Source organism: Lytechinus variegatus, chromosome 10 (assembly GCF_018143015.1).
Source record: "Lytechinus variegatus isolate NC3 chromosome 10, Lvar_3.0, whole genome shotgun sequence".
NCBI lineage: Eukaryota > Metazoa > Echinodermata > Echinoidea > Temnopleuroida > Toxopneustidae > Lytechinus > Lytechinus variegatus.
In genome coordinates this window covers 14240945-14385123 of record NC_054749.1, presented here as the reverse complement: position 1 = coordinate 14385123, position 144179 = coordinate 14240945, and the positions used below count along the sequence as shown (strand labels likewise).

The 144179-nt window shown below is 37.3% G+C and overlaps 4 protein-coding genes across 5 annotated transcripts in view; 2 read left to right on the top strand and 2 right to left on the bottom strand.

Annotated features, from left to right (window-relative positions):
* LOC121422992 (charged multivesicular body protein 6-like) overlaps nucleotides 1–5490 on the bottom strand; it is an 8851-nt gene extending 3361 nt beyond the window's left edge. The window contains exons 1-4 of the mRNA XM_041618259.1: nucleotides 5404–5490; nucleotides 3720–3820; nucleotides 2920–3029; nucleotides 338–512 (exon numbers count right to left, since the gene is read on the bottom strand). Of these exons, the coding sequence (XP_041474193.1) occupies nucleotides 338–512; nucleotides 2920–3029; nucleotides 3720–3782 (348 nt within the window). The 5' untranslated portion in view covers nucleotides 3783–3820; nucleotides 5404–5490. The remainder of the gene's footprint in view (nucleotides 1–337; nucleotides 513–2919; nucleotides 3030–3719; nucleotides 3821–5403) is intronic.
* Nucleotides 5491–10277: 4787 nt separating this feature from the next.
* LOC121422646 (cleavage and polyadenylation specificity factor subunit 4-like) lies at nucleotides 10278–29551 on the top strand. Its single transcript, XM_041617805.1, has 7 exons — nucleotides 10278–10505; nucleotides 19897–20100; nucleotides 20840–20935; nucleotides 24006–24099; nucleotides 24527–24716; nucleotides 27188–27334; nucleotides 28593–29551. Exons 1-7 carry the CDS (start codon nucleotides 10403–10405, stop codon nucleotides 28704–28706), a joined length of 948 nt encoding a protein of 315 aa, XP_041473739.1. The 5' UTR covers nucleotides 10278–10402; the 3' UTR covers nucleotides 28707–29551.
* Nucleotides 29552–34363: 4812 nt separating this feature from the next.
* LOC121422822 (protoheme IX farnesyltransferase, mitochondrial-like) lies at nucleotides 34364–48585 on the top strand. 2 transcript variants are annotated; one of them, XM_041618032.1, is made up of 7 exons: nucleotides 34364–34474; nucleotides 38814–38930; nucleotides 42042–42426; nucleotides 42863–42987; nucleotides 43804–43874; nucleotides 44174–44406; nucleotides 45330–48585. In XM_041618032.1, the coding sequence occupies exons 1-7, from the start codon at nucleotides 34385–34387 to the stop codon at nucleotides 45752–45754; spliced, it is 1446 nt and encodes a 481-aa protein (XP_041473966.1). In that variant the 5' UTR covers nucleotides 34364–34384; the 3' UTR covers nucleotides 45755–48585. The 2 variants fall into 2 exon arrangements, with proteins under 2 accessions (XP_041473966.1, XP_041473967.1); XM_041618033.1 differs by lacking the exon at nucleotides 34364–34474 and adding an exon at nucleotides 35667–35765.
* Nucleotides 48586–52465: 3880 nt separating this feature from the next.
* LOC121422823 (dynein beta chain, ciliary) lies at nucleotides 52466–112904 on the bottom strand. The gene is made up of 66 exons (XM_041618034.1): nucleotides 112178–112904; nucleotides 111430–111623; nucleotides 110833–111022; nucleotides 110318–110417; nucleotides 109550–109761; nucleotides 108925–109158; nucleotides 107695–107862; nucleotides 107083–107199; nucleotides 106262–106527; nucleotides 104966–104980; nucleotides 101761–101829; nucleotides 100066–100192; nucleotides 99213–99713; nucleotides 98701–98886; nucleotides 97911–98057; nucleotides 97064–97318; nucleotides 96390–96559; nucleotides 95768–95990; nucleotides 95209–95325; nucleotides 94399–94485; nucleotides 93695–94096; nucleotides 93053–93298; nucleotides 92426–92650; nucleotides 91794–91885; nucleotides 91071–91197; nucleotides 90320–90472; nucleotides 89720–89953; nucleotides 88740–89032; nucleotides 87276–87432; nucleotides 86518–86780; nucleotides 85770–85908; nucleotides 84995–85360; nucleotides 84508–84640; nucleotides 83494–83621; nucleotides 82667–82815; nucleotides 81599–81732; nucleotides 80609–80757; nucleotides 79854–80027; nucleotides 77669–77873; nucleotides 76727–76827; nucleotides 76032–76199; nucleotides 75552–75791; nucleotides 74811–74972; nucleotides 74141–74334; nucleotides 73837–73999; nucleotides 73209–73475; nucleotides 72531–72692; nucleotides 71455–71688; nucleotides 68782–69042; nucleotides 68289–68432; nucleotides 66548–66829; nucleotides 65681–65876; nucleotides 64809–64921; nucleotides 63931–64289; nucleotides 63159–63363; nucleotides 62456–62761; nucleotides 61802–61972; nucleotides 61402–61524; nucleotides 60464–60657; nucleotides 59827–60103; nucleotides 58600–58738; nucleotides 57193–57473; nucleotides 56617–56736; nucleotides 56000–56242; nucleotides 55461–55643; nucleotides 52466–53455 (listed from the first exon to the last, which is right to left on the bottom strand). Exons 1-66 carry the CDS (start codon nucleotides 112523–112525, stop codon nucleotides 52838–52840), a joined length of 13401 nt encoding a protein of 4466 aa, XP_041473968.1. The 5' UTR covers nucleotides 112526–112904; the 3' UTR covers nucleotides 52466–52837.
* Between the last annotated feature and the right edge of the window lie 31275 nt (nucleotides 112905–144179).

The following is a 144179-nucleotide window of genomic DNA, read 5'->3' as shown; positions in this document are numbered from 1 at the left end:
CCTTTTGTATTGTGCATCAATGTCCTATTATAATTGGGTATAAGACCAGGGTCATGGAACACAAAGGTTAGCAATTAATTGTAAGCTTGATTTTTACAATTGATTGTACATTGTAGGCAATGGAATCAATCGTAGAAAAATGTTCTATGATCATTGCTAAGCTTTGTGTTACGAACCCCAAGTGCAGTGTAGACCAAACAGCAATTAAACCAAATTTAAAGTACTGTAGACCAAATGGGTTTAGCCCATGTGGCATGTGGTATTGGGCTATCCAAGAAGGAGACCAACTGCTTGTGTCAAAGTGAAGACATCCCCCCCATAGAAACACTGATTTTACCTGGTGCATTTTCTTCAGGCAATCGTTCCCAACTTTGAGTCCATCAATGACCTGATGCTCGATTTGAGCAAATTCTATCTCCGACGTCATCTTCTCTAGATTGTCTAACTGATTGTCAGTCTTGGTGAGAAGTGATTCCTGGTAGCGTTTCTTCTTCAGCAGTAATTTGGCTTTCCTGTATAAAATGTCAGACAATAAAGAAATCTGAATTTGCCAAAATTCCCTAAAATTCTTATTGCTCATATCTTTATTTCAAGTCCTATTTCAAATGATAACATTATGTATGTCATTACACTATGTCAGAAATTAATGAAAATGATTGTTGGATTAATATCTATGTTTTTAAAGACTTATTACAGTTTCTTTTACACTAAATCAGACGCTCTTTATGAGGAGTGTGTAAATGTGCCATTTAGTACACCTTGACATACCGGTAATCAATTTAAAAAAAATATTGCCAACTTAAAAATATTTTTCCATTGGGTCCTATAAAAATAACACAATACATCCAATAACATAATTTTCAACATATCTTGTTAACAATATTCATCACAATATTTGAAAGAAAGGACATCAGAAGTTAACATGCCATAAACATAATGCTTTAGTTGGAAATCGTTAATAATAAACCATAAAAATTTCTATTTGTGTTTCGTCAGGAGGATTCAACATCAATATCTTGTTGTGAGCTGTGTGGACACTTACACAAGCAAATGACTAATGAAACAGAAGAAATTTATTGTTTATAAATCAATACAAGATTATATGTATCATAATAACTGTAGGGGAAGGCGGGGTAAGTTGTGACAGTTTTTGCTTTTTGCATGTTAGAAATGATATGATTAATAATCTTGTTGAAATATGTACCTTGCCTTGAAATTTAATTCTTCTGAAATATTTTCCACCTATATATAACTTTCTATCCTCACACTGAAAGTCATCGTGACCTTTGAAAAAAACGATGTCAAATGGCTCAACTTGCCCCATATATGGGGTATGTTTGAGCCACCTTCTGGGGTAAGTTGAGCCACAAAAACTATGTACAAATTGTATGGGGGGAGAACCAGCATGTCAATTTTTTGTTTAAAGACATTTCATTTGCTAATTCTCTATAAATACTAACATCCTGTAAAAGGAAAAGAGCAGTCATGTAAATTTGCTCCTTTCAGCCTGCATTTCAATCGATTTTTATGGTTTGTTTGTTTTTTTAAGATACATTACCATAGGAATTACCATGGCTCAACTTGCCCCATGCTGTTTGGCTCAACTTACCCCAGTCCAACTTAGTGCGATAATTTTGTATCCTTACATTTATTATGCATCCATCATATAAAAGACTATGACAAGAATGAAGATCCATGCCTGGACTAATAATGTTGTTATCATGTCTTTATTATATTTAAAGACGTGTGTGTTTATAAAGCACTTATCTATTTCACACTCTTTTTTACTTTTTTGGCTGAAATTCATATTTTTCCCTCTAAAAAAATACTTTTTGTTTCAAAGTTGAAAACAATGTGGTGGGGTTAGGGGTTATGCTATGGGTCATCAATACATGACACCACCACAATGTCTGACTCATTCATTATTGGCCTGGGGCTGGTGGCTCAACTTGCCCCTATGCTCAACTTACCCCGCCTTCCCCTATACTTTCAAGGGGTTTTGACTCCTGCTACCCATATGATGCTTACCAGATCATTACTAAAATGTATCTGACTTAGACTAAGCAAGAACAAGAGGTAGATCCGTGCACTCATAATTGATAAGATATTAGCTGACATCTTAGTGCAACAGTATCCATACATTGGGAGATTTCAAGTACGGTGTTCGGTGTTGGTGTTGAGAGCGTGAAAAGGCTGCTGAACTGAGCCCAAACACCGAGCTGAGTTCAGAGGAGCGATACCGATCGCATTATTGATATCCTATGACGTCACACCTCTGCGATGCGCTGCTGATCATCTCAACTTTACGCGAGAAATTCTCGACAACGACAGTGAAATTGGGAAGAAATTGCAGTAAAATCTTATCATACAGAATGCACAGGTTAAAATCACTGCAATAATCAGAAAGCATAAATAATATTTTTCATTAAAATGTGTAAAACTCTAATGATTTGCACTCATCTTAACTGTAATAGATAACTTTACGCGGGTGTTTCATCGTGTTCGCCTCCTGTTCGTGTACTACAGTTCAGCAACACCGACACCGAACATGAAATCACGATTTTCCCAATCCCTGAGGGTTGGTGTTGGTGAATAGGGAAATTGCATGTAGATCGTCAACACTAGCTGTAATGCTCGGTTCAGCAGACGACGTTCAACACCAGAGCTCAACACAAACTACCGGAAATACGTCATATTTTCTGAGGTCATCCCAACACCAGCGTGATTTCAAGTACGGTGTTTAGCTGGTGATGTTGTTGTCCCAACACCAACACCATATTTCAACACTGTACTTGAAATCACCCAGTGGGCTTTCATGCACATGACAAAGACCAAAGACCCCTGAATCGGACTCATTGCTGTTGGTCCTCTAGTTAACAGGTGTAAAATCCAAACATTCAAAAAATAATGGAAACTTACTCCTTCTTTCCCTCTTTGAGAAGCTTCTTAGCTAATTCTCTTTCTTTGGCTAACGAGGCCTCAATTTTCCTCTGGTACATTTTCAATTTGTCACGCTGCTGCTTCAATTGCTGTTGAATAAGGCAAGATCAAAACATCCATCCTTAATACGATGTACATGGCCACAAAATGCACGTTATCATAATCAAAATCAGAATAATAATCACTATCACTGACACTGTCATCATCACTATCATTTATAATTATCATCATCATTATCTTAACATGTATAATGGTCTGAAAAAGTGAGAAAAAATATGAATAAATTCACTGTGGTGAACTTTGCATCTTAGAATCATGCATACATTGGTGATTGGATGTGACAAAACAGGTAGTTAAATTTTGTGGATATTTTTCAAATCAAAATGGTAGTGAATTGATACTATCAAAAATTTATAAAAGATACAATGGATTAGAAAAATATAGACCTGTGCACTTGTATGTAATGACGCTAAATACTGAATAGCGCATATTCTAATTAAATTGACAGAGACTTACAAATATTTCAGTGGATTATGATGAATACATTTCAAATGATAACTACATGTATTTTTCTAATCACTTGATTGAAAATTAGATCATTCCCTGATTATGAAAACGAGAGAGAAAGAAAAACAGAGACAAAACACACGTACAGAGTAGCAGAAAGAAAGAGAGCAAAAGATGTGGAGAAACAGGAAAGACAAAAAAAAAGGAAAAGAAAAACAAGGGAGACAAGAACTGAGAAATCTCCTGAATGTGTGTGCGTTCTTCATACTCACAAGTACAGCCTTATCCTGTTCAGTAACTCGTGACTTTTTGTGTCCTCCAAATAAGTTTCCCATTTTGTACGAAAAATACTGCAGCTCATCAGGAGAAACAACTATTTAAAAAGAATTAATATCAATAATACATTGAGAGCTAGGTGAACGGATTTTTCAATTTTTCATGAACCACCGGCCGCCTGAACCAGTATCTGCACTCCCCCATTCAGTTATATTGGGAGGAGTGACCTGCAGGTCATAGCAATTCAGTTCGCTTTTGGCCTCCTGGCAGTCCTGGGCACACATGATGCCAAACAAATAATAATGAACAGTTTTTCAGAGATTTTCAGTTTTTCACCATGCCCATGGGTGTCGGTGCAATGGATCATCTTTTGTGTGTGTGTGTGTGGGGGGGGGCACACAATTATAACAATATTTCTCCCCCCATGAACAAAGGATAAACCTCTGCACTGTCGGGCAACAACAGAGATGCCAAGTACAATGTGTATGGGGATAGGCTGTGATAGTTGCGTGAGATAGAGATTTGAGGCGATGAACAAGAGTCCAAAATGCTTGAGTCTCACACATAATGCATGAGACTTGGTAGCTCTGTAACAATGTTTTCAAAATCAAAGAGTACGTAGGCCCGAAGGGATTTAGTTAATCAAATTTCCTTTAAACAGAAAGTAGCTATTCATATAAACAGATATTGTTTATCACAAGGAGCTGGACATATAGGAACAGAAGATCCTACGTTGAGAACTGAACCTTTTGTATGTAACGGTACCTTAACTTCCTCATGTATGGCAAGTTCCCCAAGTCTGCGCACACGCGCAGAGATGCCAAGTTCAAAGACCAGCTATGCGTGAAGTTTTCTGTGAATCTGAGTGAGATCACATTGTGTACAATGTATATGGGGATAGGCTGTGATAGTTGCGTGAGACAGAGATTTGAAGGGATGAACAAGAGTCCAAAATGCTTGAGTCTCACGCATAATGCCTGAGACTTGGTAGCTCTGCACGCGTATCTGCGCAATTCTGGTAAAAGATACACAATGAACACAAACTTTTGCACATGCAATAAACAGACAGATATTCATTAAAAAATCTGACCCAAAATGGTGGAATAATGAATTTTTGTCATTTCATGTGACAGCATCAAAATTCAGCCTTTCTCATCAAAATACCCTAATCGTGTGCAAAGATAATGAGTGTGCACACATGGGGTACCCGTACCGGTAACCATTTCTTTTTTCAATCTGATTGATTCTGAAAATGACTGCCTGAGCGCGCGAGCACGAGCTCAGCTCAGCAAGGTTTTTTCCCCAAGAAAACCCTATATTTCTTTCAAATTTTCATGGGATATTTGGTACACTTAATCCTAATCATATAAGGCCAATTGCCGGAACATTATTAACTGAAATATTTTGTGAAATAAAAATAGAAATCATGTTAAATCTTAACTCAAATCGTTAGGTGCGCAGACTAATCTAGTTAAACATGTTAAAACATATACACCAAATACACCTAACACGAAAATGAGTTGGTGGGACAGCGTAAAGAGAAGAAATGTTACTGAATACTGCGTTATATCTGCAGCTTACAGTCGTCCTTTTGACTTCAAGTAATGAAATTTTCTCAGACATCGTCACAGGAACATATTTTGAATATAAACTACACTTAACAGATCATTGAATTCTTACCCAGTAAGTTTTATTTGCGAGTAGAACCACACCCCTTTTAAATTTCTTCAGCTCGATCGGGTTTGCACTCGCAGTTTTCCCGAAAATGATATTGCGTAATAATCTAAAAATAACTCCGAAGTGATTGAATTGAAGAAAGGGATCATTGGCGGCGGAAGCCAAAAACATTAGGGGGTCCACCTTCAATTCTGGGATGGACACACAGGTAAGAAAAAATTACAAGCAAAAAAAAATTAGGGCGGGGGCCCACCTGAATTTAGGAGAGGGCGCAGGAAACAAAATTAACAAGAAAGAAGAGGTTATCAACAAAAAATTTACTCTTTTACAGATGAGTACCGGTTCAGTAAGTTTTCGCCTTTTTCGTGAATTATGGATTAATACTTGTAGAATAACCCCCTTCACCATAGGCGGCGGAAGCGGGGGGGAGGGGGGGGGGGCGTGTACCCCCTAAATTTGAGGAGGGGGGACGGTCCCCCCCCCCCTAAAGTTGTTGTTGATGACCTTTTTTTTTTTTTGCTTGTCAATTTATTTTCCTACGTTCCACCGTAAAATTCTTGGTTGAGAACCTTTTTTTTTTTGCTTGTCAAAAAATTGTTGGTTGTCCCCTCCTAAAATTTTGGGCTTCGCCGCCAATGCCCTTCACCCTTTACTATACCACCTCCGAGCTCCCATTACTGCTTTGAATCAGTACCGTGAATGGTGCTGATTAATTCATACTATCGGGCCCCGGCCTCCAACTTAGGGAGGCCGGGGGACAGGACCCCCCCCCCCCGGCATCCGCCGCCCATGAAAGGGATGCAATTAAGAAAGAAGCAAAAGAGTGGAAACGGAGTGAATGGGGGTTAAGGGGAATTTCACCCTGAAAAAAAGGTTTGATAGCAGAAGAAAAAAAATATTATAGGCCTAAAAAGTATTGGTGAAGGTTTGAGAAAAACCGATCAAATATCAAAGAAGAAAACAATGATATATAAGCCTAAAAAGAATTGGTGAAGGTTTGAGAAAAACCCATCAAACTTCAAAGATTGAAAAAGTTATTAGAATTATGTATTTTTTTTATTTCTGAGAAATTGTAAAATTGTCATATACGAGCAGCTGCCAAAATGCATGAATGACAATTTTTAAATAGTTCATGATGACTTGTTTTCACTAGCGAGTTTGAAATGACTTGTCTGTTGATTTTTGTACTGAAGATGAAAAAAAAATCATCCATTTTCAATTATGATATTTGAGAAAATTACATTTCTTGGTTATTGTTAAATTTTATGACATGGGAAGCTGCTCGCCGTCACAAAAAAATTAATTCTGATGACTTTTCAAAATCTTTGATGGATTATCCTCAACCTTCCCAAATTTTAAATTGTTTTTAACTGCTATTTGAACCTCCCCTTTAAACAGGGGAAAGAGCTCGTTTGGGATTCTCCTGTTTTTGTCCCAAATGAATTGAGGATTAATAGATGCATGCATGGATGCAGGGAACCTCATACTCGTATCCCGCACGGCAGCCGAGAATTCACGTTTGATGGGAAGGACTAAAAGGAATAATTCTAAAAAGAAAATGAAGACCGCGCAGGATCGGCATTCCCTCCACCATGGAAAAAAAAACAGAAAGGGGGGGGGGTGGTAAATTAAAAATACTTTTTTCCGCTCGCGCTTCAAGTTTGCGCTCGCATCAATAATTGTTTAGTGATATAGATCTTGTTCACGATTATATAAATTGATTAAAATTTTCCATTCTTTATGTAGAAATGTCAATTTTTTAGTTCGCGCTAAGCGCTCGCATTATTTGGTTGTTGAAATATGTTTCGTCTTCATGGCTAAGTGACAGTCCTTCACAGGTACCTTTTCGATTAGTTCAAAACGCATATGAAAATGTTCTGCTTGCGCTTTGCGCTCGCATTATTAATGTAAGAAAGCTCCTCAATTAGCCTACTCATCCTTTTCATGATTTACAAAACATGAATAGAGTGCCTTGTTCCAAGGGCCGCGGAACGGGGAGGGGGGCTTCAGCCCCCCCCCCCCCATTTTTTTTTCCAAAACTGTGTACAAAAACGCAAAAATGACCATACGATTGTGATTTTTAACATGGTCAGCCCCCCACTTTTGGCTCGATCAGCACCTCCACTTTGAAAACCGTTCCGCGGCCCTAGCTGTGTTCAGTAGGTCTAAATCTCCCTAAATCTCGAATTTCTGCTCGCGATTTGTACTCGCATTAATTGTTTAGTTAAATACATTCTGTTTAAGTTACAAAAAGTGCTTAGAATTTCCATTCTTCGGGTATAGAAATGTCAAAAAATTTCAGCTCGCGCTTCGCACTCGCATTATTTGAAATTTTCTAAATATGTAACGTTTTCATGACTAACTGCATGCAATCTTTAGCAGCTACCTTTCCCATCAGTTCATTTCTGCTCGCGATTCGAGTATAATATTTAGCTGCATATACACATCTTTTTAAGGGTAACAAACATTGCCCATGCAGAATGTTCAAATTTTAGGAAAAATAAATATGATTTCCAAAAAAAAATAGCTTGCGTTTCGCGCTCGCATTATACAAATAAGTATTATGATATTATATATTTATGTTGACTAATGAGAATAAAGCTAAAAATTGATTGTAGGACTACCCCTTCAAAGAAACCAAAAATCATCTTCGAGCGGCCGAATTAACGAAGGCTGGAACCGCCCCAGCAGGGGACGTGTCCCCCAACCCAAAATAGTAGGGGGGACACAATATCAAATGTCCCCCCTAATATTTTTGGTCTTTTATGATGGAGAAAAATATATCACTTCACAATCGAAATAATACATGTATTTTGGACTAAATGACCTTCCATTTTGGGTGAAAACCTTTTTTTTGCTTGTCAAATTTTCCTGGCCCTGGTCCCCCTAACTTTGGGGACAGATTTCCGCATTCCGCCCATGTACAACAGACACGTAAATACTGTCGCATATTTGCACCGGGATTTCTTAATGTGTAAGGAGTCGATCCGGGGCAGAACCTGATAAAAGCGGTATAAGAGAGCAAAAAGTAGAATGGAAGCAGAAGTATAAGGGTACCTATATCGAAGAGTCGCGCTTGTATGCATGCATTCTAAGTCCCCATCTAATCAAAATCGCAGAGGTAATATATATACATACGAATTCAATTTCAATGCAGTTGATTTTTGTATTTCATTTTCAACAGAACAAAGTAATGTGCTGGTCGAAATAATTACAAACAGGCAAAATAAATTGAGGCATGTACAATATATGATATTTATCTATAAAGTGAAACAAAACAGAGTAAAGCAAAAATTCTGAGAAAATGGAGGGATCCACTAAAAAGCAGTGCTTGTATTGTGTGAAACCCTCTAAATATTTATTTTAGAATTGCCTCCGAAGACGGGCACGGAGGTGACAAAACAGAGAACAGCAGAACAAATAAACAAATAACAAGAAACAAGAAAAAAATAGAAACACACACAAGGAATATGAAAATAAAAGGAAAAAGAGATAAAGGTAAGAGGAGAGGTGACATGGCAGAGCCTGGTCGAAATTGCAGAGGTATATACTAGGTAAAAATGGCTAAGGTAATGGTAATTATGGTAGAGGAAAAATATGGCAAAGGTAAAACGGGAGAGGTAGTATGATGGCTGAGGTAACTGTGCCTGGCAGAGGACATAAAATGGCAGACGGAGGTAAAAATGGCTGAGGTGATATGGCCGAGGTAAAAATGACAGACGTATGATATAGCAGAGGTGAAAATGACAGAGGTAAAAATGGCAGAGATGAAATTAAGGAATGAGAGAGAGGTTCGTAATAATGACAGAGGCAAATAGGTAGACATATAAAAAAATGGTAGACATGGAGGCACTAAGGTGCATTGAAATCACTGGCCCAGATAATTGACTTTCTGTATTCAAGCAGCCTTAACTTTCGTCGTTTAAATGTGTAGGCCCTATATTATATTGCAAGCACTGATCTCTCCACTTACAGTGGAGAGATCAACTGATCTCTCCACTTATAGTGGAGAGATCAGTGATTGCAAATGGCGTTTGTAGTTCAGTACCAGTTTTCATTGATACTGTTGGGAGTTCTGTTGGGGATACTGCCCGGGGGGGGGGGGGGCACTTCCATTCACGAGTGGATACCATGCGCGACCATGGGGTCTCGAAAAGCACCCTAAACACGTAATTCCATATTCTGAAAACTGCACCCCTTAACAAGTATTGGCGTGTGAAACCCTACCATTGACAAGTAATGGAAAAAAAACGATACTCTTCAGTGGCAAATATGAAATGAACCCCTGAACAAGTACAGAAAATGTTTTATTGTTTCGAGTCGTTCGGTCGTCGGCTTTACCTTATTTGGTTCAGTACGATCCCACCTTCTACACCACGCGCAAAACGGACTCTAAACACGAAGTGTTGGGGCAAAAAGGACATCCTTTATAAAACATTTTAATTTTGTTTTATCATCCCCGCAAATTCGACCCTAAACACGTAATTTTCCTAGCGAAATAGCTACCCTTTTTTCATTATTTTTGCGTTTTTTGACACCCTTATCACGTTACGTACGTAACGTGCCCTATTGTGAAAAGGACATATTCCTTTTTACGTGTTTTTTTTTGGTCGCGCATGGTATCCACTCGTCAATGTATGTCCGGGCCCTATGTAGGTAAGTGGCCCCCCCTTATCATTAAGTATTATCATAATTGGATTTGGCATAAAAAATATAAGGAACCAACATAAGTCTTTTTTTTCCTCTGTGGTCTGATTTCCCCCAGATTTTTCTTCCTTTTGGGGGGGGGGGTGGGATGGGGGATCGGGCGTTGTACCGACGATGTCGACTAGATAGACTCGATCGACGGTATATGCATTGGATCGATCAATCGGGCGACTCGGACATGAGACGACTTTGTTTTGTGTTCGATAACGTTGCCGGTAGTCAATGAAATTTGGACTGATTTTCCCTTAATATTAGCTCGGATTTGGACAAGAAGTTGTTTATTTTATCTACAATCATGCAGACTATTGTAGCTAACGTCGAAAATGTAAACTTTGAGGTGGAGGTGCAGATTAACATGCAGCTAGGGACGTTACCGCTTCCCTTTTCAGGCATGGATAGTAAGTTGGAACGATTTTTTGTTGTCGGTCCCATTCATGTATAACGATGTAATGTACCGTATGATTGTGGTCCCCAACTTCACAAGTCTGTCTGCGCACCTAACAATCTGAGTTACGATTTAACATGAATTTCTTTTTTTTCCACAAAATCTTTCAGTTAATAATGTTCCTTATATTATTGTGGGCTAGTGTACCAAATATCTCTCATAAAAACTTGAAAGAAATATAGGATATTCCTGGAAAAAACCTCGGGCAGTGAACATGGTGAATGAAGAAAAATGGTTGGTAAATTCTAAATCAATGGTATCGTCCCATGCAGGGCTCTCGCAAAGTAAGGAATTACGCGTGGCGCATTTTTCAGAATTGATAATATTTTCCAACACCCAAATTTAGCGTCGGGCCGCGCCGTTGCGCGCGCGTGCGCATTACGCGCGCAAAAGATACATGCGCGCGCATGCGCGCTGCTTAAACGGGCGATCGGGAACATTTTAAAATTGATTTGAGCCGCTATAAAAAATACATGTACTTTATATACCCTCCGATATGAACTCCCGTTCTCCAAAAAGAACGGAGGAAAGGAAAATAAAACAGAATACAAATAAGAAGTCCTAAATATCTCAGATTACTAAACGGACATCCAGGAACATTTTAAAATTGTTCTGAGGTGCTAACAAGTAAAAATATATTTTATATACCTTCCGTTATGAACTCTCGTCCTCCAAAAGGAACGGCGGAAAGGAAAATAAAACAGAATAAGAATAAGAAGTCCTAAATATCTCATATTACTAAATGGACATCCAGGAACGTTTTAAAATTGTTCTGAGGTGCTAACAAGTAAAAATATATTTTATATACCTTCCGTTATGAACTCCCGTCCTCCAAAAGAAACGGCGGAAAGGAAAATAAAACAGAATAGAAATAAGAAGTCTTAAATATCTCAGATTACTTAACGGATAATCAGGAACGTTTTAAAATTGATTTGAGGTGCTAACAAGTAAAAATATATTTTATATACCTTTCGTTATGAACTCCCGTCCTCAAAAAGGAACGGCGGTAAGGAAAGTAAAACAGAATAGAAATAAGATTCCTAAATATCTCAGATTATTAAACTGACAATCATGAACGTTTTAAAATTGATATGAGATGCTAACAACTAAAGTAAAAATATCTTTCGTTATGAAATCCCGTTCCCCAAAAAGAAATATAAATGACATAATATTATTTAGACGATGGTAGATAGGAAAATGAAACAGAATAGAAATCTTAAACATCTCAGATTACTAAACGGACAACGAGGAACGTTTTAAAATTGTTTTGAGGTGCTAACAAGTAAAAATATATTTTATATACCTTCCGTTATGAACTCCCGTCCTCCAAAAGAAACGGCGGAAAGGAAAATAAAACAGAATAGAAATAGAAGTCCTAAATATCTCAGGTTACTTAACGGATAATCAGGAACGTTTTAAAATTGATTTGATGTGCTAACAAGTAAAAATATATTTTATATACCTTTCGTTATGAAATGCCGTTCTCCAAAAATAAATATAAATGACATAATATTATTTAGACAATGGTGGAAAGGAAAATTTAACAGAACAGAAGTCGTAAATATCTCAGATTACTAAACGGACAACCAGGAACGTTTTAAATTGTTCTTAGGTGCTCACAAGTAAAAGTATATTTTATATACCTTCCGTTATGAACTCCCGTCCTCCAAAAGGAACGGCGGAAAGGAAAATTAAACAGAACAGAAGTTGTAAATATCTCAGATTACTAAGCGGACAACCAGGAACGTTTTAAATTGTTCTTAGGTGCTAACAAGTAAAAGTATATTTTATATACCTTCCGTTATGAACTCCCGTCCTCCAAAAGGAACGACGGAAAGGAAAATAAAACAGAAGTCCTAAATATCTCAGATTACTAAACGGACAATCAGGAACGTTTTAAAATTGATTTGAGGTGCGATACCTTTCATTATGAAATCCCGTTCTCTAAAAGGAACGGCGGAATGGAAAATAAAACAATAGAAATAAGAAGTCCTAAATATCTCAGATTACTAAATGGACAATCAGGAACGTTTTAAAATTGATTTGAGGTGCTACCAAAATATATTTTATATACCTTTCGTTATGAAATCCCGTTCTCTAAAAGGAACGGCGGAATGGAAAATAAAACAATAGAAATAAGAAGTCCTAAATATCTCAGACTACTAGTACTAAACGGACAATCAGGAACGTTTTAAAATTGATTTGAGATGCTAACAAGTAAAAATATATTTTATATACCTTTCGTTATGAATCACGTTCTCCAAAAAGAAATATAAATGGCATAATATTATTTAGACAAGGTGGAAAGGGAAATAAAACAGAATAGAAGTCGTAAATATCTCAGATGTACGGACAATCAGGAACATTTTGAAAAATGTTTTGAGACCTGTGCTAACAAGTAAAAATATATTTTATATACATTTCGTTATGAAATCCCGTTCTCGAACATAAGTCACAAAAATCTCAGAATAACGATCGATTTAGAATGTTTTAGAATTGTTTTCGTGTATTAATGGCTTAGAATTAGTTTTATATACATTTTGTTATGATCTCCCTTTCTTCTCTGGTTTGGCTCTCGTACAAATGATTAGCCTCAGTGTTTTGACTATAGGTCAGATAAGGACAGCTTGTCCCCCAGGATTTTCGTAGGTTACATTTTATTTACAGTCGATCAAGTTATCTAAACAAGTGGATCCCCAGGCTCGATGTGGCGAGTAAGTTACGAGGGTCGTAAAACTTTTTTAAATTCTTCTGACCATTGAGTGACACCACATGTTTGCGCTGTAATTTGTGTGTGGATTGTGTGAGCAGTTGGTCAACTTGATCTGCTGTATTGGTCGATGATAACACGCCCCCCCCCCTGGAAAAAAATATTTTGTACCAATTTCCAACTCCATATGTCCCTCCTTTCGGCATCAGTTCATCTGACTTTCCTTGAATCAGAGCACAATATAGCCATTCTCCATGCTGGTCTGAGTGGTCTCTCCTCCATTCCATCTTTTCTTCCATGCTTATTCCTCTACTATTTTTCTTTATTTCTGTTCTAACAAGTTGAACTTCTTTTATTAAGAGTTTGGAACAGGATACCATATGTAATTAGATTGAATAAATCAAATTGAATAATATATTTAGCATGACATATTTTGCCACTTTTGATCTTATTTCTTTAAATCTGTTTTCAATTCACCCCCCCCCCCGAGTTGTTTATCTCTTCCATATTGAGAAAATTACGTTCCATCTTTCATCATTCTTTTGGACAAGTATGATAATAAAGAAGAAGTTTGTTTGCTAGTCTTAAATTGGAGGCTTGCCTTATTGGCAAGAAATCAATGATAGCACGATATGATTAATAAAAGTACCAGTCGTGGTTCAAATTCAATTATGGACAATTTCCAGTTATATTTAATGCAAACGTTTTTAGTTTCATCCAACTATTCCTTATTTTGAATACATGTATAGTTTACTGAAGAATATGCATTTTGGTAGTTTGACATTTTAGAACCGACTGAAAACGTAGACTAGCCCCTTTCACGAACCCTCCTCCCATCCCTTTTGTTTACGGAAAAGTACAAATTGCGCAATCTTGATCGAGAACCACATGGTCATCAGAAATCTGATACTTGTGTTGTCTGGGGTTTTCATTCTAGATGGGAGGTGTGGGGGGGGGGGAGTGGAAAATACCGTCAGATCAAATACGCAAAGGCGAGACAAAGCTTATTTGACTTTGAAGGAATATTGCTTAGATATCGAGGTTTCTTGAGCATTCATGATGATGTATTTTGGGATTTATTCAATGTTGGCCCGTTTTAGCACAACTGTGAGACATGAAATATAATGGTAAGAACATGGAAAATATTGGCATTCATGATCTATTATGATTGCCTAACTTTGGTAAAAACTATTTCAACTTATTTCAAACATTGCAATTTCTGTCAAACACATATAAAAAAAATTGTATAACTTTTATCTTTGCTTGAAAAAAAATTACAATTATCCAACACTCGAAACTTTGCACCCTAATAATTGTAAACAAAGGCATATCTTTCAGTTTCAAGATTGATTTGACAATTCGTGCAGGTAAAAAAAAAAATACCAAAACCTCACCTCAACCCAAGATCCAAATATTACACATTCATAAATCAGTTCAAATAACATTCAACCATCGAATACCATTTACCACTAACACTAAAAATTGCAACTTCGACTTTCTTTGTATTACACTTTAGAAAAAAAATAGGAACTTTTTTTAAATGACCCGTGTACTACCTTGTAAACGCCAACTGCGTGTATGAATTCAGTTGGCGTTTTCTATTTTGTGAGTGTTCATTACATATGATATTTCATTACCGTCACTGGATACCATCAAAGAAAGAGAAATTATAGATTAGTGACATAACAATATTTCAATCAATTTAAGTCATTAAAAAAAATAAAAATGAAAATAAAATATCAGGTCTATCATAACAGACAGGCGCGGATCCAGGGGTGGGGTGTGTGCATACATGTACCCAAAATAAGTTTGGAATTGATGACTTTTTTTATTTGCTTGTCATTTTTCAGGGGGGGGGGGGCAAAATTCCTCTATGAATGATGGCATTTTTTATTATTTTTATAGTGGAGAGAGGTCGTCTAATTTAGGAGACACAATCACCCCCTCAAAATTTTGGAACCGCGCCAATCTATTGGCCCATATGATTAAGAAAAAACACAAACATCCTGTAATTGTGAAACTTGACAACGATGAAAAAGGTAGGTCGGAAAATAAGGGTAAACAAAATCATACATATAACATTTGATGGAGTTAATTCTTTATCAAGTCACTCAAAACAATCATCAAAAATTAATTTTGAAATACTCGATCATGCACAGACTTCGAGGATACTGAATTCATAGCAATACATTCTTTCTCAGTCACTGATTGTGTGTGTACATTGTACCTCTGTTAGAAAATGTGTAGCTCTCTGGCTATACCAGCTCGTCATGCAGGCAAATAACGTAAACATGCTCACTAAAACCGCCATGCCTACACTGTCAGGGCGGTGTGCTCAGTCAGTCAGTGCTGTGGTGAGCGGGGTGCAGCGCGCTAGCGCTGGCATCCCGGGTTTGGGATGCATGGTATACCGGTAGCGGTCAGCCAGGCGCTTGCTTCGAGCATGGAGGTAGAAAATGCTTCGAGCAATTCAGGCGTGGCGCTCGCAGAATTTGGCGTGGCGCTATTTTTTTAGGCGTGGCGCTTCATCGATGGAATGATTTACGCGTGGCGCTAAATCTCCAAAATTGAATTACGCGTGGCGCAAGCGCCACGCGTACTCAATGGCAGCGAGGGCCTTGGTCCCATGCCTGCGCACCCATTCACTTTGCACACGATTCAGGAATTTTGATGAGAAGGCTGCATTTTGTGACCGTCACATGGAATGCCCAAAATTCATTATTTCTCCAGCTTTTTGTCTTTTTTGAGTCAGATTTTTTAATGAATATCTGTCAATATTATGAACTTATTGCATGTGTAAAGTTTGTGCTCGTTGTGTTTTTCTTTTACTAGAATTGCGCAGAAATGCATGTGCGCAGACAAGGGGGACCGCGCAGACAAGGGGGACCGCGCAGACTTGGAGGGAACTTGCCATACTATGTCTTGTGGGATTTTTTTTTCTCTAGATTAGTCTACGAGCACAGTAGATCAATACGAGCTACAATGACAAAGCGTTGATTCTTTATTATATGAAGGACTTTATGATAATTTTGGTATTTGAAGCAGTCTTCTCACCAATGCCAAATCAAGTTCTCAATAACATAACTTTTATAAGGCCTTTAGGGTTGAAAATCTTAAGAAGTTCAAAAAAAAAAGACAAGTCAATTAATGAAATAGACAATACTAATATGGCAAGCCAAAGTCAGGCTAGGGTCACTCATACGCAGGGTACTACATAACTTTTTAAAGCACTTGCCCTGTCGGGCAAGTAAATTTTTAATAATTTGCCCGAAAAAATCCTTGAAAAAAAGTTTTACCTCTTCGAAAGAAAATATTGCGGTTTTATAAACCATTTACCCTTTTTTCTCTCTTTTGACATGAACTGATGTACCTTGTTCTTGCATTTCTTTATCCAAAGTGATTTTATCTTGTCAGCCATGACCAAATTTAGGATTGAAATATCATATCGACCCTAATTTTGGCCATTCTACTGTCAGAATTTTTGCTCGCCCAATTCGAGCAAGTAGTTTTGGTCTTTACTTCAAAACACTTGACCGACGCTAACTTTTACTTGCCCCGGGCAATCGGGTAAGTACTTATTTAGCACCATGCTTACACGTATTGTGAGGTTAGTATGCTATACCAACCTCAAACTATGAACGTGTTTACACAGTGTGCAGTGCCAGTGGATTTTTTAGTTGTCAGTTAACATCACTTCATAGATTAAAGGAAACCAAAACCCAAGACGAGAAGCAATCTTATTGGAAAGAGTAAAATGAGAGGAACAATTGAAAAAAAAATTCATCAAAATCTGCTATGAAATAAGCAAGTTATGGGAGTTTGAAAACTCTTGTTGTACTGTCTATGGGGATCCTCAAATTGGCAAATGTGCTTCAAAATGGCTGATTTTGTGGACAACTCTCCATTTGTTTTGTACTCAAATTTTTATATTTTCCTCATTATCTTTAAACTTGCATCTTGCCTCCTTCTCAGCACAACATATGTCATGGGGACATATAATTCACACCACATATGTCAAGGTCAGGAGGAGATAATGTGAAATATGAAAAATAATGGGGAAAATCTATAAATTTGTGTACAAAACAAGTGGAGAGTTGTCCACAAAATCAGCCATTTTGAAGCACGTTTGCCAATTTGAGGATCCCATAGAAAGTACAAGACTTTTTAAACGTCCATAACTTGCTTATTTCATAACCGATTTTGATGAAACTTTTTTAAATTGTTCCTCTCATTTTACTCTTTCCAATAAGATTGCTTCTCTTCTTGGGTTTTGGTTTCCTTTAATGAGAATAATGTTTGCCGAAACTCATTCTGCTACTCACCAGGGCTTTCTGGTGACGGGTGTTCCATTTTCAAGTTTTATGTTATTTTTTATATTAAAAGCACATAAAAAAAAGCAAAATTGCTTACCTTGGCCTGGAAAGTGGCTTCGCATGTCTCTTCCAGGGAAATAAAAGGAAGGTCTTTGGTGGTGCCAATACAATTCACAACCTTAATTCAGCTTGATGGTATTTTATAACTAGATTCTAAATTCATAAAATATAGATCTAGACACCAATAAATTCAATAACTTAAAAAACGTATGTTTTGATTATTTTTGCCGATGATACTTTTTGGAAAACATTCAAAGCGATGACAAATTAAACAAAAAAGTAGAAAATTCTACGTGCCTTGAACAAAGCCAGCAGTGCTACCTTTTGTTTGTCAACAAACATTCCACCAAAGTCTTTACAATAAAAAGATTGGACACTTTGCCGACTTCGCATAATTCTTTGCATTGATTTACGTGTAAAATAGTTATTGTACCTTGTCTTTCCATTGTAGTGTCTTTGATCTCCTAATTTGATCTCTTAATTTGTCATAAAAAACACAAAATAATCTTCGAGTCCTAAAACATAATAAAATTACTTAAAAGTTACAGAAATTCCCTATAACTTCTGAAAAAGTAGCAAAAATAATTGTGTTCATGTGCCAAAAAATATACAGAAGAAATGGTTCCTCACTGTAGTGGCAAAAATAGGCTTTATACTGCCCTTGGACTGTGTTTAGGAGCCGTGTAAACATGTCTCATTGATAGACCATCAACTCGGCTGCCAGAAAATGTGAAGATACCGCTAAATGGAACTAAATGAACCACTAAAAATATGCAAGAACACTTGGGGCCAACTCACCCAGTGACTATTTGTGCATACCCAACAACACAATCTAGCGCCCAGGCAGAGCCAGAGCCCGACCTGTTATTTTCAATTGTGTGCATTGATGGACCAAGTTTCATTGCATGCATTGTTTTGTCTTCTCATTTTTGCCCATGTTCCATAAAATTTGATTAACATGTTAACCGATCTTCCTCATTCAACTTGCAAGTTGAATGAGGAAGATCGGTTAAGGACACTCATTCTATGAACAAGGTTATGATATAACCTTGTTCTCTGTTACTCCTCCCTGTGTGGTTAAATAAGGCTGGCAATGTTTGGCTTATTTTCTCTTTTTTTTGGACAAATGCTTGAAGTTTTGACCCTGTCAGGTTCCATTACAGCTATTCATCATAGAACTTGTCTCTTAAGTGAAAATAGAGATTGAAAAACTACAATTGTCTTGCCATATTATTTTTCACCAGTAGAGGGCGTACACAATAATATGCCCAAAATTCAAGTTTTCGAGCACTCTGGTGAATACAAAAATTACTCCCAAGTTACTATATAAAAAATAAATTGCAACTGTATGGAAACTAGTATTTTTGGCCACAAAAATGATATTTTAATGATTTTTAAAGTGTGTGCTGTGTACAGCATTGGCATGCCATAGTCCTACCTGTAGATTCCCCACAGGCAGAAAAGAAATGAACCCTTGAGGCAGCTGCCCTACAGTGTCTTGACTCAATTCTCAAGCCAGCGCTCAAGTATTATTCCCCTTTCTGTTATTTTTTACTGTACTTTTTTTTTCTGTTCTGTCAGGTTCTGATTATTTGTATTTTTTCTCTGTTACCACTCTTTTGACTTGCTACTTCAGGTATAACTCAGTGTCTTTGTGAGTGTCAGCAAACATGCTGAAGAAGTGCGGAAAATAATAACTAGGCCTAGTCAAGTTATACTAGTGATTCAAAGGCACTCAAAAGTTTGCACTGACATCAATTTTTTAATTCTCTATCATCCTGAAAAATGGACCCAACTGTTTGGGATTAATTTTTTTTTCAATGAAAAGTGAGTTGTATAGACATAGTGATTTTGTTTAGAGTTCAGTGATACAGACATGGTGTGGATTGAGACATCTTGTCTGTACATATATCCAAATTCAACTCACTGTAAAATTGTCTGCCCTTGTTTAAATAGAGTGAGATTGATCCCTTGCCATAGAAGAAAAAGATGATTTTTTAATATAAATTGTATCAATATGCATTATGATTTAGTTTCTGAGTTAGATTTAAGAAAAAATACAATGTGATTTTTAATAAAAGTTTCCTTATCTTCTGAATCACCCAGAATCAAGCAACAAATTCCAGATGAGGCGGGATATGTTTTGAATTTGACAATGCTAACTTTCAATTCGGTTCTCAAATTCAGTAAGGGCACTTGTTGCCAAGATGGTAAATTCAAGTTAACATTTGAATTTCATTGACATTGTTTTTTGATAACAGAGTCCAATTCTGCAGTATGCCAGTTTTACAAGAACCACTCCTGTGTCAAAGCTGCTCTGTGTCCCTTCAGACATGTCAAGGGGGACAAGGCCGTCGTGTGCAAACATTGGCTGAGAGGCTTATGCAAGAAAGGCGACGAGTGTGAATTCCTCCATCAGTTTGACATGACAAAAATGCCTGAATGCTTTTTCTTTGCCAAATTTGGTAAGTTGGATCTTTATATATTGTTTTATTGTCTAACTTAATGAAAACTCATTTGTTTACATCCAAACATACAATTACAACACATAAGGAATTATACATAATCAAGGAGAGACAAATACAAAATATTGGCGTCCACATAATACATTCATTCTTATACATAAGTCGATTAAAAGGGTTTAATGAGATCATTGTTAAAATAAGAACAACAAGTAGGCATATTCAGTGTAATTATCATTATCATTTTAGAACTGTTAAATGAGTAAAAGTATCTGGTTATTTCATTTCATTTATTCATTTATCTGCCTTTCAATCCATAGTGAATTGTCCCATTTTTATATTAAGGAACCCCCCGCCCAAAAAAAAATTAAATTAGATGCGCCAAAGAAGTGATTAAGAAAAATCATACCATTTATTTGTACTTGCTAAAATTTATTTTGCACAATAAGATAAAGTCATATACAGCTACAGTAAAAATATGTAAACGAAGAAATTGACATCTCCATGAACCGAACGTTTGCTTATCGCTGAAAACTTTTGTGATTGGATTACCCAATACAAAGTGAAAAAAAACAACATAAAAATACTTAATATTCCAGAAAACAATAACTTTTCTCTAGATACTTGTATTTTCTGTTGCTCATATTGATCAATGAAAGACAACAAGAAGTTAAATGTCGAAGAAGTCATGGAGTAAAGAAGTAACCAAAGAGCTTTTATTCTTTTTTTAATTCATATCCAGGTATGTGCAGCAACAAAGATTGTCCTTTCCTTCACATTGATCCTGAGGCAAAAAGAAAGGATTGTCCGTGGTATGACAGGGGCTTCTGTAAACATGGTAAGTTTAAAACACAGAAGGGATTGTCTTGGTAGGACAGGGGCTTCTGTAAACATGGTAAGTTAAAAACACAGAAGGGATTGTCTTGGTAGGACAGGGGCTTCTCTAAACATGGTAAGTTAAAAACACAGAAGGGATTGTCTTGGTAGGACAGGGGCTTCTGTAAACATGGTAAGTTAAAAACACAGAAGGGATTGTCTTGGTAGGACAGGGGCTTCTGTAAACATGGTAAGTTAAAAACACAGAAGGGATTGTCTTGGTAGGACAGGGGCTTCTCTAAACATGGTAAGTTAAAAACACAGAAGGGATTGTCTTGGTAGGACAGGGGCTTCTGTAAACATGGTAAGTTAAAAACACAGAAGGGATTGTCTTGGTAGGACAGGGGCTTCTGTAAACATGGTAAGTCAAAAACACAGAAGGGATTGTCTTGGTAGGACAGGGGCTTCTGTGAACATGGTAAGTTAAAAACACTGAAGGGATTGTCTTGGTAGGACAGGGGCTTCTCTAAACATGGTAAGTTAAAAACACAGAAGGGATTGTCTTGGTAGGACAGGGGCTTCTCTAAACATGGTAAGTTAGAAACACAGAAGGGATTGTTTTGGTAGGACAGGGGCTTCTGTAAACATGGTAAGTTAAAACACAGAAGGGATTGTCTTGGTAGGACAGGGGCTTCTGTAAACATGGTAAGTTAAAAACACAGAAGGGATTGTCTTGGTAGGACAGGGGCTTCTGTAAACATGGTAAGTTAAAAACACAGAAGGGATTGTCTTGGTAGGACAGGGGCTTCTGTAAACATGGTAAGTTAAAAACACAGAAGGGATTGTCTTGGTATGACAGGGGCTTCTGTAAACATGGTAAGTTAAAAACACAGAAGGGATTGTCTTGGTAGGACAGGGCTTCTCTAAACATGGTAAGTTAAAAACACAGAAGGGATTGTCTTGGTAGGACAGGGGCTTCTGTAAACATGGTAAGTTAAAAACACAGAAGGGATTGTCTTGGTAGGACAGGGGCTTCTGTAAACATGGTAAGTTAAAAACACAGAAGGGATTGTCTTGGTGGGACAGGGGCTTCTGTAAACATGGTAAGTTAAAAACACAGAAGGGATTGTCTTGGTAGGACAGGGGCTTCTGTAAACATGGTAAGTTAAAAACACAGAAGGGATTGTCTTGGTATGACAGGGGCTTCTGTAAACATGGTAAGTTAAAAACACAGAAGGGATTGTCTTGGTAGGACAGGGGCTTCTGTAAACATGGTAAGTTAAAAACACAGAAGGGATTGTCTTGGTAGGACAGGGCTTCTGTAAACATGGTAAGTTAAAAACACAGAAGGGATTGTCTTGGTATGACAGGGGCTTCTGTAAACATGGTAAGTTAAAAACACAGAAGGGATTGTCTTGGTAGGACAGGGCTTCTCTAAACATGGTAAGTTAAATACACAGAAGGGATTGTCTTGGTAGGACAGGGGCTTCTGTAAACATGGTAAGTTAAAAACACAGAAGGGATTGTCTTGGTAGGACAGGGGCTTCTGTAAACATGGTAAGTTAAAAACACAGAAGGGATTGTCTTGGTAGGACAGGGGCTTCTCTAAACATGGTAAGTTAAAAACATAGAAAGGATTGTCCGTGGTATGACAGGGGCTTCTGTAAACATGGTAAGTTGTAAAAAACAGAAGGGATTGTCTTGGTAGGACAGGGGCTTCTCTAAACATGGTAAGTTAAAAACACAGAAGGGATTGTCTTGGTAGGACAGGGGCTTCTGTAAACATGGTAAGTTAAAACACAGAAGGGATTGTCTTGGTAGGACAGAGGCTTCTGTAAACATGGTAAGTTAAAAACACAGAAGGGATTGTCTTGGTAGGACAGGGGCTTCTCTAAACATGGTAAGTTAAAAACACAGAAGGGATTGTCTTGGTAGGACAGGGGCTTCTCTAAACATGGTAAGTTAAAAACACAGAAGGGATTGTCTTGGTAGGACAGGGGCTTCTCTAAACATGGTAAGTTAGAAACACAGAAGGGATTGTCTTGGTAGGACAGGGGCTTCTGTAAACATGGTAAGTTAAAAACACAGAAGGGATTGTCTTGGTAGGACAGGGGCTTCTCTAAACATGGTAAGTTAAAAACACAGAAGGGATTGTCTTGGTAGGACAGGGGCTTCTGTAAACATGGTAAGTTAAAAACACAGAAGGGATTGTCTTGGTAGGACAGAGGCTTCTGTAAACATGGTAAGTTAAAAACACAGAAGGGATTGTCTTGGTAGGACAGGGGCTTCTCTAAACATGTTAAGTTAAAAACACAGAAGGGATTGTCTTGGTAGGACAGGGGCTTCTGTAAACATGGTAAGTTAAAAACACAGAAGGGATTGTCTTGGTAGGACAAGGGCTTCTGTAAACATGGTAAGTTAAAAACACAGAAGGGATTGTCTTGGTAGGACAGGGGCTTCTCTAAACATGTGAAGAATACTATTCTCAATGCAAGAGCATTGATCCAGCAGTCTGTATTCTCTTCTCCCGCATGCCCATGATCCAATTCTCAGATTGTGTCACGCAGTGGCAGATCCAGGGGGGGCGCACAGCCGGCCTTAGCCCACCCCCCCCCCCCTTGAGAGCCATAATCAAAATTTGTAATATAAATATACCTTTTTTATGCAAGTGTGCTCCCCCCTTTGAAAGTGAGACCTTTTTTGGGGGCTTGTCAATTTTTTTTGTGGACTATCATTGCTGCACCCACTTGGTCTAGATCTACTTGCAATTTTACATTATGACCATTTTGTCCAATAGGCACTTGGCCTACTACTCACTTGGGGTTTTTTGACAAAGTGTGACTAAGTTTCACATTGTGGCACATTTGGGTATTTTCAAAACAAACATCCCTCCTTGGATTTTCTTGGGTCAATGTGATTTTATCCACAAATCAAGTACTTCCTATACGGTTTAATTATGTGTACCATGTTTAGCATGCTGCTAGTGATTTTTCTCTGACTAATTTGTTGTGAGGATTTCAGTAGCTTATAGCAGTCAGTGAAAATCAGTGATTACATGTTCCGTGCTTCCTTTGCCTTTACCGATTCTCCAGGTCCACTTTGCAAGAGTCGTCACGTGAGGAGGGTATACTGTCCAAACTACCTTCTTGGTTTCTGTCCAGATGGCCCAAACTGCAAATATGTACAGTGAGTATTAAAGAAATCTCCTTGTAAGAGTTTAAGTCCTAACTCCTAACTATTTTCCCCACCAGAGTCCCCTGGGTTTTCTATAATGACATTATTACTAGTACCTGGTACTAGTAGTGTTTGTTGTTGTTGTTATTGTTCCAAACTGAGTCCTGATGGCATTGCTCCGATTGGACCCGGTGTCCCTAAGAAAAATGAATATAAAGTTTAAACTTTTTTTAAGAACTAACTTTATTGATAAATTTTTCACATCATATTACAGATTACTGGTTATGAAATGAAACTGTGGGAATGCGATTAGCATGCAGGATTTTTCAGTGTCTTTTGCTTGAAATTTGAATTCATATGAGCCAACCTACGATCCTAAACCACTGTGACCAAGCCCCATATTTGATCAGTTCCTTTGTTTTACTCCCTTCTCGTGTAGCCCAACCTTTGACCTCCCGACCTCTGCTGAAATGAAAGATCTACACACGGGTGGCCGGAAGATTTGGACATGCCACAGCTGTGGTGAACCGGGTCATAAAGCTATCAACTGTCCTAAGAAGAACCCAGTTCAACCCTATAATACTGCCGCTCCGCCGATGTCTTTCAGTCAGAAACAGGCTGCAGAAAAGGTTAGTGAGATCAGGGCCCCGTCTTACAAAGAGTTACGATTGATCCAATCAATCTCAACTCAATGGAAATCCATCAATATAATATTTTTGTATACAGGAAATTTGTAAAATGTCATTTGTTTACAAAGGAGAACACACCAAATTGTCAAGAAATCAATGAATTTATGGATATTTATATCTAGAATTTTTTTTCTTAACAAACATGCATTTTATATGTTGTTTTTGCTGGCTTTCCATAGTTGCGATTGATCAGATCAATCGCAACTCTTTGTAAGATGGGCCCCAGATTTTTAAACTCTTAATTACTGTACATTGTGTATGCCATAAATTTGAAGTAGAGATATTTTTGTGGTTCTTAACTGTTTTGAACGTGTGTCAGGTGTAAATTTTGGGATTTTTTTTCTAGTTTCCATTTGAGTAAATCTCCATGTATCAAAGCATAATTTTTTTTCGCAAAGTTTTATTTGCAAAGATAAAACCACTGCATAAACATTACATACTCTGGGCTAAAGACCCAAGATTTCAGTGATAACTGAATTTTCAGGAAGAAGACAGAATTTAAGAGAAATATACCTATCTGCAGTATTTATGTTGTATTCACCAAGCCTCCTGCAGAGTGTTTGTGTCATAGAAACTTGGATTTTTCTCAGATTTTACGATTTATTTATCACCAAAGAACATAGAATGTGATGTTGAGAAAACTGTATAACTCAGAATTTTCATTTTTTGAAAGTGGAAAATTTTGGACTTTACTCAAGCCCTTGTTCAAACTAACCATAGGCAAAAATAAGCTTAGTTCAATTTATTGAAGACTGTACATCTCATTTGCATTCTATTTTTTTTGGTGAAGGTTTGACTTTCAATCAATGGCTAACAAAATGGGGGGGGGGGGGGGCACCATGCTTCACCCCCCCCCCCAGCTCTTGGCTGCTGATTGCATGATGTTGACAAAAATCAGTGCACATTGTTACCCATACCATATTTTACAAATCTGTAAGCTCAAATTCTGTGAAGGATTTCACAATTATTTAATTATGCTAAGTTATGCATACAATTGAAAGGTTTACTCTAACTTAAGTTATTAGAAGGCCTTAGTTTGTTATGTACAGACTCTCTGTAAGATTCTGATCAAATGTTCTAATTTGAAAAAAAAAAAAATTATATATTTCTTGATTTATTTATTACTCTTTTGACAGGAATCATGAGCAATTATTTGGATCATAATCACACTAAACTAATTGTAATCATTTAAAGGACAAGTCCACCCTACACAAAAGTTAATTTTAAAGAAAGGAGAAAAATCCAACAAGCAAAACACTGAAAATTTCATCGAAATCTGATGTAAAATAAGAAAGTTATGACATTTTCAAGTTTCGCTTAATTCACAAACACAGTTATATACACATCCTGGACGGTATGCAAATTGTCAAACTGATGACGTCACCCACTCACTATTCCTTTTCTATTTTATTATAAGAAATATGAAAATTTTAATTTTCTCCCCATTTTTATGTGAAACTAAATTTTATTACTCCATGAACATGTGGAATTGCCATTATTTTAAGAGTTTATTGTTAAATCAAGTTGGTCCTTATTGTCAAATCTGTAAAAATTGAAATATTGTATAATTCAAACAATAAAAAAAAAAATAAATAGTGAGTGAAGGACATCATCAACTCTCTCATTTGCATATCACTGTGTTGTGCGGTTTAACTGTTTTGTGAAAAATAAGCGAAACTTAAAAATGTCTTAACTTTCTTATTTTACATCCGATTTGGATGAAATTTGCAGCGTTCGGTTTGTTTTATTTTTCTCTATTGATTCAAATCAACAATTTTCTGGGGTGGATTTGGCCTTTAAAGTAGAAATAAACATGCATGGATAATCAATTTATTGAATTTGTACAAATTCACATTTTTATGATTAATCTGCATTATAGACATATTGGCCTGAATTCACAATGGTGGTTTTGTAAACCATCGGTTGAACCCATGGTTTATGGAGATTTCCTGTATAAATTATGCTGAATTTACCACTTATACTGAAAAGTGTCCAATACTGATGGGCGCCTTTGGTCATAGTGCTCCAAATTGACACCGGTTGCCATGGTTAAGTACATGTACACTGTTTTATTCATGAGTCCATTGTTTAAAGAGTCCACTGTTTAAAGAGTGGACTCATTAATTCAAAACAGTGGGCTCATGAATGAAATAGCGTACTTAACCATGACAACAGGTGTCATTTTGGCGCACTGACAAAGGCGTGCATCAGTATAGGACTTTGTTCAGTATACATGGTAAATTAAGCATAATTTGTACAGAAAAAAAAAGCATGGGTTCAACAGGTGATTGTTAAAACCACCTTTGTGAATTCTGGCCATTATGCTTGACATCTAGGGTCATTTTAGGATTAATAATGACATCCTCTTCCTCACATACATGTATGTTTATTTTTTTTGTCGCTGTTTTCAGCAAGGACAGGGGCTTCGTGTTCTATCCAACTCAGAGGTCAACTCTCAATCTACTCTACAAAACAACAAAGAGACAAATCAAACATTCCAGCCAAGGCATGGATTTCAGAGAGGTCAAAGGTCATATGATCACATCACATGTTATAAGGTAAGAATTACAACATTTCAATTCCTTGAAGCTTAATATTAGCATCATATATAGAGGCCAAGTTCACCTGAACAGCAAGTTGGTCTAAAAAAAAGTGAAAAAAGTATAATACTGAAAGTTTCATCAAAATTAGATATGGAAATACATGTAGAAAGTTAAATGATATTTCAAATTTTGAGTAGTCTCATATGCACAAACATGTGGTGTACAAATAAGGAAGCTAATGACATTAAAATGCAACGTCTATGTACATTTTATTATTGAAATACCAAGTTATTTCAATTTTTTCTTTTTTATGAAAATTCAATTTTGTCTTATTTCAGAGATTAGCATCCATCCAAATGTATGTTTTGCTTCTCCAACTAAAATTAAGTTCACAAGGTTTGGTTTCATGATGTTAAACCATAGACCTATGAAGAGAAGGACATTCATCGCTATAGATAATGAATTCACTAACAGGTGACTGTAATTGTCATCTGAATAACATTCTCTCCATACTAGTCTTCTTTGGTCCTATGATCGTCACCATGAGAAAGGAGTGAAGCAGTTCGTGATTGGACATTTATATTTTACAGATTATATGCGCCGTTGATAACAAATCAATATAATAATGGAAAATCATTGTGCAGTTTTTGTTATACCTTTGGTAATCTTAATTCCATATGTTTCATTAGGGGGAATTTCTGCATATTTTAATACAGAGGCAATATTGTGATTGATTGTTTACCATTTAAATTTCAATTTTCCCAAGTTTCTCCATAATATTCCAGATTTGCATGGCATATAACACGTATAGATCGTGTATCTCTCAATGTTATTGAGGTCCTTATGTGTGAGCAGTAGTTAGTGGAACGAATAATATCATATTTTATATCATAAAAATTGTCTGCTTCTCAAGTTTGCTGCTCCATATGAAGCATGTTGACCGGAAGGCACATGCTGAAACAGGGTATCAGCCAACAACAAAAATCAAGACCGGGAAACTGTTCCGTCTTTGAGTGATCAGATACCCTTGGTAGTCATGGTAATTGCTATTACAACACCTGTTTGTTCTCATTAAGATGCGCATAACCAGCTGACGGTGACTATCATTGGATCAAAGAAATGCTTACGTTAATCGTCCATCTTTTCATAGGTCCATGGTTAAACATATTCAGATTACCATTATCAATGGAATTTTTGAATAAAAAATCATTCTACTTTTGGCATACTAGCAAGTAGATAACTGTTGTTTGTTTGTTTATATTCATCTTAACAGTGTGGAGAGAAGGGTCATTTTGCCAACCACTGCCCGAAAGGTCATTTAGCATTCCTGAGTAATTCATTACAAGGTCCGCAGAGCACACAACAGGAAGAGCAGCAACCTCAGTGATGACCTTTTGACCTTTCCACCAATTCAACCATGTCTGATTCCTGCTACTAATTCCTTTCACATCTCCCAATCCATTCCAGGCTCCATGCCCCGTTTTTCAAAGAGTTACGATTGATCCAATCAATAGCAACTCTATGGAAATCCATTAGTGTCATAATTTTTTCTACAGGAAATTTGCAAAATGTCCTCTGTAAACTAAGGAGAACACACCATACTGTCAAAAAATCATTGAATTTATGGATATACATTCATATCTAGAATTTTTGTTGAACAACATTCATTTTATATGTTGACTTTGCTGGCTTTCCATAGTTGCGATTGATCGGATCAATCACAACTCTTTGTAAGACGGGCCCCAGATTGAAATGCACTGGTGCTTAAACGTTAATTTGAATCCACTGATTTGTTTTGCAAAATGCAAAGTGCATGGTCTATTCGCTTGGAGGAACGTTAGATGAATAATTTAGATTTATTTTATTTGAATTTAATTGTGTAGAATGATTCTAAATTTCAAAGATTATACATGTACATGCAAACTGGGGGTAAAAAGATCTGTGATATAAATCTTCCTCATATTATATGGTAATATTTAATTATTTGGGGCTGTAATATTAAATATATTTTGTACATGATTAAAATGATGATTGTAGTATGAAGTGCCAAAATTTTCCTGATATTTGATTTCATTTCAATTGTTTCAAACAATGTAATATGTGAGAAGAAATAGTATGAATTGTAATACTGCACTTCATCTTTAACTGATTATCTTAATTTGTGATTGGGCTAACCATGCATGACAAGTTGCTAAAAGGTACAGAAATACTTGCATATACAGTGTAATTTGGTTAGAGGAAATTTGTCGATGAAATCGACTGATTTTAGCTCCATGAAACATCCCCTCTTCTGAATTGCCGTAATAATTGCTTATTGTCATGGTTCAGATGGTAATCAGACCCCCTGAACTTGCAGAAATATCTATTCCTCTCATCCCATTCTGGGGAAGTTGCAACAAAATACTAGCAATCAATCTGCAATAATGACTAATTTGCGTTGCAATTTTGAAATTAATCGATCAATTTTAACTGGAAGCAAATTAATCAGTTTATAATCCTTGTTTTGCTAGAAGCAGATCATCAATCAATTAGAATTTTGAAATTAATTTGTGAGAAATATGATTCATCTGGCACCCAAAATACTATTCTGTTTAAGTTTTATACTGATAATTGCGTTCAAACCACTTATCGCTATTACTCTTTCACAAATCTCTAAGCGCAAGTCCAAGCACAATTCTCAAAGTATTTACAGTGATGCAGCATAATTACCATGGCTTTTAATTGTAGAACAGCTGTTATTTCCTGGAGATTTATTTTGAAAGTTGAAATACTGTGTTTTTGTTACGGAATAGTTTAAAAAAATACTAGAAGCAGTATTTGTGTACCTTGAAATGTCAGATTAGTACATTTATAGGGTCTCAGTTGCCTTCATCTGCATAAACTATGAATATGCTGTTTCTTACAAAGGCACAAAAGAGCATTCATTCACTCGTAGTTAGGTTGTACTTAATTTTTCCATTGTTTGGAAATGTTGTTCGTAATATATGAAAATCAAATGTGACTTCTCTGTTTACATTGTGCTTGTACAGACATTGCCTAGAAAATATTTTGAACAAAAATGTATTTGAGATGTTGACAATTGATTGCTGGCTTTCCAAAAGTTGAGGTTGATTGGATCAATCGCAACTCTTTGTAAGACAGGGCCCTGGAGACTAGCCAATTATGCTATGGTGTGACACATGTTTTCTGTAGACACAACCAACTGGGCCCCGTTGCAGAAAGAGTCGCGTTTAAACGTAAACCAAAAAATCAATCGCAAGTCCCAAATGCGCGCTGTTGATTGGTTGAAAATCAAGTTGCGCATGATTTTTAGAGTTGCGATTGATTGCAACTCTTTCTGCAACGGGCCCCTGGGGCCCGTTGCAGAAAGGTATACATTCTCTCATGGGTTAAGACAGTCATTTGCTTCATTCGAATAACAACTATGATTCAAGGCAAGGACACTTATTCAAATGCAATGTCATTATGCTTCATTCCCATAATACTTTATGCTTATATTCAGGGAGTTCCTATTATTCTTAGCACTTCGTGTTGTTTAAAATAAAAAATTTGATTACATTTCGTTGTTGTTCGCAATATGATTTGGCATTCTTTGACTCGCAATATTATAAGATTACTCAATAGATTTGGTTCACTGTGTTTTATAGTGATGTAGTGAGTCAAAGCAAGTCAAAGCATATTTCAGGTTTCTCTGTTACCATAAATATGTTTTTTGGTTTCAATATCTGCACCTTTAAATTCAGATATTCTTTGAGACCAAAGGCTTAAAATCCCCAGTCAATGTGAGTTGTTGATACTACATTTGACACTCCACTGAGGAAAATAATCAAATATGCACCACATTGTAATTACTGCTTTCTTTATTAAAGCATTCTGCTCTTTCTACTGACATCTTTTTAGCCGATGAGGGAAAATTAACAAATGCCATTGTAATAACCATTAAACCAGAACAGACTGTTTCTTAAATGTTTTAGAGTTTCCTCATCAATTCACCCACTGTTATTTTATACATGAAATTAGGAGCTCAAGGGCTCCCTGTTGTAAGCATTAGAAGCATTGATGAATTGTGTTCGGTTCCCATCTTGTCTATTAAATATTTTAACTTGTAAAATGTGTTCTGTTTGGAATGTCACTGCCTCAGTGGCTCACAAGGGGGCTTTTTTTTCAATAGTTTGAAATGTAGTATGTTGCTCTTAGTTTGCACTAGCTATTGTGTTTGTGCCATTTCTACATTGAAATTTTTTTTTCATTTACATCTAACCTAAAACATGAATGGATAAACCAGTTCAGGAAAATTATATGGAGTATGGATTTATTCCAAATTAATTTTGGCATTCCACTTAAGTGAATTTCTAAATAATTTAGTGATGAATCTAAAAGATTCTAAATATATGTTAGAATAAGTCAGCTTAAATCACAGCAAAAAATATCTATATTGATAAAAATAGCCTATTTACATTTAATGTGTGTTTTGTTTAATGTAATACATGGAAATTGAACAGTAAGCATTGAATGTATGGGATATTGATATGAAGGAATCTAGCAGGAAAAGGATAATTATGTATTTATATTGTAGATAAAACTAAATAAAAACTTTTTATAAAATATTTAATTTGTTCCTTGTTCTTATTTTTTTCTCAATTATACTGGATATAAGCATAAATGATAAAGTGATGAAGGTGTTAGAACTGTTTTGGACTTTCAAAGTTGTTAATGTCATTTGCAGATGTAATACTCTTAATTTTTTTGTACTAAAGTTATATTTTGAATGGTAGGAAATGTAACATTACACATTAAATTATTTGAAAAATATCAAAATATTAGGTGGCATTAAAGCTTGTTTATCATTGCTTGTCAATAATAATGATAATTATAGTAATAATATGCAACATTTATATAATGCTTAATACAATGTTTCTAAGCACTGTATGATATCATCCCAGCTTTAGCATGGCTACCCTGATATGGTGCTTAAGTATTCCAAGGAATTCCTTCCTACTGTGTACCCATTTACTACACCCGGGTAGAGAGTGTCAAATGTAGATAAACATTGATGTCACGAGTATTACAAATAAAAAGCAGTTTGTGAAAGGAGGTAAAAAAGGTACAAGGACTTGGGAATGATTCTATAATGATTAAGTCTGAATATCTATCGCAATTAAATTCCCTTCTGTGTGTGGTATATGGTTACACTTCCTAATTCCGAAGTTTCTTTATTCCGAAGGTTCGTAATTCCGAAACACGTAAATTGCTTATACCTCGATGTTCGTTAATCCGAAAACGTTAAAGGGTTTGTTAATCCAAACATTTGTGGCCTTATTTCGAAGGTTTGATAATCCGAAAACGAAATAAGGTTCAATGTTCCGGAGGTTCGTTAATCCGAAAACGAAATAAGGTTTGTTAATCATTTCGTTTTCGGACTAACAAACCTTCGGAATTATGAACCTCATTTCGTTTTCGGATTAACGAACCTTTGGAATTACAAACCTCACTTCGTTTTTGGACTAACGAACCTTCTGAATTACGAACCTTCGGAAATACGAACCTTTGAAATAACAAATATCCGAACCTGCAGAATTATGAAGCTTCGGAATTACGAATGTATGCGTATATTATACTAATTTAATATGATATGGACTCTTTGTGAAATGCCCAGCACCATTTTTTCTTTCTTTCATTTTTGTCTGTTCTTTTGTTGTATTCATGGATATTGATGAATTTGTGCATGTCAAAATAAATGCATAATTAAATGAGAATAAAAATAAAATTGTTCTTATATGTGATTTGATATTTGTATATACTGATAATTGATTTACATGTATGAATAGGTAACATATACCCAGAAACGTCACTAATAGGCAGGCTGGGCAATTCCATAAAATGATCAACCTTTTTGTTTGTCCAACCCCCATTTTTCTCAAGTCTAACTTCATTGCATAAACTGACCAAGTCATGGTCCTTTAAGAACATAACAGACTGTCCAAAGAACCAGAAATCAGATACTGAAAATTTCATGAAGTTCAAACACATACGGGGTCAGACGTACATATTTTATGGAATTGTCCGCCTATCAAAATCTTTTAGGACAGGAATTGATGTTCATTTTAATTGGCTAAGGCCTGGTGCTATTATTGAACCAATAAAAGCTATTCTATTTATTTAGGGGGCTGCTTATCTAACACATCTCATAATGTACACAATTAATATTATAGAAATGATTGTAGAATGAAAATTGTTGTACTTTTGTGGCCGATTTTTAAGACAATTTGTTGCTCCAAAGAAGTAGATTTTGAGAATAATAAGGACGATTTGGCTGTCATAGCAGTCTCAGTAGAAGAAGAAAACTTGCAGGGAAAAGGAAATCCATTCAAGAAGACTTAACAAGACTTAAAAAAATCTCCTGTTGTCCCCCTTCATTATCTTGTACAATCTCTCCATAAAAATCACCCCTTTCAGTGGGAGCAGTCTTGACTTAGATACTGAATTGATATCCTAAATTGAAAAAAAAAAATCTTTTCATATCTGCTGAGAGAAGAGAGTCGAATGAGATCAAGGGAGGGGGGGGGGCCGAAATAGGATGAGAGAGGGAGATGGGAGCCGGGGAGGGGGGGGGGAGTGAGAGAGATATACGCCCCAAAAGGATTAGATTCTTAGAATAATAAGGGCGATTTTGACTGTCGTCTCATAAGGGCAAAATCGCCTTTTGCGCCCCCCCCCCTTCATTGTACTTCTCTCCATAAAAATCATCCCTTTCAGTGGAAGCGGTCTTGACTGAGATACTGAATTGATATCCTTACTTAATAAAAAAAATCATTTATATCTGCTGAGAGAAGAGAGTTGAAGTAGATTGAGGGAGATGGGGCGGGGCTGGGGGGGGGGGGATATTTGAGGTTCCATATGCCAGGGGATCAACTAATTACAGAATATGAGAGAGGAAAAAAGGAATTGCAAATGATTCCCTCTACGGACAGAAATATCATGGCCTGAGAACAAAAATAATAAGTCAAAAGAAATTAAGGAGCCACAGATAGGCATATAGGAATTAAGAGGGAAGAATTAGGAAATATGATGGAGAACAGACGATCAGAGATTGGGAGCAATGGACTAAGATTTTTTTTCTTTCATGGAGTCAAGCCCACAGTCCTAGGGGAAAGGGTAAGGTGATCGAGCTTGAGAAAGAAATAAAAAATAAACAAGTACACAAAAAATGGAAAAGGATAACCACTTTTGGGTTAGTTTTCCCCAACTCCCCCCCCCCCGATCACTCCTTTTTAAAAACTAGTTGTCTTGTACTGTCCTGTCTCTTGTTTTGTCTTGTCTTTTACGTCTTGTCATCCCCTCTCTCTGTTTTTTCCTGTCTTGCGCAACATATCCTTTACAAGGAAGACCTCTTTGTGTGAAAAGCTTTGCATTTGTTCAGTTTTTATGTTTCCGTCAATATGATTTCTTTTTCTCTTTTTCTTTCCTGTAATACATGCATGTACGCATATAGTAAGTCGACTATAATTTCTTCTTTTCCAAGGGGGATCCACAATTTTACAAGCTTTGCTTTTTAGTGGATCCCCCTCATTTCCATATCCATTTATGCTCTATATTATACTGTGTTTTTTTTTACGAAGTAAGAATGCCCTTCTGTAAAATTGTATTTGATTTATATTGTTTTATATTACTTTGTATTATGTTTTGAATGGAAATGAAATAAAAGAATTGAATTGAAATTGAAATTGAAATATGCGCATGCATGCTAGATTGGCCATTTTCCTTCTTTTAAGCGATCATGCAACTAATGCCTTTTGAACAAGGCTGTATATATAGAAAATTTGTCCAGGGGTGGCCAGGGGGGGGGGGAGGATGCATGAATTCCTTTTAAAGAGACTCGAAAGCGAGCAAGCAAAGCGACGGAAGAAGACCGACCTTTGTTAATCAGGGAATTGGCCCGCATTTGCATTTTTACAAGTGAAATTGAAGGATTTTGTGCACATGCATTTTGGGTGAATTGTGTGAACATTGAGTAAAAAATGTAGCTTTTCGATCAACATTTCGGGGGGATTTCCTTCATGAAACCCCCGCGGTGAAACCCCCAACACTAGGCCGGCGGCCCGGCCCCCCAAATAAAAACTATATGTACTGTGTCTGCAGGGGGAAGGGGCGTTTCACCATAATTTTTCATCTAATAATTGGTCAGATCTGATAACTCTTCCTGATTTTGATCGGCTCTGAACTAGATAATTGTTAAATAAACTTTTACCTCAGAATATTTCCCTCTCCGATCCTGAGTAAAAAAGTTAGGCCTGCAGCGAGCTCGCGAGCTAGCTACGTGAACTACGTGAAGCTTTCACGCCCTCTACGATGACTACATTGAACTTTGATTTATGCAAGAGATCGAAATTGCAGATTTTCTCACTTGGAAGTGTGTTCTTTTAATTGGATACAGTCTTATGTATACGTACGTTAAAATGTTGAATCCATATTAAAGAGTCTTTTTTATATACTGTGTTTGATTGTTGATGTGATTTGAACGATCGTTGGAGGAGTGTGGGTCAAAAATGCTTGCAAATTGGACGAAGTTCCCGATCGCGGCACAGGTGCATTGCTAGTGGTAAGCTAGCGAGGCCCCGTCCCGGAGCTTCGGCGCCGGTGCTGCTCGAGCGTCCGCTAATGTCGTTGAAGCATGCCATGACTAAAAAAAAGTTAAAATTATATTGATAAATCCGCTGTTTCGGAGAAGTTTTTGGCGCTAGTGCATTTTTACACCGGGTGCCTAAAATAAATTCCAGTTTAATGATCGGAAATGAAGTTTTAAATTCAAAGCACTCCTCAAAAACCTGTTTCCGTCTCAATCTCATACTCCGAGCCTTTCGTCAGTTTTACTTTTAGTTTTAATCCACAAAATCAGGAGTTTTACTGTAGAAATTGTACCCGAAGCTTGCTGTTCGCTTCTGCACAACTTTGAAAGGTAAATTCCAGCAGTCGACTGAAATAAGCGACTACCACTCTTCTTGTGCATGCGTATGCTGAAGCTTTTGTAGAAGATTGGTGGCCTGTTAGAATTGCCATGCATTTTATGTTTGTCGTCAAAACTTTATCATTCATACTTTGTCCGATCGCACCAAAGATCGAGCTATTTTTGTCTATTATTCACAAGATATGTATAATATCTTGTCGTGTGATCTGAATATAGTATGAATGATAAAGATTTGCCGACTAAAATGCATGGCAATTTGCCTGATAGAATTGCCACGCATTTTATGTTTGTCGTCAAAACTTTATCATTCATACTTTGTCCGATCGCACCAAAGATCGAGCTATTTTTGTCTATTATTCACAAGATATGTATAATATCTTGTCGTGTGATCTGAATATAGTATGAATGATAAAGATTTGCCGACTAAAATGCATGGCAATTTGAACAGGCCACCAAAAGCTTCAGCAAAAAACAACATAGGAATATGATTTCATATCGCAATTTTGTTCATGTACACTTGCTAAGAACACCACAAAGAGTTTCCATAACAAAAATTAGAACATTTTGAGCCTTATTTATGGAGTTAGAGGAAAAAGTATGATTTCGCTTACTTAAGCATAATAACCTAATAGCAATTTGCATGAAATAAATGAATGTACAATTTTGTAGATTATTATCCCAGACTACCTGCGTGCCAATTCTCAGCACGGTCGATGGCCGAGATCTCAAGGGGGGACCTGGAAGGCCCCCCCCCCCGGCCATATGAACTCCCAAAATACCCTGGCCCAGATAGGGTTAAAAAATGATTTGCAGATGACAACATATAAGTTTAAAATGAAACAATATTAAAGACATGAATCACGCAGAGTCAATCCAAATGATGTTTGGTCAACTAGCATTTGCAGTCCAGGTTCGCACACACTACAGCCTGCAGTCCCGGGCTGTACACTCACTTTCCCGAAATGACGGGCGTGCTTGCCGGCAAACAATTGCTGTACCAGGGGAGAGAACTGTGACTTGCCTGAGGATCCAAAATTAGCTTAGCTCCAAATTTATATACGTAATTTTCTCTGGATGGTCATTTGAATTGGTATTCAATGCTGATAAAATGATTGTGATGATTATGATGTTCAAGAATTAATCCTGATATGACTGATAATCCATTTTTTTTATTTTAGACACAAGAGAATGTGATCATGAATTTAAATCCCAAAATTGGGCACAACCGAGCTTCACATTGATGGAAAAAAAATTCAAACATAATTTTCTTTGTTTTGTCATGAAAAATGTTATTACATGGTGATATTACGATCTTGAAAAGAGTTTCTGCATGTTGACAATGTTCTAGAATCAATCCTGACGTGATAAGTTTTTTAAGGCAATTGCACTTTGACTTACCTCGATCGTGATGTGATGTCCGTCATTGAAACAAAATACAAATGTTTCACATCAAGCTCTAAATTCATATTAATGACTACCATATGCAAATTATTGTTAAATAATTCTGTGGTCATGATATTAATATTGTTCATGAAACAATGTTTATGTTAACTTTGATCACGTCAGTTTTCTGGTTTGATTAAAGCACAGTTCTGCACATGCGCGATCGATGGCATTCATGAATTTATTGTGCATAAATCATCTTAGCACGAGCAGACGAGTAAGACTCAAACTCTGATCAAAATAAACTTCAAATTAATGGTGAATAGGCATCATAATTACAAAACTGGTTTCATTTTGGGGGCAATAGAAATCAATTAAGTAGTGGTCAAGTTTAATAGACATTACTGTTTATTTTGACAATTTTCTGTTACAATCTGTACCAAACGAAACAGCTGGCTGACATATTTGATTTTTTTTTATTCGACTAAGGCTTAGTTACAGTTAACGTTAGACTCTAACGTTAAGTTAGTCTAGATATCTAGATCTACTCCTAAATTTTGCTTATTATGATGGGGAAAAAGGAAGAAATAATAAAGATCAATTTATATTAAGTAATGAAATACAAATCAGCTTAGGCCTACCACCTTTCTGAAAAATATGCTGGAAGTGGAAAGAATTTTGATGACGAAAGATTGGAATCGGCCAGATTCTTGACATCGATCGCCATGAGATACAGCTAGCTGAGCGTGTTGACGCACCAGTGGATTGGCTGGCACGTTCGTATGCTCAGCTAGCTGGGCGGACGGCGGTCAAAGAAGAACCCGGCTGATACTGGGGAACTTGAGATGTCTCATAATGGAGGTCTTGCGAGTGGGCCTGGGCGGCTTCTGAACTGAAATTTTGTCATACGGAGTATCTAGAGAACTGAAAATAAGGTCTGAAAAGGGGGTCGCCAATGCGGTACGTCCCCGTACCATCAATAAATGTGAGTGCCCCTCCCCCCTCCATCCCCTTCTATTCTATTTGTAGCCTTTTCATTTTGTTGGAAATTATGCAATTGATACTATGAACTTTTCCGGTGCTAACAGAAGTGCATAAACTCAAATGACCCTAAATTTCATTCATCATGATCTTCCTTTTTTATAGGTTATGGCTGTCCGGCAGCTGAACACGAAGCTGTCTTGCGCCCTAAGGACTCATATGTACAGTGTGAAACAAGTCCACAAAACTGGTCTGTCCCTTGTATCTTCATGTCTATTGCAGGTAGAGTAAATCATTTTGACTTTCAGGATTGATATATTCGTCGGGAAACTGGGCCCCGTCTTACAAAGAATTATGATTGATCAGATCAATTGTAACTCTAAAGAAATCCATCAGTGTCATATTTTTTTCTACGAAAAACTGGCACCATATCCTCTGTAAGCAATAAGAAGCACAGTGAATTTTCAAGAAAACAATGAATGCATGAATATACGTCATAGCAAGAAAATATTTTGAACAAACATGCATAGTAGATGTTGACATTGCTGGTTATGATTGATCGAATCAATCATAACACTTGGACATACACGTAAGGGTAATCAAGTATCACTGAACATCCTGTGCGAGTTTCAGGTCACATGACCAAGATCAAAGGTCATTGAAGGTCAATGAACTTTGGCCAAGTTGGGGGTATTTGTTGAATTACCATCATAACTTTGAAAGTTTATGGATCTGATTAATGAAATTTGAGAAAATCAAGTATCTCTGAACATACTGTGCGAGTTTCATGTCACATGGCCAAGGTCAAAGGTCATTTATGGTCAAAGAATATCAAAGAATGTATGGTCAAAGAGTTATCAAGTATCACTGAACATCCTGTGCAAGCTTTAGGTCACGTGACCAGAGTTAGAGGTCAATGAACTTTGGTCATTTTGGAGGTAATTAGATTGCTGCCATAACTTTCAAAGTTTATAGATATAATATGAAATGTGGATATAGGGGTAAACAAGTATTTATTGTCAATGAACGTATTGTACTATATGAATGGTGTTTTTTGTGGATATTTATGTTAAAGTAGTTTTCAAAGTCAGCTCTGCTGCTATATTGGGGGTATATATATCTGGCATTGTACGACACCTAGATAGATCCTTGTCATTTGATTGGTTGATCATTCAGCCCACATGACAATGACATCATCCGTGCAATTTTGGATCCATAAGAGGGAAAAATATGTAAAATACACCTGTGTTTGCATGTCAATCAGTTCATGAAGTATTCTGTCCATTGCTCTTTCAGACATTCATTATTTGTATAATGGAAAAAGTGCGTTTCAAAATTTCTGTATCGATTTATTTTTGTAACAATATGCCATGAAATGGGCACCTATTTGTCACTTCTGTTTGCTTGGAAATGTGACCACCAGTAGTGACAAATAGGTGACAAATTTCATACCCCCCAAAATTAGCAGAACATGATTTAGAGTCGAAAACGCAGCCCCACTAGCATTATCAATTTATGCTGGCGAAAAACGGCCAGCATAAATAGATAATAACAAGACCAGGATACAGTGAAAAGGTTAGAGGTTAGGCATGTTGTATAGTCTTGTGTTGTACATGGCTGTATGATGATGTCATGATGTTGGTTACATGTGTCACTGTATCCTGGCCTTGTGCGCTTGGCTGCCTCCAATCAAGGCCTAGGTGAATCTCCCTTATAAACCTGTCCAGAGTATATGTTTTTTTTTAGGGTTTGTAAAAGTTGAGCACGTCTTGTGAGGCTTGCCATCAGGCCATGAATATTGATGCTTATTTGAATGAGATATGACCCTTGCCCTGTCAGGCCCTATTCTCCAGTCTTACATGCATATTCATTCTTGACAGTCAGAATGCTTTTATTATATCCTATCCATTAATCACATGTGAATGGGATACCCTGCTACTAGGTTCACTAGAAAGAAGCATTCACAAACTGAAAACTCCTCACTAAGGAATTCTTTTCATGACAACCTGTTATATACATTACAATGGGTGATATTTACACATTGTTTGGACTTTCAGTGGTTATGGAAAGAAAGTGAAGCAGTCCGTTTCACTTTCAAAACAACCAATTGTTGAATGATAGTAACTTTGAACTTGGACTTGATTAATCAATGCCAAAATATTGTGATATCAACATGAAAAAAACTTCTACCAAAGTGACCATTCATTGGTTTTTTTTTCTCAATTAAAAATTTCTATTGATTATCCTAGGTATCAAGCACACTCTCAGTAATGAATGAGTTTATTTTTCTTTTAAAATGGCTCTTTGGGCATTTTTCCCTACAAATAACGTGTCACTCTATTTTGTGATTCAGCTCTTGAGAAGCGGTTAGAAAACATTCAAATATGGTCAGGCATCTGATTAGAATATTCCAATAAAATATTAATGAAATGAAATGGTCAATGAACTTTGGCCATTGTGGAGGTAATTATTAGATTGCTGTCATAACTTTCAGAGATTATAGATATGTACAGTATAATATGAAATGTGGATATAGAGGTTAGTACCAGGTAATCAAGTATCACTGACAAGTCTTAGGTGGCATGATCAAGGTCAACTGTCATTTATTGTCATTGAATGTAGTATTGTGTTTTTGTGAATAATTGTTAGAGTAATTTTCAAAGTCAGCACTGCTGCTATATTGAATCGTATGATGCAGGTGAGACTGCCAGAGGCGCTCCACTTGTTTAAGTTGTTTGGTTGATAAATTAACATGTCACATTTTAAATTTCGGAAACAAAGATCTTCTCTGATTTCTTTACCCTTCTTTTGTTCAAAGTTTTGACATTTCCCTTGATTAAAGAGGCTGTCATTTGGGCACCATTACACAAAAGCAATCGATCTCTGAATGGCATGGGCCAATCAAAGTCATTGTTATATTTATATATGCGTCTTTTGTTTCAAACACTGCCTGGGAACCAATTCAAACATTTCTTTCATTTTTACAATCCATTGAATACCTTTATGTTATGTGGCCTTGCACCTATATTTATATATGCGTCTTTTGTTTCAAACACTGCCTGGGAACCAATTCAAACATTTCTTTCATTTTTACAATCCATTGAATACCTTTATGTTATGTGGCCTTGCACCTATATTTATATATGCGTCTTTTGTTTCAAACACTGCCTGGGAACCAATTCAAACATTTCTTTCATTTTTACAATCCATTGAATACCTTTATGTTATGTGGCCTTGCACCAAGAAAATAACATTCATGTGCAGTATTCTGTTGGTTTGATAATTAATCCCCTCTATGACTACCAATTACTTTGTCTCGAGAATGCTCTTTTGCATCTAATTTTCCATTTCATAATATTGTTCTCCCAAACATCTCAACATGGCATCTCGTAGTGTCCGGCCCTACACAAGTCGTCATCTACAACAAGGAGCCATTATCAGAAACAGCAGCTCCAGCATGAGACCACTGCAACGGCAACAACAAAGGCGATATCAACAGCAAAGGCAGCATCCACCGCAACGAAATTACACATTGATGACACTGAATCATCTCCAGAAGACTTTCACAAGCCTCAGTCTGGACTCAATGAGAGAGTAGAGAGAGCTATACAGAGCACGGTGGACCAGGTTTCACCGTGCCCTATTGAACCTAAAGATGGGAATAAAATTGAGGTGACGGAGGTAGGGGCGGAAGAGGATGTGAGGTGGAGAGAGCAGACTGTCAAACTCTCAGAGCTACCTTCAATTTATATGCAACTATCCAAGAGCAGATTGACTGGTAAGTATCTTGTGAATGTTCCACAGGGTGTGGTGAATGTGCATGTGCTGTGTGCAGGCAAGCCAATGTGTGAATACTATATCTGTGTTTCTGAATAGTAATATTTCTGTAAGTGTATTTAATTCTAATATTGTTGACAATACAAATTTTTTTAAAGCCCATGGTAGCAAAAGTTCATTGATCTAAAACTGTTCAGTTTGTTCTCAAATTATCTGCCTTGAATTACATGTGTAAAACCATCTAATATTTCATAGTTTTCTGTTCTATTTCCATTGATCACTGTGCAAGTTTGATTCGTCTTTATAGACTAGTTAGGAAATATTGATGTCTAATCCTTTGATGTTACGAGGCATAGAGATCTTCGTTTATTGCCAAGTTTTAATTGAAATTTCATTGAACTCTCATTCTTATATTTTCTAATGTTTTTATGAATCAGGTCTTGTAGTAATATCTGCCTTAGCTGGCTATGGCATGGCCCCTGGTGTGTTTGATGCTACAACGTGTGCTTTAATGGGACTGGGGACATTTCTAACCTCCTGCTCTGCAAATACTATTAACCAGGTAAATCAGATTTCTCCTTTCTCCCATATTTTCTTTTTTTTGTCTACATTTATTTGCCAACTCTTAACTCTATCTGTCCCACTAATATATCTTTAGAATGAATACATGACAGTGAATGCAATGTCAATAATGATTACACATAGATTGGATTAGAACCCCTGGACTAATTCATGCAAGTTTTCATTCTCTGACAGTTGCCATAGTAACCTTCAGAGGCCAGTACTTCTCAACCAATCAGCAATCTCAAATTCAGCCGGCACTGACAGATGACACCCCCATCCTCCTTTGTCTTGCAGAGAGTTGCAATAGATTCAGTCAATTCATTCAATCACAATTTTAGTTGGATTTGAATCTCTCGCATTGGGATACTGTGGATAAGTCTGTGGAATTTCAGTTTTGACTACACATGATTATTTATGTCACAAACTACAGTATCTAGTGCGTGTTTCATCATCATTTTTGTCCGACAAGTTGTCAGATCTGACAACTTTCCTTGATTCTGATTGACTGAGAGGCTCTGTTACTATTGTAACTGTCTGATAAAACAGGACTTGTCAAATAATTTGTTAGACGGGGCCCCGTCTAACAAAGAGTTATGATTGATTCGATCAATCATAACCAGCAATGTCATAATCATTTTCATGAAACGCTCCCCAGAAAGACACGACTCTACTTGAACATGGGTCTGTCAAGTAGATTTGTAGATATTCATGTAACTTGATTAGATGTCACTTCCATTTTATAATATGATGATAAAAAACTTTGTTTACGAGAGAAAATTATTTTTTCTTTTGATTTTGATCGTCTTATTGTCAGTTCTGCGAAGTGCCATATGATTCCCAGATGGCGAGGACAAGGAATCGGGTGCTAGTTAGAGGACTGATTAGGTAGGTTAGCTACAAATTTTGTCTTTGGTATATGGTTAGATGAAGCTAAATTGAGAAATGATTTCAATGTAATGATATGATTGTGATGATGATGGTAATGATGATGGTGATGATAATGATGATTGTGATCATGATGATGTTTGTGATAAAAATCATCCTGGGCGCTCTATGTCCTACATTGTAGCTAAAGCACCAATGAATCATTCTCTTTGTTTAACTATGCAAATAATTTTGTAAAATAGCTTTCTTTCATTGGCGAGACCAGTGTCAATTTGATCTTGTTTCCTATTTTCTTACAGCCCCCTCCATGCTGTCACCTTTGCCTCTGTCGTGGGTATCTCCGGTGTGGCTCTTCTGGCTACTGCAGTGAACCCACTAGCAGCGGCTATCGCAGGGTCAACCTGGGCGCTCTATGTCCTGGCCTACACACCGATGAAGCGTTACAGTATAGTCAATACATGGGTTGGTGCTGTGGTCGGGGCCCTTCCTCCAGCCATTGGTTGGGCTGCTTCATGTGGTACACTGGGACCTGGTAAGTCTTTCTCCATGTCATTAATAAATTTAGCATAATAATAATATAGGTATATTTACCCTGGGAAGCCACTTCAGTTCTGAAAACTGTTCTCCCAGCCGGCCCTGCTATTATTATTACCCCGGCTTTAGCTGGGCTGCCTAGGCATTCAAAGCATTCAAGGAATTTTTCCTACCAGGTACACATTCACCTCACCTGGGTTGAGTGCAGCACAGTATGGATAAATTTCTTGCTGAAGGAAATTACACCATGGCTGGGATTCGAAACCACAACCTTCTGTCTCAAAGTCAGAATGCTAATCCATTCGGCCACAATGCTCCACATAATTGCTTTACAAATAAATAATTGATAATAGAATGATTTAACTTGGGTCTCCACTTCAACTCTAAATAATCTGCTCTACCAGCAGGTTTTGCATTATATGATATGTTATCCATTCTAAATGTTGAGCACCTGGCTAGAAGGTAAATGGTCTGATTTAAAATTTCTTGGGAATGATTTGGCTAGGGATCGCAGTTGCGACCTCATCTGCTCATGAGGGGTGGTCAGCATTTCAGGTTCACTGATGAAATTTTAGGCTTCAATCTTTGCAATTGAAATCACATTCCTAATCCTATCTTTGACAAAATTTTTGTAGGCATCTGAGGGCACAGAGCAAACTTGTAGTAATCGTTTCATGCCCTCCTAAATTTTTTTTTATAAATAAATCTATTTTGGGAGTTACAATTAAGCTATGAACTTAGAATTGATCAGGTTTGATAGTCTGAGTGAAAACCATTCATCTCAGGATAGCAAGTATTTTATCTTTTCTGGAAAAACAAATTCATTTGCCAAAATGGTTTATACAATGTTACTTAAAACCCAAATTTTAGGTTAAAAGGTATGGAAGTATTTTTCATTTTCTGATACAAATTTCCTTCCAGGTGCTCTGCTCATGGCTGGCTATCTCTACAGCTGGCAGTTTCCTCACTTCAATGCTCTCAGCTGGAACCTCCGCAGCGACTACTCCCGAGGTGGCTACCGCATGATGGCAACCACTGATCCTGGCCTGTGCCGGAGGGTAGCCCTGAGGCACTGCTTCGGTTTGATAGGGCTCTGCACCCTGGCACCCGTCTTTGACCTCACCACCTGGACCTTCGCCTTGGACTCCTTACCCCTGAACCTCTGGCTGACCTACCTGGGGTACAAGTTCTATAGGGATGCTGACAGCAAGTCGGCAAGACAGCTCTTTAAGTTTACGCTACTGCATTTGCCGCTCTTGATGCTCCTGCTGCTGATCAGCAAGAAGGAACTCCATGATTGGGACAAGAATCCTGCCCTTCCCGAAGGCTTGCATCAAGTGACGTGATGATGGTTGCTTGCTCTGCTATCCTAGCGGCTCAGCAGGGCTAGTGAATTGATGATGCCATTGATTGCATGATCTTCATCAAAACGTTTATATGGTGTGCCTTAAGCGGACGAATCATGTACCATGGATCTTGAGGTCCTGTTCCAACAAATTCCATCCATGAATGTTCAGCATTTTTTTTTGTTTGAGAGTGGGAAGTGCACACTGCAGGATGAAATCTCGGAGTACAGTTTTTCATCTTCTGACGTACTTTGAAGACCAGTTCATGAAAGTTGTCGGCAACGACAAGTTGTCATTGTCCAACAGTGAGGTAAAAGTTCCTCTCCGCCAGTCACAATCAAAGGAAAGTTATCAAAGTTACTTGTCAGATGTCATATGTTTAGAAAATGTCTCCCTGCTGTTAACTCAGGTGCACGCTGAGATATGAACTATTGATTATGAACCTGTTCAGCACATATTGCAATGTTGGATTTTATGCTGCATAGAGCACATTAAGATTTTTTTTTGTTTCAACAAACTTCTCCTAGCCATATCTGTCCCCAGAGCTCTAGATCAGCCAAGTATGTCAATCTGAACCTGTTAATATTTGTCTGAAAGCTACGAATAAATATAGATCACCCTATTGTCCCATTCTTGTTAAACAATCCAAGTTCTTTTGTGTTCACTCGGACTTGGTGAGTCCGGCTGCAACAAATTTATGTGTGCATAAGTATCTTATTATTCTTCCTAATTTTCTTCATTATACCTTTGAATAGGCTCACTTTGTCTAAATACTCCTTATTTATATGCTGTATATTCCTTTTTATTGTTTATTTACAATAATTCACGGCAGAAGATTTATTGATTTTAATTAGTGAAAGGCAGAAACAAATTCATAAGTAGAAACCTTGATGCTTTGTGTTACTTGGCTCCACCTAACCAATGTTTGATTGCTACCTCATGGTTTTAAAGGGAATCCTTAATGCCTTATTACCTGATGTTTTCTAGCAAATATATTCATCATGCAGAGTGTACCCCAATTTTCAGTAATAGTGTACATGTATGTTTATTCATGGGTTCCCTTTTTACTGGAAATCTCTGCATATGTGGGCATATTTCGAACAAATCACTAAATATCATGTCAGGGGTTCAAGACTCCCTGTATTAAAAATCAAAGTATATCTCCCTGGTGCCATACCACATTTAGTGTTTCTGGTACTCTGATTTTCAGACTAGCCATAAACAAAATTTTGATTTTTTTTGCAGTGGAAATCTCTCTAACTCTGGCTACTTGAATTAATTGAAACATCACAGAAACTTTCAATAAAACATTTGCAAATATTCCCATTTTTCAAACTCTTTTGATCCTGTAATACACACATGCCTTATACAGCAGTGTTACGTACTGGTTCTCCAAATTGATCCTCTTTTGTCAAGCAAAATATCTCTTTTCAATCAAGATGTAGTCAGAAGATAAAATTATATTTTGTGTGCAATAAAGAAATAGGGAATTAGTTTTCATTTGATTTTAAAGTGTAAGATATGAAAAGAATTTGGATATTTTTATGATTTTCTGCTGTGTGTGTTCTCTATGTTTTACTTGCTGTATTTGATTTTTATTTTGAAACAAGAACTTAAAGGGAAATACAGTAACATGCTGAAATTATGATCAAAACCGGATAACAAACTTTTGGAATTTTAAAGATTTTCATTGTTCCGCTGAAACAATTCTAGGCATGACTTTATGAATATTCATGAGGTGGGCTGATGATGTTATTTCCCCATAATGGAGAGCCCACTGAATGAATATTCAATGACTTTGTTATCCGATTTTGATCAAATTTTGAGCCCGGACCATCCCATCCCACTGAAAATACATTCTTTTTCTGATTCATATACATTGTAACCTAAAGTTATGTATTTATTCTTAAATCAAATAACAGTCCTGTCTGGTCTTTATATGGTCAATCAGTTTGAACATGAATTATGGGGTCAAAGTATGTACCATCTTACATAGAAAATACGATGTGAGGTAAACTAGTGATATGGCTGAGATTAAATTTGTGGAGGTTTGCAGTATTGAAGATGTAGGATGTTGTTCATTTTCAAGAGAAATAGAAAGGGACTATTCGCCAGTAATCATCTTGGCGAGCTTAAATTCATTAAACCCACATTACCAACTGATGAAGAGATTAAATCAATAGACTATTACTGGTAAATATACAGTTTCATTGAAATATTTATTTCATTCACAGTTCAACAAACGAGTGAAGTTTGTATTATAAATAGATTGAATAAGATAAATTTCAAATGTAAGGCAGTAGGAGAAAGACATATTGTTTAGTGTTAGAAGTGTGATGAGAACTCTGGAGAGAATGGAAGAAGCAGGAGGGGTAAAATGCCATGACATCGAAAATAGAGGATTCAAAATAATAATAGCTATTGCTAAAGTCACAGGTCTCTAAATCACAAGTGGGAAAAAACAAGTTGATTCTTTATATCAGAAGACAGATGTACGGTAATTCATGTTTGAACACGTGTAGTGCAACATTGTCTCTGGCTCTCGCAAAGTAAAACCACAGCAGCAGTAATCCATATATGCTGTTATTTAGGACATAATTCCAGATAAATATGCCATATTTGGCAAGCTGTCATCTTGGTATATGGAGATAAGGTGTAAGATAGCTGACAAAAGTGCTAACGTTACAGCTTCCGTTTTTATAATAAACCAATAGTCATACTTCTGCATCTGAATGAAAGGAACTTTTTTCCCCTACTCACAAGTTTTTTCAAAAGACCCAACTGCATTTACAAACATAAATAAAAATATACAGTATGAACACAGGTTTTAAGGTCAAAAGAACTGATGTCAAACATGCACTCTATTTTTTTTTTTTTAAAGACAGCAATCCAAATTCATATGTATATATATAATATATTTTAGATAAAATTTATATACTATTTTTGGTTGTTGAATATTATAGAAAATGTGATATCTGAATACCGGGTATTTTATAGAGTCCTTATAATTTTTAACTGCATTATAGGATACATTCAGGAATAGAAACACTTATGACCACATCAAATTTAATTTCTTTTTCTGAATCTAGGTGGCATTAAAATCTCTGATATCAACAGTGCATAGATATACGTATACAAGGCACAACAATTAGAACAATATTCAAGGTGTTTTTTTTTTTAATTTCCATTCAAATCCTAGGAGTGACATTTGAATGGCAACTTCGATGGAATGATAGATATAATAAAATGGCAATGTTTGAAATGTGTGTGCATGTACATAAATTTTGGACGGATATGTGATACAATACGTCGCACGCACCACGAACCGTCTTCTCTGCGCACTTTAAAGAAAAGTTTTTTTTAAACCAGCAATAAGTGCACATACAAGGAGAGCAAATCATTTACCAGTGTCTTCGTTAAAAGTTCAGGTCAGGTTCCAAAGTTTCATCCCGTATCTTTACATTTTCTTGAAGTTAATTACGCCACAGTGGGCAACGTAACAGAGGACGGTTCATGGATTAGATACAGTGCGCTTAACTTTCGCATCGAAGTGCGCAGAGAGGAAGGTTCGTGGTGCGTGCGACGAATACATTTATATGACTGCATGTCAAGTCACGTTGAATTTAAAGTTACTTTGCAATCATCAAAATAACCACCTCAGTATCAAGATTTTGCAAAATATATACATATATCAAGGCTCCACATTAACTTTTTTTGGTGGTGGCCCGTTCGGGCCACCAAAACCTTCAAATAATTTTTTTTGGTGGCCCACTAATAAGGTTTGGTGGCCCGAAAAATATAAAGAAAAACATTAATTAAAAATGAATGAAACAAACTGAAATATTCTGCAATCACAACTAACACTATTCTTTGTACATCTTGTATGTAAATTGTGCTTGCTGTTATTTTACTTTGCTTATTTTGTGGTAATATATAAATTGTTCTATCATTGTAAATATGAAATGATTGAAAGAGAATAAAAGAATTGTATTGTTCCCAGGTTGTGTAGATTTTTAATCTCCATATAGACACATACTCATAATGGTAAACCGTAAAGTAAATAAATAGTGCAAACTCAGATAGATTTACAAAACAATGATTTTTCCTTTCTTCCTTTTTGATTGTAAAACCTAGATTATGCAGGCCCCAAATCTAGTTTATTTTCTCTTTTCCAGCATATTATAGCAGGAGAAAATCACATGCTGCAGAATTAGAACAATGTGTAAAAGGAGGAAATAAACAAAAATAATTTTGAGAATAGTATATTGAAAAAAGAAAACAAAAATTGTAACAATGAATATGTTAAGTGAAATAAAACAAGAAAAGTGAAGAAAGAAAAAACGAAGAACAGGTCATAAAAAAATTTGAGAAAAAACAAAAGAAAATTTAAGAGAAATAAATAAAACAAAATTGTCAAAAAATGGGGAAAATTATTATTATTCAGTAGAAACATGTTCTTTAATCAGGCATTTTCAATGGGAAGGGGTATAAATGGTTTAATCACTGAAACAAGTGGAATGCCTCTGGCCGTCTCACCTGCATCACGCGGTTCAATATAGCAGCAGTGCTGACTTTGAATACTACTCTAACTCGCACAAGATGTTCAGTGATACATGGTTACTCTTATGTCCACTTTTTATGAACTAGACCAATAAACTTACAGAGATATGATGGTTATTCAACAAAAAACCCCAACATGGCCAAAGTTCATTGACCTTACATGACCTTTGACCTAGATCATGTGACCTGAAACTCGCACAGGATGTTCAGTGATACTTGATTACTCTTATGTACAAGTTTCATGAATCAGATCCATAAACTTTCAAAGTTTTGATGGTAATTCAACTGATACACCCACTTCGGCCAAAGTTCATTGACCTTTGACCTTGGTCATGTGACCTGAAACGCGCACAGGATGTTCAGTGATATTTGATTACTCATATGTCCAAGTTTAATGAACTAGACTAATAAACTTTCAAAGTTATGATGGTAATTCAACAGATACCCCCGATTTGGCCAAAGTTCATTGACCCTAAATGACCTTTGACCTTAATCATGAGACCTGAAACTTGCACAAAATATTCAGTGATGCTTGATTACTATTATGTCCAAGTTTCATGAATCAGATCCATAAACTTTCAAAGTTATGATGGGAATTCAACAGATATCCCCAATTCGGCCAAAGTTCATTGACCCTAAATGACCTTTGACCTTGGTCATGTGATGTGAAACTCATGCAGGATGTTCAGTGATACTTGATTAACCTTATGTCCAAGTTTCATGAACTAGGTCCATATATTTTCTAAGTTATGATGACATTTCAAAAACTTAACCTCAGGTTAAGATTTCAATGTTGATTCCTCCAACATGGTCTAAGTTCATTGACCCTAAATGACCTTTGACCTTGGTCATGTGACATGAAACTTTAATAGGATGTTCAGTAATACTTGATTAACCTTATGGCCAAGTTTCATGAACTAGGTCCATATACTTTCTAAGTTATGATGTCATTTCAAAAACTTAACCTCAGGTTAAGATTTGATGTTGACGCCGCCGCCGCCGTCGCCGCCGCCGCCGCCGCCGTCGGAAAAGCGGCGCCTATAGTCTCACTCTGCTTCGCAGGTGAGACAAAAAATGAAAGAAAAAATAAAATGGCAAAAGTTTAATCTGGAAAAAACAGTGAGAAAATTCCTTCCCTATATTTGACAAAATGATGGAAAAAATTCACATGTCATATCAATGAAATGCCTTCCCAAAGTATTTACTTCCTTAAGAGTGGTTTAAGAAGTCATTTGTAAACAAGAAAGAAAGAGCGGCCTATTCATTTTTGGCTCGAAGAGACACAGCTTCGAAATAAACCAAATATCAACATACATACAAATGCACATATGGGACTGTGATGTACTCACCTATGTGTTTTATGTGTATTAATGCATTTGGAAATCGGTCTTTTTGAGTCAAAAGAGAGGTCATAATTCCTCCTTTTAATGCTTGCAATTAATCAGGTTTCAGTAATATGGACTGTAGAAGGGCATTTCATTGGTGTAAAATGTGACTTTGACATAGATTTTCAAAGTTCTGGGGAAGATTTCTTAGCAGTAACATTTCGTATCGCAGCTCCCTGAGTCTGAATAGTCTGCTCGCGTACTAGCTAGCTAGCTGCAGTGGTTTCATGCATGCAAAGCTCAGCCAGACAGCCGGCGCGGCCGGCTGAATAATAGTTACTGTATGCTAGCGGTAGGCCTACATACTGTCATGACTATGCAATCTTTGTGTGTGTGTATTTGTGTGTAGATTAACAAAAAAGACGCATGACGAATTGGCTTGCAATTTTAACTGTAGAAGGTTGATAAATGCATGCAAAATCGGGAGAAAAATTGCGCTACTTTGAAAATTATTGGTTGCCCGATTCGGGCCACCAAAACTTAACATTTTTTCAATAATGGTTGCCCGAGATGAATTTTTGGTGGCCCTGGGCCACCGGGCCACCGCTAATGTCGAGCCTTGCATATATCATACATTCAGTAGAACGCTTATCTATTTTTCAACAAATCTCCCAACTACTGCAACTGCTTCAAATGAATATGTTTAAGTACAGAAATTCCACATGAAATTCACTTAATTTGTCTTTTTTTGAATTTCTATGTATTTGTGATCAATACATTATTGACATCATGGACAGAGCTTACAGGAAAGTTTTTCATTCTAAAGTCCTGAAAAATGCAATTACAAGGAGAGCATCATTTCATGGAATGTTTTATCAGTTTCTGACTAATTTGCTCTCTGCCAATCAGATGCATGGATTTGCAGTAGCTTAGAACATCCATCAGCGAAAATCACTGACAAAGCTATTCATGAAGTGATCCCGAGGTCTCTCTTTCATTTCATTTTGTTATAAAATGATCTGGAAATATCAAGAATTGCAAAGGGAACAATAAGGTTATGACTGGGCACAACCCGTGCACTAGGATTGCATACCAGAAGGCATATACTGTATAATGGTATATGCATACTGCACATGGGTTTATGCTTGTGATTTAGATGCAGTATATCTCTACCTAATAGGATTGTGGCTTCAGTCCTTTAGACCTGGAGAAGCAAGGCCACACCAGCCAAGGTCCACTTGGCAGCCTTCTCCTTAGACTTGAGGTTGAAGGTCCAGACAAAGGTTGGGCCACGTTGCTTGGTCTTGTAGACGGGACACTCATAGATGTTCCTGGTGTCCTGCTTGTCCACAGGGATGGCCTTGATGAAGATGACGGGCATGTTGGGCGCCAGCTCCTTCAGCCTGGCATCGGCGATCATGTTGGTCTGCGTGTCCCAGCGGGCTCCTTCCATGAAGAGGCCGTGCACGTAGGAACCTTCCCTCGGGGCACTGCTGAAGTCCTCCTTGTTCTTCTTGGTGACGTCACACTGCAGGCACATCTTGTCCAAAGGCCACTCGTTCTTCCTGGCCATGGACTGCATGATAGCCGTCAGGAAACTCTGAGGGTTGAAGAAGCCGCCGAGCCAGACCACGTTGGGGAGGGCGAAGTCCGCGGTCCATTGCTCCAACTCCTTGATACGCTGCAAGAGATCGGCATACCAGGCTGTCAGACCAAAGAGACTTGGGTAGGCTCTCTTGACCCAGGTTGCTGGGATCTGGTCCAGGAAGAGGGCATTGCTCAGGTCCTCCATGTCTGGTGTGATGGTCAGCTCACCCTGGAGGTTTCAAAGACAAAAAAGTATATACATTAAAGTTATATCAATGTTAAGTTAAATAACAAAGAATTTGTTAGCCGAATTAATTTTGATGAACTATGAAAAAATTGACAGCAAGTTTTGAGGACCACACTGCATGATTCTGAACAAAGGAAAGATCACCAAACCACACATACTGAACAAATGAAATGCCTCTGGCAGTCTCGCCTTCATTATGCAATTCAAAACAGCAGTGTCAACATTATGACATGAATTTTCTCTACCCTACATAGCTATGTATAAAGTTAATGATCAAAGTTTTAGGATGATTGGCCTTTAATTTTTATTTCGTGCTTTTGATTTGCCGATATGATTAATTGAAAACTTCTAGTTTTGGTAGATGTCCCATGAGCGAATATCAACATTCCATTTCACTAATATTTTGTTGGATAATTTTGTGGTTTTAATCAGATGCCCGACAATATTTAAATGTTTTCTAACCACTTCCCAAGAGCTGAATCACAAAATCACTACATTAATAAGATCAAAGAGCCATTTTAAAAGGAAAATAAACTAATTCATTACTGAGAGAGGGTGTTGTTCATACCTAATCAATTGAAATTTTCATTGAAGAAAAAACAATGATTCAATGATTTTGGTAGAAGTTTTTTCATGTTGATATTATTTTGGCATTGATTAATTAAAACAATTGGTTGTATTGAAATTGACTGCTTCACTTTCTGTCCAAACAATGTCACCCATTGTTATGTGTCGACATGAAAAGAATTCCTTAGTGGGGAATTTTCAGTTTGTGAATGCTTCTTTCTAGTGAACCTAGTAACGGGGTATCCCATTCACCTGTGATCAATGGATAGGATATAATAAAAACTTTCTTACTGTCAAGAATGATTATGCATGTGGAGAATAGGGCCTGACAGGGCAAGGGTCATATCTCATTCAAATAAGCATCAATATTCATGGCCTGATGGCAAGCCTCACAAGACGTGCTCAACTTTTACCAACCATGAAAAAAACACATATACTCTGGACAGGTTTATAAGGTAGATTCACCTAGGCCTTGGTTGGAGGCAGCCGAGCGCACAAGGCCAGGATACAGTGACACATGTAACCAACATCATGACATCATCATACAGCCATGTACAACACAAGACTATACAACATGCCTAACCTCTAACCTTTTCACTGTATCCTGGTCTTGTTATTATCTATTTATGCTGGCTGTTTTTCGCCAGCATAAATTGGTAATGCTAGTGGGGCTGCGTTTTCGACTCTAAATCATGTTCTGCTAATATTTTGGGGTATGAAATTGGCACCTATTTTTCACTTCTTTTTGCTTGGAAATGGGCAAACAGAAGTGACAAATTGGTGCCAATTTTCATTTCATGGCATGGTGGTATATTGTTAAAAAAATAAATTGGGATATGCACTGCACAAATTTGAAACACATTTTTGTCCATTATATACAAATGAATGTCTGTCCTACATTTTTTCCATTATACAATGTCTGTCCTGGGTAGTTGGTCGACAACACTACACCAAACACCATGCATTAATCAATGTGTTCTCTTTCACACAGTTGCACTTGCAGTTCTATAAATTATGTGCACTGCTTACATGTTTCCCCAAAGGAGAAAAATATATCAGGGGCCCTTGGCAGGAAGTGTTGAATTGCAATCAAACCAGGCAAAAAGTTTTTTTCTTTTTAAAAATTTCTGAGAGCTACTTTTCACAATTTACTCCGGAAATCTGCAACATTGGATATGCTATAGCATTGCTGTGAATGGGGATTTCCAAGGGCTCTTTTTTCATAATCCAAGGCTCTTTTGATCATTTCAGGGGCAAAATCACCCTGAGCCCTCGTGTTATTTGTTCCCCTTGATCAAATGCAACTCCAAAAATCAGACGCAACTTGGTTTTAAACCAATGAAACGAGTGTATCAGGGGCTTGCACTCGATAATTCCAGTTTCTGCAAAGGGCCCCTGGACAGTTGACTGGTATGCCTACCTTGAGACCGAGATCCAATTCCTTGAGGGAACGTCTGATCTCTGAAGTCAGCATGTTCATGCGTTCACATTCCTGGAAGGCCACCACAACGTACGGTGTCCTGTCCTCGACCTTGCCCATGATCTCCATCATGTTGAACTCCTCGGGAAGCTTCTCTACGATCTCATCCAACAGGGACTTGATCTATAAAAGAAAGGATATGAAATACTGAATATTGCAGTCTTGTATGGAGCAGAAAACTATGTAATATCACACAATTAAAGCAAGTGGGAGCCAGCATGAGTTTAACCTGGGGTGGTAATAAGAATAAGGTACTACACAAACTATTAGTATTATTATATCATCATCTTTAATCATCTTCACCACCATCATTATCATCATCATCATCATCATCACCACCACCACCATTACTATTATCATGAGGCAAGAGAGGAATACAGATTCTCATTACGCATATCATAAACATCTTCCCCCCCTCCCCACCCCATCAACCCCTCTTCAAAGTTTCAAGGCCAAAACACCAAGGTATATATACTGACCTTCTCCTCCCTACTGGATCCTCCGCCGCCTCCGCCACCGGCATCCCTAGGCTGGAGCTCCAGGACGATCTTGAAGAGATTGTCTGATTCCGTCGTAAGGAAGCCAATCTCGGCATTGGGATGCAGTCCATAGAGGTACGGGCTCTCCGGTGGTAGGATCTCGTCAATGTACTGATGGTAGCCCTTGTAATCCGAGTTGGGCGGTACAGGGAACCCTGGTGCTAGGTACAGTTCACCGTCAAGCTGGTCAAGGTAAGAGAAGGGACATGAGTGAATTATGTTTGAGAAATTCACTTAATTTTGCGCAAGTCAAATCTTTATGGACCAAAGAAATCTATTCGACTTACAATGTCCAGAGAAAATTGACAGGAGAAGTATATAACACAGATTTTGAATATTCTTGTCTAAAAAAATTGCAGATTAAGGAGAATATTTGACTTGGGAAGTTCAACTTATCCACGTTTATCAGTAGATTTTGGTGAAGATTCCCACTAGACATGTAGGTTATTCTACGTGTTTTAATCAGGCAAAATTTGTCTTTAGAAAAGTAAATAACATAGACATTGCATATTTTGGTCACTAAGAATGCTTTCGCTTTCTCTTGTCATTCTACTTACCATTTCTGGTGCCATGTACTCTTCAAGATAGGTCCTACACAGTCTCCTATCCCAATCGTCAGTGATGTGACCACCGTACATGATCTCTCCAAACAGGTAACGTAGATCTTGCCACGGTACCTGTACAGGTAGAGAAAAGAAGTGTATCGTTTGATCAAACGTTCAGTACAAAATGGTACTAGGAGAATAATCTTGAGGGCTTAGACAAAGGAGAAGATTCACAATAACCAATAGTCGTCACATGCACTAATGAAAAAACTTACTGCAGATTATATACCTTTGCAGGTAAAGGTAGCACAAAATCAAGCTAGATGAGCCCATGGGTCTTACATGAAGTAACAAATAAATCTAAAACAAAATTGATTAAAACCAGATGAACTTCTCATCAACGTGATCTTCCTGAAATATAAATGAAACGCCACACAGAAGAAATTAAACTGAAAACTAAATAGCAAAACAAAAAACTATTTGATTTTTATCTGTTTTCTTTTTAGATTGTGACTTGGTGTTTTCTTGTTAGGGGGAGTTTGATGAAGGCGCAATACCCCCAGGAAAATAACCCTATAAATACTGTACCTTTGAATTGGCTTCCAAATAGTTGTAGAGCACGTTGACAGAGATGGTGAGATCTCCGGTGTTGAAGGGGTAGCTCCTGTTCCAACCCTGGGGTCCAAACTTCTGCCTCTCGCACACCACGGCGTGGAAGTAGCAGAGGGCAAAGAGGATGACCTTGAACTCCGCCTCGCGGGCGCACATCTCCAGCGTGTCCTGGTTGAAGTTGTAGAGCGCCTTGTGCAGGTTGGCAAACATACCGGTAGGAGGCTCGTTGGTGATCTTGATGGATGATTCCAGGATACCTGATGGAATTCAAACAATGATACAAAAAATAACGGATGGATTTATAACCACTTTGTCCAAAGGATAAAAAGTGCTTTTTATAGCGGCATAAAAGTAGAGGTTTATAGTTATACAAGTGTGTTTCTAGATGCTTTTTGAAAAAATCAAGAGAGGGGATGTTTTGGCGAGTTGGAGTGATGATTGGCAGAATTGTTTGGAAGAATTCAACAGGAGCTGCCCTGGGGGTGTTTCATCAACAATGTCCACTGAAAGCTTTATTATTGATGATTGATGATGTGCTTCAATTCTTACTTACGCACAAGTGTCAATGCATAAATGACATTTTACATGCTATTTCATGGACAACTACCCAGTATAATTTGACACAGATTTTGATGTTAATGAAAAACAACCTATGCAACGAATCTGGAGATGCCTTGGCACCTGACTAGACACTTCAAATTCCAGGGTTCGATCCCATCACCTATGCCCTTGAGCAAGGCATTTAGTATCCAGTGTAATTTTACACTACATTAATAGTAATTAATTAAAAATGATTGGAAATACTTTCGGCATTATTTTTATCAAATGAATGCATGTTTCAAATTACAAGAACAAATTGTGAAGGTGAACTCTGCTACCCTTTTTCATATATAGAAAAACAACAGTTCTAGTAATAAGCCAGTTCAGTTAGCTCATGATCAACTTTTCTCAAATGACCTTTATGACTTTTCATTAGGATAAGCACTATCAATTTCAAATGTAGATGTTGCGTAAGCTTTATCGGTAGAGTATTCACATTCTAAGAACAAAAGGCGTTGTATAGACCAGGTGACTAGAATAGTACATCAGGGATAGAGTTTGGAAATCTGTTTTATTGTCTGTCTTTGGCACATTTGACTATTGTTTAGGCTACCGTTAAATACCAGTGATTATGAAGGCTCTATTTATTACTCTTCAGTTTGGATGTGATAAAATGAATATTTTGAAAGGAATACATGAGTAATCATCAAATCACAAAAGCCTATGTCAGTGAATTTGAAAGCCACCTTCATGGTTTATCTCAAATGACCCTTTTCTGCTCATGCGTAGTTTACAACCGTGAACAGGCTTGTGATTATGATCTTATACAGAAATAACCAATACCTTGAGGGATAATGTGAGACTCGGGTGAGCCCGCTGGTTCAGCACTCATGTATACACGGTAGCTCTCGTGACTGCCAATGCTATACTGCTCCAACTTCTTCTCCAATGTACTCAGCCACTTGGCTACCAAGTGAATGTTCTATAAAACAGAGAGTAAAAGAAGGATGATGGTTACTATAAGCGGAAAGTCCCAGTGGTGGGAGATTAATCTGCAATGTTCAATTCAATGGAGCAGCAGTAATGAATTTGTGACAACAAAATATAACACAGTTCATTCTTCTCTCTTTTATTCAATCTATCGAATATAAAATGTTATAATCAAAGGCCACTAAGGGCCGTGGAATTCGTGACCTGTAATTCATGCCAGATGATTGGTAAACGCGATCATCCATGTTTCTGAATTTTAAGAAATAGGTCCTTATGCTTCCAAAATAATGACAAAGTAGTACAAGCAATGTTTTTTTTGGGGGGGGGGGGGAGAGGGGAGGGGAGATGGAACAAACAAAAAATTAGAGATGGCCCTAGGAAGAAATGATAGCTAAATGCATAGATGGCGAAATTCCTGCAACTAGTTTTATGGTCCTATCTGACAAAAAGAGTTGCAATTGATCTGATCTGACCAATTGCAATTAAAGGAAATCCATCCAAGTCATAGTTTTTCATCCAGGATATTTGCACGATGTCCCACAGGAAACAAAGAGGCGCGCAGTCAATTGTCAAAGATAATGATGCATGCATGACTAACTATAAATCAGATTCAGAAAACACTTTGAACAGGCATATCGTCTCTGGGCTGTTAAACCTTGTACCTCAAGAAGGAAACATTTTGATGACAGCTCAGAGTAAGCTTGATTTTAGAGTGATTAAAAAGGGTAGCAGCCTACTTTTGCTTATAAAAAAAATTCTTGACAAGGTACCAGGAGAATGTTTTCACACAATTCTACAATTTTTTCTAAAATACAGCTTTTTCTAAGCTGCTTTCAAAATTTTTAAGTTTTGAGTTACAAAGTTTTAACAATTTGCCACGATATACATTTCAGATGTTGGGATCGCTGGCTTTCCTTAATAGTGATTGATCGCAACTCTTTACACAGCAGGATCCAGGCACCCGTCTTACTAAGAATTGCGATTGATCCGATCAATCCCAACTATGGAAAGCCAACAATGTCAACATCTAAAATGCGTGTTTGTTAAAAATATTTACAGGGTCCAGATGCAAACACTCACCTGTAGGATAACCCAATGGCCTTCCTTGGCAGCAAGGTCCATGGACTGCTCGGCAACGATCTCCTGGCCTTGACCCAGAGACACGTTGTGGAAGTTGTTGTTGTCAAACGTGAAGCCAAGCTTCTTGCCTAGGGCTTCCACGTCCTTCAGAGGATCTACCCCGGGAGACAGGATGAAGAATACGGGCGTGGCTGGGTCGCTCTCCTCGTAGGACTTGGCAAACTCTACCTGCCTTCCCTCTACGTACTTGGAACCGAGCTTCTCCTCAATGAAGTTCCTGAAGGAACGTGAGAAGAGACATAAAATACATCAGCTGATACTGTAGATTCTCATATACAGTTTTGATTATTTTAACACCAAACTTTTCATTATACGGTGAAAAAGTGCTTCAGTAAAAATTAGTGGAAGGCAATTAAGATGTTTTTGACTTTGTATGGATAAAAAAACAATAATCCATTTATCACTTAATGTCATCTATTTTCAAACTATAAGTCTTCCCTAATAGGTCTTGATACCTCTGTTTGGTTAACATTATTATAGGTACCAAAAAAAAAATCCCTTTAATTCGGAACCCACTAAATTCATCATTATGAATTCGAAAAAAGGTATGTAGACAAAAGAGCAGAGCCTTACATACCTGACAGCATAACTCATACGATCGGCTCTCAAGGCACGCATCATGCAAAGCTTCTGCAGGGCGGACTTGTTCTTCCACTCCTGAGGGAACTTCTCCTTCTCTGGACACTCGCTCTCCACAAACTTCTTCCATCGTTTGGCTGACCCCTCGATGTCTCGGTCCAAGTTGCGGAAATCTTCCATTGCAGAAAGGGACTATTTGAGGAACACAAAGAAACAATCAATCGATATCTAATTATCCCAATAATAAAGATGCTAGGATAGCACTCTTTGAGGTGGTTACCAATGAAGCAATAGAAGAACTTGTTAAAGATTAGTTTTGAGGAATTAATTCAACTGGTTTAAAGTAACTTTGTTTGCACCCACTTGGTCAACAAGTATCTGGTCTAATTACCACTTGGTCTATTAATAAAAAAATCATTTTGTACTTTGTCATATGAAAAGTTGGTTCATAGGCAGTTCATCTAAGGATAGAGACTAAGTGGTGTTTGACCAAGGGGATATTAGAAGACACAGGCATGGCCTAACTGGGAATCAGACAAAATATTTAGTAGGCTGAATGGCAATTAGACCATATAGAAACTGGTTGTACGAAAACTAGGATTGAACCACATGGGATGAGACCAAATGCAGAGCTGCCAATTTCAATATTCCTCTTGCGGGGAGAATTTACAGAAAAAGAAAGGGAGATCTTTCTCAATCAGACACAATCCAATTGAAGAAATCAATGTACGATTCGAGATGTTGAAACTCTGTAGTTCTTCACTGAAAAATCATTCAATTTCCAGGGAGTCTCCCTGACAATCAGGGAGACTGGGCAGCCCTGCAAATGGAGAGCACACAAAGCGGATGGTGCAGGCCTAGTGGCAATTTACCACTGAAATGAGCACCAGACAACAAAGAAAACATATATCAAAATAAAATGAAGGGGATACCTACCTTGATAGCTCCCCAGGCCGAGTTAGTCAGGAAGTCCACAGGGCTGGTCAGACCGACTTGGATTGGGAAACGAAGCAGGAAGTCCAATTCATTCTGGGCAATCTCCTTCTTCATCAATAGAACCTGCAATTTAAATTGATATAATATTAATGAATTTATCTTTAAAAAATGTTAAAAACAAAACTTACACAACATATTACTAGATTAAGCATACATTTTTCATTCATATTTTTCACGATTATTATAAACAGAAACCATTTATCACAAATTCACCTGATTGCAACTATGGGTTGTAAAGACCAGCTTTTTAGAATTGCTTTGCATTGACCACAAGACATAATCACTAATGAAAATCAAGCAAACAATCATTTGATAAGTTTGGTGTGACCCATGTACTGACCTGGAATGCAACCTGGGTTGTAAAGATAAGTTTGTCAGCCTCAAAGAGACCACGAGTGGTATAGATAAAGACAGAGTATGTGATGCAGTCGATGAGATTGACCACACGCTCCTTGACATCTTCACACGGCTCGGCTCTGGCAATGGATAGGGAGAACACGGTGTTGAAGGCCTGGAAAGAAAGAAAATAAAAGAGAAAACATCTTAATTTTAAAATAGCATTACCATTTATTACTTTGCACATAGATAACCATCAGACGAGATATTCGTTCATGTCTGAAGTTTCAAACACATTCAAAATGAGATATATGAAACAACTCAAGTGATATAAGGAATACATCACAAATGACATGAGGGTACCCCAAATGGTAAGGGTTAAGGTTTCCTACATTGTTAATTTCTCTACAGTGATAATGGAAAAAATTTTCATACATAACTTTTAGCAATGAAAAATCTTATACACTCCAAAAGCTAGCTACTGAGAATGACACCCAAAATCCCAGTTGAAGAGAGAGTTGCTTTTAAACACAACTCAAAAAATCAAGTGCAGCTTGTAAATATACCTGTATGATTGGCTCAACTTCAAGTTGTGTTTGATTTTTTGTGATTCGTTTCTGCAACAAGCATAAGATCGATGCAGAGAAATGTGACTCACCTTGAGTGAGAACTGGTAAATAGGATTGATCTTATTGAGATCATTCAGGATGAAGTAGAGGAGCGAAGCCCTGGCGGCGGCGGGACGATACAGCTCGCGAGCCTCGTTGATCTTGACCTCGGTGACCTTTGCCTCTTCCACCTTGACCGAGATCTCAGCGGCAGTTCTCTTGGTGGTCTCCAAGTTCTCCACCAGGGCGGTGTCACCCAGGAAGTTGCCCTCGGCGGATGACAGACGGGAAAGGAGGTTGTCTTCAAGCTCCTTCAGGATGATCTTGAAGTCATTCTGTTGCTTGGTCAGGTCAGACTGCACACAAAAGAGACAACAGGAATATAATCATGTTATCAAAAATAGTAATGGCAATAATAAAATAGTTTTCTATATATCATATATCTAGTGTAATCCGAAAGCGTTAATAAAATGCCAAATCTGGCGATTTCACAAAAAATAAAAGTTAAGTATAAAGTGTTATCATATTGACAAAAATGAAATATAATAAAATTATTTGATCAACAAGAGCGGGAAATACAAAATGGTACAAAGATATGTATTTTTTTTTTACAATCACAGACAAAAGCTTTCATGAAATACTCCCCAGGGAGTGTGTTTCATGACACACTCCCCAGGGAGTGTTTCATGAAACAAATAGCCACTGATTTTCCCAACTAATCTCATCTCAGCCAATCAGAAGCTGGATTCTTACCTTTAGTTTCTCAAGATCGGGTCTCTCCTGGGCCACCACATTGGCCAGGAGCTGATCCTCTAGACCATCCCTGGTCACAGTGAAGTTGATGAGGGTCGTCTGGGCCTGCATCTCTGGCTTGTAGTGAGGGTTGGCCAGCTTGGTCTGGAGGATCAGCCGGAATTCAGGGTTGTACTCCACTTCTTTGTCACCGATCTTGATATACCTGAAGCGGGAGAAAGGTCAAAGGTCAAGAAACTGTAAAATGATACTTTGCTCATTAAAATGAACATAGTATATTTGAAAGCCTGTATTCTGAACTTGGATTTGATTTAAACTCTGGTCTAAAAATGTGGCTTAACTAAGGAAAGACGATCGTGGCACAAATCTCAAACATCAGCTTATTGCACGCTCAAGCCATTCACAACTGTCTGAGAATACTCACTAAAATGGCTTTCTTTTACAGTCAAAGCATAAGAAATGAGCACAATAAACACATAATGTAACAAATTGGGCATTTTCGGCTTCTCATAATTTTAGCTGAGAGCTAAACCATGGTCAGTGACTAATCCCAATCAGCGGAAATAATTTCAGTAGCGCATAACAATAGCTATTGAAAATCACTGGTGACACTCTCCCCTGATCTGTTCTGAGTACAAGCTGAAAATTAATGGTAAATTTGCTGTAAATAACTCACATAAGGATGTAGACTGCAGTCTGAACACACCAAAAATTTGGCAAGACTATTCAATCTTGAAGGAGGCAGAAATAAGCAGAAGCAGCCGTTACTCACCTTCCTTTCTTGATGGTGTTCCTACCCAACACAGGATCGAGCACAGGATCGATGGACTCCTCCATGTTCTCAATCAACACGGTATCACCTGACGAGATGGCGTTCTCGATGGTGTCCAGGTACCCACGCTGTCCGATACGGATCACGCGGAGGTCGTCACCGTACTTCTGCTTGATCCACTTGATGCCCTGCAGCTGTGGGTCGATCATGAGGGGCCAGCGCTGGCAGTTGGACAGGATGGTGGCATTCTCTGTTGACATTCGGTCACTGGGTAAACCTTCGTTGTTCCAGACAGCGATATCCGCATCGTCTGTCAGCATGCTGAGAACATCCAGTCCTTCCGTGATTGGGATAGGGTCCTAGAATAGGGAAGCAAAGCAGAAAATTGTGGACTTTCCTGGACTAATTTTTTTTGTTTTTTTTGTCCTTATGAAAGGTTATAATATTCTCAAATTATAATAGCTTGAGCAGTGCACAAAGTGATATATGGAGAAACAAGTGGAATGCCTCTGGTGGTCTCACCTGCATCACGCGATTCAACATAGCAGCAGTGCTGATTTTGAAAACTACTATAACTTGCACAAGATGTTCAGTGATACTTGGTTACTCTTATTTAAACGTTTTATGAACTAGACCAATACACTTACAGAGGTATGATGGTAATTCAACAAATACCCCCAACGTGGCCAAAGTTCATTGACCTTACAAGACCTTTGAACTTGATCATGTGACCTGAAACTAGCACAGGATGTTCAGTGATACTTGATTACTCTTATGTCCAAGTTTCACGATTATTATGTTGTTGCCACCCTTTTTTTCAAGTACACCCTGAATAATTTCGCTAAAGGGGAATGGTACGAAGGTGCACGAGAACCTACCTTCTGTGATTTGAGGAAAGGAAGCCACATTCGCTCTTGGAGATCAACACGATAGGTCTTGGTAAAACAACCAATGTACGATACAAAGGCAGTGATCAGAAGTACGTCACCAGCTGGAAGAAAACAAAACAAAAACTATCATTGTCAAAGTGATAAGAGAAAAACAAATGATCATCTTGTAAGTGACAAGAACATGATCATTGTATAAGTTATAAGAAAACAACAAAATGACAATTGAATAAAAGAATAAGAAACAATAAAATAATTGTGTGTGATTAGAATTTTTCTAACATAAATATGGGCCAATATAAATGCTGTGGATCATCATCATCATCATTAAAAAAACAAAATGATCATTGTATATTAAAGTGATAAGAAAACAACAAAATAATCATTTTATAGGTGATAAGAAAAAAAAACAATTGTATTTGTGGCAAGAATACAACAACATGATTAGTGTAGAAGTGATAATCAAGGACTTGAATGCTATAAGCCTATGGCAACTGACCAATCAAGTTTCCTTATTTCAGAAGCTTCTAAACTGTTACTAATGTCATATATATGAAGATATCTCATTGCTCCCCAGGGAGTAGAGAAATTGTACTGGCTGGATCAGTTGACCCTTGGTGGTGTTCCATAAAGCAGTTTGTAAATTTATGCATGACTTTATGCACGACTGGAACATGTTCTTAGGTTCTCAGGTAAAGATATATCCTTCAGCACAAGAAAGGGTCACCAGTCGTGCTTAAAGTCATGCGTAAACTACAAAAGGTTTATGGGGGCAAAAGCTAAAAAAAACGCTTAGGTGTTCTTACAAGGTATCAAACATCATATGAAAAATGGGATATTATCATTTATTTTCAGATGCTTACGCAGAGTCTTCTCCTGAATCTTGAAGTTGGCCACGGCCTCGCCCCATCTGACGTTCTCAGAGGCCAGACCTCCCACCAGTCTGTTGGCCAAGGTGATGGTGCGGGAGGTGGCTTCGGCCTCCTGCTGACATTTCAGCTTGTCAGAAGTAGCCTTCTCAAACTGTGCAGTCAGCTCGGCAAGATTGGCATCCAGTTCCTATCAAGCAAAAAGTAAAAGAAATAAAAAAGATGGTAAACTCGTGCATTACCAGGGGCCACTTGCGATCAAGCGCAAGTCCAAAAATCAAACACAACTTGACTATCAACCAATGATATGTGCGTATTGGGAATTTGCATTTGATTTTTTTTGCTGTATTGTTCTTTCGACAGTCACCGAGAGAGTCTGCTTGTTACTGATACTCTCTCGTGGCGGCACAATAGCCAATGAAACTCTACAATGTACCAATGAGATCCAACATAACATAAAATTGAAGGTCTAACCATCCTTTTTAACTTCAACTAAAGAAGTATTCGTCCCAGCTTCACCCACTCAATGTACACAAGAAAAAAATTGACAAAATTACATATACAGTGTCTTGTGATAATCCACTTCCTTAAAAGCTTTGTGTCACTGTGCATTGGCAGTTCATGTAATAAAAGATCAGGCAGTCATTTCATACAGCTGTTTGCGAGTTATGCAAGACTTCAAGCGCAACTGGTGATCAGTTCTTGTGCTGAATGACATATTCTTATGTAACTGAATATTGCATTTAAGAACATATTCTAGTCTTTAGTAGAGTCATGTGTAACTTATGAACAGCTTTGTGACACACCATCCAGGATTTAATTTTTTGGTGGTGGTGTTGATCAATATTTTGAATTACTTACAGCGATCTTGGCTTTGATGACAGCCAGCTTGTCCTGGGCTGCCTTCAGTTCATCGTTGGCCTTCTGCAGGGCGATTCTCTTGGGCTCCACGTCACAGTAGACATTGTAGAACTTGACAATGTTGACTACCCAGGAGCACAACCCACCGGCGGCGAGAGACTTGCCCTTGATGTACTCTGGCTCAAACTCGGGGTCGTTCAGGTATTCCTTGATGGCTTTCTGGCAGTTCTCGTGGATGTTCTCCTTGTCGTAATTGATCAGGGAATCCAAGAACGCATCAACCTTGGGTAGCAAAAGAATAACAATAATAACAAATCTGGTACACACATCCATACACTGGACAAGGTACTCCAATTATTATCCCACGATACAAGGCCACCGATTTCTTTGTACACAGTGTTCAAGGAATTCGTCCCAATATCGTGTTTCACAAAGATTTATACGTGACTAATGGTCAAGCTTAAATGCAAATGTGTATCTCACGAGTGTGATCTGACAAATGTGTTGATGTACTTAACACCACATGCATTTGGGAATTTCAGTGTTTTTTCGTCAGCATTAAATCTCTGAGAAACATCCCACTCATTAAGACCAAGTGGATGCTAGACGAAATGGGTATAGTTTATCTGGAAATTATACAAATGGGCTCAATAGCAATTAGGACGAAGGGTTGGTGTCACGTCCAAGTCAACCCAAGAGGACATGCAATCATTTTTTGCAACCAATTGTCACACCCAAGTAACTTAAGAGGACATAAAATGAAATAATTACATGAACAATAAAAATACAGTTCAAAGAATTTATTAGAACTGTATTCAGATTCTTGTACAACAATAAGTCAATGGCTTCGTTTTAGAGTACAAATAACATAAAAAAGAAGTCTTTGAAATAACATACAAAGTGACCCACTTTATGTGGTGAAATAATCACTCCAGTTCAATTTTCATGCTGACAAATCGTTAACTAGTTACATCATTCGACGACAAATCTGTCTTCCCTCTCTGACTCTCTTTAGAAGTCTTGTCCATAGCGGGATTTGACAGTCATAATCATGGTAAAGCCATGGCCGGGAATGGGATCGGAACGGCTACTGGAACGGCCAATGGAACAACCAGTGGAACCAGGCTTGGAACCATAGTTTGAAGTCTTGACTAAAGGCAGGAAATCATCAGGAAGGCCTCAATTATCAGCAGTAATGTTCTTGATGCTTTGACATGGAAAAATGCAGCGCTATCTGCCCCAAATTCAAGTCTAAACACTTCAATTTTCCAACAGCATTTCTGAACCAATAATTGACCCATAGGTCCTCCCTGTTTGATTTCTGAGCAGATAGTGAAGCCTATGCTTGGTAAAAGGCAACCCATCCAATGCAAAAATGTTCCACCTGTTAAGCCAGGGAGAGTGCACTGGAGCCTAACAATAGTTTATTCAGTCCCAGGCCTCATTGTGCATAACAATAGGGGATAGCATAGGGAAAGAAGGTTGAATCCTGAACAGTTGGTAAGATAAAATGGTTAGAGACAAACTAGGATGAGGCCATGTATGATGGAACCAAATGAAAAATTGACAAAAATGAGCGTAGACCAAGTGGAAATTCACCAATAAATCTTCCATCAGAATGAATACATGAACAACAATTTATATACATATTTTCATCTAGAAGGCAGGGCACATGAATAGGTTTGAATTTATGGAATTCTCTGGTGATTTTTTTTTCTTTTTTAATCTTTTCAAGTCTTACCTTATTCATAACAACTTTAGCAGCCTTCCAGCTCCTATCCTTGGGTATCTTGCCATTGGGTGCAAGGAGGACCATGACAGCAGCTGCCACCTTCAGCACAGCTGAGGGTGGTGAACCAAAGGACTTCAACTCCGTCAAGTTATTCTAGTAGAATAGATCAGAGCAAACATTCAAATAATAAACAAGAGCAAACATTCTATAAGAGAATAAAACTAGTTGAAAAATAAATGAAAGTGATATGTACCATGAGGAAATAGGATTGCACACTTCTTCTTAATGCTTAACTGGCTGGCAAAGTCGGGAGACAAAAGAAGTTGGGAATGTATATAATTCATTGCAGTTAATACAATACTCGGATACAAAATAAATTTCAAGGGCAGGAAATCCAACTTTTTGTGGAAAATTGTCATTCATGTACAAAAAATCTGGTTCAGTGGCAGGTAGAATATTATTGTGCTTTCGGGAACATATACGAATCATTCTTGATGCATACTTTATTGAGGGTATTAAGAGCTTCCTGCGCAGCCAGAAGAGCAGGTTCGGCCTTGGCCAGATCCTCGGAACAGTCTTTGGCCTTCTTGGACACCTCTTCGTTGATGATGGCCACCTTCTTCTCTTCGTCGTCGGCTATGGCCTTCTCCTTGGACACCTTCTCTGTCTCCACCCCAACCACCTGGATGAGTTTGTCTGCATCCTCGTTCTTCTGGGCCAGTTCCACCTCCTGTGAGGCCAACTTGGCTTTCAGATCATCCACCTATGGGTGAACAAAGAAGCAATCGAGTGTCAATCATGGCATATCGGTTCGCAATTAGTTTTATTTTCTCTAAAGCTCTATTCCCTTATTTTTCCCTGATTAAGTTAAAAATTCCCTGATAATTATTTACACCCATTCCCAGTTTCGCATGTTTTTTAAGTTGTTGCAGTGAATTACATTGTATTTTCAGTATAACAAGTGGAATGCCTCTGGCCGTCTCACCTGCATCACGCGGTTCAATATAGCAGCAGTGCTGACTTTGCATACTACTCTAACTCGCACAAGATGTTAAGTGATACATGGTTACTCTTATGTCCTCTTTTTATGAACTAGACCAATAAACTTACAGAGATATGATGGTTATTCAACAAAAAACCCCAACATGGCCAAAGTTCATTGACCTTACATGACCTTTGACCTTGATCATGTGACCTGAAACTTGCACAAAATGTTCAGTGATGCTTGATTACTCTTATGTACAAGTTTCATGAATCAGATCCATAAACTTTCAAAGTTATGATGGTAATTCAACAGATACACCCAATTCGGCTAAAGTTCATTGACCTTTGACCTTGGACATGTGACCTGAAACACGCACAGGATGTTCAGTGATACTTGGTTACTCTAATGTCCAAGTTTAACGAACTAGACCAATAAACTTTCAAAGTTATGATGGTAATTCAACAGATACCCCCGATTCGGCCAAAGTTCATTGACCCTAAATGACCTTTGACCTTAATCATGAGACCTGAAACTTGCACAAGATGTTCAGTGATACATGGTTACTCTTATGTCCTCTTTTTATGAACTAGACCAATAAACTTTCAAAGTTATGATGGTAATTCAACAGATACCCCCGATTCGGCCAAAGTTCATTGACCCTAAATGACCTTTGACCTTAATCATGAGACCTGAAACTTGCACAAAATGTTCAGTGATGCTTGATTACTATTATGTCCAAGTTTCATGAATCAGATCCATAAACTTTCAAAGTTATGATGGGAATTCAACAGATATCCCCAATTCGGCCAAAGTTCATTGACCCTAAATGACCTCTGACCTTGATCATGTGACCTGAAACTTGCACAAAATGTTCAGTGATGCTTGATTACTATTATGTCCAAGTTTCATGAATCAGATCCATAAACTTTCAAAGTTATGATGGGAATTCAACAGATATCCCCAATTCGTCCAAAGTTCATTGACCCTAAATGACCTTTGACCTTGGTCATGTGACGTGAAACTCATGCAGGATGTTCATTGATACTTGATTAACCTTATGTCCAAGTTTCATGAACTAGGTCCATATATTTTCTAAGTTATGATGACATTTCAAAAACTTAACCTCAGGTTAAGATTTCGATGTTGATTCCTCCAACATGGTCTAAGTTCATTGACCCTAAATGACCTTTGACCTTGGTCATGTGACATGAAACTCTAATAGGATGTTCAGTAATACTTGATTAACCTTATGGCCAAGTTTTATTAACTAGGTCCATATACTTTCTAAGTTATGATGTCATTTCAAAAACTTAACCTCAGGTTAAGATTTGATGTTGACGCCGCCGCCGCCGTCGGAAAAGCGGCGCCTATAGTCTCACTTTGCTTCGCAGGTGAGACAAAAACAATAATGTAAAACTTATTAGTACCACCAAAACCTGTCATTCAATGGATGTTGTTTTGATATGCAACAAAATACAACAGAGTCTGACTAACTACCATGCTTTTGACTTTTGGGCTGATCAAAATTCCCTGATTTTCCCCCATTTGAGGTATTTTCCCCTGATTTGAGGTATTTTTAAAATCAAATTCCCTGATTTTTCTGACTGAAACAAAGTAAAATAATTATCCTGATGGGCTGGGAACCCTGATAACCTTGAGTATATGTTTTTTTCTCCTTTAGTCTTGAAACACTTGTTGGAATGCTCCCCAAGAAGTGGGGAAAGTGGTGCATACACTGTAAGCGAGCACGCCAGGATCTAATGACCAGGGTAATAAGTGCTCACAGACACTGTGCCAATGTATTAAGCGCAACATTAAAGCAGATCATTATCATTATTTTCATCTTTTATTTTTTATAAGTTTACTGATGTGTATCAATCAGATATGATTCGGACACTGGGACTGAACTTTAACATCACCATCTGAACATGACCAAGAGGTTTAACCTTGAAATCAGTGCATAACTTTGCCACATAGCTTACAGGCACACCCAACAAAGCCCAAACATCATGAAAAAAAGACTTCATTTGTACTCAACTTTTGCTCTTAATTCAAATTAAGCTCTAAGGTTCAACCAGCTCTTCAGATAGGGAGACAACCATAATAGTTAACAAAAGGAGTCAAATTACTGGTTAGCCAATCAAACTGCAGTGCAGAATCTAATAGCATCAATCAACTTCAGATACATACCTGTTGAGCAGTACTCTGCAGTTTGGTCAGACCGTTTTCCAGACGCTCCATCTTGGCTGTCAGTTCTTTGGACTTCATGGAGAGCAGGGACTCGTACAGCTTGATCTGTTCCAAGAAACTCTTGGGCGTGGTGTAGTTGTAACGCCTCTCGTTGGTCAAATACAGCTTGCTGCTCTCGTTCACACTCACATGAACGTAAGCCATGAATTCGGCAATCGATTTTTTAATATCACCCTGTGTAAACATAAAGAATAGAAAATATCTTGGTGTGACCTAAATGTGGGAACATATGTATGTCATTCATGACACTCTGCCTTGATAAAGGGAAGTGCTGTGAATAAAGATGATAACACAGAAGGGATGGGAGGGGGGGGGGGGGTCTTACATATATAGAGGTGTTGTGGCTCAGTGGATAAGTCTCCGGACTGTGAACCACAAGGACCGGGGTTCAAATCCCACCGCAGCACTAGCGTCCTTTGGCAAGGCGTTTATCTACATTTGCCACTCTCGACCCAAGTGTAGTAAATGGGTACCCGGTAGGAAGAAATTCCTTGAATGCTTGATGCGCCCAATCAGGGTAGCCGTGCTAAAGCCGGGGTAATAGTATGCAGCGCTTAGAAACATTTGTATTTAGCGCTATATAAATGTTGCATATTATTATTATTATATTTGGTGAGTTTCATGTTTGGCATTAAAATGAAGTTGATTCCATCATAAATCATTGATGATAACACACACACAAATGAATCCTACACATTTCAGGACAAAGGGCATATTATTTGTTAATGTTGATCTGGGAGAGAGTTTCATAAGAAATTCACACTGACTAATTCACTTTCGGCCAATCAGATGCAAGGATTTGCAAGAGCTTACAATAATAGCCAGTGAAAACCACTCATCATTTTTTCATGAATGCTCCCCTTATAATTCATAAAGTGCTATTTAATTATTTAGTAATGATGATACATATTTAGTTTATTGCATGGACTTGATTCTTTAAACCAAACTGTATTTTATAGATTTGTGTTTAGTTTAAAATGAAATAAGTGAAATGAAATAACACAAAGGGTACTAACCTTAAGCAGTTCCACTTCGTCCAAGAACCTCATGCTTACAGAGACCAAGGCTTCCTGCGGCCATTCATGGAACCAATCAATAGAGGTACAGTTGACCACAGCGGGGAATTTACGACTCCTCACTCTGAGTGTGGTACCAACAGGGGAGAAGCATAAAACAGTCTGAGGGAAGAAGAGCAGAATGAAAACATATGGTGAGTAAAGTGATGATACAGAGTGTCTTTAGGAGCTACAAGGGGTTTGGTGTTATAATCATGGTTTCCATGACATCATCATCATGATTACCATCATCATCCTCTTGATCCTCATCATTGTCATCATCACCAATACCATTACCCTCATTCTCATTATCCCTAACATCATCATCACCATCATGACAATCATTATCCCCATCACTATCATCACCAATCCCACTGCCTTCCTCCTCATTATCGCTGTCGTCTTCATCATCATCATCATCATCATCATCAGCATCTTCGTCATCATCTTTCCCCTTCTCATTATCCCTATCATCATCGTCGTCATCACTACAAACATCATCATCATGACCATCATTATCCCCAATCACCATCATCACCAATACCACCGCCATCCTCCTCATTATCGCTGTCGTTGTTGTCTTCATCATTATCATAATCATCATCATCACCATCATCATCCTCACGATAGTACACTCACCTTAAGGTTTCTTCGAAGCCTGTCAATAAAGAATTTCCAGCAGTTTTCCCTGGTGTCCTGCAGCCCCAGGCCCTTGACCTCGTTCCTCACACCTCCGATGATGTTTTCGACCTCGTCATCCGCAAAGAGATCTGGGATCTCTCCGGAGGCCAGCAGATCGTTAATCAAGACCAGGAACTTCTCATCAGAGACCTGGGCATCGGTCATCAGGAACACGGTGCCAATATTTTTAAGACCAGCTTTCATACAGACAGATGCTAGATCAAGCTGTGAGAAGAAATAGTACAATGATAACAATAAAAATCAACTAAAATCTAATCATCTCATTATTAGATAAATAAATTAATAAATAAAAACGTCTAATATCATTTAATGATTTCACATAGAATATTGCACTATTACTTATCAAAATAAGTAAATATACTTTTAACTGCAAAGGTGTTTAAGAGGGTCATCATAGTCTAAGCCTATTCATTCAGAATCACATCATCTACAAAGATCCACATAATAATGGAAAGCTTAAACATACTATTACACAGGATGATACAAAAATACCTCTCGCTCACAAAAGGAAATTAGTCATGGATGAAACAATGATATATCAAGTAATCGAAGATATTCTTTTTACCTTGAGGTCGGGGATACCGTAGCCCTTGCGGAGTGTGATCTGGAACACCTCGAGACTGCTGATGTAAGAAGCCAGACGGGCCAATGACTGTTTACCACTGCCACCAACACCAACCAAGAGGGCGTTACCACGAGGCGACTCCAGAATACGGTTAATACGACACCTGCAAGAGCCAGAAAAAGACATGAGCTAGATCAGTACAGATACTTCAACCTCTTTAAGAATACTGGTCAATGGGTTTAGGACATCTGAGAAATATAACAACTGTTTGTAGACTAAGCGAGTATCAACTGGGATAACTTACACATGCTGCATGGCGTCCTCAAAGAGCACAAGGTTCATGACTGCGTTGATCTCGTTGTAGGTGTCCAAGGCCTCCACCAGGATCTTGTTCAGCTCCGGCCAGTTTTGCACGGCCATGTACTTGGGATCTCCGATACCAGTGGCAAAATGGCAGTGGATGTTGGGCTTGGCCTTCAGGGCTTCCTCATCAACATCCTAAAAAAAAGGGGGACGATAATAATAATAGCAATAGGCATTTATACAGCACCATCTATCTACAAATAATCTATTCTGAAGCGCAATTATATTATTATCCCAGATATAGCTTGAGCTTCCCTCCAAGGCTCAGTGCATTCAAGGAATTAATCCCACAGGGTACCCGCTCACCTCTCCTGAGTTGAAAACAGTAAAAGTAGCGTAATGAGGTGGATTTTCTTGCTAAAGGAAAACATGCCATGGCTGGGATTTGGACCCACAACCCTCTGAATGAAAGACCGAAAGTCATAACCACTAGATCGAGACACCTCCACAAAATAATATAACTAATGCATCACCGCATTTGTAAGGGACGTGCAGTAATGGCAAGTCATCAACAAGATAATGGATCAGATACAGTGTGTGCTGGTGTTTAAGCGTGACTGAACGTCACTCAACTCTTCGTTAAATCTCCTCCAAGGTATAGCATCACTTACCTCAAAGAATTTCTTGGCATACTCAAAGACAAGTTTCTCAAAAGCCTCAATGTCCTGGTCGTTGATCATCTTATCTCCATAAACCCTGGTGCATTCGTGCATCCAGAGACGAGCGAAGTCTATGGGTGCCTTCAGCAAATCACTTCCGGAGTACAAGAGTCCCTGAATGGTGATAGGAGAGTGAACAGGAAAAAATAATGGTTTAGTTGGGACACCTGTAATATTAATGATACAAATCATTTAAATGGCACATCTCTTTAGCCACTGTTTTCTGTAAATAATGTAAAAATTGATAACAAAATGAACTGGGAAAAGAAATACAAAATCATATAAAAAATAGAATTATGAATCAATCAACATTGAAAATCAAAGCTGGTATGGACCTCCAATTGACTGGACCACAACTGGGCTATACCAGACAATCATCTATTGAAAATGTTAAGCTTTGAGCAGGGTCTGATGAACAAACTTGGCCATTAGGCTGTAAGCTGAAGCTGAGACATATCAGGAACTTTTAATGTTAGTTTTGTATGATTTCTCTAGCTTAGATTTACTGTTTTCTTCAACCATCTTACTTACAATACGAGTTACATTTCATTCTTAATCAATCGATCTCTTTTCATCTACATGGAAATATTTTGTGGACATGGGAGGGGTGGCATTTGGTAACTGAATACAGTAACACGTCATCTAAAATTAGTTCTCACAGGAAATTCCTTGGAAGTTAGAACCAAGACTGACCTGGAAGACATTTGACAGGTCCCTGAGATTGAAGACGTAATGGAACTTGATGGCAGTGGGTAGGAAGGACTGCGCTATCTTCTTGTGGATGTCGAGGGTCGCCGAGACCACGGTCTGCGAGAGCTTCTGGAGGGCATTGGATACCCCGATGTTGGCCAGATGCTGGCTCAAGATGCTGTTGTAGATGGTGAACAGGGCATCCTGGCCAGGGAAACTCAGAGCGAAGACGCAGAAGTGGCGCTGTGGAGGAAACACATGTCAAAGGTCACAGATATTAATAGAAACATTATGTAAATATCCACCTCAAATACTTTACAATGTATAAAATACAGTGAAGCCTGTTAGGACCAATATTTCGATCACATGGGAGACAATTTTGGTGGCCATTAAAGACAGGTTTTTACTATAGACAGGTGGCCGCTATGACAAAGAGAATTTTTCTAGCATTCTGTATTTAATTCCAATCCAAGCAATTCATACCTGCAGTCTGGAGTTGATGGTGAAACTACCGGCTGTGGGGTTCATACAGGACACATACTGACACTTGTGGATCTCCTTGAGCGTGAGCTTTGAACGATCATACCAATGCTTGTAGTCCATATGTTGACGGATCAAGGTGTGGGGTTGCACGGTACCGTATGTATCAACCTACCGAAAAACAACAGATATATCAAAGTTCATCTGGAATTCCATTATGAAGGTAAATTCTTAAAGAATGTTATCTAAATATACAAAATATCTGTACTTGTTGACTATATCTTGAATGATATTCCCACATACCATGAGATTAAAATAGTGGAAATAAAAGGCAAAGTCCCCCTTGTTTACAGTATGACATTTATGCAGAGTGTATAGTCATAGTGATTCAGTTTGCTTTTCGCCCCCCCCCAGGCACAGGTGACGCCAAAACAAATATTTTAATAAATTTTTCTTTCTACTTAAAGTGGATTGCGGATAATTCAGTAATTATAACCAGTCAGCTTTGGATGACTTAAGGATCAAAGGAGCCGACAAATCAATCTTTTACTCTTAGAGATGCCTGTGAAAATTGGTAATTCATAGTTAAACCAAACTTTCAACCAGAGTTGAAATAAGATCGGAGTTCAGAATAAGGGCCTCTGCATATTGGCTATAATGGCAACACGGAATTCAGTAGGCAAGTATTTTGAACATACCTCGGGCATGTTCATATCATCAATGAAGTAGATGAGTTTCTTTGTTCCAGGTGGACCGTAGTTCCTACCAGCCTTCTTCTCAAGAGGTTTCTCCAACACACCTGTTAAACAAAATAACAATCCATTAAAATCAATATAAGTCTTCTTCAAAATTTTACTTTGATTTCAGAAAATGATGTAGACGTATGATCTACACTAGGCCTGGGGGTAAAACTCAAACAACTGAAGCTGTTTACTAACAATCAGCAACCGAATACTGCATTTTACACTAATCGAATGATCGCCAGATGTTGATAGTAGTGATGAAAAAGGCCCATTCATGCTCATATTCAATGTTCATTTCAGGTACTAGTAGGTCATTAACATGTAAGCAGGTCCATTTTTTCATGATTCCTGCTAATCCACGAGTCTCAATTATTCAGACATCTGACTGTTGCCCCGGAGAACAATCAAATGGCAAAAGGGGTATTCGCCCTGGGCCTAGTCTACGCTACCTACGATTGGAAGGTCTGGTTTTTGGAGTCCTGGGTCCCGTTTCATAAAGGACTTGCAATTGTTGTAACTTTGCCATAATGGCAACTACCATGGTAGCCTTGATTCTGATTGGCTGCTGAGCCCTGTTACCACGGTAGTTGCCATAATAGCAAAATTACAACAGTTGCAAGTCCTTTATCAGAGCTGCCAACCTGAACAAGAACATTTCAGTATTTTGGTGAGGAAATCAGTATTTCCAAGGAAATAGCATAGGACAACACATAAACTGAAACTTTAGAAATCAGTATTTTGCATGAAACCATCAGTATTCTTCTCATTTTTCAGTACTAAATACTGAAAATCAGTACTACTTGGCAGCTCTGCTCTATGAAACAGGACCCTGGTATGTTGAACATGACTGAATAACAATGACCTTTAGCCTCCGTGTCAAAGACCTTGGATACTCACGTTGCAACATTTCCGAGGTGGTGTAGTAGTTGAAGGGTACGTTGGCCACCATGCTGTCCTCACCGATGTTGGTGAGCTTGTCACCGACCAACACGCTCTTTCCAAGACCGGCGTTACCGACCAGCATGACTGGACGTCCCCTCTCCATCAACAGATCCATGAAGAATCGTACTCTGGTTGTCTCATTGGTGTGTACCAATACAGCCTGGTGAGGAAGAGAGAAGCATAGTGTTACAAATGCAATAATATTGTAGGGTCATAATAAATAATTACTCTAGCTAAATAAGATATCTCAATCTCTCTTAAAAATTGATTTGATTGCAAATTTTTGTGTTTTTAGCGATTGTTTTCTATGAAATCCACTACCAAATTTGATATATTCAATCTGAAGAAAAAAATTCATAATCATCATCATCATCACCATTATTAATAATTGATTACAGCTTTATCCATTTATAGAAAATCAGTTTTTGTGTTAAAATTAACACGTTTCACAAACTTACTTTGGCAGCAAATGTATCTCATATACTTTTCCCTTACAGCTAACCTCACTGATTTTCAGAAAGATTATCTACAAAACCGTCATGATTCACAAATGTATGCTACAAATTCACGATACATAATGACAATTTTATACACAGGTTACAACTGACTATACTAGTGCATTTGGAATGATGACAAAATAAATAATAAATTCAATGTATACAAACACAAATTAAATCATTAACAAAATACTTTAAAATTTTAAAAATAAAACAGATTTTACTGTGCTCTAATTATTGATTTGATGGAGATCTTACTATCTATGATACATTCAACTTAATACAAACTGTGATGAGAAAATATCTAATTAAGTGCACGTTTGGTGTAGTTTAAACAAATCATAATTACACTTAGAACTTAAAATGAACAATAATCTTTGAAAGGGGTTTACAGTCTAAATCAAAAGGCGTGTACACTAGAGTAGTCACTTTAACAGCTTTAAGTGCTAACTACTCATTGCATACTTTGGTCTAATTCCAAAGTCTTCAAACTAGAGTTGACACTTTCTCAGCTTTCAGTGCTAAGTAGTGGTTGTGTGCACATTGGTGTAACACCAAAGAGTGCACACTAGAACTGACATTTTACCAGCTTTCAGTGCTAACTAGCAGTAGTTAGATGTATATACATTGGTCTAAAAAAGTCTAAAGGTGTTTAAACTAGTGTTGACACTTTACCAACTTTCAGTGCTAACTAGTTAACACACTGAAATAGTCAGGAGAGACCCTATGGATAAAATCCTCCACCAGGGTATACTCTACATACTCCAACATTCTTTGTGAGTGTGTACAGATACATATATGATTATATTTCTGTGTGTTGACCAGAGACTGACTTTGTGTAAGCACTTTTTTGTACAAAATACATTACTTCGATACTTGTAACTTTGGAACGAGCTTTTTTCTTTGATAAGTAAAGGAAAACAATAAATTACATCAAATGAAATTAAATGATAAACCAGAATATATAGTATATCTTCAAACTCTCACTGCCCTTCATTTTAATGACAATTATATGGCTGTTGTATTCATCTGATCTTTTCAAGAGGTACGAAGACATTGAAAGATACAAAAGATACATAACCTTTAACAATAGATTAATAACTCATATTTCCCTTTAAGAGAATTACCTCTGAGCTCAGTCTTACAAAGAGTTAACATTGATTCAAATCAATCTTATATTGTGATTGATCTAAATTTGTGAAAGTTCAAGAGACTTTTCAATCAATATTTACTTGAACAAGGCAGATAAAATATCTTTTGAGACATTTTTCAATTTCTACGAAGAAGATCTCACTTTTCTTAAACAACATACCGATTCTTGAAATCACAAGGTCATAATAAACTAGATTTCCATGAATAGTAATAAACAAAGCAACAAGAGATCTCCAGCTAGAGTCATCTTTTATTTCAGATCATCTTCAGGAACAGATTATAGGAAATGAAACCGGTTATGTATAATGAATCATTATTCTAGCAAAAAAACATTCTTCTGTATAAGAAGTTTTCATATGAAGGATATTATTTTCATTAACATGTTCATAAGCATTCAAACTAAATGCACATTCAAATAAAACTCATATCATGATCAAAAAGAAGAACTATTACCATATTTCTATGTGCACAACTATCCATTGGATATTTACCTGCATGGGAATATCAGGATCAAGCTCGAAGACAGGCACCCTCTCGCTCCAGGGAAGGAACTTCTTGGACTCCGGGTCAATGAAGTAATCAAAGACGGTACCCTGGTTGGGGAACTTGATGGTCTTGAACTCCGTGATCCACCACTTACTGAACTCCACACGGTAGTCCACAAGCTACAAAGTAATAGACATAGAAACGGGGATAGATACATGATATTTACTAATTGCTGACATACCTATAGCATTACAGAATGTTACTACAACCACCTATTCAGAGTCAGACTTCCTTCTTTGGGGACAGGATATAAAGTTTGGACCATAGTTAAATTAAACTAGAGATCAGAATACAGGCTATTTTGTATATTTGTGTTAAGAGGGAGTCCACGGGAGCGTTTCATCATGACACGTCATATCTGACAGCTTTACTCGATTTTAATTGGGTGAGAAGCACTGTCACTATGGAAACTGTTGGATGAAATGGGACTCGTCAGATAAAACGTCCTGACAAGTCCTTTCATGAAACCCTCCCCAGATCCTTTGAACCCAAATTGGGATGGTTATCTTTCATCTGAATTACAAACCTGGGGGCTGTTTCATAAAGCTGTTTGAAAGTTAAGAGTGACTTTAAGAATGACTGGTGATCCTCTCTTGTGGTACATGATATTCACCAGGATGATTATTTAGTGCATAAGACAGGATCACCAGTCATTCTTAAATTCGCTTGTAACTTACGAACAGCTTTGTGAAACACTAACCTGATCTTGGAACATGGAACCTCCAAAGGCCCAGATACTGGCAAAGACAAAGTAGAGTTCGTAGAGTTCCTTGGGGCAGTCTGCCGGGGTGTTCTCGGGAGTGAGCAGGCATTCCAGCAAGAAACACAACATCTGGACCATACTCTGCTCTGTAAGGTTGAAAAAAAAATAAAATAAATAGACAACATTACAGAAGATCTCAAGAGATCTACATTACCTGTATTGCATCAAATTTCACCTCTTCAACCAGTTAACATATCTTGTGATATTGTAATACATGTAATATAATAACAGTAATAGCATAATAACAATAGTAACTATATAATGACTGAAATAATGACATCTATGGCGTGCATGTAATGTATATGAATTGAATTGTTGTGCAGTATAACCTATGTAAATAATTATGTATATTTTGTAATGCCAACAGACTGAAGTTCCATTGAGGACAATAAATAAATGAATCTGATCTGAATCTGAAAAAACCTAATAAATTTTGAAGCGGAAACTGTGCAATCGCTAAGAAACCAATAAAATAATAAGCATGGCATTCCAGCGATGTATCAGGTCTTTTTCCAAGAAAAATATTGTCCCACATATGCTTATCTGTGTTGGTCATCATTAAATGTGATAATTGTTAGAGTTCATGACTTTACAGATTCAGGTTTAGGTAAACTAGAACAAGAACTACAATGAAATGTTGACAATTAACCTTGATTTTTCCAAAATACTTTCTCACAAAACCGAAACCAGCCCTGTATCAGGACTTTTTCCAAGATAATTATTATTGTCCCACATATGCATATCTGTGTTGGTCATCTTTAAATTAATAATTGTTCAACTTAAATGTCATGACTTTACAGATTTAGGTTTACGTAAAGTAGAACAACTACAATGAAATAATGACGATTAACCTTGATTTTTAAAAAAAAATACTTCCTTTCACAAAATCTTTGTTTGGTGCAACTACATGTACTTGGCCGAACTTACCTGGTATAGGGATGATCTTCTTGAAGCGTATCCTGAGGGTATCTAGGAGAGTCGGAAGATACTTGTCAAACAAGATGGTCAGATTGGCCCTCTCAGACTGCACCTCACGGGTATCAATCCAACTCGTCACAATCCTAATGATAAATAATCATCAATCATACAAATAGTTAATTACATAAATCATACCTTACGGCTACTCATTCGTGTATGTCCTACATTGTGGAATCTCTCAAGTCTTTTAAAAATCTTCTCAAGATTATTTTATTTACTTAATTGTGTGTCTTGAGCACTCTACAGGGAAAATTTGACGCTTCGAAAGTCATATTATTACTTAAACTTAGCAAAGGAAACTTAGCGACGAATGCAAGGAATGCTCCCCAGGGAGTGGAAATTGTGCACTTTTCATGCTTGATTGAAATGAATCCAAAGACCAGGGTAATGATATGCTGTAACGCGCTTTGGGCCATTCTGGGAAAAGCACCTTATAAAAATTGGCTATTATTATTTTAATAGCTCATTATCATAGAGAGACTTGGATGTACTTGAAAAAGCCTGTTCATAAAGTCACACTTCACTGTAACATAATTTGAAGACGCAGAGTGAAACTGAGGAAAATCTTTCTATTCCAACAATCACTTGGGATAGCTACTCAAACTTCCAGATCCAAGGTACATGGGTATGTGCACAAGACTGAATATTCCCTTTGCAATTAACATTTTTTGAAAAATCATCTCAATCAAAATTTTCATTATCAAGGAATGTATACATGTATGTGCAAAAGGTCAGATAAATGATTCTTATCATTTCAAGAAATATGATAAACATGGAAAAGACGTGAAGTTTATGTTGCACAACAAATTCCATCCCGATTAAAACTATCAAATCATTTTCGATTTGGAATCAATTTCATTGGTGACTGAAGCATCATCGTTCAATTTCGGTATTACACAGGGAACTTCAACATGTAGATACAGTTCCAACTTAGGAGAGCAGAGCCTTGGATGTATGCTGACAAATTCAAATTGCTTGATGGACCACAGCTACCAGTGAGAGATGAGCATTACTTACGGATTCCATCCCAGATCAGATGGGTTGATATAGAGTATACCAGCCCTGGATACGGTAGCAGGGGTAGCGGTCTTCAAGTGACTGATCTCAAAGAGCAGACGCATCGACGGCGTCAGAGGGATACGTTCATTACTGGCAAGGGTCAGCACCTAAAAACAAAGGAAGGTAGAAATATATGATTCATTATCGTTACTTTGATGGAAAAAACAATCATCAGGAAAAAATTCACTGTAGGCTCTTGCAATTTTACACAGAAACAAAAAAAGGCTCCAAATGGCAGACATGTAATTGTTCACAATTGAATTTTGATTAATTATTAACTCATTTGTGCAGCCTTCTTCTGTAATATTTCAACCATTAATGCTACTATGGCACTCTGGTGATGCCTACATAACATGTTGCCATCTTGATGAGAGAAGGAAGGGAGAATTAGCAAAAAATCATCTACAGGAAAATCTTGCCACTCATGTCGACTAAACATACACATTCAAAATATTCCAGTAACGCTTCCACATAACTTGGTGTTGTGGTGACCACCTGTAATCCAAGCCGTATAAAGAATGTTACAAATTGATGCAAAGATTTGACATTCAAGCCCTGAATAATTTTTTTTCAGATGGTGCTGTTAAAGGTTGGTTCTAGGCATACATGTATATAATCATATCTGATCAATACAAGTCTTTAAAACTCAATTGCACCCAAGGGTGAACTTCTGCAACAAAAAACAGAAAACCACCACCTTCACTAAGATTCAAATACACTTTAAGATATCCTGCCTCTTCTTTATTTGGAGAAAAATACCAGAAAAAACAATAAGGACACCATACCTTGTTGTCGTCCATAACAGTATTGAGGGATTCGATCCACATGGGATCAATATCTCCATCCAGTACGATCCACTTAGGTCCATCGTGGGTGATGTTGCTCATGTCACGCATGATCACAGAGAACAGACCTGTATTGAGATGAAATAGTCAAACTAGCTTGGCAATCACCTGTCTATAAAGCCCGTCTCACATGTGATTCGTTGTGATCCAAATTTCAAATTAATTGTGATAACATTTTATATGGATATTTCAACTAATGAAATATTACCGATCAGAGTTTAGAATAGTGGTAGGACTACTGAAATCGAAATTCAGTCCAGTTAGAGCCTCCCTGAATAAATAAAACCAAATTCACTTCCAAATTGCAATGACGTCATAAGTGGCTGCGACTTGAAGCCGATTTGGACTTTACTCCGACCAAAGGGCTTGCCGCAAAGTAAAAATATGATTTTAGTTTTCCTAACAATATGCCAAACTTTAAATAAATAATTTTACTTCTTCGAAACTTTCATATTTAATGCAAAATGCGATTTCTTGAATTGCACCGGATTGCATAGTGTGAGATGGGCTTTAAGGACACACCCATCTTTCTTGAATTCAGTTTCTGACCGGAGCAGATACTGAATGAAACCTGTGCGTGTAAAGAGCCTTGCCTGCAGGTTTCAATGAATATGATCAATATCTTCCTTTGCGGTATAATTGCTGTTAATACTTCTTTACAAAAATCAATTAAAAAACTGAGATCAGAGGCCTGTGATTGAACTTGATACAATAACAAATTTGCAGTAACAGTTTAAAAATACTAAAATCATTCAAATTGAATGGCTATTAGTAAACTTGTATTAGAAATTTTGCAATTGTTATTTTTTTTAAGTATATATGATACAGGACCCTGGACTACTGTCCACAGAGATTGTCACTTTCATTCATCCATTGGGATCCATGAAACTTGATTCAAACTAAGATTACATGAGATAAAATTCATCAACAAACATTGGATAAGCTTTTCATTACCATCTTTCCATTCTCTGGTGGCCGGGTTGATGATACCAAAGAGTTCATCGTTGGTGACGGCTTTAGGATTCAGATCGACAAGTACGGGCTTCCTCTTCATGTTAGAATAGGTCTTGTTCAGTACCTTCAGAACCTGTGAAAGACACATACAATAAGAGATGAGAAGCTTCTGAAGATCCTTCAGGATGATCATTGCTTGTATGCATAAGGGCATAAACTTTACAAAGGCATGATTTTTCTTGAATACTGGTTTCTCTGATACACTATCCTTTCATTTCATTTATTCATTCAATTTCTTATTTCTTTATGTATACGTTTACTTATTTATTTATCTATTCATTCATTTCCATTTTCATTTAAATTTATTGTATAAATCTATTTCATTTATGTTTCATTTATTTATTTACTTATCATTATAATAATTGTCTATTTATTTGATACTTGGCCTTTTGTTTTAGGGGGGGATTTGATCAATATAACTTCTTACCTGACTTTTGCCAGTACCAGCATTGCCAATGACGAAGACAGAATGCCTGACAGCCAGCAACTCTTCCAGCTGGACCACCTTCAAGACGAAGCTATCCTCGGCCTGCAGCTTCAGGTCAAGGGTCGACTGCTTCACCACCTTCTCAAAGTCCATGTCCCTTCGACGAGGAACGTCCAGGGCGGGGAACAGATCTCCGATCAGACCCATGAAGACGGGCGTGTCATCCGAGACGATCTTGGGCACGTTGAAGTCGCGCAGGGCTCTCATCAGCACCTGGTCTTCGGGACGTTGCGGGTCGCCACGCTTCAGGGAACCGGCCACCACGAGCACAGACTTGATGGCGCGCAGACCCCAATCGTAATGATCCTAGTAAACGGTGAAAAGTACACACATTTCAGGTAAACAGCATCAATAATTGCAGGCATCACTTAATTTTTATTTTTCTCATGCCGATGAGTTCCCCTTTTACTTCAAAGAGAAGAAATTCTCACATACTCCTGACCAAAGGCATACATGTTCACAAACAAAGTCGAAGTCACTATTCATCTTTCAGTTCTGCATCTACCGCTTCCTAAAACAATCTACACGCATGTATGAAAGTGATTACTAGCATAGACGTCAGCAAAGAGGATAATCTTTTGTTCATGGGAGTAATAAGGCAATCCTCTGCGCTTACGCCCATGATTACTAGTATTATTTCCCTTTATGGATAATGAAAAGAGATATCTACAAGGCTTAACAATTAAGTATTCCTGATATTTTCTTTGGTAATTACCTGTTTGGAGAGCAATTCTTTACACAGAGTGTAGAGTGTGATGAACTTCCTGGCCAGGAGACGTGCATCGAGGAAACCCTCAGCCACCAACATGATTTCACAAATCAGCTCGAAGTCGGGTACTACCATAGCACAGGGTCTGATAAAAAAGACCAAAATTTGATTAAAAACATTACATTTCATATACAATGCAATTAGCATCCTTTTGGCTAAGGGTCATCAATAAAAATCTTGTCAAAATTATAGAATAAATGCACATGTATATTATCATTTACTACAATACGCATTTAGATTTTTACTCTACATTATCATAACAAGACCAAATTTCATGAAATACGCTTAACATCAATCTTCTGTCACTGTATGGGCAATTCCATAAAATAATCAGCTTTTTGAAATCTGGGCTGTGTTTCACAAAGATTTAAGTATGAATTAGAATTGCACTTAAATGCCTCGTTGCTCACATTCCAAATATTGGTCAGATATGCTAAGAGCATCTGCACTACTGCGTATTGATAAATAAGATTCCGCGTTGCATATCGCACATGTGTCCGCATTTAAGTGCGACTCTTAAGTCATACTTAAATCTTTGTGAAACCTCCCCTTACCTCATTTTTCTCATTTCTTACTTTACTTCACAAGCTGCTTGGATGTTGGCATCATCATTCAGAATCTAGGAATACTCGTTACAAAATGGTCTTTGGGCAAATTCATACAATGTGCAACAAATATAGAATAAGACAGGTACCTGAAAAGAGCCTTGAGGTTCTCCGGGAGCTCAGTACGTCCAGCGTAACCAGGGTTCATGGTGATGAAGATACCGACTGTTGGGATGAGAGAGATCTCTTCACCCATGAAGTTGAAGCGTTCCTTCTTGTCCCTGATGGCATCTTGCACGCACTTCACCTGGACAGCGACGACAGACAGCACTTCAACAGAGATCCTGTTGAACTCGTCGAAGCAACCCCAAGCTCCAGTCTGAGACAATCCTTTGTAGATGTTACCACAGGACTGTAATTGAGAGAAAGGCACGGAACATCAACGTACAGCTCTCTTGTTTTTTAACCATTACCTATTAGAGAAAATATTCTGACAATTGTCATTAAAATCATCATTATCAACATGTCTTTGTCATAATCACTATCAGTACTATTATTGTCATTAAGATTATTTTCATTACCATCAACATCATCATTGTTGTTGTCGTTATTATTATCATTACATTATTGACATTAATATTGTTACTAATACTATTATTTTCATTATTACCATTATTCTCGTCATCACCATCAACATCACATTAGTACCGTGGAATCGAACAGTTGTGATAAGACCAAGGTCAACATTGGGACGACGGTTTGCCTCGTAACTCTTCAGCAGCCACTGGACCATCCTCCAAAAGTATTTTCATATTCTTAACCCTACACATGTTTTTGTATTTCTTATACTATATTTGGCAAATAGAATCCCTTCATTCATCCTATATTTCCGCAATCCCACTGTTACCTTGTAGTCCATCTGTTCCGAGCAGTTGAAGACGTAGACCATGATACCCAAGGCTCGACCAAGATCTTTAGTGGTTTCAGTCTTTCCCGTTCCAGCAGGACCAGCAGGGGCACCACTCATCACAAGATGGAGGGATTGTGTCAAGGTGATATAGCATCTGTAACAAGATTACAATATGATTGAATAAGAATTAAAAAGATCAATTACCATAATGACAATATTCTGCAATTTGACAGTGCTAAGTACATTGGAACAACGTCTCTTAGTGCTTTGCAGGTATCTCAGAGCCCGGTGATCAAATTTTGGCTTGCTCACACGTAATGTATGCACTTTCTCCACTCCCTAGGGAGCATTCCAGCAAGTTTCCATGCTCGGACGTTATGCATCAACACTGGCTTTTGCATTCTTCCTGGTATGTATTAACACCAGGTAGGGCAGAGGGATTATTAGTGAATTGCTTATGTGAGTATCCACTTTCTAAGATAAACACCTCTGAATAGGTACATACAATTGGATAAACCCAGTATGCAGTTCTACAACTGATCAATAGGGTGGGAACAAGACAGGAGTCAGAAATATCCTTGAGGTATGCTAACGATGAGGCCCGAGTACTCCCTAGGGGGTAGAGATGGTGCACTTCATGTGTGTATCTGGACCTAATGACCGGGGTAATAATAATTACATGTTAAGAACTTAAAAATGCGAATTCAGTTCTATATAAATGTTGAGTCACATATATCATGTTTATCAAAGAAAATCTCAAGTTTCAAAATGTTTTATCATCTGAACAAAGTCACACATGTTTATTTTCTATAACAAATCAACATGATAATTAGCAGTTTAATATTTTCATGCAACTATCAATCAAGTTACTTTCATTCCATTCCATTCAATTAAATGTAAATATATATATATTTTCATTTTATGGTTACTCAGGTATTTAATGTTACTGTAACAATATGTTATTCCATTTCTGGGCTCTTTCATATGTTTTCAATATCTTGTTATTTTTACAATTATTATCATCATTATTTTAATATTTGTTTGGCGTCACCTGTGCCTGGGAGGCAAAAAGCAAACTGAATCACTGTGACCCGCAGGTCTCTCCTCCCAATATAACTGATTGGAGGGAATGCAGGTGGACCACTACACCGGGGTTTCCCCCCTAGTCTTATACGAATAGTGCAATGGGTTCTTAACGTGCAAAGGTGGTGACTATCCTCTACACGGGGCCTCCATTTAACGTCCTATCCGAGAGAGGGAGTGTTTTCCATTGTAACATAGCCTGCATCTATGAAACATGGGAGAGACGTTTACATACAACGCACTGGCTTCAGTCATCCACCCGGGGTGGACTCGAACCCACAATCTTCGGTTCGACGGGCAGACGCGTTACCGACCGAGCCAACACCTTTATTGCTCTTCATGTAATAAAGTGAATCAAAACAACGTAGCAATTATTACCTGTCGGTGAGAGGGGTGATGACAAGACGAGGAGTGTTTCCAAGGTATTCGTAGGAGTATCTGAACTGGGCATCACAGATGTTTGCGTAGCAGTTCTTGTCGTCTTCAGCCCACCTGTGCCTGAGCTGGCTGAGCCACTGGAACGCCTGGGCGTTGTCCACCTTCTTGAGCACCATCATGGCCACCACGTCACGGGCATGGACGTCGATGGTACAGATAGTCATGATCTTCTGACGGTCACCCTTGGTCAGCTTGCCGATCAGCAGGCCGATGAGCGTGTTCAGCTGTAGGATCTGTTGGGTGGAGAGGAATATCAAAATCAGAAGAGCCGATATTGAAGAATCAGGTAGAGCTCAGAGAATGATGGGATTTTCCAAAGCATCACAGAGCCACCTTAATTCTAAGTGTAAGTGATTTTTTTTCTGCCTAAATCTCCACAGGGCAATATCACAAAACTAAATCTCCACAGGGCAATATCACAAAACAGAGTTATCTAAGCCAGGTTAAAACTACTTATGTATCAATTTACACATTAATGATCAATACTTAACAATAACTTATTCCTCTTGAAAGAAATAAGCTGTCATAGATTTTTCTTCACACCAAAATCTCCTCTACCAAATTCCCAATAGTCATTACACTTAAGCATATTAGGGAATGAATTCATGAAAGTCTTCCTTAACATTTAACATACGCATGATTATAATCTTGTTTATAATCTTACAATGTTTAGATCTTAGAATCATTATCACCTATATTTCTTTCTTTTTTTTTCTTGGGGGGGGGGAGGGGTGGGGAGGTGAGTCACAATACAAGATATCACTTGTAAAATTAAAAAATGCAACATTTGTATACAGCAGCATTGCATAATATTACCCTATCTTTAGCACAGCTAATCTGAACATGAGCTTGAGCATTCAAGCATAATTCCTTCCAACCCATTTACTACACCCGGGTGGAGAGTGGCAAGATGGCTTTACCTGTTTCTTATTGTAGTCCTTCATGGAGTTCTCATGACCTTCTTCCAGTCTGGCAAAGGCAATGTTGACCTCGGTAGTCCACCAGACCTGCGTTGTCGCCAGGGCCACCTGGGCTGGGTAGTCATAGAGCCACTGCTCACGGGGCTTCTCTTCGTACGACACCACGGCGTCAGCAAACTGCGAGCGAACGGTTGATCTCATGGCATCCATGACCCGGTTTAGCCACACCTCAACCTGTATGTCAGTGAAAAGGAAAATTTATATGGCATTGTTATACTTTATATACAAGTATAATGAAAAAAATTCCCATCCTACAGAATATCAGAAAAGGAATAGAATGACTGGAACATGAACCATAACAAAGACAGAGAAGCTGGAAAGATCTGTTAATCCTTTTCCACTATCATACAACCAATCAACTCTCAAAAGATGTGTGTATCAAAATCAACCAATCAATATATGGTAGATAGAATACAGACTAATAATGATTAGTTTGCAATTTTGTCAATTGCTTAACCTGTGGCACTGTAATGTTCACATCAGAGAAATCTTCTTTCTATTCTTTTCAGATTCGGGCAAAGATCTCTGAATCAAACTGACCTGTCCTGTACACTCGCATTCCTTGTCAAAGTCCACGTACTCTCCTTCCTTACTGTACATGCCAAGAGCCAGCTTGGTGTCGTTGCCTTCGTCATCCTGCTTGAACTTGAGCTTGGCCATGTTATCAAACAGTTTGGACAGATGACGTTGAACCTGAGGAGAAGCAGAAGGATCAAAGTTATGTCAAACTTATACTTCTTGGAATGCAGAGCTGTTAACTTTAATATTAACCTTCCTAGGAGACTTTACTGAGGAAGGAGGGAGATCTTTCTCAATTACACACAATCCAATGAAAGAAAACAATGCATGAATCAGGGAAATGTTGAAAATGTAAAAGATCAGTCAATTTTTAGGAGTTCTCACTGACAATCAAGAAGACTTGGTAGCCATAAGAATATGAGTTGACCAGAAATTAATGAATTCAGTACCAGTATTCTTCTCACTTTTTAGTGCTAAATACTGAAAATCAGTACTACTTAGCAGCTCTGTAAAAGATACCTATCCATCATAAAGACCACCCGGGGCTTGTTTCATGAAAATTGCTTTAAAACATTGCAATAGCAGTTAATCTTTCAATCTGATTGGCTGAACGTTATAGTAATAGAAATTGTTCATTTGTTGTTTAACATAAAGTGTTCATGAAATAGGACCCTACTCATAAAGACTGAATTTTCTCCACCCCCCCCTTTCTGCATGGTCTTTACACACAGGTTTCAGAGGAGAGTGCAAAGCGAATGTATTTGATATGTACCAGAGTTGGGTTGTTGCCTTGGGACAAGATGTCCAGGAGATCAGCAGAGGAGACGAAGTAGAAACGTGGGAAGGCCAATCGCTTTGTTTCGAGGTATTCAGCAAGTGCTTTCTCACAAACCACCAAGCTAAAGAAAAAAAAGAAGCATATTACAGATCGTTCTATATATAATTTAGTAATAAAATGTCCTTATTTACCTGGACTGAATTCTTCAACATTTAATTCAATATCAATCATACTATTCAATTTTTTTTTGCTTCATAGTCAATCATATTGTTCACCCTATTCCATACAATAGTCATGATTATTATGATCTCCAGAACTGATTTCCAGAATCACTTCATGTGGTCTTGTTGCTGTGGGAACACTCTCAGTGGAGTCACACGTTTCGCATGAAATTTGAAACCGCAAGATAGGCATTCTACAGAGAGTGTACCAATTAGCGTGCCCAACATGCCCAAGCTCTTGTACTACAATGCCAAGATCGCTTCCCAAAGAGCTTTTTTTCTCACCTACGCTGAAACTAGTTTAACAAGTAAAACAGTCTTGAAAACCACCATCATGAGGTGCTTTTCCAAACTAGTTTGGAAGACCACTTAAGATCGCTTCCATGACCGCTTCAAGCATTGCTATTACATGTTAAGCTGGTTTCTACTAAACTAGTTTAAGGACGTAGATGAGAACGGTGTCCAAGACTACCGAAACTGTGCAACATGAACTGACCTGCCCTGGATGGCCTCTAGTCTATCATACAGCCTTGGCCTGTTGGTAGCCTCAACAACATTAGGGGTCTTCTCCATCTCTCCGGCAAGTTCCTGCATATCAATAGCAAAAAAATCATGACCACATCATTAAAAACACATCAGTCAAGCTGATAAATTATGAGAGCATACAACAGGGAAGAAGATCGAGTATTATTGCTCATATCCTACTGAGTTTTCATAACATTGTTTTATCACCAATACACATACAATCATCCCAGAGATATTTCACCAGATTTCATTCTGGAATCATCAGGATTGTCCTTATGAGATTTTCAACATCTTGTCATGCAATAGCAATGTGAAGGAAGGTAAGGTAAGGTAAGGTAAGGTAAGATTCATAAAAACTATGAATTGACTCAGTTTGGACAAGGATACCCCAACACATTTAATATGATAAAGATTTTTACAATCAGCAATTATTTGTCATATTCTGATTTATCAGGAAAAACCTGTTATGTGGGTGGAATGTGGCAAATATAGATAAACACCTGGCATAAGAAGATGAACTGAACCCTGGACATTGCGGTTCCAAGTCCCCAGACTTTATCCACTGACCCACCTCTTTATCCATTTCTAAACCAAGTATCTCACCTTGAAGTCGGTATCGATTCCATCAAAGCGCTTGGAATCCTCCGGCAGCTGGTTTCGGATGTCTTCAGAGCCAATGAAGATACTCTCAAGATGGGACCAGGTACGTTGGACCTCAAACCAGATGGTGATGACAGAGTCAGTGGTAGACAGCTTCTTCTGCCAGCCGGATACCTCCTCCAGGAAGTGGGCGATGTGTTTGGAGGTCATCAGGTTCTGCAGTTGGACCTGGATTTGGAAAGCAACGACATCAAAATGATGTAAGCATCAACTAATTTAACCTGGAAGTACCACCAAGTTGCCATATTGGACAACAGAAATATAGCACAAGTATATGCAAATATACTCTACAATATCACCCCTAACAAGTGGAATATTTCTGGTTTTAATGAAAAAGAGCCTTCTAATAAAATCAAAATTATCTTCAATACAATAATCACTAGACTGTGCAACATGGCTTGCTACTGCACAAACCATTTTGTACATAAGCCTATGAGGAATATGTCACAGTTTAGTGCATCATGCAAAACGCTCTGATATTGCATGGGCAAATCATGCAGACCAAAATACATTTTCAATGCATCACCAACAGGCCGTACATACATTAGATGATAATGCATAATATCTCACCTGGTTGTCTTCAAGGGTTTCAATCAACTCTTCATTGGACTTGAGGAGGGAGATGCCGGTACGACCGTGTGGCTCATACTCAAAGTCCATGGAGGACCAAGTGGTGTTTAGTTCTTTCAGGACCTTCTCCATGCCCATTTCCTTGACAGCTTTGTCGACGATGTTGCGCACCTCATCCTCAAAGTTGTGCAGGTTGAGGGCCAAGAGGTCGGACAGGGTTGTCTCTCTATCCATGGTAAACTTGACCTGTGACCAAACAATTGAGGAATGCAGTAAGATTGTGGTCTTGAGATATGAACAAGGCAAATTAAGTACACCACTTTGGTCCAATCTTCTTCAGCTTCTTCTTTGGAACAATATTTCTCTGTCACTGCTGAAAATTCTTGACAGTTATACAGGAAAAGGTTCATAGCAATATGGGAATTAGCCATCTATTCCATTTCAAAGAATTTAAGTTTTTTACCATCGACCGTACTGATATAGAAATGCTAATATGTCATTATCGAAACCAGATAAGAAATAATCTATTATTACCTTCAATGACTACATGAAATTCTGTTGGCAACCAAGGAACATAAACTGTCAGTACCACTAACTTTGTGACTAGTAAAGCAAATGGGCAATATTCCAAGGGGCACTTACCTTGGTAGCGGCCATAAGCTGTTGCCAATGCCTCTCCCTGATGGCTGGGTTCTGCAGTTCGCTGACGGCCCTGAGCGATGTCAGCATGTTCTTGACAGTAGCATCCAGACCGTTGTAGGCGTCCCACGCCCTCATCTCCTTGTCCAAGGATCGGATGTCTTTGGCAAACTTCTTGCAGTCCATCTCCATCTGTTCTACGTTGATTTCCAGCCAGGGCGTGGTCTTCCAGTCATCAATGCTGGTCCTGACGATCATGATCAGATCCCAGAGGCCTTTGAGTAGACGCACCTCTCGCCTGCAGGCCTTCAGCTGCTTGTAGTCCGGCATGTTGACCTCGAAGAGGCCAGCAGACTCCTGGAGTTTGGCCATATGCTCCTCCATCTCATAGATCTCACTATGACACTGTAACATAAAGTATAAACAAGGGAAACAATTAGGTAGTTTTACATCTCAAATTCATTATGAAAAATACAATTCAAATTATATTAAAAGATGCACAATATATTCATTACAGTAGTTATATAATTATCAATACAAATAATAATGTAACATAAAAGATGTCTCGTTGAGGAACCCAAACATTTAGAAGCGTAGCTTGTGAGTCAGGCTCCCTATTTTCATAAAAAAGTGGGTTTTTTTAAATATTTTTTTTTAAAAGAATAATAATAACTACATAACTGTTAAAGAATACAAGATCTACTTACCCTGTCCAAGCACTGGTATGGACCCTCGAAGGTAAAGATGAATGGAGCCTCTTTCCTGAATCGCTCTCTGAACTCATGCTGTCTGACCTGTTATCAAATACATAAAGCACAATAGTTTACATTGGTGTTTACTTATTGAATGAAGAGCTTTTCAATAACAATATGTCATAGATTTTCATGAAATAATTACCCATGTTAGCATTATAGCAATTAATACTTAATGGCTACTCTGATTACCCCCCCCCAAAAAAAAAAAACGTGTTGTATAAAGTTTATAACAAAGTAGATCTACAGCACAAAAACAAATCCTTTTTAGGAGGTCCCTCCAGTTATTGTCTCTGTAACCATGGTATCCATTATTGTATTACCTTGTATTACTAGTATTTAGTATTATCTGTCTTGCAGTGATTTTGTATGTTTGCATATATTACGTATGTTATTACATCTTTAAGAATGTGAAATACGAATGAATAAATCAAATTGCATAAAAGCAATTCTTTGTAAGTTTAAAAGCAATTTATTTACTGATCCCTCTTTATATCTGGCTACATGTATACACCATATATCTTTTTACATATTTCACCATTCTGCCTCAAGACTGGTAACAAACTTTACAGTTTGTGTAAATAGTCCCACTGCAAAATATTCAGCATGTCATTGTCAAATATCTTACTCATGTAGAAAATACTGAGGTCACAAAATCTATGTACACCAAGTTAGATCCTTTTTTACAGCTAATATGTTTATTACATGTTACATGATACAATTGTGATTGACAATATTTTCAAGAGCAATGACAGAAAAACCTACATCGAATGATGTGCACTTCCTGCGGATGATAGCAACCTCGTTAGCCTGGAGTGGGGCAACCTGCTGCTTGACAGTAATAGCAATCTTCTTGGTGTTATTCCATTGCTCAGGTAGTTCCTGTGTAGACATTAGAAAGTGTTTTTAGTATGAAAATCATTTGTTCCTCAGTCTTTACAGGTGTCGTCTTTTAGCAACATGAATAATAATCAAACAATAAGCAATTCTTTTCAAAACAATCAGAATAACCTGGACAAAACCTGATAATACTGGAATAACAATGAATTTTGAGTGATAATCTCGACAAATAATAGGCGATAATATAAAATAACTATTGAGATGATTAACAAAATGGATAGTTATGTAAAACTATTTGCATCATTGTATAAGACAAAAAGTGAATAGATTATTTCAAGCCAATAAATAATCAGACATAAATCACTTTGTCCGGTTGATAAAATCAATCAGTGTCTCAATTAGATTGTATTGCATCAAATTGCATAACCTGGCTTAAAATTGCTTCAACTTTCGACTTATGGAAGATTTACTGAGGCAAGTTTACCTGTAGCTGGGTATGGACTTCCTCAGACATCTCCTGGTCGTAGGTCTTGAGAAGCTCAATGGTTTGTTTGATGGGCTCAAACATCTCATCGGTAGCTGCTTGTCTGTCCTTGACAGCCATCAAATGACCCATACAGTCCACCAGACCGTTGTAGTCGCCCTCCTCTACGGTCTTGGTTAGACCGCTGTTTCCGACCTTGATGAACTCTTGAAGCTCGCTCAAGCTGTTGGAAGAAAGAAAGATCAATAGAAATGTCTTCAACATGTGCTATGATGCAACCAAAATATGCAGTGGAAGCATAATTGAGTAAACAATCTTTACATTCAGATGCACTTTGAATCAAAATTCCTTTTATTATATTAGCTACCAGTTCATTCTTTCTTAACCCGAGGACTTACAATTAGGGTGACTTTCCCATTATGGCAACTACCATGGTAACATGGCTCTGCAGCCAATTAAAATGAAGGTTTGCATGGAGGTTTCCATCATGGCAACGTTACCAAATAGGTTGGTCCTCTATGAAACTGGCATGTTCTTGACCTAGAAACTGAAGTCCCTGCATTAAGTCAATGGCAACTTCAGAAACTGGAATATAATTGCCTTATAAAAATCCCCTTCCTACCTGTTGGTGACATGGTCAATGAGATGCTGCTTGAACATGAAACTCCATTTCTTGATGATGTTAAGAAGCGCCGCTTTGAAAGGTTTGGAATCGACGCGGAACCATGCATCAAACACCTGCTCTGGATCAATCTCATCTGCTTCACTGTAGATCTTCTCATACGTATCCACCTAGTGCATGAAAAGTAAAGGAATTATTGCTTGAGGGACTCAGAATAATTCAGAAAGCAAATATAAAATGGCTATTATATTGACTAAGCCTACATCTCTAATTGTCATGAGGGCAGCATTTCATAATTTTGATGACTTGATTTCTTGGAAAAATGCCATTAAATGGAAGCAATAGATTTGTAATAAAGGTGGTATCTTCTTGTTTTAACTATCATTGGCATGACAATCATATTGGAACAAAACCTAATAATTACCTCTGAAAGTTTGAATCACACTGACAATTGAAACGGATTCGCAAAGATCACTGATAAATTGAAGTTTAATTGCAATCGACAACAATTCATTCGTAATATTAGCATAAAAACAGTATTGCATACAATCAAAATATTTCAAACAATATCATTATTCCTCACCTAACCCAAATAAGGAATAACAGAAATATTAAAAAGTTGAATTAGTATCCTTAGGTAGAAAGAAATATGAACTACTGAATCATTTCCTGACCTGTTCCTTGAACTGATCCAAAGTTGGCGGGCATTCTGGGACCCCATCTTCAGCGTGAGCTTCAATCTCTTCCGTGGTTAGGACGTGGTTGTAGAGCAGGAACTGACGCATGAACTCCTTGCGGTCGTCCACATAGAGGTAGGCGTAGTTGTCAAAAGAGTTGCGGTACTCCTGGGCCTTGGTCATGATGGTCTGGACCCGATCCATCAGGTCATTGCGAAGCTCTGACAGATCATCCATACCCTCAAGATCGGCCTGTCAAGAAAAAAAAAATCTATGACTCAAACATCAATATAATTCCTCTTATTGTTATTTAATCTTATTCTTTATCAACCTGAGCCTTGGTAACATGGGCGTAAATCCATGTCATACTATTCAAGGGGAGGGGGGGGGTGAAACAATAGTCCACCTCCCCCCACCCCAACCAAAAAAAAAAGGTTCATCGCTTGGATTTGAGCCAGTGCTTGGTTGCGCTAGAATGGACTCAGATTATGAGGTCATTGTGATGCTCAAACCAATCGTTCATACTTTTAAGACCAGCCTGTCAACAATAGTGTTAATGTCAGTCAAATGTAATCATCTTAATTCATCTTACTCAAGTTTTCTTGCCACAATAAAATGACTCCAAAACCTGAAATAGATTCTAAAGTTTCTTTATGTGAACCATTTATTACCTCTGAACATTCTAAAAGATAATAAGGGTAACATTCAAAATTATTTGAAATGCAGGACATGGAACACATTTTAAAGGTATAAAAGCGATAATTTTTGCCTATTTTTCATACATGCAATGCTTATTCTATTAAAAAAAAGATTGCCAATGCAGGGGAAGAAATGGCAAGATTACCTGGTAATGTTCTTGACCGTTGTGTTCAGCTAGCCTACTGACCAGAGAAGCCATCTTGTAGGTATCGCTTATCAGCATCTCAACCAGATCGTAGAAGCCATCAGCCACACCATAGTCTAAGGATGGGTTGAAGATCATGTCTGGAACCTACAAACATGATAAGACGAAAGAAATCAGGAATTACCATCTAAAAGCATTGACCTTAACTGACTTTAATCTTGTAATGAAACATTGCTAATTTGAATTCGAGCATTTCATCAATATGAGTTGCGACTGAGGTATATCCAACACCATGTATCAAACATTTCTTTTAAACATTACAAACTTCATTTCAACACTTCAGTTTTCTTATTTTCTCACTTTTCTTACTCAAAAATCTCCAGATTAATCCTTATTCTTCCCTGAACTTGGGATTCATTGTTCAATTAAAAATTTCTTCAAATTTTCAAAAAAATTGTGTCTCATGACCCAGGCATATCTTGCATATTTCAAGAATAAGTAGGTGACCCATAATACAATCAGGTAATAACATTCCATGTGGTAGTAATTAGTAATTATGTACCAGAAACAATTTTTTCCTGAGATGCAATACAGGGATGCTAGTCACTTTTACTCACTGGGCCTGAAAAGAAGCCAAATCATGTCAAAACTCTGTGTAAACTATACAACACAAATCCTGCAAAAGTGTGAAAAGAGAATTTGACAGGGCTTAATATTAGGCAACAGACTGAAGACTGGCATTCCTGCCAATAGATTAGATATCACTGGGACATTGGATTGGACTCCCTACCTGCAGTTCAAGACGAGCCTCAAAGAGTGGAGCAGCACAGTGCCTCGGGTCGGTGTTCTCAAGGAGGTAAGTAAGGGTGCAATGGATGCAGTTGAAGAAGCCATCGATCACCATGTCATCCACGTAGTCAACGTATGCCTTCCAGATGTCACTGCCTGCTTCCGCTTTGAACAGACCAAGATTTTCCTGCGAAGAAAAAGAAATGGTGGCAATTCAAACTTAGAAGATCCCATAGATGAAGCTAGAATTGCTACAGCAAAGAAATAATGAAATCAACAGAAAAGTGTTAAGTTGGAAAGTAAAATTAACTTGTAGAAAGCAGATTCAGCGAACCGAGTTTAGTATTCAAGATGAAACATGAAGAATGATACCGATGATAATTAGAGGAGAATTTTACCTCAATGGATATCCAAGAAGTGACACTAATAATAATCAGCCGATGAGAAGTTTACCTCTATGAGTAAATGGATCTCCAAGAAATGATACATAATATGTGAGGAAGAGGAGTTTACCTTTATGAGGGAATGGATCTTCTCTCCGGCAACTGTAATCTCTGCATATCTCTTCTTCAACCTGTCCTGCCGATCATCCAAAGCCAGAAGACTTTCCTTCTTCAGTTCCTTGCGCTCAAACAGTGGCTGCTTGGTCCATTCAGCCATGATCTTCTTGATGCGATCTACGTTGTCCTTGGTCTGCTGCACCCGCTTCTCAAGGTCATGGACCTGATCCCTAGTCTCCTGGATATACTCCCAGACCGAGTCGGAGGTCCAGTTCAGCTGTTCTTCGGCCTGCTTCAGCCTCGTGTCAAGGTCAGCCAGCTGGCCCTCGATGAGAGGGAACTCTACCTCAAGGACAGTGTTTCGGACCTTGTTGTACCAGGCCTGGGTCAGGTCCAGGTTGGCCACATACTTGCGCAGGGTTTCGTGCTTCTCATAGATTGAAGCTGCACTCCCAGGAATGGTTTCCTCACCACGAATCTGGAGGTACTTGACCTCACGCAGAACAGCCACCAACTACAAGATAATCATTAAAGTAGGTTGGTATAGTCAATAATGACATTTGAAAATGTGATCATGTAATGCAATTAGGAAATCTACCCTGGGTTTTCTCTTTTAACATATTAATGTCACATCAATGACAAAAAGGTCATTTTACTGTCTTTCATGAACAGTCGTACTGATAATACAATAAAAACAAAAAAGAATAATCTACATTTATGAAGCACTTTTCACACAGCTACCGAAAGGTTTACAGACATATTACACTGTAATTAACATACAATCATTTGGAGAATTTCACATGTTCAATAATTGGTCCAATTTTTAATGTTTTAACCAAGATAACATAATAAGAAGACATACATACCTTGGGGTCAAAGTTGATCTTGATGAGTTTGGTGGATTCATCCCTTGTTATCAGCGACTGGTCTAGGTTGGTCTGACACACTTCATCCACTCCCTTTGTCCAGTTCTCATACACCTTTTGCTCATACCTGTCACAACACAAAATGATATAGGTATTACATGAAAGGATTTGTTTTACCTGGGCCCCCGTCTTACAAAGAGTTACGATTGATCCAATCAATCGCAACTCTATGGAAATCCACCATTGTCATATTTTTTCTACAGGAAATTTGCAAAACATCCTTTGTAAACAAAGGAAATCACACCAAATTGTCAAGAAATCAATGACTTTATGGATAAACATTCATATCCAGAAAAATTTTTGATCAAAAATGCAATTTATATGTTGACTTTGCTGGCTTTCCATAGTTGTTGTGATCGGATCAATAGCAACTCTTTGTAAGACGGGCCCCTGGTGTGACACAGCCCATACTCAAAAGATGTTTCAAGTATACCATGGCACAAAACCATGGACTATGCAGAATCAACCTTATTACTTTTATGAGTACACTAGGAAAAGTTCCAATTTTAGGAGTGCCCTTTTGGTAAAGGGTATTCAGTAAATACCCTTTCAATATGGTAGACATTAAAATATGATTAGATATTCAGAGGCCATTTTAAGTTAGGATCCATAATAATCTCTGGAGAAATTTAGGGGCAGGCATCAAATTCTAATATTTGGTGCAAGCTTCTTTTCTTTAGGGCACTTTCCTTTATTACAGCATCAATGGAGTGAAACTCTATAAAATACAAGATTATCTGTAAACAAGAGGGGCACTGAGGTCAGTAAAGAGGGTCCCTAAGGCAATTGTCTTGGATGAATTTCAGCTAAGAATATTCATTTTGTTCTTTTATAACAAAAATTTGACTTAATCTGATTATTTTCTCTTATCAGTTGACATGTCTCTAATAGGTATTATCATCTCAATTTTTTACCTGAATGATTACATAATTTCTTATCTGCATTTCATTGCCAACAAATACTATTTACGTTAAATTACAAAATAGAAATCAACATTTAATATATCATGCTATTTGATTTGTCTATCGTTTTGCTCATGGAATATGTTTTAGGTTCCGAGACAAACAAGGGACATTCAAAGCACATACAAGGGACATTGAAGTGATATTCAAAGGACATACATGATTCAAGGGGCAGGGTTGGGTTCAATTACAAAGTAATTGATCAATTACGTCATTGACTAAAAAGTTTGAGTATTTGTAATCGTAATTTGTAATTGAAATTTTTAAAGGGAAAGTAATTGTAATTGACATAAATTACTGTCAATTACTTTTAATTACATTCAATTACATTTCTTCATTACTTAATTTATTGTTCAATTTAATCTGGATAGCTTATTTCTCTTTTCCCTTAGCTATATAGTGCTCTCTTGCATGAAACTGTATCCCTTCCCATGATAGGGAGGAAAGAGGAGAGATTATTTCTATAAAGAAGTGCACAAAATGGATGGCGCTACTTACAAGATATAAATTGATCTGATTCATGACTTATAGAAAGTAATTGGATTGTAATTGAAAAGAATGTAATTTAATTGAAAAGTACTTGTAATTGAACATTTCTTCAAGTACGTAATTGCAATTGTAATTGTGACTGAAGAGTGTAATTAAGCCCACCCCTGTCAAGGGGTACACTTACTTGTTAAGGAGACTAATCATTTCCTCATACTTTTGGAAAACAATTGTAGCATCTTCTGACTGCAAAATCCTGTGGAAGAGAGAAATCAACAATTTTATATGGTGCCTAATTAACTAGTTAACTGAAAAGAAACTGTATGTAACAGGCAAATTACAATTTATTTAAGAACTCCAGACTGCAATTATCACATCAAGGCAAATGCAATGCATGTTTGCATGGTTTATTTGTCTAGAAGCGACATTAGCACCGAAAGGTATCCTGTGCGTTATATACATGTAAATAGCCTCCATTATTACTATTAATATGAATACACCATTATTACTATTATTATTAATCAGTGGTGCAATAAATGGCTGAACTTTAAAACAACGTAGCAATTAGAGCGAGAATCAATATTGCTCTTTCCACAAAATACACGTACTAGCCTACTCTTTCACCTTCAAAATACACTCAAAACACACTCAGACATTTCTTTTCATTTTTCCTCAAAGTCTTGTCAATCCATAGGGGAATCTTATTTAATCAATATAGGTGTATCAATCTGACATAAGGTGTGCAAAAGCTAAACTAGTAACTCATAAGTTTGAGATGAGTTTGGGCTATCGTACATAAGATTATTATAATGAAGATTTTTAGTGATATTGTGTGCAGAGTGCCGTGTAGTACTTCTCCAGCTACATACTGTATGTTTTTTTATAAATAAAATGATAGTTTTGTTACAAAACTTTGCAATAGGATAACACGTGAAAAGCTAAAAGGGTAAGGGTGTATTATTTGTAGGGTGGGAAAGTGTAACAATCATAACCATATCAAAGTATATGACGGGAGAGGGGGAGGGAGTTTCACAAAGATTTAGAGTCACGCTTTATTAATTTCATTAATTAACTTTCAATTTTATTAATTAACTTTGCAATGAATCCAATCATGGAAATGCCCCCCAAAAAGAGCAAAGCAAATCAAAGTTTCTTTTAGGCAATTATCATAAGTGACCTTTTATTATCATAAAAAAATTTTATGGAATAAATCCAGGACAGTTAAACTGCTTATCTACAAGACTATGTAGGCCTTAAAGTAGACAACCGAAGAATCAAAAGTATTTTATAATGACTTTTTTGGTCATCATTGTAAAGGGGAAGTATCACTAATCAGATATATAACTTCACCTTTTAAAATAGTGATTAGAGTTTGCAGAAATCTGCCCTAAAAATGACTTATTTTCATGGCATATTTCTGCCTTCGTCCGTCCTCTGGCGAGCTCCAGCTGAGTGACGTCACACCACGAGCAGTGAGCAGCTGAGCTGACAGCAGCCCATTGAAGACGATCTTTCCAATCAGCGTTTTTTGCTCTTGGAATAGTTTATTCCTCTCAAGATTGGTCTTATTACATAGATAAAAGTTTGAATTTTCTGAACAGTAAAATGAAATGCACATTTAACATATTTTGGTAACCGATATTTAGCTTAGAAAAAATTATTTGTTTTCAAGAAATATACGTGAATAAACAAAGCATATTTTCACTTAGAAATCATGCTTGCACCACATTGATATTATTATCAATATAAAGCATAGACATTCGTCTTCACAACTGAATAAAAATTATGAAATTTAATTACGTAGCAAGTTCAGGAACCACAAAAAAACACGGCAATATATGATCGCGAAATGATTGGAATTGCAGTTGGATTGCCGAAGCACTGCGAGGCAACAGCAGCGAACGCACTTTGTTCATATATTGTTATGAACACATTCCATATAACGACATGGTCTGTGGACAAATCTGTTCGCACGCAGTTTTTTTATGAGTGCGGGGATCCTGGTTCGAAACTCTTTGATTTTTTTTTTTTGGTTCTGGATTTTTTTTTTTTAATCATGTTCCTTCCCCATTCCTATCAGCTCTTTTTTCTCTTTTTATTTTCATGTGAGATTCTATTCAGTCCTGTATTTATTAAATCTTACTTCTTAATTGCTGCTTTTGATTTTCAAGTTCTTGATTAGATTCTCTACTTATATTATTTGGGCAGCGACTCACTCACTCACTGACTGGAGTGGAGCAACACAATGACGACTGCAGTGGACAAAATTGGTCTTTACAGTCCACAATTCAATAAAAACGGGCAAAGGAACACAGTTCTGATTCACATTTGGTCTGAAGTTGTCGAAAACAGAAATTGAATATCACATTACATGAAGAAAACGGTAAATTCGGAAGATATTGAACAGGTCAGTAAGGTGATTCAGTGCATGATGCACAGAGAGATGATGAGCACGTCGATTGTGTGACGTCATTATTCTCGACCGTTTTCGGCTGCGTGATTGTCGGTCTGGGGGGCTGAGAAGGGTGTCTAATAATTTCATTTCTTGCATTTCCACGACATCTATAAGACTTTTTAGTGACATATTTGTGTATAAAAAGACAATACCTTTCCATCCATATGTAATTTGTCTATAATCATCACTTTCGTGAAATTTTCTTCGTGTGTCTACTTTGACCATAGAGATCCTGGAGTCCTTGAAGAGTGCTCTACATGTATGTCATGTAGGCCTTGTATATTCTCTTGCGTTTTATTTTACAGTGCTTTCTTCTTCATTGATCGAACACTTTATGTACATTATTTATGAATTGCTTTATCGATAAATTGATTTATTATAATTTCTATAACGGGTGGGTATAATAGGTATAAAAAACATTTTACAGTATGAAAATTTTCTATGGAAGTTAATACAGTTCAACCTGTTAACCTATTTTACAATGGCTATCAAAAGTTTCTTGACAATAAAAAAAGATCTTAATGTAAATTATTCTTGTTTAAAGGCTGTGTCTAAATGTGAACAAAACTTAAACTTGAAAAGTGAATTTGAATAAATTGAATAATGAAGATACAATTAAAACATGTAACCACTAACAGAACTATCCAATGAAAACATTGTTTGATAATATTTCGTAAATGTATCAACAATAAATAAAACAGAATAGTGAATTATAAATTCAATAAAGAATATTCACAATCATACAATATGTTTTCATTAAAAACTAAAACCAATACCAAATACCTGTAAATGTAAAACAAAACAGTAAATAAACAATTGAACATCAAGGGTGGATAAAGTGATGTTAGTTAGTATAAACATTTCAAAACACAAGTTAGTGAGTGAAAAAAAATTGTGCAAGCACCAAGAACTCCAAGACACTGTGCGAGATATTTACCTCCTGACACCAGTCCTGCATACAACCAACGTACCACAATGAGACAGAGATTAGGCATTATGTAATGAGACAAACATGCAATGGTATACAAATATTGAATGCCTGAGAGTGCAATAGTATGAAATATAAAACTGATGTCTAATTTTTACCTTTCCGGTTCATGAGGTGTTATCGAGTGAAATACTATACTCCAAATGTGACCAATATTTCTACTATTGCACGAGCACGGCAGTCAATATTTGTTTTATAGCATTATATCACTGAGATTAAGTTCTTGCATTGCAAATTTGAAATTATGAAAACTATCAGTATCACACATTTGAAATCAGTATAATCATGATACAACTAGCAATATTTAGCACAAAATTTCATATTAGCTTGCCTATTTTCCCCACATTCTTTTTTTTTAACAGAAATGCATTTAAAACTTTAATGAGTTGACTGGTTTTAAAACCTGTAAGCATGCTTTTTTTTAATGTATAGCATGAATTGAAAACTTGAGAGGAAAGAGATACAATCTTGGACAAGTCATTTTATTCCCACAACATATCTATATAATGCATGCATGTGTAAAATATCAATTCAAGGAATGTTAATGGTTTTAAGTATCCTTCATTATAGATAGTCTCCTGCATTCAATTATAATCTATTTGCATTATTCATCCTCTGAAGATGTATTTCAAATATCATTCTCACAACACACATACCTTTTTCCCAGTAAAGAATTAGTAACATTGTTACAATTACAATTTTTTTCATGATCAGTCGTACTTGTGCTAGACTTTTGCAACAAAATAGATATATCACATGTAATGTCATTGAATGTAGTGAATTATGGAAAATTTGGGAGAAAGCATGCAAATTTCTCATCTTGCCATCCTTTGAGGGAAATGAGTAGATAATTTAGATAATCAATTCTAAGATTATGCCATGCTTGTCATCTTCAGAAATATAATTATGGATTTCAATATCTTTGTGGTACAGATGCATGAATCATGTAAATGACTACACACAATTCTAACTCTAAAATATGTTTTAAATGGTGTGATGGTGACATGTTGGAATTAAGTGGAATGCAAATAAAATACATTGTTTTAGATAGTGTGATGGCGACAAATTGGAATAAAGTGGAATGCAAATAAAATATACTGATTGTTCATCACCTCAAGATGACAGTTAAGTGACTTAAATTCAAAAGTGAATCCTCAACCACTATGGATAAGCAGTTATAAATGGGGCATATGTAGATATTTTTGTTAAATGTTAGAAGACGCGGGAAAAAAGAAATCAACTCACGGATGCTCCATGTGTTTCAAGCTCCCCATAGGCTTGCTGATACGGTCTCGCAGCTGGGCTGACCACTTGAGCTGACCGGCAACATCGGGCATGTTCTTATTGAGGGGGGCGTTCCCTTCGTTTTCTTCCACCCTCATGTGCTCATCGTAGATGTCCTTGGACTGGTCAAGTTCTTCGTCGTAGAGCTTCAGGACGATGGGATACTTGCACTCAAAGTCGTTCCTAATGACTGGCCTGTCGAGGAGTGGGCCGTAGCAATCCAACATCTACAACAGATCCAGAAACAGGGTGTACATACATGTTATAAGATATGAATGGTTCTTGCAGATAAATACAAATGCCATCCATCATCATAATCATTTTCTTCATCATCATCATTATCATCACCATCATCATCATCATCACCACCACCACCACCATCACCACAAAAAATCTTAAATTAATCTTCCAGATTTCATTGTTCTGATTTTGAAGAATATTTTCAAATACTTCTACATCCCAACCCAACCAATTAATTACCACTTTTACCGAGAAGACAACACATGCTTCAAATTAATATAATAGATAGAAAACATTAAATACTAGAATTTCATACATTTCAAACACCTATTTAATTCAATCATTTCTATATCCCTACCATACCAATACCAAACCCATACATAATTGACCACTTTTTCATTTCCAAGGGGACACAACATGGCTTGAGTGAATAAACAAAGCATCAAAACATTTTCTATTTGAATGGACAAAAAACCTTCAGTTAGTACATTCAGACCCCTCACCCCCCAAAAAAAATAGGAAATAGACCAAAGTGTACTAACCTTGAATACAGCCTCTAAACCAGCACAATCATCAAATCCTTGACATAAGATAGATCCAAGCCTCCTGTCCAGGTCAAAGACCTTCTTCTCAAACTCTTCGTAGTCATCCGTGAATTCCTACGCAGTAAAAAAAAAAAAAGGCAGTGCAATGTCATATAAACACAGGTGCCGAATGTTGGATTGGGATTTTAGTAAATTAAACTTTGCGTTATTCATCTTTGCCCTATCGTTTGGAGAAAACTAAGAAATTATGGTAATAAAATGACTACCACATTTAATCCACACTTTGCCACTGTCAACCCAGTATTAAATGAACCAGTAGGATGCAAAAGCCTAGGTAGTATGCAGGGTTCAGAAACTTTGTTGGAATGCTCCTCAAGGAGTGTAAATGTAAAGCGCTCAGATATATTGTTCCAGACCCTGTCGAATACAATATGCAAATTTTACCATCTAATGTTAACTTTCATGGAATCCTCGATTCTGATTGGCTGTTGAGCCCTGTTACCAGGGTTACAATTTAAGTTATAATTGGATAACAAAGTTACATTAATAATAACTTTGGGGCCCTGATGTAATGTGCACTACATGAAAGCGGGTTATTATCGTTCCTACCTGGCAAAGAGGGTCCAGCCCATCATAGGGTCTCTCAGTAAAGACCTTAGCACACTCCTGGAATTCTTCATGGATCTTCTCCACCTGTTGACTGAGCATCCTTCCTTTCATACTCCCCATCTCGGTCTTCTCCAACTTGCTGAACTCCACGTTGGTCTCAAACAAGCTCTGTACAAGTGCAAAAAGAGATTGAAGAATGAACAAACCAGAATGGGATCAGTTGGAAAATTGAGGCAATTTATGTTGTGGTTATAAAGTGGTAACGCAACATTTGCTCCTGCGACAATTGTTTCTCTGCTAATTTCCCTGCAGATAAATGGTCATGTACATTTAGATAAGGGCTAAGATTGGATTTGAGGTTGGGTTTAATTTTTGCCTAATATGACTATTGCTCCCATGGGGGCAATTGTCACAAGAGCAAATGTCACGGAATCCTTAAAATGTTTATATCTAGGTAAGTTAGGATGAGCCACACTTGCATAACATGTGAAAATTAGATGCCTAGCTCAAAGTGAAATGCAGCATTTTCAAGGGTTACTTTAAATCTCTGAACATGAAGTGTCACCTTTTTTGTGTGTTGCAGGAAAATCTTGTTCTATTCAAAGCAAAAGCCAGTTGTACCATCCGAAAGTTAAGTCCAGTACATTTCAAGGGATCACCTCATGACAGATGTCAGCACCAACAAATGTTAATTCTCTGACATTTGTCACAATTGCCTTAAAATGGACATATTGAAGCTTTTTGACATGCACTCATCTAAGTAAAATTGCATGAATGTTTTCCGGCTTTTTGCTGGAAGCCCCACATTTAACAGGGAGCAAGGAGTTTCACTCACTTGCACATGCTTGAGGCAGCGTATGTCCAGCTAACAGATCTGATTCTGTGCCACCAGGAGTTCGTAAGAACCCTTGTGTTATTTCAGTTGCTTCGCTTCAATTTACAGCTGGTACAAAGCCTATATTGTTTACTTTGATGGCCAATCAAAGCTTGCCGTTTAGTGTCCATTGTCTCTTTTGGTTCTATGATATATTGTCTTGCTTTAGCATTCTATGAGTGCATGTAAAAAAAGCTTCAGTATGTCCGTTTTGAAGGCTATTTCACGATTTTTCGGTACCAAACACTCATTTGCATTTTTCATAGTAAATCAAAGGCAAACCAATCAACCATGTCACATTCAATCAGTTCAAATCAGTTATGACAATTTTAATAATATATCTTCCATTTTCTTACCTGGATCGTCTCAATGCGGCGAGTGAAATTATCCATGCGAGTGAAGACAAGAGGCGAGGCAAACTCCCATCCTTTGAACTCCCTGCCATCCTTGAAGTAATCCTTCAGCTTGGCTCTGTGTTCGTCATAGAGTTCCCGCCAAGTTTTCAGGACAGCCAAAGCACCACGTACCTTCTCCAGAGACTCCTCCGGTTCCAGCTTGAAGATCTCCGAAGGGTCCAGAAAGGTGCGACACTGAAATCAGTGAAAATAATGCAATGTTTACAATCTTTTCTCAGGTGGGATGGATTTATCACCACTGCACTTTATTCAAAATGAGTATTTAATTGACTTATTCTGCCTTTCACCCAAAATATGTACTGTATACGGTTATTTACAATCATGTCAAAAATAAATATATCATCTTCTGTTTGGAATGCTTTTTGTCAATGTACCTGTTTATATTTTTTATGCGAGCAGTTCTTATATCACACGATCCACACTTACTTGATCTACATACAATTTGGTCTACACTTAACTTGGTCGAATACAAACTTAGATAATTCTCCTTTATTGTACTTCCCAGTTTGCCTAATTTCCAATTTACCTACGAATAATTTGTCACATTGGCAATTTCCTATCTTACCAAGTCAATGAGCAGGTTGCACAACTCCTGAAGGAGAACAATGACCCTGGGGGCGGTGTTGTAATAGTCTGAATTACTCCAGATGAGACACACTGTATGAAGGATCGGAGCGAGCCGAGGAGTCATGTCTGGGAACTCCAACTCATCCAGGCTTTCGACCTGGTAGATGAGAGGCTTCAGATAGCAGTTAATATCCTGGGCCTCTGTCAAAGCTGGAGTAGAAACCAAAGAAAACACCTATGAAGTCTTAATGTATCAAGAAGAACGATCAAATTACTTTGGAAACAGACAATTTTCAAATGTCTTTCAAAACTTTCAATGAACTTTTGATAACATGCTGTTCCCCTGATCATCTTTTAAATTACTGAATGGGGGGGGGGGGTGTTTCGCAAAAAGTATGACTTTGAGTCGTGCATAATGTTGACGCATACGTAAAATTTAATGTGCAATATAATTAACACGCAATAGCGCATAATGGAATTTAAGTGCGACTCTAATGGGGTGTTGCAGGAAACTTGCGATCAATTGCAAGTCTATTTTTGGTCCCTAAATCAATCATATGTCTTGCAGTTAATTGCAAATTAGTGATTGATTGCTATCTGACCACTGAAACAAGAAGTTTAATCTGATTTGCTGCAGCTAACGTTGATCTTTCAGTTTCAAAATTGCAACAGAATATTTGCTTGCAACACCCCCTAAGTCACACAAATCTTGTGAAACATCTCTCAGGACCCCCCCCCCCCACCCAAGGTCTGCCGATTATTTTACCTGCTTCAACATCTCTTTCAATGTTGTTGAAAGACGGCAGATAGCTGCTCTGGGTTCTCTCCAGCAATTCCTTCATCTTGCGTACCTTTGGATCTCGAAGCTAGGTATGAGAGAATGAAAGCAGAGCATTAAAAAAATATGCTTACTTCCCCCCCCCCCAAAAAAAAAGTGTGAGTATACATTGTAGCTTTGAGGATCACTATAAATCAAAGTGAACTATGATCAGACAATTTTCTGAAATTAATTCATCAGATGTGGATAAAAACAAAAAAGAAATTTAAAAATGTATATTCCCGGGGAACTTTCCTATCATATTTGAAAACTTATTCGTTTCAGAAATTATTTTGTGATTCTTGGTTTGTTGTAATGTAGCTAATTTATTCATAGGATGTGTATTTTATTTGGTGATGTGAAATAATTGTCAATGCAGTTGTCAAGCTGGAACTAACCATATATTTTACTAATTTTTAAAATTTTGAAATCCTGAAAAATGTTTGAGATGTATATCATCTCACCTGTTGGAAGATGCAGTCCAAGTTCTCACACTTTGCCTTCCAGAAGTTGATCTCGACCATGGGACCAGGGTTCAGCCCCTCAAGGAGTGGCTGGGCAGAGTCCCTCTTGAGCACATCTCGGATCTGATGGGTCCAGTCGATGATCACTGACTCAATGGCATGAACCAGGCTACGATCATAGGAGTCATCCCTGTAAAAAAAAACAGTATTGAAGGATGAATGCCCATCTTTATGTTATGCAGGAATGCAATTAAATAAGTATCTTAAAAATAAAGATTTGCAAGGTACAAAAGTAAAAGTAAGTTGTTAAGCATTGAATAAAACAGAAGATACATTAATTGAATAAACAGCAAAAAAAATAACAAACTAAACAAACAATACCGGTAAATAGATTATGGACCTTGATCTTATTAATCGAGACAATGTCTTGAAAGTCTTGAAGATAATTCTGTAAGAAAAAAAACACCCAACAGAGCCATCTAACAAAATATGTTCAATACTTTATCGAAAATCTGTTTTCAGTCTGGAATCATTTTTTTCAAGTTGTTGAAAATAGGTTTTATGATGGGAGGACCGGATCAAAACCAGAAGCCTTACTTTTCTTCTGATTCAGCAGCTGTTTCCACTTTCTCTGAGCCTACTGGGAGGGGTAGCAGTGTCTTGCCCTTGACTTGGCCAGCTACAACATAGACACTGCTCTTGAGATTGTGTACATGACGGAGGACATCCTGTGATACCACTACAGGCCACTGCTCGTGATTCCTTGGGTTGGCCAGCAACGGAACCAAGATCTATAGAAAGAAAAGAGAGAGAAAAAGAAAAACTGCAGTCTCTCATGTGTTCATAGATCGCCTAATTTAAAAAAAAAATTAACATTGAAACTCAATCTACATGTACCAAGAGATTTTATTATTGTAGCCTGTAGTGTAAGCCCAACTATCCAATCCATCCATGTAAATATGTAAATATAAAATAAATAAAAAAATCTAAAAATCTTATTTTAAATGGACCCTAACGAAAATTAAGCTCATACTCATTTTTTTTTTTTTGGGGGGGTCAAATTTGTATTAAAAATGGAAAAGTTTGAAAACTTAAACGCAGCTGAAAAAAAAAACAAGAGCAAGCCCCATCTTCACTCATTTTTATAAGTTAGGTTGAAAAACAAATTGTGTTCAATTGGTGGAGTTGCTTAAATTACAGCTTAGTTTTGACTTTGATCTAGACCTCTAGCCTAGGCCTACTTTAAGAAGTGCAAAAAGACCCAGGCCATTTTTGTGTAGGCCTAGCTTCTGCTGTACCGTCATTGTAACTAAGAATGAATGATTCCTTCTTTTTTTTTACTCACCTCATCTACCAAAGCAGACAGTTGCTCGAGTGGAGTGTACGACAGGTCTCCATACACAAGAGTGGTTTTTATATTGTCTTTCCCTACTGGTTCACGTCCCTTTTTGATGAAGTAGATTGCTTTGATATTTTTGAGAGCAGATGGGAATTCATAAGATGGAGTTATCAATCCTGCTGCATTGACTGTGAAAACCAGTTGTGGATTGTCTGCCTTCTCCAGAAATTCCAGCATTAAAATCTTGTTTTCTTCCACATTTATACATTTCGCCCACTTATCTGGCTTCAGTTTGTAACTCTTGAGAATGTATTCTGAAATAAAGTCAAGTCTTGGGTCCACAACATCCGCCATCGTGAATGTTCTCAAGTCAGAAATTACTCAATCAAGAATTCTTCTTCATTCAATTTCAATTGGCCGATGGCACTGTGGTAACACACACAATTACAAACGGTTGCGCTGCACAAACGAACTCGGTCAATCAATCAATTAACATCGACATCGCTCAGCTCAATCTCGAACAAAAATTCTCGAAAATGGTATCATACCATGCAAAATTACCCACTTATTTCTACATGTATAATCAACACCATCAAATTCTTTAACATTAAGTGCCTTGTTCTTCTCACTCAATTTCCAGGCACTTTTCTTCGACGTCGCTCGACTTCGTCGCCAAAATCCACCATCTCGCAGCGGCGATTCAATATGGCGTTTTTAGTTTCGCGTTGCCATGGTTGAGTTACGCATGCGCAGCGCGATATGCGACCCCTCGATATCGGAGAGATGGGGAAACAACCCTTCGGACAAAAAATCCTTCGAAAAACGACCAAAAATGCCAGTAAATTTCATTTATCATTTTTTTGTGTGTGGAGGTTCTGGCGGGTCGAGTTTGTGCCGGAGTTCGTGCACCCTCCCGTTCGCCAACCAGCCAAAACAACAGAAACAAACAGAGTTTTTGAGAGATTTTTAAAAAAAAAGTAAACCCGAAGTAAACCCAATTTTAGAAGTACGGACAAAAGTTAATTATGAAAGATTGTCTCGGGGGGGGGGGGGGGGTCATGCATAATATCGAATTGCGTACTGGGGGAGAGAGGGGTGCTCAAAACTCCATAACCAACAGAGAGAGAGAGAAAGAAAGAGGAAGGAGAAAAAACCCAGAAAAGTAAGAATATGAAATATTGTTTGATTAAAAAAGAATATGTCAAACAAAATCATATTTTCATTGAAAAAATGAATTCTTTCTCCTTTTTTGCTGGCTCACGATTCTTTTCTTCTTTCTTTAATTTCTTTATTAAGTTCGCCTCATATGCATGGGTGGCGGCGCAGAGGTTTATCTTTGTTCGTTGTTATTTGTCTATTATTCGGGGGGGGGGGGAAGTCGTGCAAAGTCCCCCACCCAGTGGCGTAACTACGGGGGGGGGGCATGGGGGGCACGTGCCCCCCCAATCGGCTGACCAATAATAAAAAAGGGGAAAAGGAGAAAAAGAGGGAGAAAGGAAGAGAAACGTATAGTGGGAAAAAAGATATTATTGTTCATTATAATGTTATGTTATCATAATTATGTTATGTTATATTACATAAGAAACATTTTTTCATAACTTTATGAAAAATAATTTACTCATTATCAGGGCCCGGCCATGTCTTCATTGTTCCTGGAGCATACATTGTCTGTTTAACAAGATATATATGATCTTGTTGTACTAAAATGGTTTATAACCTCCCATTTTCAAGTCAATATACACCAAACTGCCAAATATATTTCCTCGCACTTCGAGTTATTATTGTTTTATGTACAATAGTATGCTTCTTTTTTATGACTACTTAAAGTGATGTAAAACATTTCCTGTCTGTGCTTACGTTCGCAGTGTGTCTGCTTTCCATGAATTCCTAGAATAAGTCCTTAAAATGTCAATTTTTCTGATCTGAATATCAAAAATTTTCAGCTCGCACTTCGCATCATTTGGTTAGTGAACTACGCATGGTCTTCGTGAGTTCCTACAAACAAGCCTTAAAATGCCCCTCTTCAGGTCTGAATTTCCTAAATTTTCAGCTCGGGCTTCGCGCTCGCAAGATTTGATTAGTGAGATGGGTATGTTAATTATGATTACAAGTGCTTTATATGCATGTTTAGGTATAATTCTAACGAAATCAGCAAGCGCTTATTCACAATAAATGACTATGGTGAGATGACTATGTGTATTAATGGATTCCTAAAATAATGTCCTTAAAATCCTTCTGTTTGGGGGTCAAAATTTACAAAAAAAAATTTCAGCTCGCGCTTCGCGCTCGCATTATTTAGCGAGACAGGTACGTCATGATTACAAAAGATTGATTATAATGTCCCTTTTTAAACATATCCGTTTAATAGCACCGTCCTTAAAATCTCTCTATTAGGTCTTCGCGCGCTCACTAGGTGACTCAAAATTTTTGCTGGTGCCCCCTCCCCATGCCATGACCCACGGTACGCCATGCACTGCTCCACCCGTGAAGAAAGGATAATCCTCTGCACTGCCGCCTAGCCTATTCGCTGCGCCTTTGCCCTCTCCGAATTTTCGACTCATTATACGCCTCTGCAGAATATAGCAATAATGGCTTGTAGCTACTTATACCGAATAGCCCCGGAATATACCATAACAAACATATCTTGATCTCGTAATGCGAACTTTACTCCTGGCATCTGACATTTCGATTTCAAGCAGAATTAAAGTTCGGGAATTATTTTTCTTAAACAAATAATCGTTTCTTCATCTGATTCTTTTGTTGACCCTTTGAACTCGTATACATGTCTCTTTAATTTTTAAATGCGAATTTCTCATTCAAGCAGGAAGACTGATTATTGTGAAATTGTGAGAATATGAATAATCTATTCGATACGGTTATCGAAAATATGTTTATTCAAGGTCATTCAAGGCTAAAAACAAAGCCAAAACAACTACTTTCAAAATGATCTCAGTCCTCGAGCGAAAAAACGTACTACGCATAAAGTGAATGTATGATTTCAACGAATTGGAATCTGAAACTTAATCCAATAGAGTTAATATTGTTACATGAGATAATTTATTTTAAAGAGCTGTTTATTAGCAAAAAAAAGGAGTTATCATCTGGCATTCGTTGCAAACAATTGAAAACATGAAGTCATGGAGGGAACCTATTTTATAATGTATTGACTATGCATACTAGGGGCGGATCCATGATTTCCAAAAGGGGGGCACAAAAAGGCTTTCAACAAAAAATAAGGACGTTTCGTCCCCCCCAAAAAATGACAAGCGAAAAAATGTCTTCACTTTCAAAGGGGAGGGGGCACACTTCCTTCTGTTTTAATGGCATTTTTACATTACAAATTTTAATTGTGCCTCTCTAAAGGAGGGGGAGGGGCACGGGCCGACCCGTGCCTCCCCCTGGATCAGCCAGTGATATATACCGGTATGTGTGCAGTGAGGGTGTATATGGGTGTGCTTTTGACGCAACAACAAGGTTATACAGTACACGCAGTCTGAATATTGAAAAGATGAATTGAACATTTTACCAATAAGATAATAACAATGACAAAAAATAACCATATTTGGAATGAAAAAATTGTTTAACACAACTCAAACGAAAGATGTACATGAACGTAATATAACCGTAACAACATTAGGGGGGGGGGGCTTCATTCACAGATAATATATGCCAAATGTTATCGCATTCAGACGATGGTCATGGTATTCTATCTTGGCGATCTCAGGGCAAGTTTAAATAGTGTCAACGCATGAACTATAGTTGAATGGCAGACTTGTAAATCACAGTGGCCCGAATTCACAAAGGTTTAGATTACGACCAAAAGATTTACAACTAACACGTAAACAGAAAATTATTCACTGCAATATCTGCTTCAGAAAGTTGAACTGACATTCAAGTGACTTACAGGGGAAGTTCACCCTGACAAAATAAAAATAGCAGAAAAAAATGAAATATTGCGGAAGATTTGAGAAAAATCAATCAAATAATAAAAAAGTTATTAGAATTGTAATTATTTGATTTTTAACGTCATATGCGAGCAAATTTCCTACATAAATTATTCTATGGTAAAAATCGATGAAATGCCATTTTCTCAGAAAACTGAAAATGGTTTTTACTTTACCTTTAATATACCAATAGACAAATCATTCACACCCGGGGGGCGTTTCATGAAAGGACTTGTCGGACGTTTTATCCGACAAGTCCCATTTTATCCGACAGTTACAATAGGAACAGTGCCTCTTAGCCAATCAAAATCATGGAAAGATGTCAGATCTGACAACTTGTCGGATGAAAATATTGATGAAACGCTCCCCCGTTCGTAAACTTGAAATTTACATTTATTATTACATAACATATGGAGCAGCTCATCGTTTATGACGTCACAAATCCAAAACCTAACATTCTAATTACTTTCTTAATCTCAAAAGGATTTTTCTCAAACCTTCACTATATATTTTTATTTCTTCTGCTATTTTTTTTACAACAAACTTTCTTCAGGCTGATCTTCCCCTTAAAAAAAAGCATGTTTCAGAACAGATGCTTATTTAGAGGAGCAAGCGTTCCTCATCTGCCTTGATATAAAGCAAAAGACTGCAAGAGGCTTTAAAAGAACCGGAAATTTAGCACTTTCATGATGAATACATTCTTGCGGCTTTCAAGTCTTCAAATTATCTTAAATCTTGAATATCCCAATCCGAGAACAAATTAACATTGATTTTCCATTAGTGCTGTATACCATGGCAACATTCAAAAGCCTCTCATATTGATTGGTTTCCATGGAAATAACCACAAGTTGGGATGGAGTTGTAAATAATTGGGCGTTATCGTTATTTTCTCTTCGCGGTTTACGATTAGATTATTCAAAAAAAAAAATAGATCCTAATTATAATTCAGTAATAAAATTGTTGAAAGATATGGTGCAAATTAAGAGTTTCACATTCTCAAATTGATAGTACGATAATTGACCTCATGATTTTTCGACTACCGTTGCTTTTTGTGTCAATAATTTAACGAAACATTTTGATTTTATTGATATTTCACTCCAAATAAATCCGCACCGTCTAGCTTATATCATAATCACGTCTATCATAATGTCAGTAATAAAATCTTAAATGACATAGGAAATATGTACACAAAACAAAGCTAGAAGAAATGAATGAAAAGGTGGCCTTGCATTAAATGTGTCTGGTTGCCTTTTATTGTAAGAATCAACCATTTCCTGAGAAATATGAAGAAAATAAATTTTAAAATGAAAATAACAACCGACTGTATGTTGCGACGTCAATTACCAATTTAACTTTCTTTTTCGGGCGAATGACAATCCCAATGAAAGGGAGCCCCCCCCCCTTCATTCATCATTTCCACTTTTATTTTTTAGATTCATTTTCTTCATATTTCTAAGGAAATAATTGATTCTCACAAAAATGAATCAATGAGAAGAATTCACATCAGTTTATTTGCTTAGTTTATTACACGTTATGTTACCCTTGAAAGCCCTATAATTCTTCATAATTGATAAGACAATAATGTTGTATATGTATCAATTTGTGCCATAAAATACTTTGATATTCAATTATATACTATGTAAAATGGTATGCTATATTGATATTCAATAAAATACCCCCGTAGAAGAATAAAGAGAGAGAGAGAGAGAGAGAGAGAACAAAAAAATCATGTCTGTAAATCTATACCTCGGTATTCCTTTAAAAAAATCAGGCGTCGAAATCGCGTCATAATCGAATCCCGATGAAAGGAAAGGAAAATCAGGAAAAGTAAAATTCCACACCTGGTGAGGAATGTTGAGGATGACAAATTTGATCATTTTCTTTCGAAAATATGATAACGTGGCTGTAGGGGAAACCTTAATGAAATTATCGATCAATAATCACGTTTGGTATCGTGCACAGAGTTGCAGTTGGGTACGGTCGACACGCTATGATGTCGAAGTTATTATGCAAGTCTGATGTAAACGTACTTTATGCAGAGAAACTTCCATTTTCAATTGCGGATTGCATTGTTCGGTGACTATGTTTGAATTTGCGTCTTTTGTAACATGTTTAATGTTTGCAAAAGAAAGTAGGACAAAGATATCAAACGATATTTTATCACTTTATAAATATTATTTCATGTATCATCGTGATTTTTTTTCAATAAAACACTTCACGAAAAAGACAATCGAATGGCGACATACAATTAAGGCTTCTTGTGCCTAATAATGATAATGTTGATAATAATAATAATTATAATAACAATGAAATATGTGTACATTTAATTTAGTTTTAGCATGCTATTTAAAAAATAATTTGTTTCGATATTCCTGTACTACAACAACAATAGTATAAGATTTTACCATCTTCAAGTATGTGATTAAAAGTCCATCCAACAAAAATGGTGATTTGAAACAAAAGAGAAAAATCAAATAAGTACAACATTGACAATTTCATCACAGTCGAATGTAGAAAAAATGAAAAAGAAAGTGATGACATTTTAATGTTTCGTTCATTTTTCACAAAACAGTAGTCAATGATATTCAAATTGGAGAGTCGACTATAATATTCTCACTAACTATTTATTTTTTATTGTTTGAATTTTAAAATACTTCAATTTTACGAATTTGACAATAAGGACCAACTTGAATTAACGGGGGAATTAACCACAAAATGTTTTAAAATTGCGAGTTACCATAAATACCACATGTTCAGGAAATAATAATGCTTTGTTTCACATGACAATGAGGAGAAATATAATAAATACAAACATAAATAGTGAGTGGATGATGTCATCAGTCCCTCATTGGCATACCTACCATGAATATAAGCGTTTTGTGAAATAATAGCGAAACTTTGAAATGTCATAACTTTCTTATTATTACGTCTGTTTTGGTGAAATTTCAGTGATGCGCTGGTTTGATTTTTCTCCTTTTATTCAAATAACCTTTTTGTTGGGGGTTTGACTTGTACTTTAAAAATCAATATGTCATTATGTTGCTATGTATGGATTTACAGGGGGGGGCAATTCAGTATTTTAACCCACCGATCGAAGACACCAAAAAGGTGAGGGACATCCCCCACCCCCATCCAAAAAGCCATGCCATCTAATTCCTCATCTTATTTCAAACAGCTTCATATCGTAATTGAATAACTTGTGAAAAGATTATGCTTGGTCAGTCACAAAAAGTAGGGCCTAGTCCACTTGTATGTTTGGGGATAGGACGCATCCCAAAACAGTATAAAAAATAAATTAGAACAAAATGTGTACTTTTGAGAATTCGGGTTATACGATTGTTCTTTGAGAGTTTAAATAAAATAATGTTTTGGAAATTAAAACAGCAATGTTCAGCTATTAGGTAGTAGTAGTAGAACGTAGGCATACAAGACATTTAAACACTGCTGTTTAACTTCTGTTTAAATGGTTAACATTTTGGTAAGTAAATTAATTCAAAATTTCAAGTGTATGACACCGCGCGCGCGCACAAACACACGTCCTCACTTTGGCGGTAAAAGATAAATGTGTCCCCGATTGACACTTTACAGGTGGGTGGATAGGTGTGCGTGTGTTCCTGTGACGGATAGAAATGCAAAAATATTAAAGAAAGTGTAATAGTATAGCAAGTTACACGAAGGAAAAAATATATAAAAGTGCCAAGCAAAACTAATATTCCTATCAATATCATCCATTAGAAGATGAAGGGCGTTCCCTATAACAATTGGAAGGGTAAAAAATAATGAAAAACTAAAGAAGGGTGGGTTTGAGGTCTTAGGAGTATCGGGTGATGTAGATGTACGCCACTCTCACCATCACTGGCGTCTATTAATCTGAGCGAGTTCGTGATTGGTCATCAGTCTGCGGCGCCAAAATGCGCCCTGCTTATTTTGTCAGAATGCATGTTAGATATTTTTGGTTGGCTCGCATTGTGACTGACGAGACGACCCATCCACCACCAACTACGGTCGGGTGCGCTCGACGTTCAACGTTGTTGTGCGGGTTGTCTGGTATCTGGGATGCATGCATGCATGGTGTCCGCTAATTCCCAGTGTTTGTGTTGCTACCGAGTCAGGCGTTATGTTACACCTTCATCCGAGGGAATTGGGTCGAAAGGTTCAGTCTCAATGGCATACTCACGTGCAGGCGGAAATTGACTGAAGGGAGTGGATTAATTCTCCCGTGTCGGATAGGTTGAGTGGACAATCTTGGATAAAAATTGTGTGTGGTCGAGTGAGTGGATTCGGCAACTTGAGTTCAAGGCACGGGTAAGTTTACCTTACGCACTATTGTTTGCTTACACTATCGTTAATTTTTAAAGGGAAGGGGTGACGATTGTACTGAAGATATTTTGTATGGCTTGTATTGTTTTTTTTCAGGTGAGGGTGTGTATTTCACGTGGGAGTGTAATTCATTAGACAGTTGATAAGTAAGCCTATATGAAGTTGCATACTTAATGCTAATAATTATTTTGAATAGGCCTAACACATGGTTAATGCTGAGGTCTCGTTATAGGCCCTTTCGGATTAGTCAAGCGCCCCCCCCTTCCCAAGCCCGCCCCCAATTAATCCATCATTTCCTGATATCTTCCGGTTAGATGCAAAAAATATCGATTATATTTTCTTAAGGTGGGATTATCATCCATTCAACTAGGGCGGCAGCAGTATTTTCATAGTTCACATTCATTTTATTTTAAAGCAAAGCGTCCCCCAAAATAATGCTTTTTTAATTTGTTTCGGAAGCGAGGGTTCTCGCGAAGACTTATTTGAGGAGAGAAACTGTAGTATGTAGAAATTACACTCTCTTCTATCCTGGCGCAGTCATTGTACCCGGTAGCTTCGAATCAAGCAAAACTTATTAGTGTAAAAATTATGCATTATAAAAGCTTGATTACGTAACATCAACCTGATACGTAATTACACTTGGGGTCTTTCCGAGTAGTTTTATAATTAACGTGAGCCAAATATTCCCCATCTGTCTTTTTAAGCCTAACATGATGGCCGTACACAGACAATTTTTTTCCCTGGGGTGCAAGATGCATTAAAATCGTCAAAGAATCTCGAAAGCGCCGATGGAGTGAGGCGACTGAACTTGTCATTTGGGGCAGTATTGCAATTCCTCGAGTGAAATTTGAGGATTTCTTGCACACTTTGGTGAATTTTGTGACAATTTTCAGTAAAAAATAAAAGTTTTCACAATATTGGGTAGGGGGGGGGGGCAACTGCTCCCTGCCCCCCTCGCTGCTATGGAATGTGACAAGCTCGTAAAGAATTTATTTATTTTCATTGTATAGGACTTAACACACATAAATAGTTTGAATTAATTTAACGGCTAGTATAAACTTGACGGAGTTTATGAAAATGCTGGATTGGTTGTTTGCAATTTTACTCATTAAAGATAAACCTACAATTTAAACAGTACCATATCAGATTTTGAAATGTCAAGCAGTTCTAAAATGCATGACAATTAACTTAAAATAACTTAATTACTTAAAATTCTCGTCATTCTTGATCTGGCCCAAGTATTTTTATTATGCAAAAAAAAAGAATCTGCAAAATGAGACGCTTGCTTCAAGAATGTTTAAACGATATAAATTAAACCTGTAACTCATCGTCATTTAATAAATAATCTTCCATACTTATATGTGAAGGGTATCATCATAATTGTATGCCCATTGCAAAACGATAAAGAATATAAGGGAAAAGGTTTCATGCTGCAGAATATGTATATATATATATATATATATATATATATATATATATATATATATATATATATGTGTGTGTGTGTGTGTGTGTGTGTGTGTGTGTGTGTGTGTAAAGTTATACATGTACAACAGCTATATATAATATATATATAGGCCTTATTAAAATATACATGTAACATACATCATTTCTCGCCGTAGAAAAAAAATGAGCATTTTAAGTTAATGAGAATATGACAGACGCATCACCAAATACATCGGCTCTATTGACAATAAACCCCTCATTCCCATGCCAAGATATAATTACACCTTGGCAGTTAATATAGGGAAATTCCCAGATAAATGGCAAAAGATGTTGAAAGGAAATCGAGCGAGCATAAAACCGGAAAAACATATACTTCGAAAGTATAATGTAGCGGTTTCGCATCAAACTACCAAAATGCCAAAGTTAATAAGTTGGTTATAGATTTTCTCTTTCTGTTTTATAAGACACATCTCCTCAAAGAGTAAGAGATACTTTATACATCCTCTGTAAAAATAAGTCTTCCTAACCACCAATATAATGCCAATTCCATAGTTACACCTGCTTTTCTAATTGGTCGTAATAATCTCCATGTTTCACATTCGTATTGTATTGGAAGTGCTAATTTACATTTCTATTCACGCCAGGGATATGCTGTATCACACATTTTCATACTTTAGAGTATTCAAAAGGGTATACAAATACGTGTGCGAACATCCATTTTACACATTTGTGACATGTTTAATTGCTCGCTAAGTTCCCACGGCAACGAATATTTCGCCAGAATCCCTAATCACAATTTTCAATGATAATTTTTCAGTTTAAGGAATAGGGGGAGGGGGTACTTTTCTGCAATTTATGTTAAAAGGTTACTACTTTTAGACAGTTAAATATTCTTTGAGAATTAGTGATTCAATTTGAATTAAGGGAAAATGCTTTTGGTAGCTAGTCATTTATGATTCACAGATTCATCATTACTACTACTTATTATTATTATTATCATGATCATAACAGTAATGCTAATAGAGAGAATGATAACAATAAAAATGATGATATTAAGAACAATAGCAATTACTGATTTTATAACAACAATGTTGAAGTGTCCATGTTCTATCTCCTAAAGCACTCAGTAGGCCTACTGCGATATCACAATTCAAATGATTATGTGGGGTTATTTCTCATCTCATTTCATTTCCGTGAACTAGTACTAAAATTCCTGTTTTTGCGTAGCCCATTGAATGTTAGTGAAAGTCGAATCACTAACTGAAATGGAATAGAATTATCATTATCTTTAAACTTTGCACAAATCTATACCTTAAAGTATTCAAAGGGAAGTTAAGAAACCACCGGCTCCGAATTGGACAGCAGGTTTTTTGAAGGGTCATTTTTTTAAAACAACAATCATCTATCATCACCAGTTTGACGTATGTGTACTCGAGCAGATTAATACTCTATTAAAAATCGACCGTTGTACTCTTGTGATTGATGGAGCCGTCCGGGCCAGGGTCATAAAATATTTGTGAAAGTAAGAACCTTCATATACCGTAAATCTTTAACCATGGGGGGTTGTCATCAATTATACTGGAACCATCACAATACTATCTATATGAAGAGGAGAGTCAATGTCAAAATAAGTCATTTGTATAATTTATCCTCTCTTAGAACAGTCCGTCATGATGATGGCATACTTGTTCATGAATTGCTCATTGTTTTTCATTTTCATGTAGGTTTTGTTTCCACAAATCTATGACTTTTAAAAAGCTTTGATACAATAACATTACAAAGATGTATAAATGACAAGCAACTTGTGAATGAAGTATATATATCGAAAATGTCGGGGGAAACCTTAGAAGCAGAATGTTTGTAGATGAGGTACCCTTTCAATTCATAATTCTCATAATTCTTAGAATTGCACGTGACGAGTTTTTAAGCTGTCATACTTACTATTAAGCGATCATTCATGAAAGTTTCCAGCGCTTTGCTCGCAGCCCCGCAAAGAGACGACCTTCCCCCTACTGGTATCTTTCTGCGTGGCGTCATTGCAAGTGACGAATTGGAGCGGAGCGTGACTGCCGTGCTAGCGGGTGTACATAAATGGTTTGCGACACATGGATGCAAGGATTAGCAGCCAATTTAGAATTCGTTGGGCTTAGATAGCAATTAAGTGATAAATGCCTGCCTCGGTTGGCAGGGACCTGCTTGCTGCTCTCGCGTTATAGCATTTAGGGCTACCTTGACTATGTCTTCCAACTGATACATTTTATCGTGTGTCAGTCGGGGAGTTGGTGGCTTCTGGACGCAGTCACGTTTTTGTTAGCGTGGAATCGCATGTAATACTCAATAGTATTTGTTTGGATTGCAACCAGCGATACGTGAAGAGCAATTGTTATTTGGAGGAAAGTAGGGGTAAGTAGAGTATAGATAAGCCCAAACATTGTAATAAAATTGTTCAGTGAATGACAAACTATTCCATATGTAGAAAAGACCTTTAGAAATGATTTTTTTTCAAAAAGATCAAATCTGGTCCGTATTTTGACGTTCTTTCTTCATTTTCTATGTGTAGAACTCCTTCAAATGGCATAACTAATAGTTTGCCAAAATATTCACGAGTAAAGAATTTCATACCTAAAATAAGTCGCATTCTAATTATTTGCTCAAGTACATAATAAAGAGTTTAATAGATTATTTAGGATACCAGTTTTCCAACTATTGTGTAACGGTATTTCTACATCTACCTTAGATAGTTCTCTCCATTTTGAAATTAGCCGCCATGCCACTAAGTTCGTAAGCATACCACTTGAAATACCTTTAATTTGATAAGATCACGCCAACCGAGCTAATTTCAGCTTCTATCGAGGGGAGGCATCATAAATTTTATGGGGAGGGGGGCTACGCCTCTTAAGAATTTTGAAAAAGTTTTAAAAATATAAAAAAAGGAAAAGGGTAAGAAAAGGAAAGTAAGAAGAATGAAAATATCGGAGCATGCATGTGTCGTGTAACACTAATATACCCGTATTATTTGATTGGGAGAGAGAAAAGATTGTCACTTTAAGCTTGTCTTGACTTTTATAAACAAATCATGAAGCTGCTCCTGCTCCTATTTATAAATGGTTCTCGGTCCAAGGATCCATGAACAAGGTGTTTTGAGATAAGGGTGGTGGGGGGGGGGGGCTTTCACCGGTTTTCAAGACTTTCCAACAATTTTACCTTTCAAAAGTGGCGCTGGATGGTGAAGGAGGGGTTCTATGTTTCCCTATCTTTGTAACCCTTCTTGTGCTTGTTAGTCTTTCTGTGTAATGTGGTAATTGTTGGTTCGCTTTGTCTTGCTTGCGGAAAGAAAAGAGATTTAATTACTAATTAGGTCACCTTAACCAACCGTTTAATGCTAGCTTGTCTTTTCTCGTAATCAAAGTCTCCAAGCCCAAAGGTTTTACCATATTTCCATATCCTTCCGAACGGAAAACATGTTTTAATGATACAAACCATGTATAGAGTCATGTAGAGTGTCTTACCTAATTTGCAAATTGATATCTTGGGCTACCGGGTCATCAGGGGGGCGTTTCATCAATATTTTCGTCCGACAAGTTGTCAGATCTGACAACTTTCCTGGATTCTGATTGGTTGAGAAGCACTGTTACTATAGCAACTGTCGGATAAAACAGATAAAACGTCTGACAAGTCCTTTCATGAATCGCTCCCCAGATTTGATTGCATTTCTTTGCCTAACTGAAAAAAAGCTCACTGCAAAGGGGAAAACCCTAATTGTTTTCATAAATCTTACCATTCCTTGAGGCTACCTACTGATTTGATGATTAGGATATGTCTCACATAATTGCACTTAGCAATTTACTGGGGTAGAAAGGAGAGAAATTTGACTCAAACGAGCGCAGCGAGCGAACAACATCTTTTAATTAAAAAATCTCGTTTACACAAATATTATAATACCGTTAACAGTGGCGTACCTAGGATTTTCGAAAGGGGGAGCGCAAATTCGTAAAAAAAAGGTCTTCAACCATAAATAAAGGATTTCCTACCCCCAAAAAATTGACAAGCCAAAAAAAGTCTTCAAGTTCAAAGGAGCGGACCACTTGTGGCTCGTAAGGGATCAGTGTTGTGACTCGTCAGGGGGGGGGGGGCAGGGATACGTCCATTGCATGGATTGTGACTAGTCGAGGGGGGGGGCAGTCTGCCCCCTCTGCCCCCCTCGTAGGTACGCTAATGATTGTTAATTATGTTTTCAACCCGAATGAATTAACAAAAAAGGTGAATGAAGAACATTTATCAAATAGTTCGTTCATATTTCCGATATGATGACTTGGCCAGACATAAACCCTGCCTTTAAACGTCGCACTTGCAGACTACGTTAAGAGCAATCGGTCGATACGAGTACTCAGGTGACTTGTTCGATCTAGGACACGGCAGCTATATCGAAGGTCGATCGAACGATCACATGAACGTCGACTGGGTCACCAAGTGCATTCATTCATCAGGATTCCAAGTCTCTATGGAAACTAGACCACGGGCAATGGATTGAGGATACGACGTCTCATAATAAACATCATACAATGTGGGAGCACATTATGGAATATGGCAACGAGATATTTGGATAAGACTACTAGTATTACTCAGTTGCTTTCGTTTTCTTTTTATCCCTAAAAGCATAAAAATACACTGCAAAAACCCCTGTGTTGATTTAACACCAGCCCGGAATCTAAATATGTCCACACCAGAGAAATATTGAAACAACTGTTTTAATACTAATTGGTGTTGTTTAACCCTTCTCCACAGTAAAAACGTTGTTTAAGATTTTATACAACGCTGTTTACTATTATGAACCTTACAGTATTTGTTTAACCGTTTAAACAATCATGTTTAATTTATTGAAGATTAGATATTGAAAATTAAACTTTGTTGCTTAAGATTTAAACACTTGTTTAAACTGTTTAAATAATTACTGTAAGGTTCATAGTAAACAGCGTTGTATATTTTTTTTCTGTGTCTGGTGGTCTGGTGTGGACATAATTCCGGGCTGGTGTTAAATCAACACCGGAGTTTTTGCAGTGTACACGTTTACACAATGAAGAATTGAAAGTATCGATAACATTGACTGACACCCGGTACAGAGGATGACAGAGTGTAAAATGATTTGAGTCCATTTGAACACATGACGTCATAGATATATATTACCTGGATGTACAAAGGCCTATGAAATAAAAAATTATTGAAATATTATAAATCGATTAATAGGACAGGGTCACCCCGGGGATTGAATGTATGTTCAGCCCCCACTGCCTCACCCCACTCCCTGAATTTCAAAATTGTTCCGCGTCAATTTCAGATGGACTTGATTTTCGTTTAACATTCAAGCTGCATTCGCTCTACTGAAACCAGGATGTAATGTTTTTAACTTTGCGTAACGACTATGGGATTAAAAAAGGAACAAATAGAGCAAAATTAAACTCCGTCGTCTTCGAAGTATAGATGGCTCAGTTATTTTTGAATGAAATTAATAATCATTTCATACCACTGCGGTGAGACATCTCGTGTGCATCATTTTCGTCTACTTTTGTTGCTCTTAAACTATAAATGCATATTTTGATTATTTTCACTCAGCTTTGATGAGTAAATCCCATATGTCATCAGCTTTAAACGTGGACAAAATTATGAAATGGTAACAACGTCCGATAGGGTGAGGGGGGGGGGGGGCTAAGAATATTCTTGATCATTTATTTCCATAAGGGAATAATATTCTGCTGATCATTACCCGAAAACGGCCATGCATACGTGATCAATGATGGTCGGTGGACACCAAATCGAATTATTGGTAATCTCGAGGGTGCACCTGACATTTTGAGTAGCTAATTTCATACTCATTTATAGCATTTCAAAGAATTGCATTCACAATAACCTGGAAAAATAGACATAATTATTTGCTTTTGTAGTCATAATTCAGTATACATTGTATTCTCTCCAGGGGCAGCAGGAACAGTGTTCAAAAACGTAACAATGACCATCTCAATATGCATTTTTTTTGCATGGTATAGCGTCGCTTTCGTGATAACACAAAAAATGCATGCAAACCATAATAAGCTTATATTCTTTTTTGTATAAAAGGTACAAGTTCTTAAATAAATATATCAAAATTAACCAAGATTGAGGAAAATGAAAGCAAATCAGATATATATTTTCATTAATACCCCTTTGCGCTTGCGAGGGGGGGGGGCTTGCTTGTATGCGCAGCATGTGCCAGAAGGTGAGGGTGTGCGTTTGAGTGGGATTGTTTGTGTGTTTCTAGATACAACAGAGAAGAAAAAAAATAAGTGAAATTGCACATTTCCACTCACTCAAAATCCAACCCTTAAAGCGACGTACGAGATTTCCACGTTTCATGAACTCATCATTCTTTTCTCAGGTGCGTTAATGGGAACAGACCTCGGAGAAGTGTGTCATGACCCTCGGAGTGAAGTGGAGTCATGATATATCAGTAGCCAGATCCCCTGCTTTTACGGCTGGTTGCCCCGCGCTTCATACCGGTAATACACAGCTGGTGCATTATGAAAATAACCACGTGCTCTTCGAAAAAAGAGAGTGCGTCCATACCAGTATCTTAATAACCACCTTCTCTTCGATTTAAGAGAGTGCGTCCATACCATTCTTAATAACCACGTGCTCTTTAAATAAAGAGAGTGCGTCCATACCAATCTTAACATCCTCTTCACATAAAGAGTGTATCTAAACCGATCTTAAGTATAAAAGAGTGACGCTATTTGGTCCATACGCGAATTTTAATTCAACATTTTGTTACTTCACAGGCCAACCTCGTAACATGATGTTTACATAATTGCATTATGTTCCATTATGACTCGATTATATTTCTGGGGGCCGTAACACAAATCTTAGCAATGATCGTAGAACATTTTTCTACGATTGATTGCATTGACTAACAATGTACAATCAATCGTGAAAATCAAGCGTACGATTAACCTTTGTGTTACGGAACCCAGAGCAAGAAATGATGTGGCTGGACTATATGTAAATCGCTGACAGGATAAACAAGGCTTCCATCCATCCAAGCATAAAAGCATATCTTACTCTTATTAGGCCTATAATATTATGAATCGGGGATACCTCACTCCGAGACCGACAGCTAATGAGATTGACGGCAGACAGTATATACTGTTATAATTATCCAGTCTCTTGTTATGAGTCGGTCAAAGCATGGATCTTATTAGAATCCATGGTCAAAGGCAAACGTGACTGGATTTTAGTGGTAGTTTACACAGTTTATCTCATCGACTGAAGCTTTATTTATAATGGTATGGACAACCTCTACGGGAGATGGAGATTGAGTAAAAAAGAACAAGTAGCGTTAAGAGGTTGGTCAATAAACTTCGAGAACTCTCCTGCCTTATTCGAGAACCAAACAAATGAATTTCCTTTCTTAATTCTATAAGGTACGCCATTCCTTCTTCAACAAACTTTTATGAAAAGCGTTATTCTTTAAATCAAATTTCATATTTGAAGTGCCTGGGTTGGGGGAAAACAGCGTTATATTTTGTATACTAATCTCTCTTATCCGTATTATCTTATAAAAAGTTGCGCAAATTAAATTTGGCATTTAAATCCTATTGATTAATCGAATGAATAGATATCATTCTTAAAGTCGCAAGAGAAGTCTGAGAATTCAAGGAGAGCATCCGGAACTTGCAAGAATGCACCATACTTTTTTTACACAATCAAAATGATTATATTGATTCTGACACAAGCACTTTCCGATTTCATCACATTCTATTTCTTCAAATTGTTTTCTTGGGCAAAAAATATTTCACAAGACATATCTTATTGACTTGGGCACACGCATATCGATAAGCATCGGTAAATGGAGTGTAAATTATTAAATACCAGTCTCATCCATGTTCAGTATTTGGTATCCTTGAAATAAACATTGGCGTAGTCGATGATAGGCCTACAGTGTGGTAAATAATGAATTTCCTGACACAATCCGATTATGGAAAGCTTAAGCAATTTCCAGATCCTTGCCGAGCTCTGCAAACATATCGAAAAATGGCTAGGTTCTCTCTTCGTCTCCATTCAAAATGCGATGCACGAACATATCCCATATCAAAAGCATTGGGAAATTATAACATTCTCGTCAGTAATGCTTATTCTTGTTTTAAAAGAATTTCTTTGTCTCAATAATTGAAACGTGGCAAATATTTTTATATTGAAAGAAATAAAAATTCGTATTCTTTCAGATTTAAGGATTCTTTGAAACAGCCGAGATATATGAATAACAAGGAGGAAAACTATATCCTTTATAGGGAGGACCTAAGATGCTATTCGAAAGAGATCCCGTGAATTGGATATCACAAAAGAAGTCATTATTTATAACACTAATTACTAGAAATTGATATTCTCCGTTCGTTCCTGAAAGCCAAGAAAGTGATTGCCGAAATACGAAGCTGTCAGTGAAATGCGATGAATTTTGTGTACCAACACCACAAAAATATTAATGGATTTGATAAGAAATATATTGTTATTTGAAAATGCAGAAAGTTGAAAGTATCTTGTCGGAACTGTGACAGACAGAACCACTATTAATGTTCTCGTACTAAATATATCATGATGATCCGCACTTTGGAAGTATATCACTGGTCATCTGTGTACTCTCTTAAGGGTTTTTTGTGTGTGTTCTTTTTTTTGGAGGGGGGGAGGTGTTCGTGAATATGTATTGTATTTTTCTTCTTCAAAACAGTGATGTCAACTTTTAGTGGGTGAGGGTTTTGGTAAGTTAATGTCAATGAAGGAAAAAACTGTGCCAATCGCACAGGAAGTGGGAATTGGGTATTCTTTCTCTTACATCTATCAAAGTTTCATTTAGAAGCAAAAAAAAAAGGATCAGCATGTCCAGGGTATACAGACCAAAATAGAAATGGACCGGGCTCAATCTAATAACTGAATGATATATTTCATATCTGCATCTTGTAAAACATGCAGAAAAGGATATACGACACTTGGCTCTTCGAAATGCTTCGCCAGGGGAAGAAGAAAAACAGATCTCGGAGTAGTTCGGCTTGAGCGCCTCCCCACAACCAATGTCACAACTTTTAAGATCGTGATCAGAATTAGTCCACCAACATTCTCAGATCCAGCCGAGGCCAACCCGGGGTGAAAAGGGTCGAAACTGATGCCTCTGACATTCAGGTCGTGATTATCCATGAAGATGAAGAAACACAAGTCTTCGAGACTTTATTATCATTCATGACATACATGTTTCTTAATCTTTGATACACATAAAACAAGACCCGGGATTCGATTCTCATCTTTACGGTACGCACTAGACCGTGGTTAATGAGAATTTGATATGTGGAACAATGAAGGCGTGGAACAAAGGGTTATTTAGTTTGTTTTATTCAAACAAATTTATGAACTCGTCCGCGAAGACGCATGCAGTTTTGTAACGGAATCAGGCTCAATAAAGTTGTAATCATAAGCGCGACAAAAGGTGTCACCTCCTTATTTATTTATAAGTCTTCCTTTTGGGGGTTTCCGTTTCCAGATAATGGGATATTGGGGTTTGCACACATGATGCATCATTCATTCCATGGAATAAATGAGTAATGAAGATTGTCTGAGCCAGACATTTGACAGAATTGTTTCCATATGAGTTATCGACGCTTTACTCAAAGCCTAAAGCATACTTGTCAAATTAAACGTTTTTCTTATCTGACTGAAGGCCTGGTCCCGCTGATCAACGGACACAAAACGTACTCAAAACGGATACAGCGGCGAGCAGAATTTCGGGGCGGCTCCGCTCCATCCGTTTTAATCTACTCAAGACAATGGACAAAATGGGCGAACATTGAAATCACAGTCGACGATGCTCGATGGATATAGAGCGTATGAAACACGTTTGCAAAGGGTACACAACGGATACATAACGTTTTCCAACGGATGGCAAGATTATTTTCCGTTTTACATCCTCTCTGCATTCGTAAGTGCAATGGGACCAAGCCTTAGCGTAGTTAACGTTTTTTTTTCCAGGAACACACTAACCTGAATACCAGCTCGATCTTATTTTACAAACACTTTTCTTTACTGAATGCACTCTGCACGTCATCGTGCGAGTGGGCATGTGGGTTTTCATTAGATTCATAAGGTAGTATTTATTGTCGAAATAAGTAAATAAATGGAAATTTGCATTTTACAGCGGGGATGTGACGTTTTTACCCATTTTTTGTTGTTGATAAAAATTAATTCGCCAATAGAGCAAGAACAGAAAGACTGACAATGAATATTTCGTGATAATCTCGGCTCATAATTTATTTTAGTTATTGCCTTTCCTGATTCCACTTTACACTATTTTCTTCATTACTGAAGATAGATAAATTTAGAAAGAGCGATATATCAACAATATTACCCTAAAACATATGTTTAGCAAATAATCACCATTGATGAAAGTGATTGGGACAAATTAATCTTTCTTTTGCGATCTGGATATAACTATATTACCTGAGAGTAGCCTATTTAAGGAGTGATTCCATCAACGATAGCTTGCCTGATCCACTGAAACCAAAAGGTGATTATTTGCTTTATATTCCACTTCGGAAACTTTCTATTTATTGAAAAGAAAGGGAGTGTATTTCCTTAAAGCAAAATGACACATAGTCTGAAATCATTATGGCTAATGACTCCTGAGTCTGTCTATGTTTAAAATGTTTGCTGTTAATGCACGAAGGTGTTTGCTTTAATCGTGCGCTTGGGTAATATTTACGCGTAATGAAGTGAGTAAGATAGTTGGGCCAACACAGTGCAAGAAACTTTTATCTGTGTTAGTATAAAGTGGAAAGCACTTTTGCGAAGGATAGATAACGTTACAATGCATTCTCATTTTCCGAATACTCCAGAAAATGACAATTTTTATTTTGAGAATGAATCCAAAGCTTTCCGTGGTGTAATGAGCCAAATACTTTCAGGAGGCCAGATATGCCATAAGGCCAAAATTATGTTACCCTTTTCCCCTTTGCTTTTCTTTCTTTTTCTCATTTTTTTTCGGCCATGATTGAAAGTCCCATGAAAAGCTGATCAACACCCTTTGATCATGTTGTTGGTTAGGCAAATCTGCAATCACGTGATTTTCTTATAACTACCTGGCTATCGTCATTATAAGTATATGGGACTTAACAGATAACCTTGGCCGCATGTCAACCTATCTACGACGGTATCAAAACAGATTATACACTAATATGTGTGAAAAGGGTTAACCTTTCAACAATGAGCACGATTGCACTAAAATAATTTTGTATCTCTTTTTTTTACATTAGGAACTGTGCAGTTATATTCGACTTTTGAAATCATATTTCATTTACGAATGACAATTCTTTATGCTGTTTTGAATAAGAAGTAAAGGGAAATCTGATTCCTAATCAGAAGTTCATATCATGAACATCTCTCTTCTAGGAATATTGTAATTTATTATAGTATTTTCGCATTTTCCTCTCTTGCAAACGGATATCACGCAATGAATATGTGCAGGCGGCGCTGCAGGTGTGGGATGGGGGGGGGGGGGGGTACCGCAACCTGTTTGATTTTGCAAGTAGCGGAAACAAGAGGGTAATGAGAAAAGAAATAGGCAAAAATAGAAGTGGAAACTTACGAGTCGTTGTTTCTTAACCCCCAAAGCTGGGATACGAATTAGAAAAAAACAAGGTAATTTTTAGGTATATATCACAATATCAAGGGGAGCGTTTCATCAATATTTTCATCCGACAAGTTGTCAGATCTGACATCTTCCCTTGATTCTGATTGGCTGAGAGGCACTGTTCCTATGGTAACTGTCGGATAAACTGATACTTGTCGGATAAAACGTCCGACAAGTCCTTTCATGAAACGCTCCCCTGGAGTCACACGTGTATTTATGTAGTTAATATGGCCTCGCTCACAACCTGTAGTGTGCAATATCTGCATCTGATATTAATCGAAACACATCTTTACAAAACTAGACAATGTTCAAGGATGGGCAGAGCAAGGGAAATGGAGGTAATGGAGAGATTTGAATCCGCGAATAACATCAGTGTACAAACTTAACATTCTTCCTCTTCAATGTACAAACACAACACCGGTCCGCTATGTACTTTGGCGGTTATTTCACGAGTAGCTATTAACCGAGTCTATAGACACAACGTAAAGCAGGAGGACAAGGTAAACGAACAATTCCCTTCCACTTTGCGTAGGAAGAACACATACAGTGTTCTCTTCAAGAATCCGATGCGTTCTCCTTGTTTGTCGTCTTCCCTTCATCTAAGCTTCGTATACGATTTCTATCATGGAGGTTTGAATGAATTTATAAGGAAGACCCTCACCATTACACAGGCGCCATGTAAAGATCTAAAAACTATTTACGTTGAAACCCGACTATTAAGACCAGTTGGCGACGGCATTACGAAACACTATAATCCTACACTAGGCCACTGTTACTACCATTTTGAGGCAGTATACCATAATGATCTTTTCGCAATCTATCCACGTGTCTCTCATTTCATTTTTAAATGAAATAAGTTCACAGAGGGGAAGTCTACCTAATCGAAAAGTTGATTCGAATGTTGGCAGAAAAGTATTACTCTGAAGAATTATATCTGAATTCAAATATTTCTTTGTTGAAATTTTGTAATGGAACTAAGTTAGGGGCCTGTCTTTTGTACAAGCTTTGCTTTTTTTTCGACAAGTCCCTCCGTTTTACTTTTAAATACAAACATCGATCATCTGAGATAACTTTGCTTATTGAATTGTGTTCCTTAAATCTATGATTATGTTATATACTGTATATATTATATATGTCTTGAAGTATTTTCGACCTTGTTATGTTATGTTTATCGTATTATGTACGATTGTGAGAGAGAAATCAATAAATCAAATCAAATCAAATAAAAATTATGCCAAGTCGCATTTATGATAAAAAAGTCATAACATTGTTAAATATCATTTATCATTCACTGGCAGTTATATGCACAAGACGGTGATGGGCAAATAAGAGTCGATGATGTTACCCATTATTCGCTTGTATTTTATCATTTGAATTATACAATATTTCGATTTCTGCCGATTTGAGGATAAGGAATATCTTCATCAATCGTAATAGGTTCAACTATGTCACTTTGATATCAGGGAGGAATCAAATTTTGTGTGTAATAAAAAAATGATGAGTATATATATATATATATATATATATATATATATATATATATATATATATACAGTAATTTTCCCCTGTGATCCACATCTCCACACCAACCAATGTGCGTACCTATTTTTGTGAAGTAAAGCAAAGTATTGAAATATCACAACGTATCTTAGGGTGAGCTAATAAATCACAAATTCATAAACGGGGATCTTGCATGATATAGTAAGTCATCGGCAACATCATTGTTACACCAAGACAAAATACTTGTCCCATGACTCTCATTATCCCGTGCTTTCATTTACATCAAAACCATTGTAATTACCGTCCGTATATATTTAGATTAAAAAATGAACCACATCGATTGACTAAAATCAAGCCATCTGCCATCCTCCGCAAAGGGCAAGTTCCATCGTCATGAATTCATATCTATACCCAACCCATATTATTACGTAACACTCTAGAGTAAACATTGCAGGGCGATCCATAAATATGTACTGCCCCTAAATTTTGATGCAAATGTATTATCACTTAAACGTCATGCAAAGGTTATTTTGAAATGAAATTGTGGCTATTTTAATTATAATGGTAATGAAATGAAGATTGATTTATAATGCGCAAAATAGACGAACATCTCTCTGTGTGCTTTATGCTTTACAGAGTTACATGTATACTTATGGAATTAACAACAAGGAATTTCCAAGTATTACAGGCCTAAAAAAATATCTGATACAACAATGGATAAAACATAGTGATCAATTAAAATATGGCAAAAGTCGCTTATCAAGATATTTAGCACTTATAGATAAAATCACGATGAAATAACTATGGAATCGATTACAATGATTTGGAAATTACAAAATCGCCAATGATTTTTTTTAATACCCAGGATTTAAGAGCAAAAGAGGTAAGTTTTAAGAAGCATGTATTGGTATACATCGAAATTGTTTTGTGATTATTTGAACAAAACCAACTAGTGTATATACATTGACCTCGACTAAAATTGTGTTATCTTGACGTTTCGTTTACAGGTTGCCGGACGATGGGTATTCCAAATCCGCACAGACGCTGCGTTTTCTTCCAAGTTGACTGAGATTGTTTGAGCCATTTAGGATTTTATTGATCCCCTCATGGATGTGTGTTGAATTCCCTACACGAAAGACGAGAGACCATATTGATATCGCAATCGGGATTACTGTTGGAATAAAGCACAACAATCATGGAGCAGACAATGGTCTTGAGCACGAGTATCCTGGAATCGGAACTCAACACTCCCGCCAAAAACTGCTATCGTCTCGTCATCTTCGGTTCGTCCAAGGTGGGAAAGACGTCCATCGTGAAGAGATTCCTGACGGGCGAATTTATCGAACAGTACACGCCGACGATCGAAGACTTTCACCGCAAGATCTACAAGATTCGAGGGGAGGTATATCGATTGGATATCCTCGATACTTCTGGGAACAACCCCTTCCCTGCGATGAACCGGCTATCGATACTTACAGGTGAGTCACTTACGATAATCGTCTGCCAAAGTTCTCAGGAACATTTAATGAAACAACACTCTAAAAAAATGAAGTGCTAATTAAGCACTTAATGTCCTTGTACAGTGACTGCACTTTAAGCGCTGATTTAGTCTTTCAAATTTGAACTAGAAAATCAGCCCTCAAAGGGGTTCACTATGCATGGACATTAAGTGCTACAGTAACACTTCATTTTCAGAGTGAAATACACTGCAAAAACTCCGGTGTTGATTTAACAACAGCCCGGAATCTATACCTGTCCACACCAGAGAAGTATTGAAATAACACCAGTTTGGAATCAAACCGATGCTGTTTTATTGGTGTTGTATAAACACATATCCTGGTGTTAGACCAAAACCAAACTGCCTTGTTTAATACTTCTCTGGTGTGGACAGATATATATTCCGGGCTGGTGTTAAATTAACACCGGAGTTTTTGCAGTGTAGTCACTGACAATTTTACTTAAAGACAATCAGGTTAATTTTTCAGTAGCTTATCTCAAAGAGTGAGTGAAAATCACACCGCTTGTTTCATGTCATGGACCACAGTATTCTCTTCTGTCTGCTGTCATCTGCATTACACACAAGGCTTCATTATTCAACCAATTTGCTTAAAAGCACAGGGGTGCTCGTGATCGATAGTTTTCTTAATATCATAGATATTTGATATGTTGAACTCAAAGGGCCCTATTCTGAGTCGGGTTTATTCAAACTCTGGTTCAAAGTAGTGGTTTAACGATGGATGGCCAATAGTGGCATAAATCTCTAACAGTAGAATTTCAATGTATCAGTTCATTTTTATGTCGAAACATTCTTAACTGTTTTGGAAGGATTAATAAGATAGCTTTCTTCCCCAATAATAAGTTAGAAAAAAGCAGAGTAAACATAAGAATCGTACAATGTATGGAAAATTTTGAAAACTTTTGGCTTTCCATGACTTTAGCACAGAGTAAGACCATGGTCTAAGTTAAACTTGTCTTCAGAATACGGGCCAATAAGTGTTGGAGATATTTGTTTTAATGCATTCTGTATTACGTTAACCTTGCTGTAGGGTTTACATGTAGTATTCGTTAAAAGAATATCCAACCCAAACGATATATATCGAATACCGCTTTGGCATCTAATATTTGGAACAACATACCAACCGAATGGTATTCGTGAAATTATCATTACCTCCACTTAATAATCATCTGAATTCCCATCTATCTGATGTGTGATTTCTTGTTCTGTATGATTTAATACTTATGTCAATTTTATCCGTTTTGTTTCAATATATGTATATATATATATATATATATATATATCTATATAAGCATCTTTGTTTATATCTATATATCTATATCTATATATATATATATATATATATATATATAATATATATGAAATTCGAACCAGTACGTAATCTGTTTCTTTCGCAATTTATATATCGTAATGCGTAAAGCGCTATAGACGTGAATAGCTTTTCTAGAATATGAGTATTATTATTAGTGTATATAGTAGGTTTCACGGTACACCATGTATCTTTCTTGGGCAAGTGTTGGCCCTGAAAAGGATCACCAAATCTCAACGTTTCGACCTGGTGTGTTCCTGTCGTCTTTTTGTCGAGTATTATCATTATTACATGGTTTATCATGACTTCAGAAACTACATTTGATATTCATAATCAGAATAAAACTGCTCAAACCCTATAACTGAAACAAGATATGACCAAAGTAAGCATCTACATGACTACATATAATGTGAAGAAAAAAATGGTTAGGTCTATCTCTTTTATTCATCTTGCGTTTTCAAGTTTATCCCTTTTCGGAGAGGACAATGAACCATGTATAATTGACTTCAAAAGTCGAACTCATCTCTCATAATGAAAGAAAAACAGCCCTAAGATGGGCCGTTTGTCGATCTCAGACTATGAAGAATGAAAACAGCCTCCGTGGAATTGAAGGGGTAAGAAGTACATGATGAATATGATACAAGCTCGACAAGGGGTTGGCCTTGCCTTTGGCGGACACAGCCAATGTTTTAATTATCCGCTTTTATTAACACCTTCGGGTTTGAAAGTGAATAAAGTTAGAAGTGCTCTGTGTGTGTGTGTGTGAGAGAGAGAGAGAGGGTGTGGGCGTGCGCATGACTTTGTGTGTGAGTTTTAGCTCACATTTAGATAGCGCGATATCAGTCGGTGGAGCGGAGGTTTCATAATTATTTCGATGACCTGGGTTCGATTCCCACTCGGTACGCTAGTGCCCTTTGGTAAGGCGTATTCGAGAAATGAAAAAAAATTCCAGCAAATTCCGGTTTTGCCTCATACGAAGCTCAAACAAAAATCTGCTGCTATTTTTAAGCAGTACATTGAACAAAAAAAGGTAAATTCCTTGACTTTGGTCACTTTGACCTCGTTTAGGCTCGCTTAGTTAAATTTTGTTAAAAAATGAAATGTGAAAATTCCAGGAAATTTGAATTCAGTTCCGGGAAAATTGTTTCGGATCTGTGGAAACACTGAAGAACGGGTGCCTACTACATTTACTACATCATTCGGGACATAACGGACTTTGTCCATCCTATACATCAAGGCACAGCCATAAGTCCAAAGCTTTAAAAACTTATTTTGAAAAGTGTTAAAGTAAGTTAAGTTGTACCTGCCATTTCCGATAAGGTTTCCTCTTACGAGTGCATAAGGAGGATTAAAAAGAAAGCGTACAATTTTTTCCTTTTTTACATTTACAGAACTCCCAACACTCTCCTTTCCAGTAAATTCGCCCCTAAGGCTCAGACAGGATATGTGTGGCGGATTTTGTCTATGGATATCCCGGTCCCCCAAGCGCTAGTGAGTTTCTTTTTTTCCAACCACACATATTGTATGACATCATTTCTTCAAGGAAATATCGTGTGACAGAAACACTAGCCTGGAAATTCCACGCACATTTATATGGAAAACGTAAGGAAAAGACCCCGTGGTAAAGTAAATATTTTTAACAAAACTCGAATGGTGTTTTGTTCCACGTCCTTGACAAAAATGTACTATGATCACCAGTGAAGTTGGGATAATTGATTCGACTTCGAGGCATGATTTCTGTAATACTCCTTGCCAATTTTCTTTTAGATTTGTACCTTTTAAGCTACTTTATTAGCCATAGCACGAACCACTTATCGATATCAACAGTTTCATATCTAATGCTGATATCATTACATTCTTATCAACAATGGTTGTCATGTATTTCATTCCGGTCCATGTATTACATTTCGTTTCTCGAAAAGAAAAATAGTTTAAATGTATGCAGGTTAACGGAAAAAATGATCAAATCCAAATACTTTCAGTAGTAATACGATACCAAAGCGCTTGGTGACCTGGTGAATCGCCTCTTTAAATGTTCAGGGTTTAAATATTTGAATTCCTCATTGTACTCAGCCTAATTGGTATCGGCAGCATTACTGTTATCATTTTGTCACGTTAATCTAGCGTCTTATGTTAAGATACCATACACTCATGATTTACAGAACGCTATATACGTGGCTGCTTTCAAAGATGACGAACAGGGCGATATTTCGCTCAATACCACGGTAAACCATTCTTACATCTGGGCTAGTTTATGCTAGTGCATTGGGACGTAATATTGTCAACGGAAGCTTCCATCTTCCATTACAGTGATGTCAAACATTGCCACAGAAGAATGAAAAATGTATTTGGAGCATGTATGAAGACCATGAGAACATTTCATGAACCAAAATAGTCATTGATTTTTCACCGAGAGCTGTTATAAGCTACTGAAATCCCTGCATCTGATTGGCTCCGAACACGTTTAGTCAGTGAAAATCAGAGACAAGAATGCTTAATGAAACACTGCAGAGAATTGTAGGTTTGTGGATGAAGTTATACAAACATGAATGAAAGTGGGCCTTCCTCAGTACGCTCCCATGTGTTCCCAGGAGGATAGAACGTGATACCTCCCATGAACAGACACGTCAAACATGTTGTTATATTATTGTGGGTCAAGAGAAAGTAGTCTGCTGATTCGGGAGCTGTTGATGCAATCTTGGACCTATGGGCTCGTCATTAGATAGATCGGTATAATAGCAGAGTTCTTTTAATACTTGCCATGATTATATAGATGCATCGTATCCTTAGGAGCCGCTGTCAGCCACTATCTATTATTCAGCAAACGAGGATCGCGAGAGAGTAATAAATCTGAAAATGGCTCATGTTTTGTGTGAGGTTATTTCACGCTCGGTACGTCCGGTAATCACTGTATCCATTCCCGAGCCATCACTTAGTCAGCCGACGAAATCATTGCCACATAAAGTGTGCTTTATCAGACAACCTTAGCTACGAGACAACCACACACACACTCTTAAAAATGTTGGGCGATATACTGTCCACACAAGAATAGGTTAAAACTTTATCCAGTTCTGCCTAATTTTTAAACCAATAAGGTCTGCTTTGGATGAAAACTACATAGTATTGGTTGAAAACTACCCAGAGTTGGATACATGTTTTAAGCAATGGTTGTGTGGACAGTATGTTATCCAAAACTTTAAGACTTTACTCAAAAGTGCCCATACACTCACCCTTACACTCACATACATACTGCTATTTCCATCAAATGAAGGAACAAAATTCCATACAAAAATCATTTATATTATACATATCAACAATTCGCTAGACTATAGAGTAATGATAAAAAATAAGTAAGGCTCAATCATCTCCTCTGAAAAAGATTAAGAATTACTTAGTAATATACATAGAAGAAAAAGATAATGGAACGAGAAAGTGGTCATTGCTTTTGCACCAAGTGTCATAATATTAAATCGGTCTCCAGTTTTTGTATACCGACTAATTTCTTACTACTTTACTAGCACTTCTCATAACCATTGGTTACATTTGGTTTATCGAAATTCTAAAATGTCGAGAATGAGATAAAAATGATATTAATATGTAATTGTAATCCTGATAAATTATTAAAAAAAACATATGAATAGAATACAACTAAATAAATAGGTATCTATATTTTATCAGCCTTGATGGATGCATGTGGCATCGAAGTGTAAGGACGCCATATGAGACTGTTGTGCCTTGAGCCAAAAAAAAAAAGAAGAAGAAGTTTCAAGTACAATTCCCGATCCCTCTGGTGAGAATTGGCATGATGGTACGGACAATGACCGTAAGCGATATGCGGCAACCCGAGAAACTTCTTCTAAAGAATGAAAAACGTAACCAAAACAAGACCGTTACGCCAGCCTTTTCCCTAGTGGAGATGTATCAACCCATAAAATGTGTCTTTAGGCCCATTGCTTGCCATGCAAACCAGTGAATTCCAAACCTCGGGAATTTCTTCCCAAAGTGAGAAATCACCACTCTCACGAACAACTTGAAATGGTATTGATTCTTGCAGATGTCAATCAAAACCTGGTTTGATTAGAAAATTGCATTTCAACTAACTCTTCAGCGTTGTTTCCATGGGGAAATAGAGAGCATTGAACGAAGAATGGAAATATAGTACATGCCTAATGAATTCTTTCATCTTCTTTGCAGAAGTAAGGATAATGTTGTATCAATGTATCATTTTGAGGAGTTCTTGGACAAAAGAACAACTTTGAATTCGCATACATAAGAGCCCTTTTTGAATGAATACTCATGTAGTAGATATCTGAAATGTTTTAAACTGTCATCATGTCCCCTTTCATTACGCAATCATATAACATTATAAATCATATCATAACCATATGATTAATAGGTAATTAAAATTAGATCACCATGATAATATAGGATGAATATTTCCTATCTGTATACTGTAGAGAGTATGAGGTAAAAATCTTACCACCGCGAGGGTAACTATGTGTACAACCAATTCGGGGCAGTATTTTACCCAATGCGGGAAGGATATTGTCCAGTAAGGTTAAAATAAACAGCAGTTACTTTAGAATGGGCAAAATTTTCATAATACTGAATGAATAAAAATACCCCAAAGAAATGCCCAATGTTGGTTGGACAATTATAATTACCCTAATGAAGCACTTTTACACAATGTTTTTTTAAGTGTACACTCTTAGAATGGGTAGGCAAAAGAATGCCCAACTTTTAACCAACCCTGGGCAACATACTCTCCATACAACTATTGGTTAAAATCTGCCCAAATGTCGATATAAAAACTAATAATTGGGTGATAAATTTGATCAGTTGGATGATAATTGCCCAGAATATATATATATATATAAATTACCCAACACAGTGGACAGTTTGTTGCCCAACATTTTAAGTGTGTATAATCTAATGAAATCCGCCCAGGCATAGATAAGCCCAACGAGTTAAATGTTTTACTGCTTCATCTCGGTTAGAATATCCTACTCACGATTTTCTTTTATTGACTATATATATATTAAAGATATGGCGCCTCGCATTCATAACTGTTCAGTTGATTTGCTATGCCAATCTTATTTCAACAGAATACAAAAGCATTTTACAACAGCACAGCGTTCGTTCACTGTTAATGAAAACGGTAAGGAAGCTTTTAATTACCTGGAAATTGTAAATGGCGGATGTGGTTTTGGTTAAGAGAGAAATTTATGCACAAGCCTTTATCGGATCGTATTTTCATGATTGATTAGAACAGTCATTCCCTACACAAACACACAACACACACCCTCACAAACCCTAACACAATAGTATTGTACATCCGCTGAAATGTCAACTGGATTGATTAAAAAAATAACACTAAAAAGCTGAAATTCGGTAAAAGCTTTATAGACACAATTATTTGTCATTTATTGTCCAGCAATAAATTAATCGTTTTTTGGTAATATTTCCAGCTCATCGAATTACGTAATTATTATTACGCAGGTATACACATCTGATACCTTTAGCTTCGCATCCCCACTTCTTGTGAAAAAAAGATCAATACTTTTCTGCGAAGCTATTTTATGATTAGGAATTGCTTCCCTACCTTACAATAAAATTGCAAGCAAGCGTTTTATGTAATTCAACCTCTCCCAATGACGAAAACTCGCTCTGGCCAATAGCATTTGTCCTCGGCTTTTCCAGCGGAAAAATCTCGGTATTATTCGCAGTTTAAATCGCTGTAAATTTCGAAAATATTAAATACATTAAAGACGTGGAATAATTGGCATTTGAGTTATGCTATTAAAACTATTTTTAGCAAATGATCACTTCCGACTGATGAAGAGCTGGGAGGAGAGGAGTGAAAAAGAAGGATTAAAAAAAAAGGTCGTAGAGCTAATTTTGAAAAGACAAGGACAACCGAAAGATATGAAATATTCGATTACTGGCCACATTCATCTACAATGCCGTCTAACTCAGCTGTAAATGTTCATTGACTTGTTTATGCTATTTGAAATATCGCCTTGCTGTAAGCTTTTTGACTGAATGCGCTAGCTTCTGGCAGACGACAGGCACTCAATGACGTCACGATATGATCGATATCTTTTCTTAACAGCGCTCGCTCTATCGGAATTAGGTGTCACCGATATACATGTAAGCTTTATTGATTGCACACGGCGAAACCAACCGTCCCAGGCACCTATCTAATCTAGACGATTAAAGTGATTCTGAACACTACCGTTTACCGGTGATTAAGTCGATATCGCTGAGAAATGTGG

What these genes read in the sequence shown, in the direction of transcription:
- LOC121422646 (XM_041617805.1), top strand. Translation starts at nt 10,403, where the DNA reads ATGCAGACTATTGTAGCTAACGTCGAAAATGTAAACTTTGAGGTGGAG. An exon ending in CCAAACTGCAAATATGTACA is followed by an intron (nt 24,100 to 24,526) that starts GTGAGTATTAAA and finishes CTTCTCGTGTAG; the next exon opens with CCCAACCTTTGACCTCCCGA. An exon ending in AGAAACAGGCTGCAGAAAAG is followed by an intron (nt 24,717 to 27,187) that starts GTTAGTGAGATC and finishes CGCTGTTTTCAG; the next exon opens with CAAGGACAGGGGCTTCGTGT.
- LOC121422822 (XM_041618032.1), top strand. Translation starts at nt 34,385, where the DNA reads ATGATGGAGAACAGACGATCAGAGATTGGGAGCAATGGACTAAGATTT. An exon ending in ATCCAAGAGCAGATTGACTG is followed by an intron (nt 42,427 to 42,862) that starts GTAAGTATCTTG and finishes TTTATGAATCAG; the next exon opens with GTCTTGTAGTAATATCTGCC. An exon ending in CTAGTTAGAGGACTGATTAG is followed by an intron (nt 43,875 to 44,173) that starts GTAGGTTAGCTA and finishes ATTTTCTTACAG; the next exon opens with CCCCCTCCATGCTGTCACCT.
- LOC121422823 (XM_041618034.1), bottom strand. Translation starts at nt 112,525, where the DNA reads ATGGCGGATGTTGTGGACCCAAGACTTGACTTTATTTCAGAATACATT. An exon ending in GTTCCATGTTCCAAGATCAG is followed by an intron (nt 80,028 to 80,608) that starts GTTAGTGTTTCA and finishes ATTACTTTGTAG; the next exon opens with CTTGTGGACTACCGTGTGGA. An exon ending in GCCATTGGGTTATCCTACAG is followed by an intron (nt 58,739 to 59,826) that starts GTGAGTGTTTGC and finishes TCTGTTTTATAG; the next exon opens with AACATTCACTTGGTAGCCAA.